General features: G+C 44.6%; 8 protein-coding genes and 3 long non-coding RNA genes across 24 annotated transcripts; 7 read left to right on the forward strand and 4 right to left on the reverse strand.

Annotated features, from left to right (window-relative positions):
• Positions 1 to 7,053: 7,053 nt before the first annotated feature.
• LOC147966636 (uncharacterized) lies at positions 7,054 to 14,354 on the reverse strand. Of its 5 annotated transcripts, none has more exons than XR_015609008.1 (5): positions 13,903 to 14,354; positions 12,310 to 13,762; positions 11,688 to 12,085; positions 11,482 to 11,543; positions 7,054 to 11,377 (listed from the first exon to the last, which is right to left on the reverse strand). It is a non-coding gene; the product is annotated as an uncharacterized LOC147966636 (long non-coding RNA). The 5 variants fall into 5 exon arrangements; XR_015609009.1 differs by having other exon boundaries at positions 7,054 to 11,231; positions 11,327 to 11,377; positions 11,688 to 13,762; XR_015609007.1 differs by having other exon boundaries at positions 7,054 to 11,250; positions 11,327 to 11,377; positions 11,688 to 13,762.
• Positions 14,355 to 36,317: 21,963 nt separating this feature from the next.
• On the reverse strand, positions 36,318 to 50,224 carry LOC125515362 (uncharacterized). 4 transcript variants are annotated; one of them, XR_015609012.1, is made up of 5 exons: positions 49,883 to 50,224; positions 49,034 to 49,127; positions 41,874 to 45,146; positions 41,349 to 41,640; positions 36,318 to 36,914 (listed from the first exon to the last, which is right to left on the reverse strand). It is a non-coding gene; the product is annotated as an uncharacterized LOC125515362 (long non-coding RNA). The 4 variants fall into 4 exon arrangements; XR_007286972.2 differs by lacking the exon at positions 41,874 to 45,146; XR_015609011.1 differs by having other exon boundaries at positions 41,349 to 45,146.
• LOC125515361 (putative LRR receptor-like serine/threonine-protein kinase At3g47570) lies at positions 37,743 to 41,007 on the forward strand. The gene is made up of 2 exons (XM_087528994.1): positions 37,743 to 40,342; positions 40,427 to 41,007. Exons 1-2 carry the CDS (start codon positions 38,398 to 38,400, stop codon positions 40,855 to 40,857), a joined length of 2,376 nt encoding a protein of 791 aa, XP_087385120.1. The 5' UTR covers positions 37,743 to 38,397; the 3' UTR covers positions 40,858 to 41,007.
• On the forward strand, positions 44,901 to 49,008 carry LOC125515359 (uncharacterized). The gene is made up of 3 exons (XM_048680821.2): positions 44,901 to 45,001; positions 45,329 to 48,079; positions 48,164 to 49,008. The coding sequence occupies exons 2-3, from the start codon at positions 45,337 to 45,339 to the stop codon at positions 48,607 to 48,609; spliced, it is 3,189 nt and encodes a 1,062-aa protein (XP_048536778.1). The 5' UTR covers positions 44,901 to 45,001; positions 45,329 to 45,336; the 3' UTR covers positions 48,610 to 49,008.
• Positions 50,225 to 54,071: 3,847 nt separating the features above from the next.
• Positions 54,072 to 61,388, reverse strand: LOC125515364 (uncharacterized). The gene is made up of 3 exons (XR_007286976.2): positions 61,170 to 61,388; positions 60,290 to 60,629; positions 54,072 to 54,685 (listed from the first exon to the last, which is right to left on the reverse strand). It is a non-coding gene; the product is annotated as an uncharacterized LOC125515364 (long non-coding RNA).
• LOC125515363 (uncharacterized) lies at positions 55,826 to 60,114 on the forward strand. Of its 2 annotated transcripts, XM_048680823.2 has the most exons (3): positions 55,826 to 56,091; positions 56,568 to 59,318; positions 59,403 to 60,114. In XM_048680823.2, exons 2-3 carry the CDS (start codon positions 56,576 to 56,578, stop codon positions 59,837 to 59,839), a joined length of 3,180 nt encoding a protein of 1,059 aa, XP_048536780.1. In that variant the 5' UTR covers positions 55,826 to 56,091; positions 56,568 to 56,575; the 3' UTR covers positions 59,840 to 60,114. The 2 variants fall into 2 exon arrangements, with proteins under 2 accessions (XP_048536780.1, XP_048536781.1); XM_048680824.2 differs by lacking the exon at positions 55,826 to 56,091 and having other exon boundaries at positions 56,352 to 59,318.
• Positions 61,389 to 63,369: 1,981 nt separating the features above from the next.
• LOC125512982 (uncharacterized) lies at positions 63,370 to 64,191 on the forward strand. The gene is made up of 2 exons (XM_048678033.2): positions 63,370 to 63,670; positions 63,768 to 64,191. Exons 1-2 carry the CDS (start codon positions 63,476 to 63,478, stop codon positions 63,936 to 63,938), a joined length of 366 nt encoding a protein of 121 aa, XP_048533990.1. The 5' UTR covers positions 63,370 to 63,475; the 3' UTR covers positions 63,939 to 64,191.
• A 1,580-nt stretch (positions 64,192 to 65,771) lies between these two features.
• LOC125512983 (uncharacterized) lies at positions 65,772 to 67,064 on the forward strand. The gene is made up of 3 exons (XM_048678034.2): positions 65,772 to 66,032; positions 66,151 to 66,355; positions 66,676 to 67,064. The coding sequence occupies exons 1-3, from the start codon at positions 65,977 to 65,979 to the stop codon at positions 66,847 to 66,849; spliced, it is 435 nt and encodes a 144-aa protein (XP_048533991.1). The 5' UTR covers positions 65,772 to 65,976; the 3' UTR covers positions 66,850 to 67,064.
• A 4,761-nt stretch (positions 67,065 to 71,825) lies between these two features.
• LOC125515368 (uncharacterized) lies at positions 71,826 to 72,793 on the forward strand. The gene is made up of 3 exons (XM_048680834.1): positions 71,826 to 72,047; positions 72,152 to 72,371; positions 72,478 to 72,793. Exons 1-3 carry the CDS (start codon positions 71,992 to 71,994, stop codon positions 72,625 to 72,627), a joined length of 426 nt encoding a protein of 141 aa, XP_048536791.1. The 5' UTR covers positions 71,826 to 71,991; the 3' UTR covers positions 72,628 to 72,793.
• Positions 72,794 to 72,967: 174 nt separating this feature from the next.
• On the reverse strand, positions 72,968 to 81,091 carry LOC125515366 (fanconi anemia group F protein (FANCF)). Of its 6 annotated transcripts, none has more exons than XM_048680827.2 (11): positions 80,858 to 81,091; positions 80,546 to 80,644; positions 80,029 to 80,465; positions 79,728 to 79,929; positions 79,466 to 79,633; positions 78,665 to 78,765; positions 78,506 to 78,574; positions 78,367 to 78,410; positions 78,144 to 78,265; positions 77,909 to 78,063; positions 75,709 to 75,916 (listed from the first exon to the last, which is right to left on the reverse strand). In XM_048680827.2, exons 1-9 carry the CDS (start codon positions 81,005 to 81,007, stop codon positions 78,207 to 78,209), a joined length of 1,329 nt encoding a protein of 442 aa, XP_048536784.1. In that variant the 5' UTR covers positions 81,008 to 81,091; the 3' UTR covers positions 75,709 to 75,916; positions 77,909 to 78,063; positions 78,144 to 78,206. The 6 variants fall into 6 exon arrangements, with proteins under 6 accessions (XP_087385122.1, XP_048536789.1, XP_048536784.1 ...); XM_048680828.2 differs by having other exon boundaries at positions 75,734 to 75,916; positions 77,995 to 78,063; XM_048680825.2 differs by having other exon boundaries at positions 77,909 to 78,265; positions 80,858 to 81,090.
• Positions 81,092 to 81,181: 90 nt separating this feature from the next.
• Positions 81,182 to 83,547, forward strand: LOC125515369 (large ribosomal subunit protein uL14). Its single transcript, XM_048680835.2, has 4 exons — positions 81,182 to 81,333; positions 82,202 to 82,486; positions 83,004 to 83,045; positions 83,259 to 83,547. Exons 1-4 carry the CDS (start codon positions 81,321 to 81,323, stop codon positions 83,339 to 83,341), a joined length of 423 nt encoding a protein of 140 aa, XP_048536792.1. The 5' UTR covers positions 81,182 to 81,320; the 3' UTR covers positions 83,342 to 83,547.
• Positions 83,548 to 142,919: the final 59,372 nt, after the last annotated feature.

The raw sequence follows: 142,919 nt of genomic DNA on the forward strand, positions 1-142,919 counted from the left end.
GTTCACTACAGAAAAACGTTTCAACTCCCACGTGACCTTTCGTATACCCGTCATGCGTGGCAAAAATTTAGACATCGGCTCGGCTCATTCCCGCAACCCGCGTCGCGTCGCGTCGCGTCGTGACGAGGCGTGGCGAGGTGGGCGGCGGAGGAGGAGCGAGCGTGGATGTCCCTCTTATTCTCATGCTCATACATGTGGGAAAAGAACCTCCCTTATAAAGAGGTCCAACTCCCTCTAAACTAGCAATGTGGGACTAAACTTTTGTTCCACCTCTTGCCTTGCACAAATGGGCTGCGTGGGCCTCTAGAATTTATTAGGAATTTCTGAAACTGCTATTGGGCTAGGCCCAAAATAGACAAAATTCCAGCAATCCCCCACCAGATCCTAGAGGCACACAAAAATTTGCCTTTGGTTCCAAAACACTGTTTTATATACCGGTACTGCAGTGGAGACTGTTAAGTTGAACTTCCACCTAGAACTCTATGCTACACTAGTAAGCAACTTGAACAGTGAACTGGGCCTTGAACTGTAAATTTTCTGCGAATCTAGCTTCACATAAAGCCTTGACCGATACGTGGCTACCGTGGGTCTTCCCCGCGGGTGGAGCTTATGCGTCATACTCCGTGACCTTTCATGAGTTTACTAGAAAGAACCCTACTCTTATAGATTGCGACGTTTGACAATCAGACTCATATAGGTGTGTGCTTCAAAAGATGTTCTGCAGGATAACATCTCTGCTTAAATAAGCCACTTAGAACACATTAAGATATACATCAACCTGCCATGCAGATAAGGAGAGTATTGCATCTTCATGGAGTGGTATTGTGAATAGTAAGGATACTCTCCTCTCAGTTGACCAACAGCTTGTCTTCCACATCTAATTCACGGGATCTCCGATCACAAAGAGTAGGTTACTACTATGAACAACTCATATTGTGGGTCTCATACCCATCTCCCTCGATGCATTATCTATCACATTACATGATAGACCCTTAGTAAAAGGATCTGCCAGATTTTTAGACGTTTGGATATAATCCAATGCAATAACTCCGGAGTTTTTCATTTTTCTGACAAACTTTAACCTTCTCTGAATGTGTCTTGATGACTTCATGTTATCCTTTGAGCTGCTCACTTTCGTGATCACAGTTTGATTGTCGCAGTTCATAAGGATACCCGGTACAGGTTTCTCAACAACCGGTAAGTCATTCAAGAGCCGACGAAGCCAATCTGCTTCGACCGTAGCTGTATCTAGTGCTGTGAGTTCTGCTTCCATTGTTGATCTCGTTAAGATGGTCTGCTTGCAAGACTTCCAAGAAATAGCGCCACCTCCATGAGTGAATACATAACCGCTCGTGGCCTTTATCTCATCAGCATCTGAGATCCAGTTTAAGTCACTATATCCTTCAAGCACCTTTGGATGCCCGGTGTAGTGAATTCCATAATTTGCAGTGCTTTTCAAATAACGCAAAACTCTCTCTAAAGCTTTCCAATGCACATTTCCTGGTTTTGAAACAAACCGACTCAGTTTGCTAACAGCAAAAGAGATGTCAGGTCTTGTAACACTGGCTAAGTACATAAGCGAGCCAATAATGTAAGAATACTTTAATTGGTCTCTAGCAATTCTTCGATTCTTTCGAAGCAACACACTAGCATCATATGGTGTTGGAGAGGTCTTGCAGTCACTATAGCCAAAGCGACTCAAGATCTTTTCCACATAGTGAGATTGAAGCAATGTAATCCCACCATCATCGTCTCTCAACAACTTGATGTTCAGAATGACATCAGCCACTCCTAAATCCTTCATCTCAAAACAACGAGATAGAAAATCCTTGACCTCCTTAATAACATTCAGATTGGTTCTGAAAATCAGTATGTCATCAACATACAAGCACAGGATAACTCCCTCGCCCCCACCATGGCGATAGTACACACATTTGTCAGCTTCGTTCACAACAAAGCCTGCAGCTGTTAAAGTTCTTTCAAACTTCTCATGCCACTGTTTGGGTGCTTGCTTAAGTCCGTACAAAGACTTCAGCAACTTGCACACTTTCCCTTCCTGACCATCTAGTACAAACCCATCTGGTTGTTCCATATAAATTTCCTCGTCCAATTCTCCATTTAGAAAAGCAGTCTTAACATTCATTTGATGAACGAGAAGACCATGCGAGGCAGCTAGTGAAAGTAGAACTCGAATAGTGGTCAGTCGAGCCACAGGTGAGTAAGTATCAAAGAAGTCTTCACCTTCCTTTTGGGTATAACCCTTAGCCACGAGCCGAGCCTTGTACTTTTCAATAGTACCATCAGGCCTAAGCTTCTTCTTGAATACCCATTTGCATCCTATAGGTTTGCACCCATAAGGACGATCAGTTATCTCCCAAGTTTCATTTGCCAAGATGGAATCCATCTCGCTACAAACCGCTTCCTTCCAGTAGTCAGCATCTTCAGATGCATAGGCCTCTGAAATAGAAAAACATCACCAAAGGACTTTGCAATCCTTTGTCTCTTGCTCCTAGTAGGAACTTCATTGTTCTCCTCCACAGGACTTTCAAAGTGTTCTATCGAAATGGCAGATTTGATAATTGTAACTGGTTCCTGATTCGATGAACTAGGCATCTCCTGATTAGATGAGGTAGTCATATCCTTCATGGGAAAGATATCTTCAAAGAAAGTCGCATCATTCGACTCCATGATCGTACCGACATGCATGTCGGGTACCTCAGATTTTACAACCAAGAATCTATAGTCAATGCTATAAAAAGCATGTCCCAGGAAAACACAATCCACAGTCTTTGGTCCAAACTTCCGCTTCTTTGAAATTGGAGCATTGACTTTCGCCAAACAACCCCATGTTCGCAGATAAGAGAGTTTTAATCTCTTCTTCTCCCATTCTTCGAATGGAGTTATCTCTTTGTTCTTTGTGGGGACTCGGTTCAGGACATGACATGCTGTCAATATCGCCTCCCCCCACCATGCCTTGGAGAGACCCAATGTATCTAACATGGCGTTAACTAAATCAGTTAGAGTACGGTTCTTTCTTTCGGCCACCCCATTTGACTGAGGTGAGTAGGGAGGAGTCCTCTCATGTATTATACCATGTTCCGCACAAAAAGCATCAAACTCATTGGAAAAATACTCTCCACCACGGTCGGACCTAAGCCTCTTGATTTTTCGATCAAGTTGGTTTTCCACTTCAGCTTTCTAGATCTTGAAAAAGTTCGAAGCCTCATCCTTAGATTTCAGAAGATACACACGGCACTATCTAGTGGAGTCATCAATTAACGTCATGAAATATTTCTTTCCACCTTTTGTCAACACACCATTCATTTCACATAGATCTGAATGTATGAGCTCTAGTGGTGCAAGATTTCTTATAACCGCAGTCGTGTGAGACTTACGAGGTTGCTTAGCTTGCACACACACTTGACACTTAGATCCCTTGATGGTGGTGAAACTAGGGATTAAGTTCAACTTCGCTAGTCGCGACATGCAACCAAAGTTAACATGACAAAGACGTGAATGCCACACATTGGATTCACTACTGTTGCAAATATGATTAACAACTTTATTGCAAACGTTTGATAAGGATAAACGAAACAAGCCTCCTGACTCATAGCCTTTACCAACAAAGGTTCCATACTTGGATATTACAAATTTATTCGACTCAAAGACAAGCTTGTAGCCATCTCTACACAGAAGAGATCCGCTAACAAGATTTTTATTGACGAAGGGGACATAATACACGTTCTTCAGCCGCACGATCTTTCCCGAAGTAAACTTCAGATCGACCGTGCCCACGTAACCATTCCAGACGAATACATGGCCGGATGGCCCACACGGAATCACCTGCCACCTTTCTGTACACCCCGATTAACCGTGAGCCTGTGGCCCGTCTCCATGGGCATTCGTTCATGCAGGCAGCATGCTCACCGGTGATATCTGTCAGCAGTAGTTTGGTGAATGGTGGTTGGGAACTTGGGAGCTAGGAAAACCCGCGTATAGATTTCCGTTGGCCGCATTGAGCTTGAAGTTACTGTGGGCGACGGATCAGTCGATCAACGTACATTGGCCGACCGGGGAGGTGAGGTTACGCACGTACTCCGGGACCCCATGTACTCCTACCAGTCTTCGGCGCCTGCAGCAGGCGGTAGCTCTGTGCCGTTGGTTGCTACCACGTGCCTAGCCACGACCAGTATATTTACTTCCTTTCCGATCTGGGCCAGCTAGTAGATACTGCGCGATGCATCGATCGGGCTTTCCCATTTCATATTTTTAGAGAAAAGACTAAGCCGCGCCCCAGAAAGGCCCGAACCTAGTCCGACTTTGAATTAACAAAGCCATCAACCAGTCAGGATTACAAGAGCAGTACCATACAACAGGAAAAAGAAAACGGCGCAAGATACAAGGAGCTGGAGCAGCTTACAACCAGACAACCAAGCAAGCAACACAAGAAAGTTGAAGAAGGAGTCGCCAACATCGGAGGGCAGCCTCGAATCCCACTTCACATGACCGGAACACGGTCGCCCTGCCATCCGTCTGCCTCCGAAGAGGGCCACTACCCTCTCGCCCTGGCTCGAAGGGCGCCGGACCGTCGGAAGGCAAAGCGCTCACCATGAGCTCGGATGAACAACGACGACAGGGTTGGCACGGGAAGGAGATCGGAGCGCCGCGGGCATAAGCACAGCCTTCCACAACCTCTCGGACCGCCCCAGCCAGGCTGCACAAGCGCAAGCAGAAACACGGCACCGTACGACGAAGACCGGCATAGAAGATCAAATCGTCGGCGAAGACGAAGAAGAGCATGAACGCCATCAGCCATCCCAATCCCTGCAGCCGAGTGCCAACCTCACACCTACGTCCCCCAGACAACGCCTCCAAGAAGGGTAGCGACGAGCATCGACGCCGCCGTCCACAAAGGGGACAGGGTTTTCACCCAAAGCAGAGTGTGATGGTAGGAGGTAGGAGGGGACCTCGACGAAGCCTCAAAGGAGGGAACCGGCGCCAAAGGCGTCGCCAACGTCGTGGCCTCCGCCGCAAGCCAAGGGTTTCCCCCGGTCGCCCTCCGCAACGCCCTACCCCTAGGCCGAAGAGGTCGACAGGACCGGATCTGACCAGGAGTGCACAGACGGGAAGGGACAGCGGTCGTCGACGCATCGGAGCACAAGGCCGCGGAGAGCCAAGCACACCACAGCGCATGGACACCGCATCCTCGCTGCCCGCGCGGCCAAGGACACAGTACAGCACCCACCGACGCCGCTCGCCGCAAAGCCGACGCCATCCACCAAGTCCGAGGCCGCCGCCCCGGCATCCACCCACCACACACATCCCATCCGAGCTAGTCACCACGCCCACGAGCACCACCAGGAGCACTACCGCAGCCACCTCCGAGCACCATGAAGAAAGAGGAGGCGCCTGCAACCGCCTCCCCACGCAGATCCGGCCGGAAAATTGGTCAACACCCGCCGGGGCGCCAGATCCGGCGACACAGGGGCGGATGCGATGGCCTGAGCAGGAGCAGGGCCACAACCCTGTCCCGGTGCGAGGTAGCCGGATCGAAAGGCCCACCGCCACCGGGGCCCCCACCAACTCCAGATCTGGCGGGTGGAGCAGCAGCAGGAGCCAAATCGCAGAGAAGACGGACCCAGGCCAACACCGGCGGCCACAGCAGGCACCGCGGCGGGCCAGCAGCAGGGGAGGGCGTCGTCGCCGGGAAGGTGTCGGGGGAGGACCGGAAGCAGCGACCATGAGGGCAGGGGCGACGGCGAGGACCAGCAGATGGCGCGCGGGGAAGCCCCGCCGCCGCCTACCACCGCGCAGGCCAAGAGGACAGGAGGAAGGGGACCGAGGCGGCGCGAGGGTTTCGGGGAAGTTTTGTTTCTTCAATTTCCCTTCAAGTCAGATTTGATTAGATCCCATTTCATATTTTCTTGTTAGATAGTATTATTTGGTCTTTGTCTTTGGCTCCAAGCCTGATGTTCAACGCACCTAGACGCCCATCGTATGTACCAGTGCCGGGTGCAGCTAAAGATGTTTGTATTCTTATACGATAATAAACGACCAGCAGTCATGGGTGTCCTGGCATTGGCAAGTGAAGTGTGGGCCGTCAACTTGTGGCATTCCTGGTCAGAAAAACATTTTATTAAGCCTAGGAGGAACAAGGATAAGTAAAGTACGGTTCAGCTAAAATATTCTTGAGGCAGTGGTGAAACGAAATTTGGCATCGCGCAGCCAACTACACGCCAGAGAGACTCCGACCATGCTGCCGGTGGACGATGAACGGAAAAGGTATGAAGTTCTCTGAAACTAGCAAGAAAACTAGCGGGGTCCGTGTTGTTGCCCGTGGTTGTTTAAGGTGCCGCTTAAATAGTGTTCTAGTTTTACTGCTTAATGCCTTTTAATTAGTTGCTGGTGGGATGTCGGTGGTGATCCTTGTCGCGATAGCAGTATTACCATCTAAGAGAGCTTGCAAACGAGATCATTGTCCAGAAGACCATATAGGAAATAAAACACTCTTTTGGTTTTCCATGTAGCTGTTCCGTTGGTGCACTTGTTAAGCAGTCCATGGTCTCCAACTTAACTGTGTAGTAACCGCTGAAAGTTACAGCATATTCATCCTGGGATATCAAGTGTGTCGAGTCCGGCATCGCTCACTGTTGTGTGCGGGCCATACAGGTGAATTCTGATAGGTCGTCCATTAAGTTCATATCATCTGGAAAATAATCAAACACGCCGTATGGGCTTAATATTTGCTCGGGTGACCAGAGATATCTAGGGAGGCCCCAGAAAGATACGGCAATTCTGTTGTTTGTTGTTACTCTCATCAGGTGCATGTTTGTGTCATTGGTTCCCAAGTGGCATGGTCTTCTGCTGGTGGGCAAAGCATATACGCTAGGTAGGCTTCCCCGTGATTTGGGAAGGAAATGACAACTCTGCCTTCACTTTCCGTGTGAATGATTGGTTGGACCTGAGGCTCAAATCTATGTTGTATGGCGTCAAGAATGGCTGACACGGCCTGGGTGCCTAATGGACTGAGAGGTTCCAAGGTGAAAGCATGAAAGGACAGTGAGAAAGCCGCATCTTCTTGTAGATAATTGAATATCTACCATAAACACATCTCTGAATGTCTGCCTAGCAGGGTTCATGGTAAATCTGTAGCAGAGGGCTGTATTGTAGTTTTTGAATCAGAGAAACACATGCAAGTTGTACGCTTGACTGATCAAATACTCCCTAGTTGACATGAAGGTGTATCTTTAAAAAAAAAAGTAGCGTAGATAGACGTTGTGGATCAACAACTAAGATTACAAAGATAGCTTCATTTGGCTAATCAATTGTACAACAGAACTGCCTGTATTGAATGCAACTGCAAGTAACCAAGGATACGGCATCAATAATCGAAGGACACGTAGGGGCTATGGTATCTTTTTAGGTAGGAACGAACCATAGGCCTTTTGATGGAACATAGAGCAACATGACAATTTAGCCCAAAAGGTAGCACGTTGGTTTTTAGTGGTAAAAAGGGGAAAATAAGAGATTTGACACGATGGTTAAAACAGGACCATTGATGCATCTTTTAGAGATGGATTTGGTTGCAAAATTGGCTCCCGCATCCATGCTTCCAGAACAAACAACAAATAAGGTATGCTAATAGTGGTACATAATGAATGCCTTGGCTATAATCTGACGAGTACTTGCCCAATATCCTTCGCAGATCATTGTGTCTAGATCACTTACCCATCATTAATCAGTAATCAGAAAAGAACCTGGAGACTGGAGAAGATGAATATGGCTAATTTGTTCTTAAATAAAAGTTTCAGAAGAATTAATATCAACTTTTTTTTAATCTTAAACAGTAGAACCCCTGAATCACCAATCCATTCTGAACTGCAAACGCAACGTGTCACTGACAGATGGGTCCAAAAAATCCTTGACTGGCCCACCCAGCAGTAAGTGACCATGCACGCCAACCTAACCTTTGAAACCCTCATTCACACAACACCACCAACATCACCGCCGCCACCAAACGAAGGGGAAAGCATGCCTATTCCCCAACAATATCACTAACATCTACCAATATAGATCTAAAAAGACATCTATGCACATGGGTCAAGAGTGGAATCGATGGGTACATACCATGATGGTTAGCGGGGAGGCGTACATTGCTGAGCCGAATATGACGTGGAGGATGTCGTAGAACACACTCAGATCATGCAGTTGAGAGCGTCGCTATGTACGGGTCCAACTTGAACTCCTCCACGTCGTTGTTCTTGTTAATCCGGCCGAACGTCCTCCTCCTCTGGGTGTGTTCTATATCATCCTCCGCGTCATATTCGGCTCGGCAATGTACGCCTCCCCGCTCAGCATCATGGCACGTACCTACCGATCCCGCTCTTGATCCACATGCATAAATGTCTTTCTAGATCTATATTTGTAGATGTTAGTGATATTGTCGGGGAATAGGCGTGTGTTCCCTTCACTTGATGGCATCGGTGATGTTGTTGGTGTTGTGTGGATGAGTGTTTCATAGGTTAAGTTGTCATGCAAAGTCATTTACTGTTGGGTCAGTCAAGGATTTTTTTTGGATTGGTGATTCAAGAGTTATACTGTTTAAGATTTAAAAAGCCGATATTAATTCTTTCTAGAACTTCTATTTAAGAACAAATCAGCCATATTCATCTTCTTCAATCTCCAGTTTCTTTTCTGATTACTGATTAATGATGGGTTGCCATCATGCATCTTTCGAATCTGTTGCATGATCTAGACACGGTGATCTGTGAAGGATCTTAGAGTTTACTCAGGGCAAGTGACTCGTCGGGTTATAGCTGAGGCATTCATTATGTACCACTATTAGTATACCTTAGTTGCTGTTTGTTCTGGAAGCATGGATGCCGGAGCCAGTTTGGAACCAAATCCATCTCTAAAAGATGCATCAATGGTCCTGTTTTAACCATCGTGTCAAATCTCTTCTTTCCCCCTTTTTACCAGTAAAAACCAACGTGCTACCTTTTGGGCTAAACTGTCATGGTATTCGTGTGGCACATCCCAAAAACATATTGCTCTATATTCCGTCAAAAGGCCTATTGTTCATTCCTACCTAAGAGGATACCGTAGCCACTACGTGTCCTATGATTATCGATGTGGTATCCTTGGTGTGGATCAACAACAAAGATTACAAAGATAGCTTCACTTGGCTTTGGCAGTCTGGTCCGACCATGTCGCTAGTGGCTGCTGGCTGCTGCTTTTGGCCTAGTTCAGGAGGCCTCGTCATCGGAAGAGGAAATAAAAATTATCTCCTTCATCCCGCTCTTGCTATGGTCTACGGTGGCCGGCCCTTTCTTCAGGCTGCAGGTTCTCTGAATGTAGGCTTCAATGTCACTGATGATATTTCCTTTGCTTTCTAGGCACTCATGGTTTTTTAAATGCTCTATCTCGTCCAACCATGAAAGTTTTTCTTCTTCAGGTTCACATTTACATTCAGATATAGGCAGCACGCCCAAAAGGAATGAAAATGCATCACAAAGGAGAATCTAAGAAATTTATTCTTCTTTAAATGCTAGGCACGGTACGCCTAGAAAAAGGTTAACAAACTTCAAAACTGGAGTAAGAGCATCTACAACCACGTACCTCTAATTCGGCCTCTCAAACGTCCGCGGACGCGCCAGGTCAATTACTGGGCGTGTCCATTTTGAACTCCTATTTATCCATCCGCACAACCACAATTCTTATTTTCTTCCTCATATGTCCGGTCACTTGCACATGATTGGTGAAGATGAAGAGAGAGACAGAAAAGATGAATAAAGAAAGAGAAAATATGGTCCGGGGGTCGGGCCACGTCCTACGTGGCAGATTGACCGGGCGCGCCCGGGCGTGTCCGGGAGCCCTCATATCCTCCCCATATTGAAGATGGATATGAGGGTTCGCGGACAGCCCGGACATATAGAGAAGATATGAAGAGTTCGGTTGGGTCAACTTTTTGCTACTCTTTACTTCTCTCTCCTGTCCGGTTAGTGATTCCCGTGCCTGCCCGATCAATTTGAGGAGTCCGGCTGTAGATGCTCTAACGGAAGAAAAATAATAATTTTGGTCCACACAACAACTGAGAATCTAAGAAATTTATTCTTCTATAAATGCTAGGCACGGTACTTTATGCCTGTTCTGTGCGAGGAACATCGAGGACGGTGGCCATCTCTTTACACGGTGCAAGGCGGTGAAGGAGGTGTGGCGAGTTTATGGGAAAAGAAGATGTCAGAATGGAGCTGGAGAATTATGACTCTGTGGGGGCTGTCATGGACCACTGTGGTCATTGTGGATGGAGGATAGGGTGCAGATTTTATATCTCTAGTGGGAGTGGTGGAATGAGAGAAACCGAGTGAGGAAAAACGAAGGAAGAACCCGGCCGGAGGAGATAGTGCACCGAACTATGCTCGCCACCACGGAATACTGGGATATTGTGGGTAAGCATAAACAGAACACCCCGAAAGAGAAGACGAAATGGCGGGCGCCAGAAGTGGACGTACTGAAGTTTAACATTGACGGTGCACATATGTCGGGAAGCTCTCAGTCCGCATGGGGAGTGATTGCCCGTGATCATACTGGGGATGCAGTTGCCTGCATGGCGGGCAAGTGCGAGCATATCTACGATGCTTTTGCAGCAGAGCTACAAGCGGCGGCTGGCGTGATGGAGCTGGCAAACCATCTAGGGACGATCCGAATTTGCCTTGAGACCGATTCACAGCTGCTGCAGGCGGCGCTCATGCAGAAGGAGCCAAGCTTCTTGGCGTATGCTTCTGTCCTGGATGACCTGAAGGTCCAAATGAGACTATGGTTTTCAAAATGCAATGTTGTGGCATGTAGGAGGGAGGCCAATGGTGCAGCACATGAGCTCGCTAAGCCAGGCTATGAATGTAATGTGAATGAACCCACTATATGGGATGTTAGTGTTCCGCCGTCTGTGGCTGGACTTTTTGTAGGCGATATGCCTAACTTGGTTGCGTAATAAAGCGTTTGCTTTGACACTCAAAAGAAAAAGAGAAGGAAGATCTAACATGTAAGATATATCTTATTGCATCCAGTAGACCGGACCATTACCTTATACATAGGGTCCTTCTTGATGCAAAATCCATGTACCATCAGCGTCCGTGTGTATGCTGTCGACCACACCCTCAAGGCTTTCCCAACTATAATTGCACCTTGATACCATCCTTCTTGGCCTGGATTATGCCCTTGCTCTATAGCACCTGGTACCATGGCTCCATCCTGACATTGTTCAAGCGTTTGCAGGGCATTGAAAGAAATTGTTCCATAAGTTGGTTTCATAAGATATGGTACATACATGTGTCTCCAGCATCTCCAAGTGCATGATGACACGGTCTGCCGTCATCCACTGATCAAGAAGAGAGTATTTAGACTGAAACATTAGCTCGAGATATAGAAGAAGGGATCAGGTGTATGATGTCTTCTCTAAATCATTGGATGAGTACATCATACCTGAACTTCTTGGTGTAGTTGGTGCCCTTGTGTCCCCAAAAATCCTGATGGGTGAAGGTCTCCTGCACAAAAAACACAGGAAAAACATTTCAGCAAACACCTTGCACGCAACATGATGCTGGTACAACCAAAACATGCAAGGAAGAAGCAAAACATGGGTGTGTGCTACATTAAGCAGAATCTTGGATGGATGCATTGTCTTGTACCTGGCGATGCTACTCTTGATGATAGCGCCACGTGCAGCGCCGTCCGGCCGCTCAGCCCACCTGATCTCCTTTTGCAGCTGCCTCGGTATATTTCAGAAAAGAAGGAAATCAGCAGGCAGACTACCTGGCTGTAGAAAATGCAGGGTGTGCTTCCTCCCTTCTCTACTTGCCATGTATTGAACTCTTTAGCAGCAAACACAAGCAGCCATTGATCAGTGGTTTAAGTTCGCATAAAAATTGCTGGCATAAGAACTTCGATGCATTGCAATGACAACATCACCAACAAACTTAGATAGCCAATAGCTTAACCGGACAACGTCACGGGTGCTCTTCTGTATCAGAGTTTCAACATAAAATGGCTTAAGCAACATCAAATTCTGAACCAGGAACTGGGACATCTGCTTCAAAATAACAAACTTCTTGCTAATTAAAATCAAAGCAGGTAATGAGTAGATTGAATGTCTTCCACATTGGGGTGCACAACATAATATGTCATTGTAAAGGAGAGAGAACATTCTATGAATGCATTAACTTCATATAAGTTTTCATCTTTTTACTACAATTGGGTTCTATAATTAATCCACGAGTCGATCCTTAAGTAAAAGGTGAATATATGTGTCACCTGTAAAGGATAAATTCCAGCACATCAATGTGCAAATACATCATGTTATACGGCAGCTTGATGGAGATGTTTCTAATCATCCTAGTTTAGGAATTGCAAAATATGAGATCAATTCAAATGTCTAAAGTACCAAAAATAGTTGGTTGTAGAGAAAGCAAGGAGGAAGTTGAACTCTACCTATGGCTCGACCTCGACGATGGTATGAATGCTCTTGATGGAGAAAGGATTGGTAATGGACCCGATTCTGAGTCATGAAAAATATTGAAAAAAGGTGCATAAACCTTTGTCTTTGGCCAAAATAAAAGTTGGCGCACATCCGTGTTCAGATCCAAAAAAATAGTGTGTATAAATTCTAAATTGTAAATTAGAAGCAGACATTGTTCTGCTTTTGTGCCGGCTTGCGTGCCGTGTGATCGTTTGGGACTATTCGCCTGGTTGTAGGCCATGCTTGTGTTTTATCCTTTTACCTTCTGGGTCGCTTTGTTACCGCGTACTCTGCCTAGTAACTTTATTTATAAAGTTGAGTGAATTCCTTTCCTCTAAAAATAAGAAATGGACAGTTAGCTTCACGGGAAGCTAATGAAAAGACTATCACTAGAAGTCAAAAGCATATTATCATAACGGGTACACTAATTCAAGAAAACATACATACTGATCAATGGTGCATGCAGATGCTAGTCAAACGGTTCCACCTTCAGTAGTTTATAAACTTTCCGTACTGATCGAACTTGTCCTGAGAGAAATGTCTAACAGCTCCCGGGTGCCCCTACACCCTCATGAACAGTAAATTCATAAAAAATTGAAAGAAAATAAAAAAACTGAAACTTTCAGGGATCAAAGACTATCAAAGGTTTGATGTTCCTGCAAAGTTTCAGCAACAAATAACCTACGTGGAGCCCTCTCCAAAAAAAAAATCACTGCTCAAAAATGTACATAAACTTTGAACAATGATTTTGTTTTTTTTATTTGAGTGCTCTTCAAATGTTTTTTTTAGCTAAAACTTTGCAAGATTATCAAAAGTTTCATGATGTTCGATGTTCCAAAGTTTCAGATTTTTTTTTGTTTTGTTTTGAATTTGTTTTGTATTTACTGTTCATAGAGGGTGTAGGGGCACCCGGGTGCTAAAAATCTGAGATCATCCTCTTGAGCTGAGGATAAGAAACAACAAACTGATCAAAGTTGTCCCGAATCAGCAAGCCTTGGAATTTTGTCTTTAAAGAAACTAAGAAAACAAAAAAAGGACAACAAACACACAGAATAATTAGTGTTTACTTAATAAAAACAGTTTTGCTAAAGCACATCTAGATGTGCCCTAATAAAAACAAAATAAAGGGAATGAAAAGAAAAGCCCTCACCACATGAGACAGCAGGTCGACAGAGACCACATGTATGTTCCTTGACGAATCTCTGGACACTTGAAAGAACAACCGCATCTGAAGCGAACGCATCTAATCTAACAAAAAAACAGAGGAAAGGAAAGGCAATTAGTCAAGACCCTAATCAGAAGGGAACAAAACATGCCAAAAAGCTGCTCTTCTCTGAATTTCACATAGACTGAAAAGATTTGAGTGACCGTTCTCCTCTTGGCAGCACCTCTTGTCGTCACGGCCTGAGGATGCCGCGTTGCTTGCTGCTGTTCCGTGCACATCCTAACGACGACCTGGAGCCGGCACCGGTGGTGGATGCAACGCATCAAGGCGCTCACGGCGCCGCCATAGAGGACGACCTGGAGACGGCGCCGGTGGTGAATGCATCTCCCGGCCTCCCGCGTTGCCTGATCATCACGACCTCTGTCGCGTGGCCTTAGCACCACCCTGGTACTCGATCTTGTAGCGGCATATACCCTCCCCTCTCCTGCTCCTTTGGCGTTGCCGCCATGGCCACACCTCGTCCTGAAGAGGGAAAGGTGGGGGCCGGCGGCGGCAGCATAGCTGGAAGAGACCAGCGGCAGACGGGAAAGAAGGCGAGGAGGACGCCGCCTCAATCGGGGAGAGGAGACGTGGGGGAAAAGGAGAGCTGCAACGTGGAAGCCGGCCAGAGTTTTCCAGATAACGCGACGCGAGATGCACACGGATCAGCTACAAATATCTCGCGTTAAACGGTGAAAACGTAATCATAGAAGCAGTTATGATTGTTCTAAAAAAAGCAGTTATGATTGATTTTTGCTATCCATATCAAATTTGAACGTGTTTGTTATTCACTATTGGTTATTCATGGAACTCTTTACCAAGCGGGAGAGACGCCCGCGGCAAGAGGGTAGAATTTGCGCCGACCGAAACTCGTAATGAACTGCACGCCAGTATCGGGTATCGGCGGACTCCGGTATATTGCTTAATTGAGATCTAGATAAAAGTCGTATGTATGGCTTGGAGGGAGATCTTTTCTATCTTTCAAGGTCCAGCCTATAATATAGGATCAAAAGGCCAAAAAAAAGTGATTTTGGCCCTTATAAAAAAAGATTCTTAACCTCTTTCATGCTCACGTCACATCGAGGTACTGCAGACAAAAGAACTGTAAAATTTGATTCAATTTTTCATAATCGATTAGCTAACACGCACGGAGGGGATGAGATGGCTGCGGCGTGGTCACTGTAGGTAAGACGAGCGATGCGCGCGAGATGCAAGCAAGTGTGCAAGTGGCGGCGGCCTCAGCGGCCATGGCGGCGCGAAAGAATGAAGAGGTCATCACGAATGGTGCCCGAGAGTTTCCCTTCCGACAGCCGAGATTTACGATCAAATTGGGAATTGTTTTTTTAGTGAGAGATACCGGATTAGATAAGTTCAAATGAAAAAGACTAAACTACCTTTTAAATAAAGGGCTAGGTATGAGTGGTGCTCCTGCCTCTGCTTAGGGAGTATCAGGGTTAACAACGCATTTGTTGTTTGGCTCCATGCCTCTGACGTACCTAGACGCCGACCGCGTCAGTGCCGGCTGCATGCAAGAGTCATGGGCATCTTGTCATTGTCGTTGCCGGAGGACTAAGGGCTTGTCCAAGGGCAATCCGTAAATTTCCTCCCGCATCCGTTCGCAGATAGAGAGATTATTCTACAGACATGGATGCGGGAAGACGTCATTTAACGCTAGCCGCATACATTTCAATCAGCATTTAAACTAAGCAGACGAAATTCATGCAAACCGGTTGATATTCATATAAGTTCGGATAGGACATAGCATAAATTATTCATACATAGCATGCAAATTAAGTCTAGCACAATAATGTCTTAAATTTGACTAGATTACGGATGTTGAACAAGTTTTTGATCAATGGATTATGTCGTTTCGCACAAACTTCCCCTTCAGCTTCATCCAACAGTGTGTGCATGTAAATGGTCGTTCCTCTGCCTTGTGGTACACCACAGCAGCGTGTGCGGGCTACATATAATGTGTAGACCAACATTGCGTGAATGAATCAATCAACAAGTTGAGCAAGAGAAAGAAAAACTTACGACCTCGTCTTTTGCCGCGTGCAATGGCCACCTTTGCCTCGAGCTGACGAACCACGTCATAAAACTTGGTGACGCTAGTCTAGATATCAACATATCACTTCCTTGTTACAGAAAATCTGGTGGGGAAGTAAAAAAGGAGAGCGAAAAACTGGTTGGGTATCTTGGGATACAATGGTGATGCCGAAGAACAAGGGGGGATTATGTTTCAGGGATATGGAGATTTTCGAATTCGCTTTGCTTGCACGCCACGTGTGAAGGATTTTACAAGACCCAACTTCTCTCCGCGAAGGACCTATCTTTTACTATTTATGTCAATTTTATTTTTATGTTGAGTCAACTTCTTATTCCAACCTCATTATTCTTCACTTCGCAAACATTGTATTTGGGGAAAAGTCCAGACACATATATCTAGTTGAATATATATGATGATGAGTTATTAATGTTGACATTTATCCATAAGATAAGTAAGTTGAGTGGAGAAACACTAAATCCCCATCTTCCCTTGTCTCTGATGAAAACAGTCGGTTCTTCAAATATGCTCTGGAGTGGCAGCAACCACTAGTAGACTATATGATAGTTATGCAAAGTTTGCTAAACAAAAACTCTTACATAAACTCTTCTGAAAAATATCATGAATTATAATTGTTTGATGACTGAGAACAAAATTTGTTGGATTTCAAAAGAGTTTATTGTCTACACTTAACATGTGAATAGATTGTTACTTGATTATGAGAAGTTTTATTAGAAAGAGTATAATGATGTTAGAAAAAGTGATTAGAATTATCATTGATCAAACGTATGCACTATTCTAGCATTCACACTTCATATCTTATTTTTTTATCATTTACATATTCGAGGACCAGTAGAAATTAAGCTTGATGATGTTGATACGTCTCCAACGTATCTATAATTTATAAAGTATTCATGCTATATTTACATCAATTATATATGATTTTGATGCATTTATATATATTTTTATGGACTAGTTTATTACTTTAGTGCCTAGTACCATTTTTTTTATTTTGTATGTTTTTGGTTCTACAGAAAATCCATATATAGAAGGGTCCAAATACGATAAAAATTTACGACAATTTTTATAAAAAGTAAGAAATCCTAGAAGTTTAGGGGGACAAGCCCGGGGGTACAACCTACCCCACTGGTGACGTCTTCCAGGGCGCCGTTTACGTAAAAAAAACGTACAGACCCTCACTGGAATGTCGCTTACATGCATGTCAGTGGTCAGTGTAGGATCCATCCAGGTGTGCACATACGTGTTGGTCACCTCTTCGAACCGTCTCGCGCATGGATGGATCATGCATGTATATACGGACACACTCTGTTGCACTGCTCTTTTATTTATTATATTATATTTGTTTCATCAGTTTTCTGATCAGTTTTGTTCTAAAAACCGGTGCTTGAATCTTCTTAGGATTTTAAAAATATAAGAACCTATTCAAAATAATATATATATTTACGAAAGATTTATCATTTAATAAAAGATGTTTTGTGTGTTTAGAAAAATTTCAGTGTGTATTTAATAGAATCTCACTAGGTATTATAAAAACGACCATTGTACATTAAGAAAATGTTCACCATACATTACAAAAGTTCGCCAGGCATTATGTAAATTTTTCATCATATATTAAAGAAATATGTTCAACATATATTACAATAGTGTTCAATTTATATTTGAAATATGTTCAATGTATATTACAAAAAGTTCATTATATTAAAAAAAAGTTCAATGTATGTAGAGAAAATTTCATCGTGCATTAAAAATAGTTCACTATACGTAGAACAAATGTTCAGCATACATTTAGAAAATGTCCGTATATATTTCAAAACATGTTCACCATATAACGAAGCATATATTAACTAATCTTCATTAAGTATGTTAAAATGCTGGAAGAAAAACCACGAGAAAATCAACCCAGTGAAAAAAAGAAGAAAAACAAAAAGAAATGAGGAAAAACTATAAATAAAGCAAAACCATAAACAAAAAAAATCATAACAGAAATAAAATGAAAAGAAACCTGGGCAACGAACGTACCCCAACACGCGCGAGTACAATGCAAAATGAAAAAAAAACTGGGCAACGAACGAATCAAGCACGTGCGAGTGAAAGATAGACCTGGCCGACCCTAGTAGCTGGCCCTGTGTGTGTCGCCTCCACCATTTGACGCTAGCGGGAAGTAAATAGGATACACCACAAAATCACTAAGAGTTTTCTCCTTCTCAGATTATGACACGTTGTGTGTTGTATGTGTGCCACTTGTTGCAACCTAAGAGTTTTTCCTTTTTTATACATCCTTTTAATCAAAACATTTTATCTCTTAAATCGTGCGTCCAAATATTAAATTGTTTTCACCTTTGAATTCCTTGTGTTGAGAACTTCAAACCATGTTGATACGTTTTTACGAACTTTTTTCACGAAAAAACCGGACGAAAAACTTTGACTCTCACGAAAGGAAAAAAATGCGTTTTTTTTCGCTTCGGAGAGGCACGGCTGTGCCTCTCGCGAAAGCAAATTCGTTCATCTCGCAAAAGCAAACTGTGCCGCTTGCAGAAGGAAAAAACTAAGGAAAATGCAATCTTTACGCAAAAAAATTCTTTTTGAATTATTTTTTGTCCAAAAGCTAAGAATGACCGGCGGAAAATAAAAAAAGCCAAAAAAGAAAAAGAAAGCCATCTAAAAAGCTAAAAACGGGTGTGGAAAAATAATAAAATAAAAATCCAGAGGGATCGCCCAAAGCACAACACGTGGCGACAGCCGAGAGAGCGCCAAGTGGCACGCTCTCAGTCGACCCCAAGTGACCCTTCGTAGGCTCCCGAACGAGCGCTCCTCAATTAGTTGCTCGTGATTCTGCCCGCTCACCGTCCCTCCATTTTACAAGAAAATCCCTTTATTTTCTGTAAATTAACCCGCAGTACATGTTTTAGTCGTAGCCGAACTGTTTTTTGTATTTTCTTAGAAAACCCCCTCATGTTTCAGGTAATCAACTCGCCATCGATATTTAAGTCAGCCGAATATTTTTTTCATGTTAACATAAAACCCCCTGACTTTTTGGTTAATCAACCCATAATTTGTCTAAAACAAAATTATCCATATCTTTAAAACCGTAACTCCGATTTAAACATGTTATATATGAAATTTGATAAGAAAAATGTGCAGAATCTAAATGTAATGTTATTTTTAGCTGTTAAATATTTATAAAATATTATTTTTGGTGCAAACTTAATCTATAGTGCATGGTGCGTTTTTCTTTCATACCAGCGGTGATCTGAATCACAAAAAAACACTCACTGAAACCAGATCAAGAGGAAAGAAAACATCGATAGCCACGCATGCACACCTGAAATCCTCACGGGAAAAACAACACATTTATCATCTTATTCCGAGCGAGCGTGTGTGTGTGTGTGTGTGTGTGTGTGGGAGAGAGAGAGAGATCCCATAGGACTGATCACATTCAAACGGGTATTCGTTGTGTGAGCACAGAGGCCAGCGTCAGTAACACAAATGTGATGCCATGTGAAATGAAGGAAGTGGACCTATTAGGATCTTGAGTCATGGTTATTGGGTTAAGAGCGTGTATTATTTTCTCCCTCGTTGCAACAGACATGCTCTTTTGCTAGTTTTTTTAGTCTAAACACACTTTATTTATTGCTCAATAATGTTTAAAGGGATACAAACAAGGCCTGGAGGGTTTAGCAGCCACACATGGCGCCCATAGTCCAAACCGAAAGCATGTTTAGCGAGGCTGTGTGCCTCAATATTTGTAGCCCTCCCCTCAAGGATGAAGGTACAGTGGGCAAAAAACTTCGCCGTCTCCGTAATCTCCTTTATGGTGCTAGCATAAGCTCCCCCCATGTGGAGGTTAATATTTTTGACCACTCCTTGGTAATCAGATGCAATGGTGTTGTATGTCAGGCCCAAGTCTGATGCAAGTGCCAATGCCTAGCCGCAGGCTAAAGCTTCCAGCGTCGCCGGGTCCGTTATTCCATGGATCTTAATGACAGAAGCACCCATGTAGTCTCCTGTTGAGTTCCTGCAAACAGCACTAAAAGGTCCATGCATACCATCTCGTGAAACAGCCCCATCCACTCCGATCTTCACTATTCCTGGCGGTGGCGGAATCCATCTTTGATGCGAGCGTACAATATTTGGAGGTACTTCCCATAGATTTTTCTTTGGTTTGCACTCCGCAATCTCTCGGATATACTTCATGATGAAATTATACATGGATAACGGACTCTGAAAAATATGCTCATGAAGGGCTAACCTCCGTGCGTGCCAAAGCGCCCATAGGGTAACAGTTACCAAGATGAATTGTTTTGGAGAGAGCATGTCCAAAAGTGTAAACAACCACCTTTTTGCATCAAGCTCCTTGGTATTGTTCAGTGCTTCCACCAGATCCTGATCATGCAATGCCCAAACACATCGAGCAATAGTGTAATGAAGCAAAGACTGTTGCCAAGAATCATCAGCACCACGTAACCCACATCATGTAGTGGTAAACATATTCCGATGATGTAACATGTCAGCTGTAGGGATTGACTGTTGGGCCAATCTCCATAAAAATAGTTTCACCTTTGAGGGAACATCGACCTTCCACATCATCTCCCAAGACTTTTGCTCTCTGCACGTATTTGAAGAATCTGATCAGCCCTCAAGCCAGGCCTCTCTTCTCATTTTTGTCTCCACAAGCATTCGATATGCAGAACGGACTAAGAAAACACCATCATTTTCATGTATCCAGGACCAAAAGTCCTCAATGTGTCTTGTGCATAAAGGAATCGACATGATCGCGGAGGCATCTGTCGGCAAGAAAATGTCAGCAACGATAGCACGGTTCCATTATGCACTTGGCAAGATCAGCTCGCCCACTAGCTGAGGGGGGTTCGCGACTTTGCTCAAAATTGGTCTCATGTTCGCTGGTCTCGGTAACCAGTTCTGCTGCCAAATGCGCGTCGTCTGTCCATCCCCGATCCGTCGAATAATACCTTGAGTTAGTACCTCATGACCATCAAGGATGGCCCGCCATATCTGAGAAGGGGCTAAACCCAGCTCAGCCTGCAAGAACTCAGCATTAGCATGGTACTTTGCCTTCAGAATGCGCGCACCAAGATATCCTGGGTCCATTAAGATCCTCCATGCTTGTCTAGCTAGTAAAGCTAGGTTAAACAGTTCTATGTCGCGGAAACCTAGACCTCCACAATATTTAGGTTGTGTCATCATGCTCCATGAGACCCAACTTGGCTTCCGTTTCCCTTCCTTGCTGCCCCACCAAAACTTCCTGATCAACGAGTTGATGTGTTCACAAAGGCCACGGGGGAGTTTGAAGCATAACATTGAGTAGACAGGAACATCTTATGCAACAGATTTAATTAGAACTTCCTTTCCTCCCACTGACAGCAGCTTCTCCATCCACCCCTTGACTTTGTTCCACACCCGGTCTTTTAAGAATTTGAAGGCCACATTCTTACAGTTTCCACATCAAATGGCATTCCCAAATATCTATCAGAAAGTGATTCATTGATGATATTTAAAGCAGTCTTCACCTCAGTTCTAAGAGAATTTGGACATCCCTTAGTAAAGTAGACCGAGGATTTTGATAGATTTATTTTTTGACCCGAAACATTGCAATAGTTCTTCATCAAGGAAGATAACTCCATTGCTCCCACAGAGCTGGCTTTGACAAACAGCAGGCTATCATCTGCAAATAGCAAGTGGCTTACCGGCGGTGCCGACGGAGCCACTCGAATTCCACTGAGGTGCGATGATTCATCTTGGGTTTTTAAGAGGCACGAAAGGGCCTCCGCTGCTAGCAAAAATAGGTATGGAGAAATAGGATCCCCTGGCGGATTCCTCTTGAAGGTGTGAATTCCTCAAGCTTTCCACCATTAAACATAACAGAAAATTTGACCGATCTTACCATCCTCATAACTGAAGCAACCCACGATGGTGCAAATCCCATCTTGGTCATGATAGCTTCAAGATAATTTCACTCCACGCGATCATACGCCTTCATCATATCCAGTTTGACAGGACAAAATCTGTTTCTTTGAGCTTTATTTCTCTTCATAAAATGTAGGCACTCGCAAACGGTAATAATGTTGTCCGTGATCAAACGTCCAGGGACAAACGCAGACTGCTCTTTAGAGATAATATCAGGCAAAATCAGTTTCAACCTGTTAGATAAAATTAAACAAGCCGGCAAAACCAACAATACGGTGGGCTGAGCCCAGAGTTGCTTGCAGGCCATTATCTGAGCCCAGCTGACTGACTGTTTGGAAGGCTGCTTTGAGCACGAATACTATATCTCGCTTATAAGGAGTATAGCATCTGTGTGTGCCTGAAGCGCGGGCATATGGGTTGGCCCATTAGTGCAGGTCGCTCGCTTGTTCTGCTCGGTCGACGTACTGGTTTAGTCCTGGCTTTTTATTTATATGTATTTTATTTATTTATTTGTGGGTTTATGTAATTTTTTTTCTCGGGTCTGTTTGTTTCTTACACGTTTTTACTCTCTTTTTTCTTTATTTTCTCTTTGTTTTTATTTGTTTGTTTCTCGTCTTTCACTAGTTTTTAAATTTTCTTTCTTTCTTCCTTCTTCGTTTTTATTTGTTTCTTTTCTCGTTTTTTTCTTTTTTTTTCTTTGCTTCCTTCTCTGGTTTCACTATTTTGCATTATTTTTCATCGTTTTTCATCTTCTTTTCGTTTTTTCTTTATCGATTTTCATCAGTTTCTGTATTGTTCAACATGTGTCTATTTTCTTCAGTACACATTATACATTTTAGAGTACAGGTAAAACATTATTTTGATACACACTGAACATTTTTCAAATATACAATGTGCGTTTTCTTTTAATACGTGTTTTGAGCACACTTCTGAATACAGGGTCCACATTTTATCAAATACATGTTGACCATTTTTCTGATGCACGTTGAGCATTTTTCAAATACACGAAATATATGTTCTTTTAATACATGTTTTGAACACACCTTTGAATACATGGTCGGTATTTTTTCAAATACATGTTGAACAGTTTTTTATGATAATAAACATTTTTATACATACTTGAACATTTCTTTACATTTTAGAAACATTTTTGTAAATGTCTCCATTATTTCTTTTAAATGTTAGAATAATTTTAAAAACGTTACATATATTTGGTTTAATGGTATAAAACATTTTTTAAATATTACACAGACATTTATTTTAAAATTGTGTGTACATTTTACAAAAAATTCCCATACAGGTTTTTCGAACACAGGAACTTGTTTCATTGTCACGAACACGTTCCTGTGCACATTTCTTAGTTGCGCAACAATTTTAATACTATGTTAATATTTTTAAAATTCATGGTTTTATTTTTAAAATATAAATTTAAGTTTTCATGATGTCAGCATGAACATATTTTCGGTGCACATTGAACGCTTTTCAAATACACAATGTGCATTTTTCTTTTAATACATGTTTTTGAACACTTTTTTGAATACTTGGTCAACATCTTTTCAAATAAACATTGAATATTCTCTATTTTAATATATTTTAAACACAATAATATTTCTTTAAAATGTTATATAATTGTTTTTAATGGTACAAAACTTTTCTTATATTATGCAAACATTTTTTTATGTTGTATGCATAAAAAAAACTACATGCAACCTTTTGAAATGCACGAACATTATTCATTGTCAAGGACATCGTTTTAAAGCTATAAACGTTTTTTAAAGTTGCCTAACTTTTTTTAATACGATGTTAACCATTTCAAATTCATGGTTTTACTCCCACAAAAAAAATTCATGGTTTTACTTTTTAGAAATGAATTTAAGTTTTAGTAAAATATATTCATTTAAAATATGAATAAAAATGAAAAAAAAACTATATTAGCGACGTTGGCTGACACCAACGTGGCGAACTCACATTCTGACTGGCCATCCCAGTATTGGCTCCCTGTAAGCGATGTTGCCTTTCACCTTGCTATAAGTGAGGCATAGGCGCGCACCGCTTTGAGAGCAAGAAACGGAACAGTAGTCGTGTTTTGTGCTGCTTAGTAATGGCTCCAGCTACACGTCGATCGAGCACAACAGTCAGCACTCAACCACTCACCGTCGTGGCGTCGTCCATGCATAATTCCAATCATCGTAAGCACTAGTCAGCGCATGCACCAGCTCAAAATAATCACCCTCTCAAAATCTGACGGCACGTACGTATGCGTATGCACATACTTCCTTCGTCTTTGAAAAAGTGTAATTTCAACTTTATTGAAAAGTCAAACCTTTTATGTTTGACCATATTTATACAATAATACATCAATATTTATGCCATAAAATTAGTAGCATTAGATTCATGATAAAATATATATTTTATAATATACCTATTTGGTATCACAAACATTGATATATTTTTGCACAAACTCGGTCAAACTTTAAGATAGTTCGAGCCTCCAACAAAGTTGGAAGTACACTCTTTGAAAGATGAAGGGAGTAGGTAGGCAGAGCCAGCCACTTGACCAACACATTTTCTTTTTGAATCGGGCATAAATTGCTTTCCAATATAACACATAATGAACATACAACTTGTTTGTAACCAACAAGAAGATTAAGGGAGCGGGAAAGGGGAAAAGTGAGCTCAAAGCACTATCAGAAAACTCATTATGTGTGCTCGCAATAGACACACACATCATGGGACAGAAACATGATATCACGACAAAAACTATGCTACCAGAGCCAGAACCAACATGTTCAAGTTACAACAAAACATAACTAGAACACACGTCTAGTGTAAGCGAAGCCTTCAGGAAACCACGTGCAAAAGTAGCAGCATGGGCAGCGTCCGACACCCAGCTATCCATTGGTTAGCACTTCCTTCCTAGATCGCCGCACAAATCTTCGTCGTATTTGTAGCATTGCTGGTGAGAAGAGTAGCTTCATACCTCAATAGTCCAAGTCACTAGCCTTCTGTAAACTTTCCCATGACATAGAGAAGCACACGAAGCAAATGCACGTACAAATGGAAACTGAGGCAACTTGAATTTGAAGGTTGCTCCGGTGCAGCAATTCCAAATGCTCCAGCAAAAAGCCGGTAAACTAACATTGTAAAAAAATCCCCATTAGGAAAGAAAGTATATCACAAGGCCAAAATTGTCAGATATTATTTGGTCATGGATCAGTCCCAAAGATCAAGCCCACAGTATGCCAGGCCACCCTAGCAACTGGGAAAGAAAGAATAGGTGTTGAGAGGTTTCTCTCTCACCACAGAATGCATACTTAGGGTTATCAGGCCAATTCTTCTCTTCACCTCATCCCTAATTAGAGCTGTAATATTTTCCCAAGAAAGATTTGTATTTTTAAAGGTAACCTAGCTTTCCAGCTCCGCCTATACTCACAACCAGCAAAAGGATTTTCTAGCAGTTCATACACGGATTTGGTGGTAAATCTTTTGTTAGGCCCAAATTTCCAGGAGATAACATTGTGTCTGTGGGAAGACAAGAAACCAACACACTTCAACTTTATAAAATTTGATTATTCTACAAAATTAGGGGTAAGTCTTCTCCTAAAGAAATCCAACTCAGGGGTAAGATTGACAACCATATTACTATTTTCTGTAACATACAACAACATTATAGTGAGTTCTCTACAACACTACAACAACATGGACGGGATAATTTTTAGGCAATTCATAGGAGTTATAAACTTAGAAAAGCTAGCGAGGTCAATAATAAGCTGGGCCTGAGCGCATAGTTGCTCGCAATCAGTTATCTCTCCAGCCCATACCCCCCCCCCCCCCCCCCCCCGCCCTTTAGTTGCTACCGAGCAACTCGGCCCACCTCTCGGAGTCCACTTTGAAAGTGAGGAAATGGAATAGAACCCTAGTTGATGCTCGTGGGCGTCAACCGTGAAAGCTATTATTCGTCCATTCCAATTCCTCTTAGGTCTCGCCTACATCGCGACAGTTTTGGGCCGGCTGAAAAGATTGGTATTGTCGACTAGAGGGGGGGGGGACTAAGCAACTAGCAATTATGTTGCTAAATCTTAATGAGGAGTTAAAAATTGTGGAGTTAACACTTCCCCAAAAGTTAACTCCCTAAAACTAAAACTTTGCAGTAAAATCAAAATTAGGTTGCCACATACTACTTAATAATACATAACAGTCCATATGTATAGTGGAAGTGTTAGCTGGGTTAGAGCTCCATAAAAGAGAATCTTTTGAAGAGTTAAAATGCTTTTAGGCAAGGGTTAGAGATGCGCTTAGGGTTAGGTAAAGTGTTTTCACGATGACTTTAATGCACGTGGTGCGAACATTTGGAATAAGTGTTCTCCAGTTCCAGCTCCATATAGACTACGCCCCGATGGAGTAGTCTAGGGGTCCGTGAGAGTCCTCTTATATTGATTGTTTGGCATGGCGGATCCAACATTTATAGGTGGTGTGGAAGTTCTCTTCTTGAGCGGTCGTCATGTCTGGGGTAGACATGCATCCAGGGACACAAAGGGCGGTTCGAGGGTGGTGGATTCGATGATTTGCCTTGATAATGTCAACGGTGTTTGGCTCCGAAGCCATGGATACCGCTACAAGCCTTGCAATCATTCCTTAGGAAATTTAAAATGTAGAGAACAATAGGCTCGAACTTGGTAAAACTTGGCAGAAACTTAATAATGTAATTTTTTCACTATCCTTCTTTATTATCAAGTTTTAATATTTCAAACTTGGTGAAATTTTACAACATGTCAAAATGTATTCAAGAGTGTTCTTTCTAAAAGTTTCCATAGCAAGGAACATAAATATGCAAATAAAAAATAAATTAGACTTTCAGTTCAATTGAAAGTCAAATTAAAAAGCATGAGAGAGTGTAACTATCATGGTGAAGTGGATGGACCGTGCAATCTCTCAAAAAATTATGCATGCTACAAACGCCACAAATGCGTGACTTAGTGTGTATACTGGCCGCTGCGTGCTACAAACCCTCTCTCAAAGTTGTGCACTGCTGCATGCATCTCCTGCTTGGTGGATATTAGCAAGCATTCACGTCGAGGGCGCGTCTTTGCAGATAGTGCTTTAACATGAAGTGAAGCAACTATGTGTTTGTATGCGGTGTGAAAGTGTGTCAGAGATTGCAAACTGATGCTTATACTGTGACTAGCAGGGTTGCAAATAATCATCTGCCACTCTAGGAACTTGCGAGGATGGCTAGTCCTATGTCTTCTGAGGCCCTGTGGAAGGAAATAAAGTGTGTCCAAAACTCAGAAAAACATGACTAAATTGGTTATTAAATTAAAGTTACATTAGCATACACAAGTACTGAGAAAATAGTATGAAGTTATGTGTGTGTAGAGGGGGGGGGGGGGGGGGGGGGGGGCTAGAGCCCCCGCCCCTATCATTGCCATTTAGTTTTACTAGTGTTGGTGTTACATGCCACAATTTTTTTATTAGTCAATGCAAGGGGCAATTTTCTCCTATTCCAATGTGCATCAAAAAGGAGGTTTTGGCAAGGCCTACAATGCTATACTTGAAAATGGAGATGAAATAATTACCAAAATGTTTAGTGATGATTCTGGAACAAGGTATTCGAGGAGCTTAGCAATGAAGTAAATTTAATTGCCAAATTGCAGCACGGGAGTCTAGTTAGAATTCTCGTCCATTGCAGTCATGAAGAGGAGAAGCTTATCGTATATTAATACATGCCGACGATAGCATGCTCTGTTGAAATGATTGAAATAGCGGTTACATGTCACCTGAATATGTGGTGGGAGGTGAAAAAAAATTGTTGTAAAATTGGACATCTATAGCTTCAATACCTTTCTGTGAGATCATAAAATTTCATCAATCCAATAAAATATCGTCACTTGAGTTGGTGATTCTATTGGCTCGTACTTGGGAACTTTGGAAAGATGGAAAACCAACCAAATTTGTGGACCGTTTGTTACATTATATTATATCTAATATGGGATCAAGTTATCTTTGAGATCTCTGTGAATCATCTTTAATATTTAATATGGATCTTGGTGGGGTCGATGAGAATAAGACATAAGCCCCCTCCCCTCAAAAGCGTACACCAACTTATTCGTTCAAGAATGCCAATCCCAGTGTAACCCATATGTCTTTTGCTCTCTAGCATTAAAATAAGGTAAAAGATTCTTGTCTATCAGTTGGTTGCAGTGCTTTGTTCAGTCACACGCCTTGCCATAGTGCATTTGCTGCATTAATGTAATTACGTACATGAGATATGGATAGAGAAATTCTGCCAACTCTTAGAGAGGCACACATCTATCACTAGCAATGGATTCTGGAGGGCTTGCACACCGCGGTGTTGATGTCGTTCTTGTCTCATAGTAGCAAGTTTCAGAAATGCTCTGGTCTAGAGTTAGCACGTGCCTAATCGAAACATCACAACTATACATCTCTAGACAAAGACTACTAAATCCATTCAACCTTCATAGTCTTTGGAAACAAAACTATTTCACCAAAATTAAGCCTTGATAGGTCAAGTTGGTTGGCATGAAGAAATTCAACAAATCATGACGACATCCTAAAAGTTCTGATAGAACTCTGCGGGGAAGATATTGGGGCCCGAAGCTTTGTTGTGTTCCATTTGGAACACTGCAGCTCTCACTTCCTCTTCCTTGAAAGGTGTTGTGACGATATAATTTTGTTCTCCCGTGAGTTATGGGATATTATGCATTTGGGCCTCGTCGAGGGTTAAACTACCTGTAACCTGTCTTAATAGGAATGATAGACTCCTCATACCAACAATGAATTCCTTCTTTACCACGAGCCCATTCGCAAAGAACCTCAAAGTGTTGATCTATGGGGAAAGTCTAGATCCCGCTAGGCATAACGGTTGGGAACCGGTGGCTGCGGGCGGGGCGGTACACTACCCTCATCCGGAGCCCCGAACATAGACTTGTAGTATCTGTTTATATAATATTTCAGCACTTACTGTCCCTCATCTCGTTGGAGACTAAAAATACACGTTTATCTATGTCACTCATTGGCGACCATGTGGAAATATTGTGGGTTGTTTAATTTCTCCCTCCAAGATAAACCTGGATTTGGATCTTTGGTACCACTTGATTTTCTCTTCTGGCAAGAGGTGTGCTATCCGTTCATTGAATTGAATTTTCATACCAATCTCATGTTCAGGCAGTGAGGTCATCAATAATAGTGGTCAGGCTTTTTTTTTGTATATGTCGGTGATGTGTTTCGTCCATCCAGTAAAGAATCGCCTTGTGGCATGGATAATAAAATTCCATCTCTGTATCGGCATTCGACCATCGGTGGGCCTTTCCAAACATTCTTGATGATGTCTGCAAAGCCTTCCCGCTGTAACCATCCCAATTTGAATTTGAATGGGTGGCGTACGGTGGAGGATACTGGAGAGTTAGAATCAAGAATGATCGATGCATGGTCCACCAGTATCTCGATGTGCTCAAGGGCACACAAGGCTACCATAGGAAATTTTAGCTCACATTTGGCGTCCATGAGTACTCAATTGAGTTTTTTATATGTTAGCATCCGACAATTATTAACCCATGTGAAATGCCGCCCCGACATACTAGCTTCTATAAGTTCATACTGTCGATCACATCGTTGAATAATAAAAGCCAATGTGTGTCAAAATGATCATCATTCTTCTCTTCCTAGCACCTCACGATATTAAAGCTCCCACCCCCTAAGTGTTGAATAATAAAGGCCAATGTGTTTTTTTCTCTACCTAGTATCTTATTATATTAACACCCCCATCCCCCCCCCCCCCCCCCCCACACACACACAGTGTTGAATAATAAAGGCTGATGTGTGTTAAAACAATCATCATTCTTCTCTTCCTAGTACCCCTCAGGATATTAAAGGCCCTCCCCCTCTTCATAGTACCTCAGGATATTAAAGCCCCCCCCCCCCCCCCCCCCCCCGACACAAATATGCATGGGACGTGAGTTACCCGTTGCCGGATTGACCAATTCATGTAGGAAAGCATATTTATTCTCATCTTGGGTACCCTTGTAAACTGCAACTAGGTTCCATATGAAATTGCCCGCTCTATTTCGTAACTGAAACTTTTATATGAAATTTATCAACCGAAAAAGCTCACAAGTCCACGGTCATCATGGTGGAGTTGCAGAAATTAGCTTAGTTAGTATAATCTCTCGTTGGATTGGAGGATGACATTGTTAATTAATTTAATAGTTTAAAAGGACTGAAGTTAGCTTGGTTATAGTATCATGTCTCTCTTGGCGCGTGCGCGCATACACACACGCACACACACAAAAGCATATCATTTCTCTCAATATTTGGACGGGAGGATGATAATGCCATTACTTTAAAAGATTGATATTGTTTTAGATGGCACATCCAACTAGACAAAAGTGGAGCGGGATTGATAAAGTAATAAACATGACCTCAATGCTTGTGGTAACAACTAACATGAATGAATGGTGTGTTTTTGGACCATGAGAGGCTCAGCACTGCCCTCTGCTACAGACACATCAGGATGGCGTGCTTTCTCACACTGCCAACCAAACAGGTTATCAGCACACGGCAGTGCTGAGCCTCTCATAGTCTAAAAAGTTTAAGGCTACAAAGTACTGGAGTATTTAAGATCGCCGTGATTCTTCATTGTCTGAACTGAGGCAGCATTGAAGCCACAGTAGCAACATAGCCCAATCAGTTCGCACCCATGAGTTTCATTTTGTTTTCAGATATAGTCCACATTCCACTCACATAAGTTGTCAACAAGTCAAAAAGGTGCCATTAGTTGATTTTTTTCCGCATCCATTAGCTTAATTTTGTTTCTAGATATAATCCACTATCAAGATTTCACTGAAGTCGCGAACAAGTCAAAAAGGTGCCACTACTGATGCATGCTGTTATCCATGATACCGAGGACCACGCATGCTATTAGCCATGATGTCGAGGGCCAAAGCTCGCTACGTACTACAATTACCACTAAGTAATGAATAAGTAGGCATCGACCGTGATAATAACATTGACCTAGCCGATTAAGAAGAGCAATGAGATCTTTTAGGTCTTTGTGATGATTACGACCTGCCACTTAATTAGGAGCTCGATGCCTACTTATTCATTACTTAATGGTAATTGTAGTACGTAGCGAGCTTTGGCCCTCGACATCATGGCTAATAGCATGCGTGGTCCTCGGTATCATGGATAACAACATGCATCAGTAGTGGCACCTTTTTGACTTGTTCGCGACTTCAATGAAATCTTGATAGTGAATTATATCTAGAAACAAAATTAAGCTAATGGATGCGGAAAAAAATCAACTAATGGCACCTTTTTGACTTGTTGACAACTTATGTGAGTGGAATGTGGACTATATCTGAAAACAAAATGAAACTCATGGGTGCGAACTGATTGGGCTATGTTGCTACTGTGGCTTCAATGCTGCCTCAGTTCAGACAATGAAGAATCACGACGATCTTAAATACTCCAGTACTTTGTAGCCTTAAACTTTTTGGACTATGAGAGGCTCAGCACTGCCGTGTGCTGATAACCTGTTTGGTTATGATACCAAGGACCACGCATGCTATTAGCCATGATGTCGAGGGCCAAAGCTCGCTACGTACTACAATTACCACTAAGTAATGAATAAGTAGGCATCGAGCTCCTAATTAAGTGGCAGGTCGTAATCATCACAAAGACCTAAAAGATCTCATTGCTCTTCTTAATCGGCTAGGTCAATGTTATTATCACGGTCGTGGGTGGCAGCAGGTGGTGAAGCAATTCCTTCCACCTACACCTCCCGTATGGAGGTGGCCATGGCTATTGGAGCTCGCCGTCTATGGATGGCTGCCTGGCGAGGGGACACCGGACACGGCGTCTTGACGAGTACCACGCGGCGAGGCCTTCTGGTTGGGGGTTGACGCTGACACGATGTCTTGGTATTCGAATCAAGACTCATATGATGGTGCCGGAGTTACTTGGCCAAGTGGTTTCGGCGGTCGAGTGCACAGCAAAAAAGTTGGTATGGCAGGTTTGCACTCGAGAAAACAGAGTATGTGCACCGCTGTCACTGAACTGTCCAGCGCTACCAAGTGAACTTGTGGCCGGACATTTTTTATCGAAAGAGATGTTGATCTTGAGCGGTACAACCATGATGTTTGTTGTATTTGCTCTCAATATGTCCGACGACGGCCCTAGCGAACTTTGTTGTGAGTTTTATGATGAAGACGGTGGCTTCCAATTCGGGTGGACACTAATGTAGGTTGAGCAGAGTGGAGTTCTGATTTTTATATAGCGAACCACATATGTTTGAAGAGTATAAACTTTTGTTTTCTACCTAAAGTGAATCGTCGTAGCTTTAGCATAGTGAACCTCCGTTTTTGTATAGGCACTTAGCCGATCCCTTATTCGCTGTAGGGAGTATAATTTTTACTGCGGCCCCAACTTTTTTCCTAAATTTACTCCATTGCGCGACGGCTGAGTAAAAGCCGCGCCTCTCCCTCGCGTTGCCCCCCGCCCCTGCAAAATCGCCGGTGTGACTCCTGGCGACCTCCCACCGGCCCTGCCATTACCTCGTTTCCTCCCCTGCCCCCCCCCCCCCCCCGCCCCGCCGCCCTTCTGCCCGACGTCGAGCCCGTTGGGCCCCCGTCGCCGCCGTCGAAATCAAGGTGAAATGTCGCCACCGCCGCCATTATTGATTCGTCGGATTGCTTCATTGCTTCTTTTTTTTGCCAGCTGCCGCATCTCACCTTGATTGCACACCGCTGCTGGCCATTCCCTCTCGTCACTGTCGGCCTGTTTGGTCAAACCGACACCGACCGACCGTTGCACCACCACCGCAATGTAAGTGTTCGAAATTGCCTAGGTGAGTTTTTTTTATCGTTTCTTTGTCAACCGAGCCGTTTGGATTGAACCTAGCCGTTTGAATTATAAATAAAGAGGTTAAGGGAGATGGCCTTAGAGGCCTCGTCGTCATCCGAAGAGGAAGAAGATGATGATGACTTTGACAACATTTTAGGCATGATTTTCAATGATAATGTTGTTGGGGAATGTAGTAATTTCAAAAAAAATCCTACGCACACGCAAGATCATGGTGATGCATAGCAACGAGGGGGGAGAGTGTCGTCCGCGTACCCTCGTAGACCGTTAAGCGGAAGCGTTATAACAACGCGGTTGATGTAGTCGTACGTCTTCATGGTCGACCGATCCTCAGCACCGAACGTACGGCACCTCCGCGTTCAGCACACGTTCAGCTCGGTGACGTCCCGCGAACTCATGATCCAGTAGAGCTCGAGGGAGAGTTTCGTTAGCACGGCGGCGTGGTGATGATGTTTGATGAAGCTACCGACGTAGGGCTTCGCCTAAGCACTGCTACGATATGACCGAGGTGGATTATGGTGGAGAGGGGCACCGCACACGGCTAAGAGATCAACAGATCAATTGTTGTGTCTTTGGAGTGCCCCCTGCCCCCGTATATAAAGGGGGGAGGAGGAGAGGGCCGGCCAAGGAAGAGGCGCGCCCAAGGGGCGGCAATCCTACTCCAAGTAGGTTTGTCCCCCCCCCCCTTCCTATTCCAAGAAGGAGAAGGGGGAAGGAGGAGGTGGAGAGAAGGAAGGATAGGGGGGGCCGCCGCCCCTTCCCCTTGTCCAATTCGGATTGGGGCAAGGGGGGCCGCGCGCCACCTCCTGGCTGCCCTCTCTCTTCTCCAGTAAGGCCCATAAGGCCCAATAGCTTCCCGGGGGGGGGGGGGGGGAGGGGAGTTCCGGTAACCCCCGGTACTCCGGTATATGTTCGAAACCTTTCGGAACCCTTCTGGTGTCCGAACATAGTCATCCAATATATCGATCTTTAGGCCTCGACCATTTCGAGACTCCTCGTCATGTCTGTGATCATATCCGGGACTCCGAACTACCTTCGGTACATCAAAACACAAAAACTCATAATACCGATCGTCACAGAACTTTAAGCGTGCGGACCCTACGGGTTCGAGAACTATGCAGACATGACCGAGACACGTCTCCGGTCAATAACCAATAGCGGAACCTGGATGCTCATATTGGTTCCTACATATTCTACGAAGATCTTTATCGGTCAAACCGCATAACAATATACGTTGTTCCCTTTGTCATCGGTATGTTACTTGCCCGAGATTCGATCGCCGGTATCTCAATACCTAGTTCAATCTCGTAACCGGCAAGTCTCTTTACTCATTCTGTAATGTATCATCCCGCAACTAACTCATTAGTTGCATTGCTTGCAAGGCTTATAGTGATGTGCATTACCGAGAGGGCCCAGAGATACCTCTCCGACAATCGGAGTGACAAATCCTAATCTCGATCTATGCCAACTCAACAAGTACCATTGGAGACACCTGTAGAGCACCTTTATAATCACCCAGTTACGTTGTGACCTTTGGTAGCACACAAAGTGTTCCTCCGGTAATCGGGAGTTGCATAATCTCATAGTCATAGAAACATGTATAAGTCATGAAGAAAGCAATAGCAGTAAACTAAAACGATCAAGTGCTAAGCTAACAGAATGGGTCAAGTCAATCACATCATTCTTCTAATGATGTGATCCCGTTTATCAAATGAAAACTCATGTCTATGGTTAGGAAACATAACCATATTTGACCAACGAGCTAGTCAAGTAGAGGCATACTAGTGACATTCTGTTTGTCTATGTATTCACACATGTACTAAGTTTTCGGTTAATACAATTCTAGCATGAATAATAAACATTTATCATGATATAAGGAAATAAATAATAACTTTATTATTGCTTCTAGGGCATATTTCCTTCAGATGTTCGGTGGCCGAGGAGAGGATCACAGTTTGGCCGCATACACATCAACCATGATAGAGCGGAGGGTCATGCCAAGATCATGATAGACTACTTTGACCCAAAGCCTACCTATCCAGAGAAGTATTTTTGCCGGCGCTTTCGGATGCACGCAAGTCTTTTTCTGACCATTGCAAAAGTTGTTGAGAGATATGATGATTGGTTCAATCTCCGGAGAAATGCATGTGGAGAGATAAGTGCAAGCCCTCTGATGAAGTGCATTGCGGCTGTTTGAGTCTTAGCATATGGGTGTTTGTGTGATGCAATCGATGACTATGTCCGCACATTGGTGAAGACTCAGTCTTGGAGGTTGTTTGAATGTTCACTAAAGCAGTGATCGCTTTCTTTGGCCCGGAGTACTTGAGAACACCAACCAAGGAAGACACCCAGAAGCTGATGACTAGGGTGAAGCAAGAGGATGGCCAGGGATGCTTGCATCACTTGACTTTATGCATTGGACATGGAAGAATTGTCCTGCAGGGTGGAAGGGTCAGTACAAAGGCCACTACAACGATCCAACAATCATTCTTGAGGCAGTTGCATCGAAGGATCTTTGGATATGGCATTCATTCTTTGGTTTGCCTCGCTCTCACAATGACTTGAATGTGCTGTCGAGACCACCGTTGTTTTCTAGGCTTATTAAAGGTGAAGCTCCTGCTTGTAACTACTCGGTCAACGGGCACAACTACTTGATGGGTTACTACCTTGCGCATGGCATCTATCCACCATTGACCACCTTGGTCAAAACAATTCCGTGTCCAAAAGGTAACAAAAACATTCACTTTTCCCAATGTCAAGATGCTGCTAGGAAAGATGTTGAGAGAGCCTTTGTTGTGCTTCAGAAGCGTTTTGCAATTGTTCATGGCCTTGCCGAGTACTGGAGCTCCAAGGTTCTATCATGACTTGTTGCATTATATTGCATAACAGGATCATTGAAGACGAGAGAGGTATGCCTAAGAACTTTCGGTACATCACCAACGGGACTCCGGTAGAGCCTGGCTATGGTACGAACATTATATTGGCATTCTTTGAGGAGCATTGCAAGATCGAAAGCCGTCAAGTTCATGCTCAGCTCCAACAAGATCTTGTTGAGCATCACCGACAACGTCTTAGTGAGTCCTAATTGTTCTATCACATGCTATTTGCTACATTTGAACCATTCAACGTGTTTAAACTTGAATATTTGGTTTGTCGGTTTGTAAACTATATTTATGATTTGCTTGAACATTCAAATTTATGTTTAGTTTCTATATGTGTGATAATATGTAGTTGCAATATATACTAAAATCGCAAAGTTCAGAAGAAACAAAAATTTACTCCGTTATATATAGGGGATCGGCTAGGTCCGGCCAAAACTTAGTGGCATAAATATACTCCGGATACTCCACTATTTTTAGGGGATCGGTTAGAAATGCCGTAATGTAGTGCATCCCCTTGCTGCACTATACTGACGTAGCTTAGTGTGCTTCCCTAGCTGAGTATTGTTTCTCGTTTTTGTTACAGTGAACTGTTGTAGGTTTAGCAGAGTGGACTTTTGATATTTGTTTTATACAGAGAACTACAAAAGTTTGAAGATTGAACATCTATTTTCTATGAGTATTTTTTATGCAATGACTGATGTAGTGTAATGCCAGGCTACCAGCATGAGTTTAGTGTATTTCTCGGAATAAACAGTGCGTCCTTTATGTCTATATATATAATAAACACCTCTTTTCTCTCTATTTCACCACCTTTTACGAATAAAGCAAATCAGACACATATGCATAGAACTCGGTTTACTCAAACGAAATATAAATACGAATTTACAGCTTGGCGAAGATTCTCAACAAACTGATAGTCTTCGTTTGAGAAAACAAGACGCTGTAACTAGTTGTCCAACTGAAGAGAAGTTGGTTCTTCTCCACTACACATTTCTTTTTCTTTTTTTCTGCTAGGGTCCGCCACACATTTCGTCCTTATAATCTCACAGCCTGTTTCTGCTTTGCTGTGTATCCATCCAAATCTAGCGCAGAAACAGCTGCTTCATCCCAAGAGCAATAATAAAAAGCAGCTACAGCAGCGGCTGCTCTCCCCCTGCTGCTTGCCGCGCTCGACGCCAAAGAACTCCCGAGGAGTCGGCAACTGGTAGTGCCTTCTTTACCCGGCAAGCGCCGTGCCACACTCGATACAAAGAAACCACACCACCAGGATATAAAAGAAGGTAGGTGATTCATATCTCGTCAACTTGCGCTTTTGCATTTGTGTAGGAAAGAGGTCTTTTACAACCTTGTATTTGTACATACCTGTATTTTGGATACTGTAGCGTATGCCCGTTGCCAAAGACACATGTGCTGCCATCGACCATCAATCCGGAGCCGACAGATCTAGTAAACAGGAAAATAAATTACCAAGGATACACAAGTGTAATATATAGTTCAAACAAGAGAAAGAAGTTAGAACTCATGTTAGGTATTTTTAAAAGAAATAGAACCCGTTGAAGTACAAGGCTGAACTATCAAAAACAAACAAATATTTTAGATCCCATGGAACTGACACAGAAAAATGAATTGTAATTCAAGAGGTTTTCGGAGAGAGGAAACCTGCACAAATACACAACATTTATGCTTGAGGTAACACAAAAGCACAACTCCAAGGGATTTTAGTTGATACCAACAACTCTAAGGACAAGTTGTAACAAAAAACACATCATTTCTCTGATTAGTCACTTAATGCGAAATATGGCGTGCAGGTTGCAAGTCTCAGTGACTAGAGGGGGCGCTCGGCTTGAGTCAAGGCTCTGCTCAGCTGCTTTTCAGTTTTTCTCAACAAAATCTGATAGAATTCTTTCTTTTTGTTACTACTTAATCCTAAACTTGACGGTATGTGTAATTTCCTCATTTAAAAAAAAATAACCAGAAAGGTAGAGAAAAACAATGGATTTGAAAATGTATTAAACAGTAGCAGAAGAGGGAGATTAGCCATAAAATTTATCAGAATATGTTCACTAGTTTTGAGTGTAGCATATGGAATTATTCAAAGCTTGCAATATTTCTCTAATTCCCAGTGCCTTCAATGTTCCGTGTTCTTCCGTTGCTTCTCTTGCCATATGTTCTCCAGTTGGCATCAGTGAGAGCATTCGACAATAGGACTGATGGGGATTCCTTGCTGGCATTGAAGGCGAGCCTAAGCAACCAGCATGGTCTCCTAGCTGCATGGAACACAAGAGTGGCTACTGTTCGTGGCCAGGCATCGGTTGCAGCCATAAGCACAAGCACAGGGTCACAGTGCTTAACCTCTCTTCGGAAGGTCTTGGTGGCACCATCGCACCTTCCATTGGAAACCTCTCCTTCTTGAGGACTCTAGACCTTAGCAAGAACAATTTGCAAGGTGAAATACCTTCCGCAATTGGTCGTCTGTCTCGCCTACGACATCTTATTTTATCCAACAACTCCCTTCATGGTGATGTAAACACTGGATTGAAGAATTGCACCAGCCTTGAAACAATAGAAATTGATTCAAACCGTTTGACTGGAGAAATCCCTGCTTGGCTCGGAGACTTGTCAAGCCTCAAGGTCATAGACCTGAACAAAAATAACTTTTGGAATCATCCCGTCATCACTTACCAATCTCTCAGAAGTGCAAGAAATATATTTTTTCAAAAACCAACTCGAGGGTGCCATCCCTGAGGGCCTTGGCAGGCTTGGTAGCCTTGCCTACATAGACCTGGGAGAAAATCGCCTCTCAGGCACCATCCCAACAGCTCTCTTGAACCTTTCCTCTTTGATATCCTTGGGCGTGGGAGCAAATGATTTGGGCGGTAAACTACCCTCAGACTTTGGGGATCACCACCCAAATCTCAAGGAACTAATGATCAACTTCAACCACTTTACTAGGAACCTTCCAGCTTCTCTTGTCAATTTAACTAAGATATTTCGTCTAGAAGCTTTCTACAACAAATTCACCGGAAAATTGCCTCCAGAGATTGGAATGATCTGCCCAGACTCCCTCAATCTTGGGAAAAACCAGTTCATGGCGACTACTGTACAGGACTGGGAGTTTATGACGTTGTTGACAAACTGCACCCGCCTCCGTATATTAAACCTACAATATAACATGCTAGGTGGCGTGCTGCCTAGCACAATTGCCAACCTATCAACACAACTCCAAGTGCTATATGTTGGACTCAATGAGATTTCTGGAAAGATACCATTTGGCATAGGCAATCTTGTTGGGCTAAATCAATTGCAGCTATCTGGTAACCAATTTACTGGTGCCTTGCCTGACACCATGGGAAGGCTAAATTCACTACAATATCTGGTGTTCAACCATAACCTACTGACAGGGTTCATGCCATCCTCCCTTGGGAACTTGACACAGCTACTAATTATGTGCACAGATGGCAACATGTTTGAGGGGCCACTTCCACCAAGCCTCGGGAGACTATCAGAGATAACTTTAGCAACATTTTCAAACAACAAGTTCACAGGTCCATTGCCTAAACAAATCTTCAACCTATCGTCTCTGTCAGACATCCTGGATTTGTCAAGCAATTATTTTGTTGGTCCTCTTCCACCTGAAGTAAGCGGCTTGACAAATCTTGCACGCCTACACTTATCACAAAACAACTTGTCAGGGCCCCCACCTGATGCACTCAGCAATTGCCAAAGTTTGACAGAACTCGGATTGGACGACAACTCCTTCGTTAGTAGCATTCCCTCATCTATCAGCCAAATGCGAGGCCTGTTGCTACTAAATCTTACAAAGAACACACTTTCAGGTGTGATTCCTCAAGATTTAGGTCTAATGGGTGGCCTTGAAGTATTATACCTAGCACACAACAACTTGTCTGGTCATATACCAGAAAGTTTGGAAAACATGGCATCATTGTACCAGTTAGACCTGTCCTTCAACCATCTTAATGGCAAAGTTCCATCACGTGGAGTGTTCAGTAATGCATCTGAGTTTTCGTTTGATGGGAATTTGCGGCTTTGTGGTGGTATATCAGAGTTACATTTGCCCCCATGCCAACCAGAATCCGTGGGACATGGCTTGAGCAAACGTCATTTGACTATCACTCTAGTTACCTCAATTGCTGGCATGATTCTGGCTTTGAGTGTGATACTTGTTTACTTCACAATGAGAAAAAAACCAAAAGCACGATCTACAACCACAGGAGGATTCCAGTTGATGGATGACAATTATCCCAGAGTTACTTATGCTGAATTGGTCCAAGGAACAAGTGGCTTTGCAGTAGACAATTTGCTTGGCAGAGGAAGGTATGGATCTGTGTATAAGTGTTGTCTGCTGCTAAAAAATATGATGACCACAGTAGCTGTAAAGGTTTTTGATCTTCAACAGTGTGGCTCTTCCAAAAGCTTTCTAGCTGAGTGTGAGGCACTCAGTAAGATCCGCCATCGCAACTTGATTAGTGTCATAACTTGTTGTTCAAGCTCTGACTTGAATCAAAACGACTTCAAAGGCATTGTGTTCGAGTTCATGCCTAATGGGAGCCTAGATAGGTGGTTACACATGGATGTACATGTATCACATCAACTCCAAGGCTTGACATTGATCCAGAGATTAAATATTGCAGTTGATATTGCTGATGCACTAGATTATTTGCACAACAACTGTGAACCACCAATAATTCACTGTGACTTGAAGCCAAGCAACATTCTTCTCAACGAGGATATAATTGCTCATATTGGGGACTTTGGCCTTGCAAAGATTCTTCCTGAACCAGCAGTTGAGCAGCTGATCAATTCAAAGAGCTCAGTTGGAATAAGGGGAACAATTGGATATGTCGCTCCAGGTAGCTAAACTTTTCTCTAAAATAACATACTGCACAACATTAATTTTGTATGCAAAATCACTAATTCTTATCTATGCAATGTAGAATATGGCGAAGGTGGTCAAGTTTCTTCATGTGGAGATGTGTACAGCTTCGGAACTGTCCTCCTCGAGTTGTTTACAGGCATGGCGCCTACTCATGACATGTTTAAAGACGGGTTGACCCTGCAGAAACATGCCCAGAATGCTTTTCCAGGGATGCTAATGCAGATTGCTGATCCAGTCCTATTGTCCACTGAAGAAGCCAATGCTAATAGTTTGCAGGATGGCAGCAACACAATGGAACACGCCATATTCTCTGTCATGAAGGTTGCGCTATCATGCAGCAAGCAAGCACCGACAGAGAGAATGTGCATCAAAGATGCTGCTGCAGCAATTCACAAGATAAGGGATGGCTATGTTAAAGGAAGACAAAATGAGGAAGTTGTTAGAGCTAATGCAAGGCATTTTGCTGCAGAATCAACGCCAGCACCCTAAAGTGAAGCCACACACTCACGCTCAATAATTGGCTTTGTAGTGCTTATATTTGCACTTCCCGTGTGATTTTGATATGTTAGTTTCTAGCCGGCCATGTTCTCTTAGCTTGTCGATCTGTCCTTTGCAGCCTGTCTGGCCATGCAACAGTTATTATGGTTTGTATGTGGGGATGTCTACATTGTGAACTAGTAATCTCATTTGTATCGGCTACTGTTTGTCTTGTCTTTGCTAAATACTGATATTAGTGAATTATCTTTCATCTAAAATAAAGTTATAACTGCATGACATATACACCAATAGTATGCTCAATAACAACAAGACCGGACAAATATATACTTTGTTCCCAGGAGTTTAGTGGTCATTATATGATGGAAGGTTTGTATAAACGATGGGCAGATACAAGCTGAATATGTATATAATCTCTTATTTACGTTCTACTAGAAGAAAAAGAAGGAACTCTTTTAGATGGAGAAAGGATATCCGGTACTCACCATACTCAGGGGTTCAACATAGCGGCATGTCGCAGCCAATGTTTTCAGTTCCTTCTAACTGTCTTTATAAATCCATACATGTTTTCTCCTGCTTTTGGGAAGGGAACATAGAGTCAGTGTTCAGAAGACATCGAGGAAATAACAACGCGGTTCAGAAAAAAGGAAGTGAACATCACTGAATAATGATACTGCTACTGAGACATCAAGTAATATGATATGTACGCATCTTATAAATGTAGTTCGCCTTTTGCCGCTCCAAACTTTTGACCAGGTTCTTCTTCCTCCTCCATCTCTAAAACATATGACAATCCAAGTCAAACATCAATACCATAAACCAACAAAGTCATGATGCTTATTTTGGCTCTGCTATACTACTGCCAAGACTTCAACTCCTACTGGTCCATTTCGCCATTATTCATGGCAAGAGCCAACTTCATTCATCTCCAGATTCTTTCCAAGAATATCCCACAGCAAAAATACTATTATTTCTGTGTTTTCCAACAGGAGGATTTGATAGGCGCTCACATTCAGATAGACACTGCTCGATTCAGTCAGTCCCGCTAAGCATTCCCTGGATGAATCCCTGAAACCATGGATTATTTTGCACGGATATTTGCACAGATCGAAGTATTCTAGCCTCTACAGAGTTACTGCCTCTAGATTGGGAGGATTCGACTGGAGGATTTTAGCAGATAAAAGAGGGATGGGCAAGATAAGCACCAGCACCGAATACATACAAACTAGACGATCCAATCCCAACGTAACCGAATGTCCAATCAAGGGTGGAGAGATTAATCTGTTTGTCAATTCAGATCGCCGTAACTCTTCAGTGTGAAGAGAGGCTACATATCAGGACAACTAGTGAAAATGATAAACTCATTTCAAAGCCAGCATGACACCACAGCCTAATCAGCTGGCACTCTTAACCTTTTTTTCTTCTTCTAGAAATTTCTGAATTTGATTTAGACTTTTACCCAGTCAAGGCGGGTGTCTATACTTGCTGTCATTGTCTGGTACACTAATGAGGCGACGAATAGCTAGAGAAGACAATAGGGCATCATTTTCTAAAACACTAGTCAATCCGTAATAATTGTAAAATTCCAAAAACAAGTAACAGAAAACAAGATAGCACTTCCAGACTTCTAGACTGCACAGGTATTATCCCGTATTCCCGCAAAAAAACTGGGTATTATCCCGTAGATATTATCGAGCATAAAAATGCTTGGCCTTCCTGACTCCTCTCATTTTATGTACCGAAGGCTGGTACATCAGTGGCGACATATGAAACCAATGGAGGGAGGAGCCTTGACGATATTTTTTTCGCAACGCAGGCATGCATACAAGCTAGACGGCACAATCCGATGAAACTAAAATCCCGATCAAGACAAAATAGATTAATCTGTTCGCTAATTCAGATTGCGGCAATTCTTTGGTGCGGAGAGAGGCTGTATTTCAGGAGAACCAGTGAATAATGATGACCTCATTTCAAAGTTAGCATGACAACACAGTCCAATCAGATGGCACGCTTCAGTTTAACTTCTTTTTTTTCTAGAAATATTCTGAATTAATTTCATTTGATCTTTTACCCAGTCTATACTTGCTGTCATTCTCGATACATTAAGGAGAAAACAACTAGATAGAGAAGAAAACGGTGGCATCGTTTTCTAAAAGACTATTTGGTCCGAATTGTAAAATGCCAAAAGCAAGGAAAGAGAAAACAAGATACTAGCACTTCCTGACTTATATACAGAAAGGGTATTATCCCGTAGATATTATGGAGCGTACAAAATGCTTGGCCTTCCTGACTCCTCTCGTTCATAGTGCATACAAGATAATTACTGAAGGTAGGAGCTACATACCAGGCAACAGCGCAGGCAGGAATACGGGCTTCTCCTCAGAAATCAGAAGCAGCAAATCAAAAGGTGCGTCATACATACCTTGCTTCACATTTCTCTAGACAGGACTCTGCATTCAATTATCTCTTTGCGATGGGGCTGGATGGAGGGGATGATGGAGCTGGAGCAGCTAACTAGCTGTTGTATCTTGTCATTTTGCCATTTTCATTCATTTTCTTGGCCTACTGCGTCAGATGTAGTTATTACCTTGAAGTCTGGGCACATTTGGTACTCTGTCAGAGTCTTGACAGGTTTTATCGATTCATAGGATGCTTGTCGAAAGCGTTTCAGTGGGTTTTTCCTGGCATAAGTGGAGGCTTCTGATATTGTTTTTTCTGTGTTCTGCATGTATGGTATTGTTTCCATTAACAGAAATAAATGGAAACGGGTGAGTCCCAGTTTGAAAGAAAAAAAATAGCATTTCTCTTGTTCAGGTATTTGAAAATGAAGTTCTTGTAAGACCAAATTTGTCCAAGATATGAATATGTAGAGCACCACGGTTTGTGTTCTCTTGAACCGGATGTATAATGAACTAGAAAATCATCTGAGGTTTAAACGTGCAAAACCGAAAATATTCCCTGATGAAACTGCAAAACTAAAAATATTCCCTGTCAAAATGTGAGGTAGTACCAGGTTCTTTTTTCCTTTAGCATTGGGCTAGCACTATTTTCCCATTTGGCAATGAGTTCTCGAAAAGGGTAAAAAAATCTTTTTAGAAGGAAACGAATAAATTATAACAAGCAATTTTCACAGTAGGCTAATAATTCTTGCAGAACCCGCTTGTGTAATTTTTGCAGTGCAGTTGCTTTTTCCCTGAACCGGATTTGTCCCCTCTCCATTTATCACAGGAAATATTCAGTTCATACAGACCGGACAGACGGAAACAGAGAGCGAGTTCATCATGCACTAATAGGAACCCACTGCTGGGTGGCCCCACTCAAAACACCAGCTACGGGGTAAAAACCCATTAATGTTGACGACTGCAAATTCAGATAGATGCAAGCAACAACCAGATTACAGGACCACCATCAGCTACTAGCCATCAACTAGGACGCCGCAGCAGCATCAGCTACTAGCCAGACGGAGATCAACAGTGCCAGTTGCCGGTCCAGCCCCCATTTGGGTGTGTGCCAACTCCCAGGCATTCCGCAGGCGCAGCAGCAGCGAGTAAACACGAACTAGACGACCCAATCCAAGAAACCACATGTCCAATCCAGGAAAGATTAATCTGTTCGTCAATTCAGATTGCCGTAATTCTGAAGTGTGAAGAAAGGCTGCTTTTCAGGAGAACCAGTGGAATCTCATTTCGAAGCCAGCGTGACAACACAGCCCAATTGGCTGGCACTCTTAAGTTTTTCTTCTAGAAATATTCCGAATTTGATTTAGTATCTTATATCCAGTCAAGGCTGGCGTCTATACTTGCTGCCATTCTTGATACATTATTGAGGCAACAACTAGCTAGAGAAGACAACAGGGCATCGCTTTCTAAAACATTAATTTGTCTAATCAGTCCATAATAATTGTAAAATGCCAAAAGCAAGGAAAGATAAACAAGATAGCACTTGCAGGCTTCTAGACAGCTAGGGTATTATAACCCGTAGATATTATCGAGCATACAAATAATTGGTTTTCCTGACTCGGCTCCTTTCATTTATAGTGCATACAAGATAAGTACTGAAGGTAGGAGCTGCATACCAGGCAGCGGCGGAGGCAGGAAAACGGTCTTCTCCTCAGAACCTAGAAGCAGCAAATCAAAAGGTGCGTGATTCATACCTTGCTTCTCATATTCTCTAGGCGAAATTCAATGTGTCCACTTTTTGGAAGGGTTGTTGAACCTTGTATTTGCGGACACCATTTTTTTGGATCTTAGAGGGCTCACAATCACCAAAATTGAATTGAGGTTCTGAAAAGATGAAGTCAGAAAAAATAACAGAAGATGGTAAAGAGAACAGAACAATGGAGTTGAACATATATTAAATGATACCAGTAGAGGATAGCCATAATAAATAAAATGATCAGGATATCATTGGTTTTGAGTGTAGCATATGGAATACTTTAAGCTTACATTTTTCCTCTGATTCCCAGCGCCTTCAATGTTTCCTGTTCTTCTGTTGCTTCTGTTGTCATGTGTACTCCAAGCAGCATCAGGGAGAGCATTCAGCAATAGGACTGATGTGGATTCCTTGCTGGCATTCAAGGCAAGCCTAAGAAATCAGAATGGTGTCCTAGCTGCATGGAACACAACGACTGGCTACTGCCAGTGGCCAGGCGTCGGTTGCAGCCATAAGCACAAGCACAGGGTCACAGTGCTTAACCTCTCTTCAGAGGGCCTTGGTGGCACGATTGCACCCTCCATTGGAAACCTCTCCTTCTTGAAAATTCTAGACCTCAGCCAGAACAATTTGCAAGGTGAAATTCCTTCAGAAATCGGTCGTCTGTCTTCCCTACAACAACTTTATTTGTACAACAACTCACTTCATGGTGATGTAAATGCTGGATTGAAGAATTGCACCATCCTTGAAGTAATCAGCATTTTCTCAAACCGTTTGACTGGAGAAATCCCTGCTTGGCTCGGAGACTTGCCAAGTCTCGAGTTCATAGACCTGAGCAATAACAACTTCACTGGAGTCATCCCGCCATCACTTACCAATCTCTCAGCAGTGCAAGCAATCCTTTTACCCACAAACCAACTCGAGGGTGCCATCCCTGAGGGCCTTGGCAGGCTCGGTAACCTTGCCTACATAGACCTGGGAGAAAATCGCCTCTCAGGCACCATCCCTACAGCTCTCTTGAACCTTTCCTATCTAATAGACTTGGGCTTAGTGGAAAATGATTTGGGCGGTAAACTACCCTCAGACTTCGGCAATCACCTACCAAATCTTGCATACCTACAACTCAGAGGTAACCATTTTACAGGGAACCTTCCAGCTTCTCTTGTCAACTCAACAAAGATATATGCAATAGAAGCCTCGTTCAACAAATTCACCGGAAGATTGCCTCCAGAGATTGGAATGCTCTGCCCAGTCCACCTCAGTCTTGGGAAAAATCAGTTCATGGCGACTACTGTGCAGGACTGGGAGTTTATGACATTGTTGACAAACTGCACACGCCTCAGTTTCTTGAACCTCCAATTCAACATGCTAGGTGGCGAGCTGCCAAGCTCAGTTGCCAACCTATCAGCACAACTCCAATCACTATATGTTGGAGTCAATGAGATTTCGGGAAAGATACCACTTGGCATAGGCAATCTTGTTGGGCTAAATAATTTGCAACTATCGGGTAACCTGTTTACTGGTGCCTTGCCTGAAACCATAGGGAGGTTAAATTCACTACAATTCCTGGAGTTGGAAGATAACCTACTGACAGGGTTCCTGCCATCCTCCCTTGGGAACTTGACACAACTACTAAAGTTGTACATAGATAAAAACACGTTTGAGGGGCCTCTTCCAGCAAGCCTTGGGAGCCTACAAGAGGTAACTGTGGCAACTTTTTCAAACAATAAGTTCACAGGTCCATTGCCAAAAGTGATTTTTAACCTATCGTCCCTGTCAGACGTCCTGGATTTGTCGAGCAATTACTTTATTGGTCCTCTTCCACCTGAAGTTGGCGGCTTGACAAACCTTGCACGCCTATTCTTATCACAGAACAACTTGTCAGGGCCCCTACCTAATGCACTCAGCAATTGCCAGAGCTTGACAGAACTCAAGCTGAATGATAACTCATTTGATAGTAGCATTCCCTCATCCATCAGTAAAATGCGAGGTCTGATGTTGCTAAATCTTACAAAGAACACACTTTCAGGTGTGATTCCTCGAGATTTAGGGTTAATGGATGGCCTTCAGGAGTTATACCTTGCACACAACAACTTGTCTGGTCATATCCCAGAAAGCTTGGAAAATGTGGCACCATTGTACCAGTTAGACCTGTCCTTCAACCATCTGGGTGGTGAAGTTCCATCACGGGGAGTGTTCAGTAATGCATCTGGGTTTTCGTTTATGGGGAATTTGGGGCTTTGTGGTGGTATATCAGAGTTACATTTGCCCCCATGCCAGCCGGAATCCGTGGGACATGGCTTGAGCAAACGCCATTTGACTATCACCTTAGTTACCGCAACTGCTGGCATCATCCTGGGTTTGAGTTTGATGCTTGTTTTCTTCACAATGAGAAAAAAATCAAAAGCTCAGTCTACAACCACAGGAGGATTCCAATTGATGGATGACAGTTATCCCAGAGTTACTTATGCTGAATTGGTCCAAGGAACAAGTGGTTTTGCAATAGATAATTTGATTGGCAGAGGAAGGTACGGATCGGTGTATAAATGTTGCTTGCTGCTCAAAAATATGATGACCATAGTAGCTGTAAAGGTTTTTGATCTTCAACAGTCTGGCTCTTCCAAAAGCTTTCTAGCTGAGTGTGAGGCACTTAGTAAGATCCGCCATCGGAATTTGATTAGTCTCGTGACTTGTTGTTCAAGCTCTGACTCGAACCAAAATGACTTCAAAGCCATTGTGATTGAGTTCATGCCTAATGGGAGCCTAGATAGGTGGTTACATATGGATGTACATGCCTCAGACCAACTCCAAGGCTTGACATTGATGCAGAGACTAACTATTGCAGTTGATATTGCTGATGCACTAGATTATTTGCACAACAACTGTGAACCACCGATAATTCACTGTGACTTGAAGCCAAGCAACATTCTTCTCAACGAGGATTTAGTTGCTAACATTGGGGACTTCGGCATCGCAAAGATTCTTCCTGAACCAGCAGTTGAGGAGCTGATCAATTCAAAGAGCTCAGTTGGAATAAGGGGAACAATTGGATACGTCGCTCCAGGTAGCTAAACATTTCTCTAAAATTACATACTGCACAACATTAATTTTGTATGCAAAATCATTAATTCTTATCTATGCAATGTAGAATATGGCGAAGGTGGTCAAGTTTCTTCATGTGGAGATGTGTACAGCTTCGGAACTGTCCTCCTCGAGTTGTTTACAGGCATGGCGCCTACTCATGACATGTTTAAAGATGGGTTGACCCTGCAGAAACATGCCGAGAATGCATTTCCAGGGATGCTAATGCAGATTGCTGATCCAGTCATGTTGTCCACTGAAGAAGCCAGTGCTAATAGTTTGCAGGATGGAAGCAACACAATGGAACATGGCAGCAATGCCATATTCTCTGTCATGAAGGTTGCACTATCATGCAGCAAGCATGCACCGACAGAGAGAATGTGCATCAGAGATGCTGCTGCTGCGATTCACAGGATAAGGAATGGCTATGTTAAAGTAAGACAAAATGAGGGGGTTGTTACAGCTACATATACCGCAAGGCATTTTACTGAAACATCCAGGGCAGCCCCTTGAACTGGCATCACACACTCACTCTTAATTAATGGCTTTGTAGTAGTTATATATTGCACTCCTATGGTTTTGATATGTTAGTTTCTGGCTGGCGATGTTCTCTTAGCTTGTTGATCTGCCGTTTGCAGCCTGTCTGTCACTCTGCCTTCAACAGTTAATATGGTTTGTATATTGGGATGCCTAAATACAGATATTAGTGAATTCCCTTCCGTGTAAAAGACAGGTATAACTGCATGATATATGCACTAATAACACGACTGGACAAATCTGTATTTTGTTCCCAGGAGTTTAAGTGGTCTTTATATGATGGTAGATTTGTATAAATAAAGGGCAGATACACGATAAATATGGTATCATGATTCTGTTCTATAGAAGAGAAAATAAAAAGGAAACTCTTTTAGATGGAGAAAGGATATCCGGTACTCACCATACTCCAGGCGGTCATTACAGTGCCATATCACAGGCAATACTTGTCTTCGGTGTCTTCTATCCGCTGTCATTTAAAAATGCAACTATTGCCCCTGCTTTTTCGGAAGGGAAGACAGAAGTGGTGTTAAGTAGGCAGTGAGGAAATAACAACGCGATTGAAAAAAGGAAGTGAACATTACTGAATACAATAATAATAATAATAATAATAATAATAACTGCTACTGAGACAACAAGTATATGCTATGTACGCATCCTATAAAATGTAGTTCCCCTTTTGCCCTCTAAATTTTTGACCCTATTTTTCTTCCTCCTCCGGCTCTAAAAAAAATATGATGATCAAAATCAAACACCATGTCCAGAAACCAACAAAACACCCTTATTGAAACATACACCAACAAAGCCATGATGTTTATCTTGGCTCTGCTATACTGGGAAGACTTCAACTCCTACTACCTACTAGTCTCCCATTCAAGATACTGACAGAGTGAAAATCAATATGTAAGGTGTCTCCTATTTTACCATTCTTCATGGCAAGATCCAATTTCATTCATTCTTAGTATCATTCCCTTTTCCCACAACAAAATACTAGTATTTGTGCGTGTTCAAACAGGAAGATTTGGTAGGCGCTCACATTCAAGATTCAACTAGAGGCTGCTCGATTCAGGCAGCCAAATTTCACGTATACCCTGGATTAATCTCAGAAACCATGAATTATTTCATAGGGATTTGCACAAATCAAAGTATTCTAGCCTCTACAGAGTTACTGTATATGGATTTCGAGGAATCAACTGGCGGATTTTAGCAGATAAAAGAGGGATGGACAAGAATCCCGCGCATACTTACGAACCAGATTAAGTGCGCAGACGAACTGGCGACCGCAGGCTAAATACCCCCGGCCGGCGGGTGCGGCCGTTGCTGGAGGGGAAGGGGGAGGCGAGGGGTGTGCGCTTGTGGTTGGACTGGGGATAAAAGGTCGCAGAAAGCGAGCAGACGCCATGGTGGGCGGTAGATTGGTAGGGTCCACGAAGGCCAGCCGCAGAGAAGCAGGGGCGTGAAGGGTGGTTCCCGTCGAGTTCACCGGCGGCGGCTTAGGTGCGGCGGGGGACTACCATTGATTTTTTTATTTTTTTTGAGACGAAGGGACTACCATTGATATGTTCAGACGGAGTGGAAACAAAATACTCGCGCAGCTATTGGGCTTGTTGGGCTCGCACAAATCAGTCCTTAGGCTCAGGGACGTGGCCTTTCGGGCCGGGCTTGGGTTCTGTTCTGCGGCCCAAAAGAATATCCGGGGCGGATTGGGCCGGGCTTCTATTTTTGCAACTTTTCGGGCGGGCTTACATGTACGCGCACCGGAAAAAACAACATGCAGGCCACGCTTTCAGGCTTTGCGATTGTAGTTTGTGTTGGGCTTCGTGGTTGGGCTTGGGCTTGAGAAAATAAACCTTTTGGACGTTGGGCCAGGCTCAGGCTTGTAGTTTGTGTTGGGCTTCTTCAGGCCAGGCCCGACATATGAGGTTTATGGGAAAGGCGGCTTCGAAAGTACAGTTAAGGTCAGTTCAAGTCTTTCTCAAGGTGTTGTTTTGGTGATGGTGGCGTGGACCATTCAGTTGAGTATTCTCCAATCCCGACTCCATCTGGGTAGCGTATCCCCTCTTCAGATGGCGAGTCAAGTGACTGTAGGAGCCCATTTATGTTGCACATTGATGCACCAGGTGGTGTGTTCTAGGTGTTGTGGCGGTTGTCGTCTTGAACGACACTACTGGTTTGTAGGGAAAGAAGGCAAGACGAAGATCCAGGGACACAAAAAGCGATTCGAGGACGGCGGATCCTGCAATCCTACCTTGCGATGTCCACAGCATGTGGCATGTTCAGGATTTGAGAAGCATCAGTCGTTCCACATCGAATTTGGCTTCGCCGATGCTGGGCCTCTTCTTTGGCTCAGAAAGCCCCCATGAATGATGGTGCTTCATCTTATCCGACCATGGTGATCAGCCATGATGACTTTCTTCTCAGAGATTTTTATGCAAACTACTCTACTTCTGTGTGACAAGTTTTTTTTGTTTTATTTTAGTGCATCAGCATGCATGACCATGATTGAACCGATTACACAACTATTACTAGCTATTGTAGATGCCACAGGAAAGCACAAACGTTCATGACACGGAACGTCTTTGCCAATGCTAAAAACATTTTCTAAATTAAGTTGAAGTTGTGTACGGTGGAAACATCAACCACTCATTCGCTTATAGATTCGTGCACCAATGCTTCCTCCCCTGAAGACATTGTCATGGGTCTCGTCTCTTTGCTAGGACTCCGTAGAAAACCTTTGTTTGTTTACTCAGAATCGGCAGCAGCGACACTTTGCATCGTCACCCTCCTTGGACGTTGTTATGGGATCCGGCTTGCCTGCTCCCTCTCCATGCTTTCATCTGTACTCCCACCTCATCCTACGGCTGTCTTTTTTCTTTTTCTTTTCTAATCTAATCATCTCCCCCCTAATTTTAAGGGGGTGGGGCCGGGCCTTATTTTGTTTCAATCAAATCAAGCCACGTATGCGGAAGCACGGAGGGACGCACACACTATAACAAAAAGACACATCCGTGACATTTTGGACCGAACGAAATTTTTTTGTCATACATATGACACTTCTATGACGATAATTGTGACAAAACCCGGTATCATCATAGATATGGTGGGCTCCTACTTCTATGACAAAAATCATGACAGAAAATGGGCTTTTCGTCCTGGACGGACCGGAGACGCAGCTGCATGACATTCTTTGGTCCGTCCATGACGGAAAAACCCGTGGTAAAAGCGAGGGGAGGAAAATTTCAGGGAGTTCCCGGTTACGGTGGGAGGTCGGGGCCGAGCGATGCGCGTTTCTCTCGTACACGTACGCGCGTGTGTGCGAGGCGTTGGCTCTAACTAAACCCGAGCGAGGCGTTGGGCTCTAACTGAACCCGAGCGATTGCACTGCAGGCTATGCGTTACTGAATCCGAGCGATCGATCGATGGCTGTTAACTGAACCTGATCGAGCGATTCCTTGACTACTGCTGCTAACTGAAGCCGATCGATGGGATGAACAGTGAGCGTTGCGGGGGGGTGGATGAACAGTTAGCGGTAGCGTTGCCTCTGGATGAACAGGACCCCGTGGTGTGGTGGAGGGCTGGATGAACAGTAGACGGTGGAGGGGTGCCCGTGGAGGGGTGGATGAACAGGACCCCGTGGTGTGGAGGGCAGGATGAACAGTAGACAGTGAAGGGGTGCCCGTGGAGGGGTGGTTGAACAGGACCCCATGGTGTGGAGGGCTGAATGAACAGTAGACGGTGGAGGGGTGGTTGACTAGTAGCCGGTGGAGTAGCGCGTGGTGGAGGCTGGATGAACAGGAGTCCGTGAAGGCTGGAGGAGGTCGACGGTGGATGAACAGTAGCTCGTGGAGGCTGGAGGGGGTCGACGGTGGAGATGAACAGTATCCCGTGGAGTCCCGTTTTGCGGTACGCCACACCCCTCGTGATGAACAGGACCCCCGTTTCGACCGTAGCGCTCCAACACAAGTCTGTTTCCTCCGTTTTGCGGTACGCCACACCCCTCCCAATCAACAGGACCCCCGTTTCGATCGTAGGAGGTTCGTTTCTTCCGTTTTGCGGTACGCCACACCCCTCCCGATCAACAGGACCCCCGTTTCGACCGTAGGAGGTCCGTTTCCTCCGTTTTGCGGTACGCCACACCCTTTTCGATCAACAGGACCCCGTTTCGACCGTAGGAGGTCCGTTTCCTCCGTTGTGCGGTACGCCACACCCTCCCGATCAACAGGACCCCGTTTCGACCGTAGGAGGTCCGTTTCCTCCGTTGTGCGATACGCCAGGCCTCGTTTCCATCGTCTTTTCCGTCCAAGTCCTCCCATGAACACGACCACAATTCCGTTCCGACTCATGAACACGACGACGACGCTGTTTCTCCGTTCCGACCCAGCCATGTACACAAGCCCTCGCCGTACGTATGCGCGAGTAGGCGTTCGAGACCCCGCCCGTATGTACACATACGTGGCAGTATTTTCTTTCTTGCACCCTGGTCGTTGTACGTACGTGTACATGCTATGTGCGCGCCTCTACTACGACACGTGCGCGCCTCTAGTACGGCACGTGCGCGCCTCTACATCCACCAGTATATATGTACGTACACGTTCGCGACCAGAATGACAACGCTACGTACGCTTCGACCAGGTGGGTCCCGACTGTCAGGCACTTCCTTGCCTGCGAAGATGTAGCTGGTGGGTCCCAGCAGTCAGGGGGGCGAAATACGGTGGCCCGTCCGGTGGGTCCCCGTTGTCAGGTGGAGGAATAATTATTTTGCACGTAATAAGGATGCACTTCCTTGCTGCGGCCGTGGACCCAGCTGTCAGCCTCTCCACGCACAGTCCACGTCCGATAGAAGTCGTTCCTTGACCACGTTGACCACGCCGCGCCGAGAGCACCAGGGCGGTGGACGGCGGCGAGGCCTAGGAAGGGGACGACGGGGAGCCGGGAAACCCGCGGCAGTGGAAGCCCCCGCGCGCGGAGAGGAGTACGAGGGTTCACTGGTTCGGCTGCGGTGTGAGGCTGCCGTCGCCGCAGGGCCTGACCAGCGGTGGGAATAGTAGGGGGCGGTGAGGCCTCCGCGGCAGCACAGCGGGCCACGGAAGGCAGGAGCATGCGACACGACCGGCGCTGCTTTGGGCGGCTGGAGCAAGAAGACCAGAGGTTGAAGAAGCACTACGGCTGTTGAATGGACATCGTACGGTCACTAGAGTTACAATCGTTTATATTGAGTAAGTTGACAAAGTCCTTCGTCCCCGTCACTGGAGCTAGAATGGTTCTCTATTCCTTTAGGACTGGGCTAGCTCTCTTTTCACATTCGGCGATGAGTTCTCAAAACGGATTTTTTTTTTCTTTTTAGAAGGAAATGAATAAATTATAACAAGCAATTTTCGCACTGGGCCACCACTTCTTTGCAGAATCTGCTTGTGTAATTCTCACAGTGCAGTCGCTTTTTTCCCTGAACCGGGCTTGTCCCCTTTCCATTTACCACAGGAAATATTCAGTTCGTACAGAACGTAGGTGTTATGATCCTACTAGTAGCAACAACAGCAACAGGGATCTTCGATTTTCTCTCACTCAAGTGTTTGATTCAATCCAGCAATCCGATTACAGAGACAAGAGAGATGGAAGGAGAACAGATGCCTAAATCTGGGCCCTTCGTCCGCACGAAAAGTGACCCGTCGGATTCCAAAATCATCCCCACTGCTAACATAGGACACAGTCGTCTTTGGAGTACTTCGTGCACGGGGCTGGTGGTCGAACTGACTTGAGGGTCCCACCAGCCAGATCATCAATAGTATCTTCAGTCTGAACGTTGCTCCGCACTTCCACTGGTTCAGCTTCGACAGTATTAGCTTCAGTCTGAATATTGTCCTGCGGTTGCGCTGGTTCAGCTTGGACCGTTTGCTTCAGCTTACATTGTCACATTTGGCCATGGCACAAGCTCGACACCTCGACGCTTCTCCCAACGACGCTGCATTCGGGGCGTGATAGTAATGAGACAAGAAAGAGAGAGCGAGTTTGATGCACTAATAGAAAACCCGCTGCTAGGTGCCCCCACCTGAAACACCTGCCACGGGGCAAAGACCCATTAGCACTGACGAGTGCACGTTCAGCTAGATACAAGCAACGAACAGATCACGGGAACACCATCAGCTACTAGCCATCAGCGAGAATGCCACAACAGCATCAGGTACTAGCTAGACAGAGATCAACAGCTCCGGTCGTCCGTAATACATACAGACTAGACAAGTCAATCCAACGAAACCAAATGTCCAATCAAGGGTGGAGAGATTAATCTGTTCAGATCGGCGTAATTCTTCGATATGAAGAGAGGCTGCATTTCAGGAGAACAAGTGAAAATGATAAACTCATTTCGAAGTCAGCATGACGACACAGCCCAGTCAGCTGGCACTCTTAAGCTTATATATTTTTTTCTTCTAGAAATATTCCGAATTTGATTTAGTCTTTTACCCAGTCAAGGCGGGTGTCTATACTTGATGTCATTCTCGATACATTAATGAGGCAACGACTAGCTAGAGAAGATAGCAGGCATCGTTTTCTAAAAGACTAACCAGTCCATAATAATTGTAAAATGCCAAAAACAAGGAAAGAGAAAACAAGATACAATCACTTCCTGACATCTAGACAGAAAGGATATTATCCCGTACGTATTATTGAGCATACAAATGGTACACAAACTCCTCTCGTTTGTGTACCGAAGGCTGGTACATAAGCCTGACAGTGGCGACGTATGAGATCAATTGAGGGAGGAGCCTCGACGATATTTGGTTAAGGAAGAAACAAAATGTAAGGTAGTACCCGGTTCCCTCGTCTTTTAGCACTGGGATAAGCACTCTATTCTCGTTTGGCAATGAGTTCTCGAAACGGAAAAAACTATAGCAAACACTTTTCGCACTGGGCTAGCACCTTTTCGCAGATCCCCCTTGTGCAATTTCCGCAAAGTAGACGATCCAATCCAACAAAACCAAATTCCCAATCAAGGCGAAGAGATTAATATGTTCGCTAATTCAGGTTGCGGCAATTCTTCAGTGCGGACAGAGGCTGCATATCAGGAAAACCAGTGAAAAAGAATGACCTCATTTCGAAGCTAGCGTGACAACACAATACAATCAGATGGCACCCTTCAGCTTAACTTCTTTTTTTTAAGAAATATTTCGAATTAATTTCATTTGATCATTTACCCAGTCTATACTTGCTGTCATTCTCGATACATTAAGGGGGCAACAACTAGCAAGAGAAGACAATGGGGTATCATTTTCTAAAAGACTAGTTGGTCTGTAATAATTGTAAAATGCCGTGGATATTATGGAGCATACAAATGCTTGGCCTTCGTGACCCCTCTCGTTTATAGTGCATACAAGATAGTGCCAAAGGTAGGAGGTGCATTCTAGGCAACGGCGCAGGCAGGAAAAGCGGTCTTCTCCTCAGAAACTAGAAGCAGCAAATCAAAAGGTGTGTGATTCATACCTTGGTTCACATTTCTCTAGGTCAAATTCAACGTGGCCACTTTTTGGAATGGTTGTCGAACCTTGTATTTGCAAATACCAATTTTTTGGATCTTATAGAGCACACAAGCACCAAAACTGAATTGAGGTTATAAAAAGGATGAATTCAGAAAGAAAAAAATGGAAGAAGGTAAAGAAAAACATAATAATAATAATAATAATAATAATAATAATAATAGGGTTGAAGATGTATTAAATGATACTCCCTCCGACTGAAAAAGCTTGTCCCTCAAATAAATGTATCTAGCACCAAGTTAGTGCTAGATACATCCATTTGAAGAACAAGCTTCGGACAAGTTTTTTCGGATGGAGGGAGTACCAGAGAAGGATAGCAATAAAATAAAATTGATAAGAATATGTTCGTTGGTTTTGAGTGTAGCATATGGAATTACTCAAAGCTTACATTTCTTCTCTGATTCCCAGCGTCTTCGATGTTATCTTTTCTCCTGTTGCTTCTCTTGCCATACGTACTCCAACCAGCATCAGTGAGAGCATTCAGCAATAGGAGTGATGTGAATTCCTTGCTGGCATTCAAGTCAAGCCTAAGAAACCAGCATGGTGTCCTAGCTACATGGAACACAACTACTGACTTCTGTCAGTGGCCTGGCGTCGGTTGCAGCATTAAGCACAAGCAAAGGGTCACAGTGCTTAACCTCTCTTTTGAGGGCCTTGGTGGCACGATCGCACCTTCCATTGGGAACCTCTCCTTCTTGAGAATTCTAGACCTCAGCCAGAACAATCTGCAAGGTGAAATACCTTCATCAATTGGTCATCTGTCTCGCTTACGATATCTTGATTTGTCCAACAACTCATTGCATGGTGAAGTAAACGCTGGATTGAAGAATTGCACCAGCCTTGAAAGAATTAACATTGGCACAAACGGTTTGACTGGAAAAATTCCTGCTTGGCTCGGAGACTTGTCAAGTCTCACCGGCATAGACCTGGCCGAAAACAACTTCACTGGAATCATCCCGTCATCACTTACTAATCTCTCAGCAATGCAAATAATCAATTTCTTCAGAAACCAACTCGAGGGTGCCATCCCTGAGGGCCTTGGCAGGCTTGGTAGCCTTGCCGCCATAATCCTGGATGGAAATCATCTCACGGGCACTATTCCTACAGCTCTCTTCAACCTTTCCTCTCTAATACAGTTCAGTGTGGTAGAAAATGAATTGGGCGGTAAACTGCCACCAGACTTTGGGGATCACCTCCCAAATCTCAAGAGCCTACTCTTCGGAGGTAACCACTTTACAGGAAACCTTCCAGCTTCTCTTGTCAACTCAACTGAGATATTTCAGCTAGATGTCGCCTTCAACAACTTCACCGGAAGATTGCCTCCAGAGATCGGAATGCTCTGCCCAGACTACCTCAGCCTTGGAGTAAATCAGTTCATGGCGACTACCATGCAAGACTGGGAGTTTATGACGTTGTTGACAAACTGCACACGCCTCCGTGTACTTAACCTCCAGTTCAACATGCTAGGTGGTGTGCTGCCTAGCTCAGTTGCCAATCTATCAACACAACTCCAAGTGCTATATGTTGGAGTCAATGAGATTTCCGGAAAGATACCATTTGGTATAGGCAATCTTGTTGGGCTAAACCGATTGCAGCTAGCTCGTAACCGATTTTCTGGTGCCTTGCCTGACACCATAGGAAGGCTAAATTCACTACAATCCCTGCAGCTGTATAGTAACCTACTGACAGGCTTCATGCCATCCTCACTTGGGAACTTGACGCAGCTCCTAACCCTGTACACAGATCACAACATGTTTGAGGGGCCTCTTCCAGCAAGCCTTGGGAACCTAAGAGAGATAACTAGAGCAAACTTTGCGAACAACAAGTTCACAGGTCCATTGCCTAAAGAGATCTTTAACCTATCGTCCCTGTCAGACGTCCTGGATTTGTCAAGCAATTACTTTGTTGGTCCTCTTCCACCTGAAGTAGGCGGCTTGACAAACCTTGCACGCCTATACTTATCGCAGAACAACTTGTCAGGGGCCCTACCTAATGCACTCAGCAATTGCCAGAGCTTGACAGAACTCGGGTTGGACGGTAACTCCTTTGATAGTAGCATTCCCTCATCTATCAGTAAAATGCGAGGTCTGATGTTGCTAAATCTGACAAAGAACACACTTTCAGGTGTGCTTCCACAAGATTTAGGGCTAATGGGTGGCCTTCAAGAGTTATACCTTGCATGCAACAACTTATCTGGTCATATCCCAGAAAGCTTGGAAAATGTGGAATCATTGTACCAGTTAGACCTATCCTTCAACCATCTGGATGGCAAAGTTCCATCACGGGGAGTGTTCATTAATGCATCTGGGTTTTCATTTGGTGGGAACTTGGGGCTTTGTGGTGGTTTACCAGAGTTACATTTGCCCCCATGCCAGCCAGAATCCGTGGGACATGGCTTTAGCAAACGCCATTTGACTATCATCCTAGTTACCACAATTGCTGGCATAATTCTTGCTTTGAGTTTGATGCTTGCTTTCTTCACAATGAGAAAGAAATCAAAAGCTCGGTCTACAACGACAGGAGGATTCCAGTTGATGGACGTCAGTTATCCCAGAGTTACTTATGCTGAATTGGTCCAAGGAACAAGTGGCTTTGCAGTAGACAATTTGATTGGCAGAGGAAGGTATGGATCAGTGTATAAGTGCTGTTTGCTGCTCAAAAATATGATGACCACAGTAGCTATAAAGGTTTTTGATCTTCAACAGTCTGGCTCTTCCAGAAGCTTTCTAGCTGAGTGTGAGGCACTTGGTAAGATCCGACATCGTAATTTGATCAGTCTCATAACTTGTTGCTCAAGCTCTGACTCGAACCAAAACGACTTCAAAGCCATTGTGTTCGAGTTCATGCCTAATGGGAGCCTAGATAGGTGGTTACACATGGATGTACATGTATCGCATCAACTGCAAGGCTTGACATTGATGCAGAGACTAAATATTGCAGTTGATATTGCTGATGCGATAGATTATTTACACAACAACTGTGAACCGCCAATAATTCATTGTGACTTGAAGCCAAGCAACATTCTTCTCAATGAGGATTTAGTTGCTCAAGTTGGGGACTTTGGCCTTGCAAAGATTCTTTCCGAACCAGCAGCTGACCAACTGATCAATTCAAAGAGCACAGTTCGAATAAGGGGAACAATTGGATACGTAGCTCCAGGTAGCTCAACTTTTCTCTAACAGTACATACCGCACAACATTAACTTATCATGCAAAATTACTAATTCTTGTCTATGCAATGTAGAATATGGCGAAGGTGGTCAAGTTTCTTCTTGTGGAGATGTGTACAGCTTCGGAACTGTCATGCTCGAGTTGTTTACAGGCATGAGACCTACTCATGACATGTTTAGAGACGGGTTGACCCTGCAGAAACATGCCGAGAATGCATTTCCAGGGATGCTAATGCAGATTGCTGATCCAGTCCTACTGTCCGCTGAAGAAGCCAATGATAATAGTTTGCAGGATGGAAGCAACACAGTGGAACATGCCATATTCTCTGTCATGAAGGTTGCGCTATCATGCAGCAAGCATGCACCGACAGAGAGAATGTGCATCAGAGATGCTGCTGCTGCGATTCACAGGATAAGGGATGGCTATGTTAAAGCAAGACAAAATGAGGGGGTTGCTACAGCTGCATTTACCGCAAGGCATTTTGCTGAAACATCCAGGGCAGCCCCTTGAACTGGCATCACACACGCACTCTTAATTAATGGCTTTGTAGTAGTTATATATTGCACTCGTATGGTTTTCATATGTTAGTTTCTGGCTGGTGATGTTCTCTTAGCTTGTTGATATGCCGTTTGCAGCCTATCTGTCACTCTACCTTCAATAGTTAATATGGTTTGTATATTGGGATGCCCATCATGAACTGGTAATATCATTTGTATCGGCTACTATTTGTGCTAAATACAAATATTAGTGAATCCCTTCCATCTAAAGGACTGCATGATATATTCGCTAATAACACGATTGGACAAATCTGTACTTTGTTCCCAGGCGTTTAAGTGGTCAGTATATGATGGTAGATTTGTATAAATGAAGGGCAGATACAAGTTGAATATGCATATCTTACTTCTTTCTACTAGAAAAAAGAAAACTCTTTTAGATGGAGAAAGGATATCCGGTACTCACCATACTCCAGGCGGTCATTACAGTGCCATGTCACAGGCAATACTTGTCTTTAGTATCTTCTATCTGCTGTCCTTTAAAAATGCAACTATTTCCCCTGCTTTTTGGGAAGGGAACAGAGAGGCAGTGTTAAGTAAGCAGCGAGGAAATAACAACCCGATTGAGAAAAAGGAAGTGAACATTACTGAGTCTAATAATAATAATAATAATAATAATAATAATAATAATAATAATAATAACTGCTACTGAGACATCAAATATATGCTGTGTACGCATCCTATAAGATGTAGTTCGGCTTTTGCCGCTTCAAAGTTTTGACCTTCTTCTTCTTCCTCCTCCGGCTCTGTAAAATATGACGATCAAAATGAAATGCCAAGACCAGAAACCAATAAGGCGTCCTTCATGTAAAAATACAATAACAAGCCATGATGCTTATTTTGGCTCTGCTATACTACTGGGAAGACTTCAACTCCTACTAGTCTCCCATTCAAGATACTGACAGAGTGAAAATCCTAGGTGCCCCAAACAATATATATATAAGGTCTCTCCTATTTTACCATTCTTCATGGCAAGATCCAATTTCATTCATTCTTGGTACCGTTCCCTTCTCCCACAACCAAATAGTACTACTGTTATTTGTGTGTGTTCCAACAGGAAGATTTCGTAGGCGCTCACATTCAACTAAAGGCTGCTCGATTCAGGCAGCCAAATTTTACGTATACCCTGGATTAATCTCAGAAACCATGCATTATTTCATATGGATTTGCACAATCAAAGTATTCTAGCCTCTACAGAGTTACTGTATATGGATTTCGAGGAATCAACTGGCGGATTTCAGCAGATAAAAGAGGGATGGACAAGAATCCCGCGCATACTTACGAACCAGATTAAGCCCGCAGACGAGCTGGCGACCGCAGGCGGGTGCGGCCATTGCTGGAGGACTGGGGATAAGGTCGCCGTGGTGGGCGGTAGACTGGTAGGATCCACGAAGGCCAGCCGCAGAGAAACAGGGGCGTGAAGGGTGGTGCGCATGGCAGGGTGGTTCCGGTCGAGTTCACCGGCCGGCGGCTAGGAACGGCGGCGGACTAAGATGGAGTGGAAATAAAATACTCGTGCAGCCACTGGACTTGTTTTTGTTCTTTTAGAAAAGTCATTGGACTTGTTGGGCTCGTACAAAAGACTCACGACGTGCGCACTTCAGTTAAAAAAAAAAGCAGCGTCTATATCTCGCATTAGGCGAGACAAGAGGCAACTCTCGCTGAAGGTTTTTCTTTTTTTTTTCTTGAGGGTTTTCCCTCCTCCTGCATCGTATTGGGCAGGCCCACTCCCGCGCGGGTAATGACTAAAAATAGAAGAGGAAATGGAAGAAGCAGGGGGTCGGTCCCTGGTGTCCAGCCAGATCAGGGGAGATGTTAGCCACTCCGCCCAGGTCTCTCTCGTGGTAAGCCGAAGAGACGCCAAAACTGCCTTTCTGCTAGCTCGTTTAAGCTCGGGACGTGTCCTACTTGAGGCTATTCTAGCCGGGTTTTTTGTTGTTTTTTTTTTCTATTTTTTTCATTCTTTCTGGCATTTTGTTTCTTTTTTTTTCATTTTTATTGTTTATTTTGTTTGTTTTACTTACGTTTTTTGGTTTTCTTTGTTCTTTTGGATACTATGTTTCATATTTTGTAAATATGCCAACAACATTTTTTTAATACACGTCTAACATTTTTTTAATAAAACTAAATATTTAGGTAATACATGGTCAACATATATATATATACACATTTTAAACATTTTTTAAATACAAGATTGATATTTTTTGAATACATGATCATACATTTTTAATATTTTTTAATGCTTAATTAATATTTTTAAATAAAAAGATTGGTTCAAACTATTAATCATGTGTAAAGTTTGGTGATGAAATAAGTAAACATCTGAGCTATACAAAAATGAAAAAAATGGTAATTTCCAAATAGTGAATAATGCATCCACTATTCATCTTTCCGAAATCAAGATTTTATCGTTTTTGTGTAACTCACATGGTTACTTATTTCAGCATCAAAATTTGCACATGTGTAATAGACATCATATAAACATGTTGATTTATTTTCAGATTTTTTTAAATTTAAAATAACATTTTGGCACTATTGAAAATATAGTGTTCCAATGCACCCACCCTCCAAAGTGACTTTTTGTACTAGCAATTGTAGATGCCACATGAAAGCATAAAAGTTCTTGACACGGAACGTCTTGCCACCGCTAAAAGCATTTTCTAAATTAAGCTGAAGGTGCGTACAATGGAAACATCCACCCCTCATTTGCTTGTCGTCGTGCACCAATGCTTCCTCCCCTGAAGACGTGATCATGGGTCTCGTCTATGTGCTAGGACTCCGGTTGAAAACCTTTGTGACTCGTAATTGACGGCGCTTTGCGCCATCACTCTCCTGGGACGTTGTCGTAGAGCTCAGGCGTCACCGGTCGGGCCTCAACGAGATGTTAAGCTTGTTTTAGGCCCATTCTTCAATTTTGGATGGGTCCTCGGCCCAATCCATAAATGCCAGGCCGACGTGATGTGTACAAGGACACTGGCCCTGTTTGGATCATGAGGTTAGAGCTAATTTGGGTTAGTTGGAGGCTCAAATAACCCAAAAGTATCCAAACAGGAAGGGTTAGAGTGGATTAGTTTCATCTAACCCAACTATCTCGGTGAAGAGGTACTTATTTGGTTTAGGGTGGGTTAGAAAATAACTTTAACTCTAACTGTGTTAGAGTATCCAAACAGGCCCACTGTCACTCGTGCTCGTGTTGTATACTCCATAGAATAAAATAAAATATATCATTAGCTGTAGTTCACCGGCGCTTTGCTGGCTCGCCGACGGCCATGCAAACACTTCCACATTAGGCTGGACTGGAGTCTGGAGAGGTTGCGACGTCACCATCGTCCGCCATATGTATGTAGCTGATATCTGCGGCCAGCGACAGAAAACAAACCTTTCATCACTCAGATGGCAACGTATATCCACACGTGTAGGCCACACAATCATACTATCGATATAGTTAAATTACTCATAAATTTGAGTAGGTAACAGATATCCTTCACCTAAACTCTACACTATAAAACCGGCTTGGGTCGTACAGGCCGTGCAAGTGTGCTTGCTAGCAACAGAATTGCTAATCAGGAGAAGAAAAGGAGAGCATCCAGCCATGGCAGAGGAGAGGAGCCCCCTGCACCTGCCTCACCACAAGGAGGAGGACAAGGAGGGGGAGGAGAAGCAGCACGGTCACGACCACAACCATGGCCACGGCCACGACCACAGGGAGCACGCCGGCGGGAGGGGGCTGGACATGGACCTACCGGCGTACGTCAACATGGGCTCCATCACCACCGCGGGCGTTCTCGTACGCACCGTGTTGCACAAACAATTAAGCTTACTGATTCTGACGGTTTGTTTGCCACACTCACTGACTAGCTAGCTTCATGTATACGTGTGTGCAGGACTGGAGGTACCAGAAGGCGACAGGGGAGAAGAGGCCGGACAAGGTGATCGGATTGATCAGCGCGGAGCAGGCCAAGGAGGCCGAGCGCAGGGAGGCCGAGGAGCGCAAGGCGGAGGAGGAGGAGGGCGGGGCCGCCTGGGCCAAGAACAAGAATGTCTACCAGTTCTGATCGCCGCCGGGCGCCACGCCCAGCCGTGAATCTCGCGGCAGATAGTGATCTGAACGGAAAAAGTTCGCGATTGATGATGGTTATTTTTTTCTACCGCGCATACTGTATGGCATGCCTGTATTCACTGCTCATTTTTCTTGTTTTGTCAAAAGCTTGTCTCGTTTCAGAGTGCTGCATGATGTTTCATCGGTGTTATTTTTAATCGTATCGTGATGTTTTGTTGTGGATCAGTAAAATAAGTGAGTACTCGTCAGATTTGTATGTAGTTTCAGAGGGGATGTGCTCTTGGAAGGGATGGCATCTCGTCAAGTTTCTATGTGTTTTTAACGTGCACTATTTTAATTTGTTAATTTTAGCAAATAAGCAAATTATCTTTGAAGTTGCAAGTGTTAATAGTTAAGTGGGATGCAAAATATATGCGCTCTCGAAAAATGAAGTGTAATAAACTATTTTCCACTCTAAGATGGTACAGTAAAGATTGTTATTACGCTTTCGAAGCCGAGATGTGAATAACTAGTTTTAACTTCAAAGTGGTGACACTCTTCGTGGATATAATGTTCCTTACTTAACAAAAGTTTGTCTAGAATTAGGCACAGCGATAAATTTTTCAGCCATGTAGGATTTTTGCTGATAAGAATTTGGAAGAATAACACTACTCTTCTAAGTATTAGACTACAACCTGCTCACGGCACCCCATTCTACGCCTCCTAGTGTACATAGACTGGGCATGCCGCTTTGTATCCTATGAACTCTCTATTTTCCTATCAATGAAATGATACGTAATCTTGCGTATTCACGAAAAAAAAGTATTAGACTACAAAAATTGGCTCAAGATAATGTGTACCATCTTTGGCACATAGGACTATGCTGATAAAGGAAATACAGAGTGAAGCCGAAAATACCTAATGGAACCTGGTCTAGGCATATACCTCATATTGGCCATGCAAAAAAAAATACCTCACATTGATTTTTTTAACTATCAGAAAAAAGTCAAGCAATTCCGATATTTCTTTGTATAATGAACATGGCCTGGCCTTATACGCACGTGTAAAGTTTCGCGGAGGGAGAACTCCCGTGAGGTCATGGTCTTTTGTGTGGGTTTTTTTTTTTGATCTATATGTAAGTTACTATTGAAGGATTCTGAAGTTGCAGTTTTTTTGACTAGAAAAACACGGAAGTCATTTCTTAAGAAACTCCATATGTGAGTAGAACACTCGACCATGTTCGCTACATAAAGTTTTAGAATTGTTTAATGTTTTTCTACTTTTTTAAAAATTGAAATGATTTAGCGTGTGCGCCTGGACCTAGGTCCCAAATATCCACACCCGAGTAAAGCACTGTTTCTGATATCGAAATTTAGGAAAGAGCAAAGCATATTTTTCGTCACTAAACTCATCAGCTGATGCAGATGTGGTCCATCGATTTCACAACCACAGAGGATGTACCATGAACTCCCAAAAACCAGACGCATTTAGTCCCCCATTTGCATACAACGCATTCTGCACCAGAAATCCTTGAACACCTAGGTCAAAACATGGTAAATCTCACTCGAACAGCTAGTTTTCACAGTGGATCAAAGCACATGCAAAAAAGATGTTTTGACTTTTTGGTAGGGACGCAAGGATGCATCCTGATCGGGTGACTCGATCATAATCTTTGGAGGACACTACGTGTAGCAACTATAGCCAGTGGCACGCATGTATGCATCCTCCGAGACGGACAACTACTCCCCAACCGACGACCGAGATGGATTTTATACTCCTCCGATACTGAGCACATCCATGCATGCATCGCCACTCTTCTGAGTTCTGAGATGTTAATAATGCATGCACGCGACTTGCACGCTGATTAGTATATGAACCCTGCAGATCTAGATGGACCGATCGAGCTTGCGGATAACAGTTTATAAAGCAGCACGAGCTCAGTATATATACAGCTCGAGCTCGAGCAGACCACAGGACACCTACTCATACACACAAATCACAACCACCAACGGAACCAAAAGTATAGTAGCGGTACTCCGGCACCAACCACGGCAATGGCTGCACCGACGGCGGCCTGCCCGGCGGCCTACTCGTGGGCGCCGCAGGACGGGTGAGCACACAAGAAACACGACGCTTGGTTTCTACTAGCACCTGTAGATCACAGGGTTTTCCTTTTCCTCCGGAGAATTAATTTGTGGGTTTTAACTTTTGACACATGGATGGAGCAGGGCACAGCGCGGGCAGAAGGTGTTCATGCAGGTCTGCGCGGGGTGCCACGTCGTCATGCTCCCCTACGCCGGCCTCCGCGCGGCGGCGCAGGGCGAGGTGGGAGCTCAGACGGCCGAGATCATGGTCGCAGAGGAAGCTGTGACGGCTGCGAGACCCCCATCCGGTGGCTCATACACGCCGGACCTCACCGCCCTCACCACAAAAGTAAGACACTTTTTTTTTATGAAACACATGTAGACGCTTGATTCATTACTGAAAGAATAAAACCTTAACTCTTGAAATATATAAATAAAGTGCGAGCACACATGTTAAATTTAGGACTTGAATCCAGTGGTCAGGTTTCACTAGTACAAATATCTGATCAACTATGCTAGTTGGGTTTGCAAGCATGCTCAAATTTCAGTGTTTTCTTAGATCGAACAGTTCTTAGCGTTGACTTAGAAATAGTAGCATTTCTCGGTCGCATGAGAAGTAAGAAAACCACTAGTATGTTATACAGGATTCGTTGTTCTTTTTCCTTCCAGATCCATGAAGGGGCGGCTCTGTACACCACAGGGGGCAAGATCACGACGACGATGCCTAGGATGCTCACCGGCGGTGTCTCCATGTGCCAAGAGCTGATGAAGAAGATGGCGCCACCGAGCGCCATGTGGATGCAGCTTGCCCAGCCCTACATTGAAACTATCCAGATGGCTTGATCGGTCGACCCGTATCCAGAGTTGTGCTGACTTGAGTAGTATTGAGAATAAATCCCTCGTGTACACGATGTTCAGAATGGGGGAAGGTTTTTCGATATCGTCCCATGTTTTTGATGGAGTGTATCTTTGATCTCAGTGTGCATTGTATGGCGAGTGAGTCTACATGATAATATCTCATCCTAAAGCACGGTAAAAAAGAATGTCAACATCATCAACTCCCAAAGAATGTTTATTGAATGTGTTTTCGCTCCCAATGTACACCGTAATGATGAGCGCATGTGCACATGAATACAAGCTCGAGGACTAGGACCGCGGATACATGCAGGCGTTAGAAAGCCGTCAAAGGCCAATGGCCATGTGCATGAACAAATCGATGCAGAGGCCGCGAATAACTCCACGAAAAAAAGATATGAGAGGTTGTTTCACGTATTTTTGCCGAAGCTCTGAAAACCAGCCTTATCAGAAAAAAATGGTTTCTACACAAGTAGAAAGGCGCCTTCTCCATGATGTAGCATGTAGTAGTTGGAGTCGTGGGCCATGTCACCCGGCCCCAATGCAAAGAGTCACATCAACAACGCCTAATCACAAACAATGCAATAATTCTAAGACAAACCACTCATAGGCATTTTTAATTCCTTCCAGATCCATGAAGGGGCAGCTCTGTACACCACAGGGGGCAAGATCATGACAACGATGCCTACGATGCTCACCGGCGGTGTCTCCATGTGCCAAGAGCTGACGAAAATGATGGCGCCACCAAGCGCCATGTGGATGCAGTTTGCCCAGCCCTACATTGGGACTATCCAGATGGCTTGATCGGCCCACCCGTACGTATCTAGAGTTCAGAGTCATGCTATGCCGAAGCTTGCCTTATTTTCTTTGAAGCTTTTACATGTATCTTTGTGTTGACTTGAGTAGTATTGAGAATAAATCCCTCGTGTACACGGTGTTCAGAATGGGGGGAAGTTTTTTGATATCAAGTGTCCCATGGTTTTGATGGAGTGTATCTTTGGTCTCAGTGTGCATTGTATGGCGAGCGAGTCTACATGATAATATCTCATCCTAAAGCACAGTAAGAAAAATGTCAACATCATCAACTCCCAAAGAATGTTTATTGAATGTGTTCTCGCTCTCAATGTACACTATAATGGGTGAGCGCATGTGCACATGATACAAGCTTGAGGACTAGGACCGCGGATACGCGTTAGAAAGCCGTCAAAGGCCAATGGCCATGTGCATGAACAAATCGATGCAGAGGCCGCGAATAACTCTACGAAAAAAAGATATGAGAGGTTGTTTCACGTATTTTTGCCGAAGCTCCGAAAACCAGCCTTACCAGGAAAAAACGGTTTCTACACGAGTAGAAAGGCGCCTTCTCCATGATGTAGCATGTAGTAGTTGGAGTCATGGGCCATGTCACCCGGCCCCAATGCAGAGAGTCACATCAACAACGCCTAATCACAAACAATGCAATAATTCTAAGACAAACCACTCATAGGCATTTTTTATATTATAGATTTCCCTATTTTGGAAGTAAAAAGAATTACATATTTTTAGTTTTATTGCACACAAAATAGACAATCATGTATTCTAGAAACCTTGGCCAACTATATGCCATGATATTTAAGGGAACTATAATAGAGGCAAATGTCAACATATATTTGCAATTATCTAAGTGGCATAAATTAATATGTGAAGGTGTAGGCTTTTGTTCTTTTCCATGTTTCTCTAATTTATACAGATTTATTTCAATAAAGCATAACTTGTAACATGATCATATGTCAAAATAAGTTGTAATTATAAAGAAATATAAAAGCTTAGTATAAATAAATGATACTAGCAGGCAGAAGGCGTGGCAGCAGACCACACTCATGGTTGAGCTGTTGCGTGTGTGTGTTATTTTTTATTTTTGAAATAAGAGAATGAGCGGCATTAGCTTTGAGGTCAAGCTGGTTATGTATAGATTCTTTTACGTTGTTGTTTACTGCATTTAGGTCCTTAGTCAGTTTAACAGCATATCTCTTCTTTCTTCCGTGTGTATACCGTTAGTTTAAAATATATTTACTTCGATAAAAATATATTTATCTGGCATTAATAATCTATTTTTTGATATTTAAAGTTTAATTAGAGTAATTAGTCTAAGACAGGCTTGATGGAAACAATGTTGCATTCGAAACATATCATTTAATAGAAGGCAAGAAATGATGGATGATTGTTTGTTCATATATAAATTGTTCTTCAGTTAAGACAAACCACAAAATTTTCGAGGCAATGTGAGTAAATGAAGTAGTTTGCTACAAAATGTATGATTGTTTGTTTATATATAAATTGTTCTTCAATAAGACAAATTCACTACAAAATCTCCATATATAAATGTGGAGCATTTTTTTACAAAGAAATAAAGTAATTAATATTTTATGGCACAACAATGTGTGTAAAGATACTAAATATAGAAATCAATGGGGTGGCTTTCATCCGCGGGTGGCTTCCATCATCGTCGTCCCATCACCTTGCGTACATGGCGCCTCATCGTCCTCCTACAGCGGCTCCTCAGTGGATGTGGGGCTTGATGCTGCTGCGGCCAGTGTGGGATGGCAACTCGTGTGCTCCAGGTGTGGCTCGCGCCCCCCGCCTCCTCCTGCTCCGGCCCCCGCTCGGCATCCCCTTCCTGCCTGGATGCATGGAAGATACTGTCGCTACCTCACCCCATGTCACCATGCTGCAGTTTGCCGGGATCCCTTCAGGTGCTCTTGTTGCCTCTAGCCCGACCATTGTGCTCGAGGATACACCAATGCGTGGGTCCGGTCAGCGACTTGAAGACCATTCGGCAGCACCCTCGTGCCTCCCCTCGCTCCCCGGCCACCGGCTCATGGTTGGTCTGCTCCCCCGCAGGCCCGTATGCCGCCCTAGTCGACATGGCTGCAGCTCAGCGACGTTGCTCTACAGGTGGGAGATTCCACCGTTCTCAATGTGCTGCAACAAGCACCGTTTTGCTCAGGTCACACGGCGACTGTTTGGCTCGCGGGGGGCATAGTCCGATGCTGCTTACAAGGCTGTGGTGGCGGTCCTCGCGTCCGCTATCGGCACAAGCATCGCGGATATCAAGGTCGTCTGTTAGTTTGTTGACAATGTTGTTGCCGACCATATAGTGAAGATATCTTGTGTTGCTTCCCCGCCCAAGCAAGCTCCCCGTCAACTGTGTTGGTGGTTGATTGTACTATGAGTGAAGCTCTTCGCATTTGCTCTCCGGCTAGGCCTGTGCTCCTCTCACCGGCTTCATCTGCATCACGCTCTCCCGGATTTGAGGCCTCTCCTGTGTTGAGCTCCGCTACACAGACTCCACCCTTCACCACCGACGCTTGCCGCACACCATGCAGCGCTGACTATTGCCCTACCGCTGAGATGGTCACGGTGTCTGCCACACCGCCCCAGGCTCCTACTCCTACAGCTTCCAGCATGGACGTGCTGCTGCCGATTCTAGAGCCTCTATTCCAGAGACAGCATGCAACCTCTATGCCTTTTCCGGAGGAGGCGACTGTGAAAACTACTAGAGTATTCTCTAGCAGGTGTCACTGGCCAGATAGCATGGACCGGCCAGGGGAGAATATCTGGTGCTACGGGAGCACCTCACATTAGGTGCTCCCGCGTGACCTCGTCCGTCGATCTGAGATCGAATGGACAGCATCACGTGATGTGAACCAAAGTGTCATTTCGGGAATGTTTGGAGGGTTTTCCATAAAACATTCACACAAGACTTGTCTTTTTTGTTTCTCAATGTGTATTTTGAATTTTGATTTGAAACTTTTAGGGATTGTACATTCATGTGATGCTAACATCCATAATTTTTTTGAATTTTTTTGAAACATTTAAATGTGCATTTTCAAAATTGGGAATGTGAGGTGCTCCGGTAGCACCAGATATTCACCCCCGGCCTATGGGCGTGTAAATCAATGACGACGGCGTTAATTTCTTCCACCAGAGACAGAGAAGCCATGATAGAGCGTTTGGAAACCCGCCTTGGCAAGTGGGAAACGGGCTCCATTCCCCCGGCAGAAAGGCACCTTCTTCTGTTTCAGTTTCCTACTGCTTCATTCGCTGTTCCTGGAACCTCTCCCAAGCGGCGATCCGGAGGCGATTTCTTTCCCGCTTCTGTTGACACCGGCAACGCCGTGGGTCCTCGTCCTCTCTGTCTGCTGCTCCGGCGGCGGGAGCGGGCGGGGACCCCGGCAGTTTCTCTTCGGTGGGGAGATTGAATAGGCATAGTTTGCTTTCAGAGGTGTTGCATCAATGGTGGGGACAACGCCGCGTCAAAATAATTTGCTTCTGCTCTTCCCCCATCTCAGTGGCACTCTAATGGGTGGCGCCGAGGAGCAGGTGGCTCGGTCTTCTCGTCGGTCTTCAGACCCGGTGAGATTGTGTTTGATGGTCGGCACACGACACTCTTCCAGGTGGTGTTGGTGTCGACCGTCTCGATTGTGTTTGGTGTCTTGCAATGGGGTGCATGGATGGTGGCAAGCAGCGGTGTTCCTCTTCTTCGATCGCATCGGATGAAGTTGACGACGCTGGGATCTTGCGGACACGGGGAAGAATCCCAGTCGACGTGCCACAAAGCCTCGGTCCTGTCGCTTGTGGCGGTCCGGTTCATCGGCTCGAAAAGCATCATTGTATGCAAAGGTGCTCCTCCAGATTTGTGTATGACGGCAGTTCCCTTCTTTCTTCAGCGTTGCCTTGGTGGCGGCGGAGGACGTTGGTGGGCGGTGTTTCGGTGTGGCACAAGATTCTGTCATAGTGAAATTTTAGTTTTGCTTCTTGCAAAATCTTTGATGCAATATTGCAAAACATCTATGTATGTCTCTTGTAAGAACCACATGTGTACTATTTGTAACACGTTTGTTTAATCAAATATATGTGGTTATTTCAAAAAAAAGAATCCAGAGCCCAACGTGCTCCGCCACACTCCCACCGTCGGTGACCCACGACCCACTCACCACACCACACTTATCTGCAGAGAGTGGGCCGCTGCAGCAGCGCCCGCTCACAGACACATATCCACCTCCAACCACGTACGCCGGTGGCCACACACACACACACACACACACACACACACACACATTTGCGCCGGAGCTCAGGTGAGGTGTTCCAATGGCGGCCGCGCCGACGGGGGTCGCATGCCCCGTCTACCCGTGGCCGAGCGACGCGTAAGCACATCACACCAGCCACCAACACTCGTCGTCTTCAGGCAACTTTTTCTTCGTGAAAATATGTTGGGGGTTGATGATTGCTGGCTGTGATGGACTCGCAGGGCGCAGCGCGGGGCCAAGGTGTTCATGCAGAGCGACTGCGCGGCGTGCCACTCCGCGCTCCCCTACGCCGGCCTCCGGGGCGCCGCGGTGCCGGGCCAGGACGCGGGAGCCATGACGGCCGAGATCCTCGTCGCCGCCGCGGCCACGGAGGAGGCGCGGCCGGCGACGGGGATGGCGCCGCCCCAGTACACGCCGGACCTCGCAACCGTCGCCACAAGAGTAAGCACAAGATACATACGTACTACATGGTGATGCACCAGCTAGTTCGTCAAAAGATACGCACCGCTATGTTTTGACACTGTTTGTTTTTCTTCTTCCGGAAAAGATCCAGGGCGGGCTGCGCTGCAACCTGTACTCCGCCGGGACGGCGACGACGCCCGTTAGGGCGATGCTCGCGGGCGGCGCCGCCGCGTGCCAGCAGCTGAAGAAGAGCCCCGTCTGGCTGCAGTTTGCGCAGGCCTTACAGGCAGTTTGATGGGATGGACCCATCTTCAGTGACACGACCTGCTATGCCCAAGCTTTGCCTTATCTCCGTGTCCAATATGTGTGTCTGTAACATGTGTAAATCACATCACATTGCACCTTGTGCTGGATCAAGCAGTATCAAATAAAGCACTCCTGTGCAGCCGTTCCATGTCAAATGTACACATGCATTCCAGACAGGCCGTGAGCTCATCTTGTCTTGTGTTGCTCATAGGCCATAGCAGCCTATATATTGTGACAGTAATGGCAATATTATCCATCGCGGATTTTACAAGGAGATGCAGAGAGGTAAATACAAAGCCCCCTAACCAGTGAGCACCATCAAATCAAAGAAAAAAACAGGCGAACCTGGCATCGATCAAACACACATAAACTACAGCAGTTATGATCATAGTTTTGTTATCAAGAAAGAAACATTCTGAGTTCCAAATCAAAAATCTACGTAGCAAAGTCAACCCACAATAATTACAGTGCCTGAAAAAGATCACCTGAGACAGAAGTTAGATTAGGCTATGATCCTCACTTTCTGAGCTACTCTTGTCTCGATCTAGTCAGCTCCTTTTGTTTGCGATTCCGAGTAAATGATCAGCGTTCATTCCTTTTCCGGATGGCTCCCTTCGGCCGAATCAGTGTCTGCTGTTTGTTCTCTGTATGCTTCCTTGTGATCCACAGCCTGCGCGTCCGAATGCTGGAACCTCGGTAGCGCGCCGAGCTGTTTTAGGCTCTCGCCCTGCCTCGCGATCACCATCTCCAGGTACTTGCTGTGTTCTTCTACTTGCAGCTGCATCTTTCTTTGGAGCTGTCGAGAGGGGGGAAATAAAAGAGAACTCAAGTTACTTCAAATAGATGGGGAGTTCGCACGTCTTTTCTTGCCAGTTCCAAGGAGTGAAATATGCATACCTCAAGCTGTGCATGAAGTTGCTTCTGCAAGCCAATCTGAGTTCTTAGCGCTTCACTAGCCTCCATGTGTCTGCACCAAGTGTAAAGTGAATAATTAGAACTCTGGAACTCACACACACACACACACACACACACACACACTTCACTGTGGACAGGGCATTGCACCATTTCATGGATGGAGTACGTCTGAAACAAAAACAGGTTACTGTGGCATACATATCTTCCAGGTTGGGGCACAGGTGGTACATATATACTCCCTCTGTAAACTAATATAAGAGCGTTTAGATCACTACTTTAGTATTCTAAACGCTCTTATATTAGTTTACGGAGGGGGTACAACATAAATTTACGTCAAGACAATCTTTACAACAGTAATAAAAGCAATTTACGTCAAGGAAGTCTTTACAATAGTATAAAAGCAAGGATATAGTATCAGGTAAAGATTATCTCACTTCATGTTCTGGGAGCAAACTTCATCCATGTGGTTGCTTCTCTCTGCTGAAGTGCCTGCTAAAGTATACAGAAAATAAAAGTAAGCATAAAATCCTACATTCCAACAATTTTCTTTAATTTGACTAGAGGCTGCACACAAATAACACAATGTAAAAAAGCAAAAACAATGATAATGTTAAAGTAACAAGTCTACTGAAGTATCCTAGTTCACTACAATATAATAGTCCTTGTATGTTTTGCAATGGTGACATTAAACCAGCGGTGTAACATAGAGAAACACACAAACCATCAGACGATTCAGATTGATGGCGAACTGTACGATACTTCTGCAAAAGAGTAACCCGCGGCCATCAGGAAAATACAGAAGAAATTAAAAATATATATCACTGAAAACTCAGAAGGAACAAATGTAGACCTGTAGATGGCTTTTTACATGGTATATAGTTAGCCCTTCAACCTTCATAACTTTCTGGACTGCTTTTGGAGTTGCTTCTGCAGAAAGAGGGCTTAGATACATGGAAAATGTTTAGCCAAAAACAACTACAACAAATACCAACATGACTGTACAGTCAGAAAAATGTTAATATTTCCGGTTTAAAAGCATACATTGCCCCATGCAATTTCATCAGTGAGCAAAGTACAATTAGCAGAAAATAAAGCGCAAGAAAAACTCCATTTTAAAAAGCGTAAGAAAGCATCAGTGATCATACTTTCACTTCCACCAAGCTTGTCAACGGCGTCAACAAACTTCTCATGGAGCTCAGGTGTCCAGCGCATCCTTGACTTGGTTGGAGTAGTGTCTGAACAAGGTAAATTATCACTGCAAAGTTCATCCACATTGAAAGAACTCAATCTGTTTTTCTGCCCATGAAAATATGCATAATTTGGAGGTGTTGTATTTGCATCAGCTGCCTGCAAATGAGGTGGTAACTTCATCAAGCATGTGCCAAAATTCAACAATATTATCTCTGGAGCTGCAAGAAGGTGGAGTGTAGTTCTCCCAAACAGGGCCCTAAGTACAATGATGAAGGGTTGGTCATCATATTGTTTTGCAGTTAGTAAAGCCAAAAGAAAAGAGAAGAAATTGAGAACCCTAGAACAATTAAGCAAATCACAAGTGAAAATTCAGTCAAATGAGATGGATACCTTAAGCACAGATCCACCAGATCCTGAACTTCCCAGAAATTGCTCTGAACACCCAGATGAGTACCACTCTTTTTGCTTTGCAAGGTGGGTAATATGATCAATTGTAATAATGTCTTGGCTTTGTTGGCTAACAATCACGTTTCGTTGATCAGAAACATCAATGGTTGCTGGATATTCAAATACTCCTGGGAGTGGTTCTTGACCCCAGTTTATTTCTTCAGATACTTTGGGATAGACCATCCTTAAATAATCTGGATTACCCGTGTATGATGAATGTGCTGATGGCAGTGAAGTATCACAACCAGATATTGCAATAACATGAGATCCAAAAGACAGTTTCCCTTTAGGTGACCCATTGTTGATACAAAGATCTGAAGTGAAATTGGAAGCTGACATATATGGCTGACATAAGGTATTGAATGAGGTGATAGAACTACCGCACATGTCCCTTTCAATGTAAGATGTTTTATACTCTGGAAAACTAGGAACTGTGACTTCAGAGAGTACTGGTACTACATTAATATCTGATGAAAGAAACCGAGGAACTTCCCCGTTGCGAAACTGACTCATTATTGATGTATGGCCGTGCACATTACCCCTTGGAATCCACCTCAGTCCATTAAAATGGGTCTTTGATCATATCATTGGGAAGTGTAAGGGCCTATCCAATTCTAGCTTGGAAAGGAAATCTGAGAAGAAATATTTTTCCTGGTCTTGTTCAATCGTTGAGATAAATGGAGCGTCTTATTTTCCCAGGTTGCTGACCAGCGAGAATTTGTCTTCTACAAATATGCAAGCCAATAGACAATTATTACTACAAACCCCCAAATAGCAAATCAGCGAGGTTCTTAAAATTGTGAATATCAAGCAGATTATGCATCTTAGTAAAGAAAAATCATAGTTGAACACCGAAATAATGATGTGAATTGCACGTTGGTGATTGCCAGCTATACTTCTAGAGACTGCAAGTAAACTCAAGATTGTAATCAAGAAGTAACAGGAACAAACTGCAAAGGATTGAGACACATGTGCAACATGATTTGCAGATTCGACCCCTTCTTTAACATAAAAGATAAAAGCAAAGAAGTATTTCAAGAACTGAATAGAACAAGCTCCGACTATTGCAGCAGTTTCCAGAAGGAACGTAGTTAACGAAACAGAAGAACCAATAAGTAATCTTCTTTCTTCGAAGGGAAAACAAGTAACTAATCTGAGAGAGAAATCAGACAAAAGTGTTGCAAAAAATAAGAGTAACTTGATGTGGATTCTGCGTTGTTGTTACAGATAGTTGAATCTATATCGATACTTACTTGTTTCTTCGGAGAATGGAATCGGAGAACAGGGATTAAACTTTTAAGCAAAGATGTGATAGGATCACTGCAGGGGCTAAGAATGGAAAGAAGTTCAATTCGCTGTGTGCATATGGGAGGGTGGGTGGGGTTATGGTTCTAGAGGGGGACCCTGAATCTGCTAAATGTATCTAAATTTCTATAACCATCAAGCTGATAGTCTACCAATATTTTAAACTGACTCCATTTCATTTTAATAATGGGGACCACATGGAGTTACTTCCTGTGTAATGGATATTTTAAAACCTGCCAGCTATTGACTTATTGTACGCATCAACCACCCCGAGAAGCACCCTGAGGTAGATTGATTAGAAAAATATTAAAGCTTTACAAGGCTGAACATAGATATACATGCTGCCAAGCTGGATTGCTAGTATTGCACAGGGAACTATAGCAAACACATATGCTTAACAGCTGCTAATTTGGTCTGGTCAAAATACGGATGTTATGAATTAACCTATTACACCGATCAGTTTGGAAGCTGTATTAAAAACCTGACACAGTTACAGAAAAGGAGTTTCAGGACATGGTAGAGCTATCTTGCCCAGGCCTTGTGCTTGGTTCTAAACCATGTGTATGAAGCAATATTCCATAAAACAATAAGCTTGCAATCATGGAGTATCTTTTTGGCAACTAGGTGCTTTGGAGTTGACAAACCCAATTTGGCATGTAACAGAAGGTGTTATAAAAGCTGGCATGACAACGTCTCTTTCTAAATTACCTTATCCAAAACTATGCATCTTCTCATTTTGTATGAAAAGGAACAGCTGGAATGCAGCACTTCACAAATAATTTATTAATTATGCTTTAGAGCTCTGACCTGGTGCAGGTGGAGTCTAGAAGCACTAACAGGCAAACAAATGTGAGCTGTGTATTGGTTAGATGCAAATTGGAAAACGGTCGTCTTCGGTAACTCCATCAAAGGAAAAAAAAACAGTCCCACTGTTGATTTGGTCGAGCACGCTTTCCAAGATTTGCACTTTGACCAACAATTAGATCAACAATATGTGCATCATGTGATACGAAATCGATATGTCATTCGTACTTTAAAACATTTTCCTATCGTTGTGAATCTGTAACTATGAAGACTGTACTGTACAACAAGTTTATGGCCAAAGTTCAACTTTTAAAATCATGGACACCTTATGTAGATCAGCAGAGGGAGTACTTTTGTTGGTCTTTCTTTTTCCTAATGGGATTCGCCTGCCATGACGCTACCAGCCTATCAGGCTAGATTGAAGAGACTGGTTTGCATGAATCCAAATAAAAAGAAAAAAATATGGCAGACATCAGTCAAACCACAATTGTCCTTGTTAGCAAAAAAAAAAAACACAATTGTCCAACCAACACCCTAGAAGACCTATGTCTCATTGGCCAGAAAAACGTGAGCAGAAGATAAGAAAAAACACGATGAAAATAAATCACCTATAGTAAACATGGGTTGGACCAGAAGATAGGTGCACTTCATCATAGATTGTCAACATGGATGGCGGAAAAGGAGGAAAAGGAACCTATTCAATCTTCATATTTGACCCGTTTATATGCAGCCACTGTCGATCATGCAGAAAGTGATTGATTTCCTGATGTTTAATGTTCATCATATCACCATCATCGCACATGCAAAATAAATGTACTGCAGCCAGCCTGGAAAATCAATTACTTGGATTGAAGTGCACTTTGCAAATCTCCTGTGTTGTCTTGAACTACCTTCACTACTGAACCATTAGATGAGGTTTTGAACATGAAAAGCATAGAGACAATGAATCCTTTCGGCAACCTCACCTGAAGTGAAGAATAAGTATTTTTAGAAAATTGTGAGTACTGGATAGTTTTAGCATTTGAAATTTGAGAAACAGAGTAGTTACAACTACAAAACTACTTACAGCTATCATGTTGCTCTATTCCATCTCTTCTGCAATTACATTTTCTGAAATTGAAGCAGTAATATTTCATGATGAGAATTGGTAGGAAAACTTGGAAATTTAATATAGCTTATAGTAAATACTTGGATATTGGTAATACCGTTCTGTGGAAACAGCTTCATCAAATTGCTTATCTATTTCTGCAAGGTATATTTCAAACAAGGTCGACCTACAGGATCCAATGCATATATTAAACTTTTATAAAATGATAGCACAAATCAGCAGGGACACATTTTAGGGTAAAGAGCAAACAGCTCACCGTGGCGGGATTGCTGCAGCGGCAAGAACTGGAGGTAGAAGCCATAAAATGTGCGGTTTACTTTCTAAAGACTGCCTTGCATATTCAAGAATGTCATTTTCCTGTTGGAGTTGAAATATTTGGTTAAAGAGATCACATTATGTTATTTTTCAACCACACATCAAGATGTGGTGTTTTCATACTAGAAGGACCACACCAAGAAGGCGCAAAAACAGATAACATCATATCAAGATGGTATACTAACAGCTTTGAGAAACTGAGAGGTTTTAGTGCAAAAGGGAAGATGATAACAACAAAGTGGCAACTGAGAAAATATCAAATTTTGTTAATATTATGTCTTCATCACATATTTTACTTCCTGTGAAACCCCTGAAAGGCATGCTCCTTATAAATTATAACCAATAAAGGCAGGCAGCCTACTGCTCAATTTTGAGGACATTTTTGGAAATTTGGCAGCTCTCATCGATGAACGGTCGATGTCAGCTGCCAAAGCACGGTTCAGTAACTGTATTGTGGATTTTATTTCATCTAGTTATTAGTGTTCCTTTCAGATTTCAGTAAGACAGCAATGGGGACTCATAGAGGGACATTAGATAGTTGACACAATGGTGCTTAACAGTACTGGTCATTAAGGTGTAACTGTTTTGAAGTTCTTTCCAAATTTGCATAGCTACCCACTTGGCTTACAGGGGTAGGATTTCTTCTTTTAAAAATGCTTTCACCAAAACTGATGTTTGCAAGAAATTGAAACTTGGCAAAAGCAAGCTGCAAACTAGACATATGATAAAAAATACAAAGAACCTTCAAATTAAGAATCTTGTCTGGGCATTCACCCCGATAAGTTCCCTGAAGCAACTGGTGCAGATCAGCATACTGCTTGGATATAGGAAGGGAACTAAAAGTATGCGACACGAAGCTCTCTATCAATGGGTCCCATCGCCTTGAAACCAAACCCAGCAAGCATATCTCCTGTAAAGACAAAAATGCATATAGTGTTGATATTCTAGCAGAGAATGAGTACATAATAGTGCAGGTGATTAAAGGATAAGCCAAGAATAGGTACCATGACTTCAACGAGGCCACTCTGACAAGAATCTACAGAAACTGTTAATGGTTCAAACACCTTCATCCACTGCTCCTTGGGAGCCCTAAAGATAAAACTAGATCCAGACACAATCCGAACGGTGCGTTCATCAAGTAAGTATGACAAACACCGCCCTCTCCACTGTTTCCACCGAAGAAAATTCTCAATGGTTTGTGATTTTCTGCATCGTAAAGTTTCGTGTGAGTTCAAACTGTAGCATGCTACCATGGAAAACAAACAACAGAATACAGAAGCTGAGTGTGTTTAAGGGCTTATGTACCTAGGGATCACTGGGCTGCCTGGATCACTGAAGCTGTTCTTCTTCACGCTGTCCAGAACTGTGCGCAGTCCTCTCTCAGCCAGAGAAATACACGATGCTGAATCCAACCGCTCCAGAAGCTGGTTAACCAGAATCCGTGAATGACCCACAACCAAGGTTTCTGCATACAGTCTATCAGAACTAGTGGTGGGAACTCCGACTTCACCGCAACTCTTGGTCCGCATCAAACCAGACAGATCCATATTCAGGATCGACTTCACATACTGCTGGCACGCATCACGCCCACCACCAGCACCAATGCCATCGATATCCATCCCCACGACCGCTTCGAGAAGAGCACGGATGTTCTCCACGCTCGTTGTCTCGGCTTTCAGAAAATGCTTTATGACCAGCTCGGTGGCCGCCGAGAGCGTCTCCGATCGCATGTCGGCAAGGCCCTGCACGGCACGAAGCAGAACATCAGCACCCACATAATCATAACAAACATTTCATACATGAAACGGTCCATGGGAAGCACCTTGGGGAAACCCGGGCTTGAGGCGAGCTCGGCGAGCGCCGCGTCGAACTCTCTGGCGGGATCCTCGTACTGTCCGGACTCACGCAGGTTCCTGAAGACCTGAACGCAACAATGCAGGAACAAATTGGTCATGCCATGGCACCTCACATACAGCATTCTGCAACACACAAATCCTGCGGGTGGCAAGTACGGGCTGGGACTGCGTGTGCGGCACATCGAAGACGGTAACCAGCGCCATGGCGTGGAGGGGCAGGAAGAGGCGAAACCTAGCGCGGTCGAGCGGGGGAGGGGGATCGCGGGGCGTGGTATTACCTCCTCGAAGAAGAGCGCCCAGCGGAGGGCCTTCTGGACGTCGCCGGGGCGCCAGGTGGCGGCGGCGCCGGAGGAGGCGCGGCCGCCGGCTAGGACGAGGATGTCGACGAACCCCGGCACCAGGGCGAGCACCTCCTCCATGGCCGCCATTTCCTCCTCAGTCTCAGACCCCTTCCTCGCAATTCCGGCTTCCTCAGGGACGGATCGGCAAGAGAACACCCCCAAACCCAAAGCCCTAATTTCTTCCGCGCCCTCCTTTTCATAAACCACCCCATACTATCCTACATTTACGTGTCATAGCTTACAAAGCCCCTGGCCGGGGACGCGGGTGATGTTGGAGAAGTGCTCCAGGGGTGTGCGTGCATAACGGCCGCGAAGCCCTAGACGCGGCCGCTATATAAGCGGGAGGATCGCCTCCCATCCTCCCCCTCCGCCGCCGCCGGGTACCACCCCCTCTTCCAAGATGTCGAAGCGAGGTACGGCGAAAAATTCCCCCCTTCCTCCATTTCTTCCCAGCATGATCTTCCATGGCCTCCTCGTGGTAGTCTCGTAGCGTAGTCCTGGTTGGATCGCGCGGCGTTGTGTGCCTCGATTTGGAGGCCGAGCGCGTGTTTTCTTGCTGCTGGTAGTCGCGATTTGTTCCTGTTCTTGGTGCGAATTTTGTGGTGGTTTAGATCCGTCGGTGGTTGTGTATATGCTGTAGAGGATGTTTAGGAATGGATCTACTCAGCTGATTGTTGGTGCGAGGTTGCTACCTGCTGGGCCCGTGTAGTTGCTTGCTGTACTGATGTGGGTTGGATCGTTTCCTTTCCCGTGTTTAAATCCACTTTAGGGCCTTAGAGGGGGTTGGAAGTGAACATATCTGCGACGCTCTAATCCTTGTAAGTTGCCTGTGACTAGCTTTTCCTGGTCAAAAAATGGTGTGCACGCTTGTTGCTAGATAGATGTTTGTTAGCTCGCATGGGGTAAATTAGTTCTTTGTTTGAAATATGAGTCTGTTAAATGTTCTATTCAGTGTATAGGAGCTGTTATGCAAGGTGATTTCCTCCCATTTTTCCTCGGCTGGGGAGTTATTGTATTAGATGCTGGATGAACCCTTGGACAGTTGCATGTCTCTGCCCAAGTGGACAGATGGTTGTAAATTTTATCAGATGCTTGTGTTCATCTTGGCTCACTAAATATATATAATCCTTGTTTAACTTTGAAGAAACGTTCATGATATCGTGTAATCATAACATGTGTGTGGCTGTCATGCATCTCTAGATTATTGGTTTAGTGCACTGTAGATATATGTGATCCTTTTGTCTAACTATCTCCTTGTGTGTGCTTGTTCTTGAACTGCAGGGCGCGGAGGTTCCGCTGGTAACAAGTTCCGGATGTCGCTGGGTCTGCCGGTGGCAGCCACTGTCAACTGTGCTGACAACACTGGTGCCAAGAACCTGTACATCATCTCCGTCAAGGGAATCAAGGGGCGCCTCAATAGGCTTCCTTCTGCCTGCGTTGGTGACATGGTTATGGCCACTGTCAAGAAGGGAAAGCCTGACCTCAGGAAGAAGGTCATGCCGGCTGTCATTGTCAGGCAGCGCAAGCCATGGCGCCGAAAGGACGGTGTCTTCATGTACTTTGAAGGTACTGCTAAGTTCTTATGATGACTTTAGCCATTCTGCAATAGTGTACTGTTGTAGTTTAATCTGCCTAGTGAATTTGCTGTATGTTAATCTGTTAGTTGCCAGAGTTTAATTTTTTGGAACCACTTGATGAACAATGTTGTCTGTAATATCTGCAAAATTACACTTGCATGTCCTTACTAGAGAAGTTCTGGTTTGAAAGAAAATTTAATGCATCATGAACACATTCTATGGGATTGCTTCATTATTATCACATGAAGAGTGATCACCTTTTCACTGTGGTCATTTGCCACAATGAAGCACATATGCAAATTGACCAGAAGAACATCGTAGTGCAATCTTCTATATCTGCATTTTTTTCCTCTTTCATGTGAGAATTGTTTAGTCTTAACGTTGTCTTGAAACTTTCTGTGTCTGCATTTTATCTGTCAACCTTTTTCAGTGCAAGTGTTGTTGGATAGTAGTGGCTGATTTTGTCAAAATTCAAATCTAATGTTTGGTTTATGTCATATTTGCAGACAATGCTGGAGTCATTGTGAACCCAAAGGGAGAGATGAAAGGTATACATCATACCATGGCAGATTTATTTATTTTCTGCATGTTGCATCAAATCTTTAAAACAGGCAGTTGAATGGGACAACCATTGAACCTGTAGTATACAAGCTATCTGTGTTTCAACTGACTAAAGCAGATCAACACAAGCTATCAATACTTTGTCATTATCATAGCTGGAGGAACAGGTTGCTTGATTGACACATTCTTCTATCGTGCAGGTTCTGCCATCACTGGACCGATTGGGAAGGAGTGTGCCGACCTGTGGCCCAGGATTGCCAGCGCAGCGAACGCCATCGTCTGATCTGATCGCCGGAGCAGCTAGATGATCAAAGCTTTGATAGCATGTCCCTCTTTTCTTCTAGTTTATTACTTGTGGCCCTTGAGGATGAGTTTCCTGGATTATGTAATGCTGCTGGATTATGGTCTGTTAGCTTAAGATTTTGCACTGTGGTTTGGCTACTTAAGATTTGGTGAGTTTGAACCTGAAAGAGCTTTTGATCGGATTTATCTCTGTTGTGTCAAGTATTCACCTGAGATGTCTGGCTTGGATGTTAATTAGTCTGTTGCTAAGTGTGAGCTTGTGATGAACATTTGCATGTTTGCCATTTTTTTTCTAAGCATTGCTGAGAGACCAAACTGAGCTGCAAATATGCAGTTGCCATGAACAAAAAACCTACAGTTCTGGAGAATGCTTGGTCGAATAATTTGACAATATTTGTTATTTTGCCGTGGCATGAGGAAACAAGTTAGTTGGTGAATGTGACAAGGTGTGCCTTCTTGACAACTGTTCGAAATGCAGAAACTAAAAAAAAATTGGAAAACGGTGCTTTGCTTTTCTAGTTGGGAGCCCAAGAACATGGACCGATTCGTGCTCTGTATCCCAAAAAATCTATGAGATGCATGAAGGCACAAACAGCAACTATGAGAGCATTGTAAAAGAGAATAAGCAGCGAGCAGCCCTTTTTAACTTCAAGTTTATCTTCAAAGGATGAACGGCAAATAAAGAAGCAAAGAAGCAGATAGTTTAGCGAGTTGACACGTCTTGAACCAGTTACATCTGAACTCACTTTTTAAAAAATTATTTAAATGTAAAAAAAAAGAACAAAATTCCGCGCATACATGTTTGCAAAAATACGTCCGCTGCACAAAGTTCTATGAAAAATATGTCCGCTGCAAAAAGATAAATTTTATTTCTAAATAGTGTTCGGCGACACAATGTTTTGTCTTTCTTGCACAGGCCAAAAAAAGTTGTTTTTTGTGAAACTTTAAAATATGGATATGTCCGCATGCACCTTTTCCTAGAATTTTTGGGCATTTTGAAATTTGTTTTTCAAAATGAGTTCATATGTATTCGGATTCATCCATGCATTTCTAATAGTTTACCTAAGTTTTTGAATTCTCTAGATAAGGGGTGCCATGTTTGGTTTCAACTTGATCAATAAAACTTAGTGTCCCCCCCCCCTCCCCCCCTAAAAAAACAAAAGGGCAAAGAGCTACTCCAACAGTTTTTGTATCCTCTCGGCTAAGAGCAACTCCAACGGTTTCCGTATCACTAAAGAAAAACGGTCGACTAAGAGCAACTATCCTTAAAAGAACTTAGCTCATGTGTCTGGAGAAAAAAACTATCAACTCCAACTCAGAGCAGCTCGATCACCTCCTGTATCCCAAAAAAAGCTCTTGTATCCCAAAAAACATCCCCTATATTGAAAAATAAGCGCTCTCAGAGTAAGAGCAACTCCAACAACTTTCGTATCTCAAAACTGTCGGTTAGGGGAAGTTGAGGCCAAAAAAGCTTTCCAACAACTCCCTTGAACCCGGAATAATTTTATGGGATCCTCTAAACTATCCTCAAACTCGTCGTGTGTTTATGGGAAGATGATCTTTCGCTAAACTTTTGGCGTGCCAAAACTTCAGCTCCTCGCCTGCACCAAAGCCGTGCTGCCACACCACCATTACGAGGCCACCTCGCCGGTGTCGCGAATCACCTCCTCCCCGCTCTGGTGTCCTCCTTGCCGCGCGTCGCCTCCTCCCCGCTCTAGCGTCCTCCCTTGCCCTGCTCCTAACCCTAAGCGGCTAAGGCATTCGGAGATATTCTGGACCCACATTTTCTATGTTCCAAAAAATGTATGACAACATCTTTGCTCATATTTTTTCCGTATTCATTGTAGATGAATGTTGTTGTACAATCTTTTTTCAAGGACTCATCCTCTGATGAGGATGAAGAAATCGAACTTGTGATGGCTTTGTATGCAGACACGAAGGCAAACTAAGAAGCCGGAATGGGTACGTTCAGTGCCTTGTCAGCTTGTGCTTCTTCAGAACAAGCAAGCCGGTCATGACAAGCTACTAGATAACTACGTTGGTGAGAATCCGGTATATGATTTAAAGACTTTTAGAAGAATATTCCGAATGTTAATGGGTTTCTTCTTGCGCATTGCTTGTGTTATCGAAGAACACTATCTGTTCTTTCAACAAAGAAGAAATGCAGTTGGTCAACAAGGTCACAGTAGTTTGAAAAAAAATGGTTGTGTGAATGCTTGCATATGGTTGTCGAGCTGATATATTGATGATTGGGTTGGAATGGCATAGAGTACTTGCATTGATAGTTTGATTATTTTTTTGTAAAGTCCATCGTTGGGATATTCGAAGAAGAATAGCTCCAACGTTTTTTGACAGAAAGACTGTAAGGGAACCCCTACCTTGAACCTAGGTTGGTGGGAGGGCATCAACCTCTTTTCACCACTACGCTAAGCCGTAGTCTGCATCCGAGCACCAAATGAAGAGGACACTGCAAGACTTTTTTAGATGGGTGCATCAAAAGGCTTTCCAAGAATGCTTGAAAGTATTGATTGCATGCGTTAAAAGTGGAAGCTTTGTGTTGCATGGACAATTCAAATGAAAGGGTAAAAATCAACTATAATTCTAAAAGTTGTGGCATCAAATGACATGTGGCTTTGGCAATCATATTTTGGATTCCTGACAATTATCGAAATGTTCTGCAAAGATCTCATGTATTTACAAGGCTTTCAGTTGGCGAGCTACCTCCCGTGAATTTTGAAATCAATGAGCGTCAATACAACATGGGCTACTCCCTTGCTGATGGCATATATCCGGCAAGGTCAACTTTTGTGCAGACTTGGAAGAGAAGAGTGAATATTCATGATCGTGAAGGTATATATGTCCCGCGACTCCCGTATTTTGACAACGCAAATATCTTCCCAGTCTTTCATGGTACAATGTCACACGACGATGTCAATTGTTTGACCTGAGGTGACGTGGCGCTAATGATCTTTTAGATGCAGTCACCACAAAAACAACACGCACATCCAACAAAAAGAAGCACGTGGATGATCTTCAATAGATCTGTAGAAATTGAAACTACAAAATCAATCTAGAACCAAATTCACAAAGCCTCAATATAGCTAATCAACAAATATCCAGCGGTGGCTCCGAGAGACCCTCAATTGCCGATCTGTTCATCGATGGAAGAATAACCTAAATCAAAGCTACCCCTCCTACACTGTCAAGGTAGTACATAAAACACTAAAAGTAAATTTTACATATAGGTCCGTAGACCAGCTAGTAACGACTACAAGCAATGGAGCAAGTTGAAGGCGTGCCATCGTCATCGCCCCTCCCTCTTTAGAGTCAGGCAAACATTGTTATAGTAGACAGTTAGGAAGTCTTCATGTTAAGGCCCCATAAGACCAGCGCACTAGGACAACAACCACCGCCAATGAAGAGAGGTGTAGAACAGAAGGATCCAACCTGCAGACACACAAACGTAGACGAGCGGAGCAGATCCAGTCAAGTCCACCGAAGACAAACGCCGACCAGATCCCATGAGATTCGTCGAAGATAAACCTCCACACGCCTTCCAACGACGCTTGAAACATCACTAGAACGGGGGCTAGGCGGGGAGGACCTTATTCCATCTTGAAGAAGCCGCAGACTCCTCGTCTTCTTGAGCATGGCAAAAACCCTAACAAAACTCAGAAGAGCACCTAAAAACGGAGCCCTCCCATTGGCAAGGGTCGGGATCCACACTACAAGAAATATGTCAACTTGCGACCATCACTATTGGTCACTGAAAGGTCATTGTTTTTCATTTGCGACCTTTTTGTGACAAAAAACAGAAGGTCAAAAGCTGGCGGTCGTAAACTGAAATTAACGACCTTCTCTATGAGCAAGTCGTGGAATTCCACGACCAAAACAAAAGGTCGTTGATTTTATGACCTTTTGTTTTGGTCGCTAGCTGTCTGCCCAGACCACGCCGGATCCGACGTGACGAAATTGAGACCAAATGAAAAGGTCGTTACGTAGAATCAGCCCGGTCCAATTCGATGCTTTACATGGGCCAAGCCCAACAATTCAGCCTTTTTAATATTTATTTTTTCTGTTAATTTTCGCTAGCTACATGGGCCTAGCCCAACAATTTGGCCTTTTTATTTTCTGGGCCGTGGCCTTTTTGCGAACCATTTCATTAAGCCTATTTTTCTAGTTTTTCTAAAATACACAATGTTTCGATCCTCTATAGTTTGGGCCACAGCCTTTTTAGAGCCCAAATATTATTTTGTCAAGTAGAACATTTGGTCTTTTTCATTCACAGATTTCAATTTACACATTTGAACAGCAAAAAATCTCTCAATTAACTTATTAAATCCAGAAATCATCCAGTCAAATACTCACAAGAGCACATACACGTTTGCACGTCCAACAAGTGCACATGCAATAAAAAACAGATACACAAGCACCAAAACTTGGTGGCAACATCAACTAAAACTATGGCACGCATCTCCAAGCTTCTTCTGATCTTCTGTCACAGCAGCAGCAACCTCGACGACATTAGATCCTGATCCTCATAAGCTATTAGTGAAATACACTGGAAGTAAATAATATTCTTTCAAGAGGCTAAAATTTATACATACATGCCCAAATGCCCCAGTTCAGTAAACACTAAGCATGGCATAACAAAACTTCCAACAACTTGAATGCAACAGATTAACCTGATGTTGTTCTACAATAGTAATCTATACATACCTGCATGGTACATTGGTACAAAGTTTAGGTAATGAAATGAACATCATTATAACACTAACCTAAAGAAAATTCCTATTCTACTACCACGACCATCCATTCAACTAACAATACTAGTAAGTGCACAGAGGCTAACATCACAAGGCAGAAGACAATTATGACAATTTTGGCAAGTTGGAGAAATCGTTTAATCAGTTTTGGTATACTTAGGTTATGAGCCAAAACAGACCAAGCAAAAAAACCAGTAAGTGATGCATGAGCATGAATATGGTACATAATTGAGCATATTAACGTTAAGATTTGGGCCTTCCAACTTTACTGGTCATACATACATATACAAAATTGAGCATGAATCATTGGTCTTAGTTGTATATGAGACTAATTGGGTTGTGTATTCTAAGCTCCAAGCAGGTTACAGAAGAAATTGAAGATGAACTGTATATAACAGACTGAAAAATCAAATAGAAACCCAAAAATTAAATACGAGTATAACAGGAAGGATTACAACAGATTCAATTCAATCAATTTCTAAAGCATTGAATCAGTAGCATAAGCATGGAGCAACAACATAAGCATTTAATCAACAACAGCGTGAGTTGATACGTCTCCGTCGTATCTATAATTTTTTATTGTTCCATGCCAATATTATTCAACTTTCATATACTTTTTGGCAACTTTTTATATTATTTTTGGAAGTTCCATATAGATCCAGTGCCCAGTGTCAGTTCCTGTCTGTTGCATGTTTTTGGTTTCGCAGAATACCCATATCAAACGGAGTCCAAACGGGATAAAAACGGACGGAGCTTATTTTTGGAAAATATGGAAAATTCGGAAGGAAAATCAACGCGAACCAGTGCCCGAGGTGGTCACGAGGCAGCCCCCCCTAGGGCGCGCCCCTACCCTCGTGAGCCCACTGTAAGGCGGTTGACGCTCTTCTTTTGCCGCAAGAAAGCTAATATTCAGAAAAAAATCACGGCGAAGGTTTCAGGCCAATCAAAGTTACGGATCTCCATATATATATATATATATATATATATATATATATATATATATATATATATACGAAACGGTGAAACAGAGGCAGAAGAGAACGCAGAAACAGAGAGAGACAGAGAGACAGATCCAATCTCGGAGGGGCTCTCGCCCCTCCCGTGCCATGGAGGCCATGGACCAGAGGGGAAACCCTTCTCCCATCTAGGGAGGAGGTCAAGGAAGAAGAAGAAGGAGGGGGGCTCTCTCCCCCTCGCTTCCGGTGGCACTGGAGTGCCACCGGGGGCCATCATCATCACCGCGATCTACACCAACACCTCCGCCATCTTCACCAACATCTCCATCACATTGCCCCTCTATCTACAGCGGTCCACTCTCCCGCAACCCGATGTACCCTCTACTTGAACATGGTGCTTTATGCTTCATATTATTATCCAATGATGTGTTGCCATCCTATGATGTCTGAGTAGATTTTCGTTGTCCTATCGGTGGTTGATGAATTGCTATGATTGATTTAATTTGCTTGTGGTTATGTTGCTGTCCTTTGGTGCCCATCATATGATTGCGCGCGTGGATCACACCCTAGGGTTAGTTTGTATGTTGATAGGACTATGTATTGGAGGGCAAGAGTGACAGAAGCTTCAACCTAGCATAGAAATTGATGCATACGAGATTGAAGGGGGACCAATATATCTTAATGCTATGGTTGGGTTTTACCTTAATGAACATTAGTAGTTGCGGATGCTTGCTAATAGTTCCAATCATAAGTGCATAGAATTCCAAGTCAGGAATGACATGCTAGCAGTGGCCTCTCCCACATAATACTTGCTATCGGTCTAGTAAAGTAGTCAATTGCTTAAGGGACAATTTCGCAACTCCTATCACCACTTTTCCACACTCGCTATATTTACTTTATTGTTTCTTTATCTAAACATCCCCTACTTTTTATTTACGTACTCTTTACTATCTTGCAAACCTATCCAACAACACCTACAAAGTACTTCTAGTTTCATACTTGTTCTAGGTAAAGCGAACGTCAAGCATGCGTAGAGTTGTATCGGTGGTCGATAGAACTTGAGGGAATATTTGTTCTACCTTTAGCTCCTCGTTGGATTCGACACTCTTACTTATTGAAAACTGGTGTGATCCCCTATACTTGTGGGTTATCAAGACCTTTTTCTGGCGCCGTTGCCGGGGAGCAATAGCGTGGGGTGAATATTCTCGTGTGTGCTTGTTTGCTTTATCACTAAGTAATTTTTATTTGCTGTTCTTAGTTGTTCTCTATCTTTAGTTATGGATATGGAACACGAAATACCAAAAAAATTAGGTGTACTTTCTGCTCATGGAGATGGGGAACCTCCTAAAACCCTCGATGCTGGTTATGTGAAAGATATTATGTACTACTTTAATAATCCTGAGAAAACCCCATTCAATTATGTAATGGGAGTAACGTTGGATCAACGTGAATACTTTAGGGATTACCGCTTGACACAAAAAGGGAAACTATTATGGGATCAAATTTATATATTGAAGTGGTATGCTAGACAACTATGCTCAGAATATGATTATACTTGTCGCTCTAGGATGAATTCTCCACACCTCCCCTTTTCATGCAAATTTAATGATAATGAAACCTTGGCTTCTTATGCTAGAGGTATATATGATTACTATGATGTGGAACAAATAGAATAATTTGTTGCTTTCATGGGTGCTTATGAAATTGAGTCTATGTTTAAAGAGTTTGATGATATTGATGATGCTTGTTATAGATCTGAAAATTTAGCTATCCTCAAATATTTCTATGAGAATTATGAATACAATTATGAAATTAATGCACTTATTAAGAAAGTCTCCGCTGTCCAAGAAGAGACTAATATTTTGCAGGAATCTATGGAGGAAGAAGTGGATGACACTGTGAGCTCATTGGATGAAAAAGATGAGGAGGAGAGCGAAGAACAAAAGGAGGAAGAGCGGATTGATCACCCGTGCCCACCTTCTAATGAGAGTAACTCTTCAACTCATACATTGTTTAATTCCCCTTCGTGCTTACCGAAGGATGATTGCTATGATGACTGTTATGATCCCTATGATTCTTTTGAAATATCCCTTTTTGATGATGCTTGCTATGCTTATGGCCAAGATGCCAATATGAATTATGCTTATGGAGATGAACTTGCTATAGTTCCTTATGTTAAACATGAAATTTTTGCTATTGCACCCACGCATGATAGTCCTATTATCTTTTTGAATTCTCCCGATTATACTATATCGGAGAAGTTTGCACTTATTAAGGATTATATTGATGGGTTGCCTTTTACCGTTGCACATGATGATTTCGATAAATATAATATGCATGTGCTTGCTGCTCCTACTTGCAATTATTATGAGAGAGGAACTATATCTCCACCTCTCTATGTTCCCAGCATGATAAAATTACAAGAAACTGTTTATACTATGCATTGGCCTTTACTAGGTGTGCATGAATTGTTCTTTTATGACATGCCGATGCATAGGAAGAGAGTTAGACTTAGTCATTGCTTGATATATTTTGCTTTGTGCTCACTACTAAATTACAAATCATTGCTAATTAAAATTGGCTTTGATATACCTTGGGATCAGGGTGGATTCACTACTTGAGCAATATATGCCTAGCTTAATGGCTTTAAAGAAAGCGCTGCCAGGGAGACAAGCCGGAAGTTTTAGAGAGTCATTTATTTCTGTTGATTGCTTTTATATAGTTTAAAAACAACAAAAATAAAGAGGGGAACCCAAAACTTTTTCAAAAAGAAAAGCGAAAGTGAGAAAGACAAGCACTGTTGAAGTGGGAGAGCTCCTTGAACTATGTTCATGCTCACGGCAACTTTGTGAATCTTGATTACAGAAACTTTTCAATAAAAATAATTATCCCCTTGTAAAATTCCATTGTATTATAAAAATAATGTGCCAAGGTTTGCCTTTAGGATGTTTACATTTGCTTGATGGTTTGTACGGTGCAGGACAGAAACTTTGGCTGTAGTGCGCAATTTTACATTTTTAGCTGGAACGTCAAATGGTTCTGATTCTTTTTGCACTGTATTCCTGTACAAATTGTTTATTTTTCCTAATTTTTGCAGAATTTGTAAATAATCAGAAGTATGGTTAATGTTCAGATTGCTACAGACTGTTCTGTTTTAGACAGATTCTGTTTTTGATGCATATTTGCTTGTTTTGATGAAACTATCAATTTATATCAGTGGATTAAGGCATGAAAAAGTTATATTACAGTAGACCCAATGCAAAAACAAAATATGAATTGGTTTGCAACAGTAATTATAGTAGTGATTTGCTTTATTATACTAACGGATCTTACCGAGTTTTCTGTTGAAGTTTTGTGTGGATGAAGTGTTTGATGATCGAGAATGTCTCGATGTGAGAAGAAGGAAGAGAGGCAAGAGATCAAGCTTGGGGATGCCCGAGGAACCCCAAGTAAATATTCAAGGAGACTCAAGCGTCTAAGCTTGGGGATGCTGGGGAGGCATCTCCTCTTTCTTCAACAAGTATCGGTATGTTTTCGAATTCGTTTCGTTCATGCGATATGTGCAATCTTGGAGCGTCTTTTGCATTTAGTTTTCATTTTTCTTTTATGCACCATGCTGGTATGATATAGTCCTTGGTTGATTTATAGAATGCTCTTTGCACTTCACTTATATCTTTTGAGTATGGCTTTATAGAATGCTTCATGTGCTTCACTCATATCATTTGAAGTTTGGATTGCCTGTTTCTCTTTACATAGACAACCGCCATTTGTAGAATGCTCTTTTGCTTCACTTATACTTGTTAGAGATTGGGCACACCTTTTGTAGAAAGAATTAAACTCTCTTGCTTCACTTATATTTATTTAGAGAGATGAAAGGAACTAGTCATTCACATGGTTAGTCATAAAATCCTACATAAACTTGTAGATCACTGAATATGATATGTTTGATTCCTTGCAATGGTTTTGCGATATAAAAATGGTGATATTAGAGTCATGCTAGTGGGTAATTGTGGATTATAGAAATACTTGTGTTGAGGTTTGTGATTCCCGTAGCATGCACGTATGGTGAACCGTTATGTAACGAAGTCGGAGCATGATTTATTTATTGATTGTCTTCCTTATGAGTGGCGGTCGGGGACGAGCGATGGTATTTTCCTACCAATCTATCCCCCTAGGAGCATGCGCGTAGTACTTTGTTTCGATGACTAATAGATTTTTGCAATAAGTATGTGAGTTCTTTATGACTAATGTTGAGTCAATGGATTATACGCACTCTCACCCTTCCACCATTGCTAGCCTCTCTAGTACCGTGCAACTTTCGCCGGTACCTTAAACCCACCATATACCTTCCTCAAAACAGCCACCATACCTACCTATCATGGCATTTCCATAGCCATTCCGAGATATATTGCCATGCAACTTCCATCATCATCATATACATGACTTGAGCATTCATTGTCATATTGCTTTGCATGATCATAAGATAGCTAGCATGATGTTTTCATGGCTTGTCCGTTTTTTGATATCATTGCTAAGCTAGATCATTGCACATCCCGGTACACCGCCGGAGGCATTTATATAGAGTCATATCTTTGTTCTAGTATCGAGTTGTAATATTGAGTTGTAAGTAAATAAAAGTGTGATGATCATCATTTAGAGCATTGCCCCAGTGAGGAAAGGATGATGGAGACTATGATTCCCCCAAAAGTCGGGATGAGACTCCGGACTTTAAAAAAATTAAAATAAAAGAGGCCAAAGAAGCCCAAATAAAAAAAAGAGGCCAAAGAAGCCCACCAAAAAAATAAAAAATAAAAAAAGGAAAATAAAAAAATGAGAGAAAAAGAGAGAAGGGGCAGTGCTACTATCCTTTACCACACTTGTGCTTCAAAGTAGCACCATGTTCTTCATATAGAGAGTCTCTTGAGTTATCACTTTCATATACTAGTGGGAATTTTCATTATAGAACTTGGCATGTATATTCCGAGATGGGCTTCCTCAAATGCCCTAGGTCTTCATGAGCAAGCAAGTTGGATGCACACCCACTTAGTTTCAGTTTGAGCTTTCATATACTTATAGCTCTAGTGCATCCGTTGCATGGCAATCCCTACTCCTCACATTGATATCTATTAATGGGCATCTCCATAGCCCGTTGATATGCCTAGTTGATGTGAGACTTTCTCCTTTTTTGTCTTCTCCACATAACCCCCACCATCATATTCTATTCCACCTATAGTGCTATGTCCATGGCTCACGCTCATGTATTGCGTGAAAGTTGAAAAGGTTTGAGAACGTCAAAAGTATGAAACAATTGCTCGGCTTGTCATCGGGGTTGTGCATGATGTGAATGCTTTGTGTGGTGAAGATGGAGCATAGCCAGACTATATGATTTTGTAGGGATGAGCTTTCTTTGGCTATGTTATTTCAATAAGACATAATTGCTTGGTTGGTATGCTTGAAATATTATTGTCTTTATGTCAAAGGATAGATTATTGCTTTGAATCACTCATGTCTTAATATTCATGCCATGATTAGATTACATGATCAAGATTATGCTAGGTAGCATTCCACATCAAAAATTATCTTTTTTATCATTTACCTACTCGAGGACGAGCATGAATTAAGCTTGGGGATGCTGATACGTCTCCGTCGTATCTATAATTTTTGATTGTTCCATGCCAATATTGTTGGGGAACGTAGCAGAATTTTAAAATTTTCTACGCATCACTAAGATCAATCCATGGAGTCGTCTAGCAACGAGGGAGAGAGGAGTGCATCTACATACCCTTGTAGATTGCGAGCGGAAGCGTTCAAGAGAACGGGGTTGATGGAGTCGTACTCGTCGTGATCCAAATCACCGAAGATCCTAGCACCGAACGGATGACACCTCCGCGTTCAACACATGTACGGAGCGAGGGCGTCTCCCGCGCCTTGATCCAGCAAGGAGGAGGGAGAGGTTGAGGAAGAGGGCTCCAACAGCAGCACGACGGCGTGGTGGTGGTGAAGCTGCAGTACTCCGGCAGGGCTTCGCCAAGCTCTTATGGAGGAGGAGAGGTGTTGGGAAGGGGAGGGGCTGCGCCTTGGATGTTCTTAGAAGCCCTCCCCTTGCCCCTCTATTTATAGGGGAAGGAGGAAGGGGGCCGGCCCCCTCTAGATGAGATCTAGAGGGGGGGGCGGCGGCCAAGGGGAGGGGGCTTGCCCCCCAAGCAAGGGGGCGCCCCCTTTAGGGTTTCCCCCCCAACCCTAGGCGCATGGGCCCAAGGGGGGATGCGTCCAGCCCATGTAGGGCTGGTTCCCTTTCCTCTACAGCCCATTAGGCCCTCCGAGAGAGGTGGCCCCTCCCGGTGGACCCCCGGAACCCCTCCAGTGGCCCCGGTACAATACCGATATGCCCCCGAACCTTTTCGGTGACCGTATGACAACTTCCTACATATAAATCTTCACCTCCGGACCATTGCGGAACTCCTCGTGACGTCCGAGATCTCATCCGGGACTCCGAACAACATTCAGTAATCATATACAAGTCTTCCTAACAACCCTAGCATCACCGAACCTTAAGTGTGTAGACCCTACGGGTTCGGGAGACATGCAGACATGACCGAGACGACTCTCCGGTCAATAACCAACAGCGGGATCTGGATACCCATGTTGGCTCCCACATGCTCCTCGATGATCTCATTGGATGAACCACGATGTCGAGGATTCAATCAATCCGTATACAATTCCCTTTGTTAATCGGCACGTTACTTGCCCGAGACTCGATCGTCGGTATCCCAATACCTTGTTCAGTCTCATTACCGGCAAGTCACTTTACTCGTACCGTAATGCATGATCCCGTGATCAACCACTTGATCACATTGAGCTCATTATGATGATGCATTACCGAGTGGGCCCAGAGATACCTCTCCGTCATACGGAGTGACAAATCCCAGTCTCGATTCGTGCCAACCCAACAGACACTTTCGGAGATACCTGTAATGTACCTTTATAGTCACCCAGTTACGTTGTGATGTTTGGCACACCCAAGGCACTCCTACGGTATCCGGGAGTTGCACAATCTCATGGTCTAAGGAAATGATACTTGACATTCAGAAAAGCTACAGCAAATGAACTACACGATCTTTGAGCTAAGCTTAGGATTGGGTCTTGTCCATCACATCATTCTCCTAATGATGTGATCCCGTTATCAGTGACATCTAATGTCCATAGTCAGGAAACCATGACTATCCTTTGATCAATGAGCTAGTCAACTAGAGGCTCACTAGGGACGTGTTGTGGTCTATGTATTCACACATGTATTACGATTTCCGGATAACACAATTATAGCATGAACAATAGAAAATTATCATGAACAATGAAATATAATAATAACCATTTTATCATTGCCTCTAGGGCATATTTCCAACAGTCTCCCACTTGCACTAGAGTCAATAGTCTAGTTATATTGTGATAAATCGAACACCCATGCAGTTCTGGTGTTGATCATGTTTTGCTCTAGGGAGAGGTTTAGTCAATGGATCTGCCATATTCAGGTCCGTATGTACTTTACAAATCTCTATGTCTCCATTTTGAACACTTTCACGAATGGAGTTGAAGCGACGCTTGATATGCCTGGTCTTCCTGTGAAACCTGGGCTCCTTGGCAAGGGCAATAGCTCCAGTGTTGTCACAGAAGAGAGTCATCGGGCCCGACGCATTGGGTATGACTCCTAGGTCGGTAATGAAATCCTTCACCCAGACTGCTTCTTGTGCTACCTCCGAGGCTGCCATGTACTCCGCTTCACATGTAGATCCCGCCACAACGCTTTGCTTGCAACTGCACTAGCTTACTGCCCCACCATTCAAAATATACACGTATCCGGTTTGTGACTTAGAGTCATCCAGATCTGTGTCGAAGCTAGCATCGACGTAACCCTTTATGACGAGCTCTTCGTCACCTCCATATACGAGAAACATTTCCTTAGTCCTTTTCAGGTACTTCAGGATATTCTTGACCGCTGTCTAGTGTTCCATGCCGGGATTACTTTGGTACCTTCCTACCAAACTTACGGCAAGGTTTACATCAGGTCTGGTACACAGCATAGCATACATGATAGACCCTGTGGCCGAGGCATAGGGGACGACACTCATTTTTTCTCTATCTTCTGCCGTGGTCGGGCATTGAGCCGTGCTCAATCTCGTACCTTGCAATACAGGCAAGAACCCCTTCTTTGACTGATCCATTTCGAACTTCTTCAATATCTTGTCAAGGTACGTACTCTGTGAAAGACCAATGAGGGGTCTCGATCTATCTCTATAGATCTTGATGCCTAATATATAAGCAGCTTGTCCAAGGTCCTTCATTGAAAAACACTTGTTCAAGTAGGCCTTTATGCTTTCCAAGAATTCTATATCATTTCCCATCAACAGTATGTCATCCACATACAATATGAGAAATGCTACAGAGCTCCCACTCACTTTCTTGTAAATGCAGGCTTCTCCATAAGTCTGCATAAACCCAAACACTTTGATCATCTCATCAAAATGAATGTTCCAACTCCGAGATGCTTGCACCAGCCCATAAATCGAGCGTTGGAGCTTGCACACCTTGTCAGCATTCTTAGGATCGACAAAACCTTCCGACTGCATCATATACAATTCTTCCTTAAGGAAACCATTAAGGAATGCCGTTTTGACGTCCATTTGCCATATCTCATAATCATAGAATGCGGCAATTGCTAACATGATTCGGACGGACTTCAGCTTCGCTACGGGTGAGAAAGTCTCATCGTAGTCAACCCCTTGAACTTGTCGATAACCCTTAGCGACAAGCCGAGCTTTATAGATGGTCACATTACCATACGCGTCTGTCTTCTTCTTAAAGATCCATTTATTTTCTATGGCTCACCGATCAACGGGAAAGTCACCGTTGTCTAACAACATGATTTCCAAGACAGGGTTGCCGTACCACTCTGGTGCGGAACGTGTCCTTGTGGACCTACGAAGTTCAGTAGCAACTTGATCTGAAGTTTCATGATCATCATCATCAACTTCCTCTCTAGTCGGTGCAGGCACCTCAGGAACATTTTCTTGAGCTGCGCCACTTACCGGTTCAAGAGGTAATACTTCATCAAGTTCTACCTTCCTCCCACTCATTTCTTTCGAGAGAAACTCTTTCTCTAGAAAGGACCCATTCTTGGCAACAAAGATCTTGCCTTCGGATCTGAGGTAGAAGGTATACCCAACAGTTTCTTTAGGGTATCCTATGAAGATGCATTTTTCCGACTTGGGTTCGAGCTTTTCAGGTTGAAGTTTCTTGACATAAGCATCGCATCCCCAAACTTTTAGAAACGACAGCTTAGGTTTCTTCCCAAACCATAATTCATACGGTGTCGTCTCAACGGATTTTGACGGAGCCCTATTTAAAGTGAATGCGGCAGTCTCTAAAGCATAGCTCCAAAATGACAGCGGTAGATCGGTAAGAGACATCATAGATCGCACCATATCTAATAGAGTGCGATTACGACGTTCGGACACACCATTACGCTGAGGTGTTCCAGGCGGCGTGAGTTGTGAAACTATTCCACATTTTCTTAAGTGTGTGCCAAATTCATGACTCAAGTATTCTCCCCCACGATCTGATCGCAAGAACTTGATTTTCCTGTCACGTTGATTCTCAATGTCACTCTGAAATTCCTTGAACTTTTCAAAGGTATCAGACTTGTGTTTCATTAAGTAGACATACCCATATCTACTCAAGTCATCAGTGAGGGTGAGAACATAACGATAGCCACCGCGAGCCTCAACACTCATTGGACCACACACATCAGTATGTATGATTTCCAATAAGTTGGTTGCTCGCTCCATTGTTCCTGAGAACGGAGTCTTGGTCATTTTACCCATGAGGCATGGTTCGCACGTGTCAAATGATTCGTAATCAAGAGACTCTAAAAGTCCATCTGCATGGAGCTTCTTCATGCGTTTGACACCTATGTGACCAAGGCGGCAGTGCCACAAGTATGTGGGACTATCATTATCAACCTTACATCTTTTGGTATTCACACTATGAATATGTGTAGCATTACACTCAAGATTCATTAAGAATAAACCATTCACCATCGGAGCATGACCATAAAACATATCTCTCATATAAATAGAACAACCATTATTCTCGGATTTAAATGAGTAGCCATCTCGAATTAAACGAGATCCTGATACAATGTTCATGCTCAAAGCTGGCACTAAATAACAATTGTTGAGGTTTAAAACTAATCCCGTAGGTAAATGTAGAGGTAGCGTGCCGATGGCGATCACATCGACCTTGGAACCATTCCCGACGCGCATCGTCACCTCGTCCTTCGCCAGTCTCCGCTTATTCCGCAGCTCCTGCTTTGAGTTACAAATGTGAGCAACCGCACCGGTATCAAATACCCAGGAGCTACTATGAGTACTGGTAAGGTACACATCAATTACATGTATATCACATATACCTTTCGCGTTGTCGGCCTTCTTGTCCGCTAAGTATTTGGGGCAGTTCCGCTTCCAGTGACCACTTCCCTTGCAATAAAAACACTTAGTCTTGGGCTTGGGTCCATTCTTTCACTAGTGCAGAACCGGGCAATAGCACCGATTCGTAAGGCCCTTTAGTGCCGGTTCCATAACCGGCACTAAAGTGTGGTCACTAAAGCCCCCCCCCCCTTTAGTACCGGTTCAGCACGAACCGGTGCTAAAGGGCAACCACGTGGCACGAGCCAGCTCCGGGGGCCGGGAGCCCTTTAGTACCGGTTGGTAACACCAACCGGTACTAAAATGTTTGGGGGGTTTTTTGGTTTTATGATTTCTTTTTCATTTAATTTTGTGTTTTCCATTTTAATTCTTTTTCGTTTGCTGGTATTTTACGATACTACACATTGTACACGTTATGCATATATATATATATATAAATAGAATTTCTAGTAGAACCAATCATATATATATATCATCAATGTCTCACAAACCACCATATTAATTCACACATACACACATGTATAGCTATATACAATTTCTCCTACATATGCATGTTGCCTTCGGAGCCAGTGGCATTAGCCTAATTGGTGCCTTCGGAGCACGATGACAATTGGAAGTGGTTCATGACCTGGTCGATGGGGGCGGTAGCGGGTAATAGTATTCCCCCTTCGGATTTATGACCTGGTCGAGCAAAAATCCCTCCATTTCCTCTTGAAGTGCTTCTACGCGCTCCGTTTCTAGGAGCTTGTCCCGCACCTCTTTGAACTGTTAAGAAGGAGATCAATATGCATGTGTATTAGTTATGTGACTAGATATCGATAATGGTGTAAAAATTGTGAATAGTGTTCTGACAAGCGTACCCATTCCTGTCTTTGAGATCTGCTCCTTTCGGACGTCATCATGCGAATGTTCTCGCAAACGTAGAATGCACACAGATTAGTCCCCTGCGCCTGCTTCAGGGCCTTTATTACGAGAATGGAATTTAATTTGATCAAATAATAATTAATCAAGCATGATAATTAAAGAGATGGCAGCTAGCTAGATAGCTAGTACTACTTAATTACTTACCTTGGGTCGAAACCATTTTAGCTGTCGTTTCCATTCGCCTTCCGTGACGCTGATGAACCTTGCCCAAGCCCTGCCCGCCGACAAAGAAAATGAATAAATGGGTTATTAAATAGTTCATATCATGAAATGACGAACTAAATAGGCCGAGATATATAGTTAGTAATGATTGAAATTACCTGTTGACTATCCCAAACAAGATGTTATAGTCACTATTTGCTTTGAGTAGTGAGTCCAGTATTTGAACTGTTCCGGCGTCAACTTTAATGATACACAAGATCCAGTGAAATCTGCATGCACACACGTTTGCATGTCTTAATTAAGCGGGCATATGTAAGCAAAAACATGTAGCTAGCTAGTAGGCAAAAACAGAGAATTTGTAGTACAAGAAAGTGTGACTCACTTGAAGTTGTAAGGAAGTAGTATATCTTCATTGTATTTGAGGCGCTTCAAGAACTCTAGCATGCTGTCCTCTACCTGCTTTTCATGATGCTTGTTTATTGTCCATGTGTATTCATTAACGGTGTTTGGGTCAATGAACCCAATGCCATAGCGTCCACCTTTTCTCATTTCATACATCTTCATCCTGCATAATACCACAGAAAAGAATATAGTGAGGATAATTACAGGTAATGATTGATCAAAAGGATCACTACAGCTAGCTTGAGACTTAAATTACAGAAAGAAATCACTTACAGACAATAGCAACTGACGATAGATTTGTCGAGTGCGTCTTGATTGTATAACCGAAACAGTTCAGAATACTCAACGGTCACAGGTTTCTCATGGTAGTAATGATCCTTCTTGACTTGCACCATGAGGGACTCTCGATCGGATCTCTTGGTAATGTCCATGTACCATTGATGTAATTCATACATTCTCGTTGGGAGCTTCTTGACCTCTTCTGGCTTGACCAAAGGTTGGCCCCGGGCATATTTCTGTTTTATTTCCTCCTCTGTAAGCACAGGCATGTCCTTGATCTCGAGGAGTTGTCCAACAGTGATTTTGAGAGTTTCAGCCTGCATTATATGCTCCTGGGTTATTACCACATCACCCACCTCGGGAACGTAAACTGTTTGGCCACAATAATATTGGGCGCGCGTACTGTCACGTGTTGTTGGCGGCACAACAAGCGGGAGGATCGATTGCGCCGCCTGTTCTCCCAGCTGGGCAACGGTTTTCCCGCATTTTTGACAGCTGCTTGTTGTTTTCTCGAGCTCGAGCTCGCCTCCTTCTGTAGACGTTGTCGATGTAACTTCCTGATGTGGCGCTCATAGTCTGTGTCAACAGGCTTAGGAGCTGGTGGTTGAGCCATACGAATGAAGTGGTCAACTACTTCCACAGGCACTTTCTCCCTTGGCGGCGGTGGCGGTTTCGGTCCAAAATGGGCGTCGACTTCTGCCCGCACTATGGCATTGGTTTGCTCCTCGGTCCTGTCGTAAGCCCTCTCAGGAAGAGGAGTAGTGAGGTTTGGACCATATTTATATCGCTTGCCTCTGCCTGTACTTCCTGTACTATGACCTCGACTCATAGCGCTACGCACCATAGCTGCGGGGTGTCTCTTCTGCGATTGCTGAAGCGGCGGAGATGGCTGGCGGGGCTGAGTTGGATGAGGAGGAGTGGCCTGAAGCTGTGCCGGACTTGCAGTGGCCTGAGGTTGTGCCGGACTTGGAGGAGGAGTGGACGTCTGACGCTGTGTCGGACTTGGAGAAGGAGTGGCCTGACACTTTGCCGGACTTGGAGGAGGAGGAGTGGCCTCACGCGTTGGTGGACTTGGAGGAGCGGGAGTCTGCTGACTCGGTGGCGGACTTCGACGAGGAGTCGGGTGACGCGGTGTCGGTGGCCTTCGAAAGATGATGCAATCCTTTCTCCATAGGATGATACGATGTTTGGCATCTCCGAGTGTGTGCTCCTCGTGACCTCCAGGAATGTCAAGCTCTAGCCCTGAATATTGGTCCACCACCTCATCAACCACGACATGAGCATAGCCTGCTGGAATCGGGTTGCAATGGAAGGTTGCATCGGGGGAATTTGTATAAGCAACACCGTCTGCCACCTTCAAGGATATGTTCTTAATTTTGAAGTGTAGCTCGCAGTTAGTGTTCTCCGCGATATCATCCACGGGGTATCTATCCAGCATTGCGTCAAATGGGGTGGAACCCACGCTGCTTCTCGGCATGGATGGGGCGATGGTATCCAATGCTGGATCATCCGCTAGCTGTTGCAGCTGCTGAGACCCCCTTTGCTGGCTAAGTGAGTCAATCTGCTCCTGCTGCCGCTGGAATTTGATTGCCAAGTCCGCGTGCGCTGATTCTAGGCCTTGAAGGCGTTCATAGTCGAGCTTCCTCTGCTCCTCCTCCATCTTCCTCTTCTTCTCCTCCGCAATCTTCTTTCTCGCACGGGTTCTGTAGTCGGCGTTCCAGTCCGAAAACCCCTCATACCACGGAATAGCGCCCATGCCTCATGTTCTTCCCGGGTGTTCAGGATTTCCCAGGGCACGCGTAAGCTCGTCGTTCTCTCTGTTGGGCTCGAACAACCCGGATCGAGCCTCTTCTATTGCAACAAGTAGCTTATCTTCGGGGGGCGGCGACGGGGACGGCGACGGGCGCGGCGACGATGGGGATGACGACGACGGGGACAGGGACGGGGCAGCGTTGACGGGGACGGGGACGTACGGGCCGGGGCGGCGACGACGACGGGGACGTACAGGGCGGTGACGACGGGGACGGGGACGACGCGGGACGGGCCGGGACGGGGCGGCGGTGACGACGGGGACGGGGATGACGGGGCGGCGACGACGGGGACGGGGCGGCGACGGGGGCGGCGACGAGGGATGGAGACGTACGGGGGGTGTGGAGGGCGACGGTGCAGAGGAGAAGAAGCAGATGAGAAACTGAAATTTTCGTAAGTGTTGTTTATATAGGAGGGGCCTTTAGTACCGGTTGGAGCCACCAACCGGTACTAAAGGCCTGTTTTGGCCAGGCCAAGCGGCGGGAAGCGACCCCCTTTAGTACCGGGTGGTGGCTCCAACTGGTACTAAAGGCCCCCCTTTAGTACCGGTTGGTGCCACGACCCGGTACTAAAGGGGGTGCGCTGGCGCAGGTGCGGTGCGGCAAGTTTAGTCCCACCTCGCTAGCCGAGGGACGACCGCACTGGTTTATAAACCCCCGTGCGGTAGCTCTCTCGAGCTCCTCTCCAAAGCAGGCCTACTGGGCTTACATGTTCTGTGCTGCCCTGTAGGCCTACTGGGCCTTTGCGGGCCTGCATCCTGGCCCAACAACAGGTTGGGTTTCTAGTCGTATGCCGGCCGTTTGGCCTAGTAGGCGGGCTTTTTTTATTTTTTTGCTTTATTTATTTTTGAGTTGTTTTTTTGTGTATTTAGAGTTTCTTTGTGAATATTTTTGCTTTAGGTACAAAAAATTACAAACTTTCTGTTAGTGCCCGTAGTTTTCAAATTTGAATAGTTTAAATTTTGAATTATTTGAAATTAGTGTGAATCACTAGTTTGTGAATAACTTAACTTTAAAAATCAGTAAAGGCATGAAAGAATTTGTTTGCACATAAAATTTCTTCGCGTTTCAAATGCCAAAACACATAATTAATTACCCTAACTATTACAGAGATTCCCTTCTGGGTGTGAAACACAGAAGAAAGTGATGATAGTGAAGTCGATCACATCATAGATCTTTGGGTGTGAAACTTTTTCTTCACGTGTGTCCCTTTGCGCCGTAACTATGGAAAATCTTCATCATTTAACGGGATGCTCGGGTCAATATTCACTGTGAATGGAGCAATTTCATCAAACTTTTCATAATCTTCTGACTTGTCTGTCTTGTCATCCACTCCCACGATGTTTCTCTTCCCAGAAAGAACTATGTGCCGCTTTGGCTCATCGTACGATGCATTCGCTTCCTTATCTTTTCTTTTTCTTGGCTTGGTAGACATGTCCTTCACATAGAAAACTTGTGCCACATCATTGGCTAGGACGAATGGTTCGTCTACATACGCAAGATTGTTGAGATCCACTGTTCTCATTCCGTACTGCGGGTCTTCCGTTACCCCGCCTCGTGTCATATTGACCCATTTGCACCGAAACAAAGGGACCTTCAAACCACGTCGATAGTCAAGTTCCCATATGTGCTGTATATAACCATAATATGTTTCCTTTCCCGTCTTGGTTTCTGCATCAAAGAGGACACCACTGTTTTGGTTGGTGCTCATCTTATCTTGGGCAATCATGTAAAATGTATTACCATTTATCTCGTACCCTTTGAAAGTCATTATATTCGAAGATGGTAACTAGGACAGAAAGTACAGGTCATCTTCAATGGAGGTGTCATGCATGGTACGTGTCTGCAACCAGCTGGCGAAACTCCTGGTTTGTTCACGTGTAATCTAGTCATCAGACCGCTCCGGGTGTTTGGAGCGTAGCAAATTCTTGTGTTCATCCATATACGGAGCCACCAAGGCGGAATTCTGTAGAACTGTGTAGTGTGCTTCAGTGAGAGAATGTCTGTCCATACATATTATTTGTTCCCCTCCTAGTGTGCCTTTTCCATCCAGTCTGCCCTTATGCCGCGATTCAGGAACACCAATCGGCTTAAGGTCAGGAATAAAGTCAATACAAAACTCAATGACCTCCTCATTTTGACGGCCCTTGGAGATGCTTCCTTCTGGCCTAGCACGGTTATGAACATATTTCTTTAAGACTCCCATGAACCTCTCAAAGGGGAAGATATTGTGTAGAAATACAGGACCCAAAACGTTAATCTCTTCGCATAGGTGAACTAGGACGTGCGTCATGATGTTGAAGAAGGATGGTGGGAACACCAACTCGAAACTGACAAGACATTGCACCAAATCATTCTCTAACCTCGGTATGATTTCTGGATTGATTACCTTCTGAGAGATTGCATTGAGAAATGCACATAGCTTCACAATGGCTAATCGAACGTTTTCCGGTAGAAGCCCCCTCAATGCAACCGGAAGCAGTTGCGTCATAATCACGTGGCAGTCATGAGACTTTAGGTTCTGGAATTTTTTCTCTGCCATGTTTATTATTCCCTTTATATTCGACGAGAAGCCAGACGGTACCTTAATACTGAGCAGACATTCAAAGAAGATTTCCTTCTCTTCTTTGGTAAGAGCGTAGCTTGCATGGCCCTGATGTATGCTATCTTTTCCGTGCATACGTTGCTGGTCCTCTCATTCCTCAGGTGTATCTTTTGTCTTCCCATACACACCCAAGAAGCCAAGCAGGGTCACACAAAGATTCTTCGTCACGTGCATCACATCGATTGCGGAGCGGACCTCTAGGTCTTTCCAATAGGGCAGGTCCCAAAATATAGATTTCTTCTTCCACATGGGTGCGCGTCCGTCAGCGTCATTCGGAACAGGTTGTCCACCAGGACCCTTTCCAAAGACCACCTTCAAATCCTTGACCATGTCATGTACATCAGCACCAGTACGGTGGCGAAGCTTCGTCCGGTGATCCGCCTCACCTTTGAAATGCTTGCCTTTCTTTCTTACGGGATGCCTGCTTGGAAGAAATCGGCGACGTCCTAGGTACACATTCTTCTTACAATTAGCCAAATATATACTGTCGGTATCGTCCAAACAGTGCGTGCATGCGCGGTATCCCTTGTTTGTCTGTCCTGAAAGGTTACTGAGAGCAGGCCAATCATTGATGGTCACGAACAGCAACGCCTTTACGTCAAATTCTTCCCCCATGTGCTCATCCCACGCACGTACACCTGTTCCATTCCACAGTTGTAAGAGTTCTTCAACTAATGGCCTTAGGTACACATCAATGTCGTTGCTGGGTTGCTTAGGGCCTTGGATGAGCACTGGCATCATAATGAACTTCCGCTTCATGCACAACCAAGGAGGAAGGTTATACAAACATAGAGTCACAGGCCAGGTGCTATGGTTGCTGCTCTGCTCCCCAAAAGGATTAATGTCATCTGCGCTTAGACCAAACCATACGCTCCTTGAGTCATCTACAAACTCCTTCCCGTACTTTCTTTCTATTTTTCTCCACTGTGACCCGTCAGCGGGTACTCTCAACTTTCCATCTTTCTTACGGTCTTCTCTGTGCCATCGCATCGCCTTGGCATGCTCTTTGTTTTGGAACAAACGTTTCAACCATGGTATTATAGCAGCATACCACATCACCTTGGCAGGAATCTTCTTCCTGGGGCGCTCGCCCTCAACATCACCAGGGTCATCGCAGCTGATCTTATAGCGCAATGCACCAGATACCGGGCAAGCGTTCAAATCCTCGTACTCACCGCGGTAGAGGATGCAATCATTAGGGCATGCATGTATCTTCTGCACCTCTAACCCTAGAGGGCAGACAACGTTCTTTGCTTCGTACGTACTCTCGGGCAATTCGTTGTCCTTTGGAAGCATATCCTTTATCATTACCAGCAACTTTCCAAATCCCTTGTCAGATACACCATTCTCTGCCTTCCATTGCAGCAATTCCAGTGTGGTGCCCAGCTTTTTCTTGTCACCTACGCAATTCAGGTACAACAATTTTTTCTGATCCTCTAACATGCGCTGCAACTTCTTCTTCTCCAAATCACTTGCGCAGTTTCTCTTTGCATCGGCAATGGCCCGACCTAGATCATCAACGGGCTCATCTGATGCCTCTTCTTCAGCTTCTTCCCGCATTGCCGGCTCAGCTTCTTCCCGCATTACCGGCTCAACTTCTTCCCCCATTGTTGTATCATCGTATTCAGGGAACCCATGGCCAGGATAGCTGTCGTCATCCTCTTCTTCTTCATTGTCTTCCATCATAACCCCTCTTTCTCCGTGCTTGGTCCAAACATTATAGTGGGGCATGAAACCGGACTTAAACAGGTGGACGTGAATGGTTTTTGACGTAGAGTAATTGTGACCATTCTTACAGCGAGCACATGGACAAGGCATAAAACCATCCGCCCGCTTGTTTGCCTCAGCCACAAGCAGAAAAGTATGCACGCCCTCAACGAACTAGGGAGAGCATCGGTCATCGTACATCCATTGCCGGCTCATCTTCATTACACAACACCGAATAGACCAAATTAATACAAGTTCATACATAAAGTTCATACAACACTTAAATGCAACAAACAAATAACTCTCTAGCTAAGGCATTTAAATGCAACAACAAATACGATCAAGATCGCAACTAAGGTAACAATGGATCCAACAGCATAATGATACCAAGCCTCATTATCTATGGCATATTTTCTAATCTTTCTAATCTTCAAGCGCATTTTCTCCATCTTGATCTTGTGATCATCGACGACATCGGCAACATGCAACTCCAATTCCATCTTCTCCCCCTCAATTCTTTTCAATTTTTCTTTCAAGTACTCATTTTCTCTTTCAACTAAATTTAACCTCTCGACAATAGGGCCGGTTGGAATTTCCGGTTCACATACCTCCTAGAAAAAATTTCTATGTCAACTTGATGGGCATAATTTGTCATAAACACGAAATGCAACTAGTTTTAAAAGAGAATATATATACCACATCCAAATCATAACAAGGACGAGGGCCGACGGGGACGGATATCACAACCATGGCACTATATGTATAACAAACAACGTACGGGTAAGATAATTATACGAGTAACTATATATCCAAATCACACAAACATCAATTTTTATATAAAATTCCATGAACAAGAGGCTCACCACAAGGTGGTGCCGGCGACGGGACGGTGCGGGCGATCGACGGTGGTTACGACGGAGATTTAGAAGGCACTAAGTAAACCACACCTACATATGCAAACTAAGTGTTATTTTTGACCTCAAATTGCATATAAATCAAATACTAGCACATATATATATCCTCCCAAATTACTAAACTCACAAATTAATCACTATATAAAGCATTGCAAGAGCTAATCTAGAAATGAGAGATGAAAGGACAAAGTTGCTAACCTTTGTGATCATTTGAATGGAAGGGGGCCTTCAAATCTTGACAAATTTTGGGCAAAATGTGTGATGAGCTCGAGAGGAAGAGGGGAACAACAGAGAGGAGAGGGGAAAGGGGAAGAACAGAGCGAGCTCGGGTGTGAAGGGTTTATGTAGGACGACCTTTAGTACCGGTTCGTGCCACGAACCGGTACTAAAGGGGCTAGAGGGGCCCCAGTCTGACAACATCCTGCCACCACTCTCATTAGTACCGGTTCGTGGCACGAACCGGTGCTAAAGGTTCGCCACGAACCGGTACTAATGAAAGCGGCCCGGCTAGCCATTGGAACCGGCACTAATGTATACATTAGTGCCTGCTCAAATACAAACCGGCACTAATGTGCTTCACGTTTGACCCTTTTTCTACTAGTGTTTGGCTTCTTCCCGGCAGCTTGCTTACCGGGCGCGGCAACTCCCTTGCCGTCCTTCTTGAAGTTCTTCTTACCCTTGCCTTTCTTTAACTTAGTGGTTTTATTCACCATCAACACTTGATGTTCCTTTTTGACTTCTACCTCTGCTGATTTCAGCATTGAATATACCTCAGGAATGGTCTTTTCCATCCCCTGCATATTGAAGTTCATCACAAAGCTCTTGTAGCTCGGTGGAAGCGACTGAATGATTCTGTCAATGACCGCGTCATCCGGGAGATTAACTCCCAGCTGAGTCAAGCGGTTATGCAACCCAGATATTTTGAGTATGTGCTCACTGACAGAACTATTTTCCTCCATCTTACAGCTGAAGAACTTGTCGGAGACTTCATATCTCTCGACCCGGGCATGAGCTTGAAAAACCATTTTCAGCTCTTCGAACATCTCATATGCTCCGTGTCTCTCAAAACGCTTTTGGAGCCCCGGTTCTAAGCTGTAAAGCATGCCGCACTGAACGAGGGAGTAATCATGAGCACGTGACTGCCAAGCGTTCATAACGTCTTGGTTCTGTGGGACGGGTGCGTCACCTAGCGGTGCTTCTAGGACATAATCTTTCTTGGCAGCTATGAGGATGATCCTCAGGTTCCGGACCCAGTCCGTATAGTTGCTGCCATCGTCTTTCAGCTTGGTTTTCTCTAGGAACGCGTTGAAGTTGAGGACAACGTGGGCCATTTGATCTACAAGACATACTGTAAAGATTTTAGACTAAGTTCATGATAATTAAGTTCATCTAATCAAATTATTCAATGAACTCCCACTCAGATAGACATCCCTCCAGTCATCTAAGTGAAACATGATCCGAGTTAACTAGGCCATGTCCGATCATCACGTGAGACGGACTAGCCAACATCGGTGAACATCTTCATGTTGATCATATCTTCTATACGACTCATGCTCGACCTTTCGGTCTTCCGTGTTCCGAGACCATGTATGTACATGCTAGGCTCGTCAAGTCAACCTAAGTGTATTGCGTGTGTAAATCTGGCTTACACCCGTTGTATTCGAACGTTAGAATCTATCACACCCGATCATCACGTGGTGCTTCAAAACAACGAACCTTCTCAACGGTGCACAGTTAGGGGGAACACTTTCTTGAAATTATTACGAGGGATCATCTTATTTAAGCTACCGTCGTTCTAAGCAAATAAGATGTAAAACATGATAAACATCACATGCAATCAAATAGTGACATGATATGGCCAATATCATTTGCTCCTTTTGATCTCCATCTTCGGGGCTCCATGATCATCGTTGTCACCGACATGACACCATGATCTCCATCATCGTGTCTTCTTGAAGTTGTCTCGTCATCTATTACTTCTACTACTATGGCTAACGCTTTAGCAATAAAGTAAAGTAATTACATGACGTTTATGTTGACACGCAGGTCATAATTAAATAAAGACAACTCCTATGGCTCCTGCCGGTTGTCATACTCATCGACATTCAAGTCGTGATTCCTATTACAAGAACATGATCATCTCATACATCACATATATCATTCATCACATCCTTTGGCCATATCACATCACAAAACACTGGCAGCAGTCATTCATGCACTTAAGGAATGGAGGCATTTCTTACTTGGGAATCGATGTGAAATATACACGGACCATAAAAGTCTCAAATATATTTTCACACAGCCAGAACTAAACTTACGGCAACGACGCTGGTTGGAATTGGTAAAGGATTATGATGTTGGTATCCACTATCATCCAGGGAAAGCAAATGTAGTGGCCGATACTCTTAGTCGGAACCCCAGCTCCGACGAAAACAGTCTGCAAAGCTTGAGACCTGAATTTCAACAAGAATTTGCCAAACTCAACTTGTTAATGATCGCCGAAGGCACCATATCAAACTTGGAAATAAAGCCCGGCCTTGTGGAGAGAATTAAAGAAGCTCAGCCTGGTCACCCCAGCATTGAAGGAATTAAAAGAAAGGTGAGTATGGGCAAGGCCTCGGAGTTCGTCATAGGCAATGATGGAATATTATGGTACGGAGACAGACTCTGCGTGCCAAACATAGAGGACCTCAGACAGCAAATCCTAGCTGAAGCACACACCACTCCATATTCAATCCACCCTGGAGGAACCAAAATGTATAAGGATATTCAGGAAAAATTTTGGTGGCACGGTATGAAGAGGGACATAGCCACATTCGTTGCATGTTGCGATTCTTGTCAACGCATAAAAGTTGAGCATCAAAAACCAGCCGGACTACTGCAACCAAACAAAATACCTGAGTGGAAATGGGATGAAATAGGGATGGATTTTATTGTCGGACTACCTCGGTCACGACACGGGAATGATGCCATATGGGTCATCACCGATAGATTAACCAAGGTGGCACATTTCATTCCAGTAAAGACAACCTACAACACTCAGAAGCTTGCCAGGATTTATCTCTCCCGTATAGTTTGTCTGCATGGAGTCCCGAAGACTATAATATCCGACAGAGGCACTCAATTTGTCTCGAGATTCTGGGATCATTTACAACAGGCTATGGGAACTCAATTGGCCTTCAGTACAGCCTACCATCCCCAGACTGATGGACAGACTGAACGCGTAAACCAAATTTTAGAAGACATGCTGAGAGCATGTGTCCTCACCTATGGAACCAGTTGGGAAGAAAGCCTGCCATATGCCGAGTTCGCATACAACAACAGTTACCAGGCCAGCCTACAAATGGCACCTTTTGAAGCCCTATACGGACGGAGATGTCGTACCCCGCTAAATTGGTCAGAGACCGGAGACAGTCGTATTTTCGGCCCAGACATGCTCAAAGAAGCCGAGGAAAAAGTCAAGCTAATCAGGGACCGACTCAAGACCGCTCAAAGCCGGCAGAAGAGTTATTACGATCAGAAACATCGTGGGATCAATTTTGAACCCGGTGAATTTGTGTACCTACGAGTATCACCTATGAGGGGACTGCAACGGTTTAAGATTAAGGGGAAGTTAGCACCAAGATTCATTGGACCATTCTGCATAGTGGCACGAAGAGGCACCGTAGCCTACCAGCTAGACTTACCCGAAGAATTATCCGATGTCCACGACGTGTTCCACGTTTCGCAATTAAGGAAGTGCGTAAGCAAACCAGAGAAGCAAGTATCCCATGAGAACATTGACGTGCAGCCAGATCTCACTTATCGGGAACGCCCAGTAAAAATATTAGAGGAGTCTGAAAGGAGAACCCGACAGAAAACCATCAAGTTTTTCAGAGTTCAGTGGAGCAATCACACCGAAAGTGAAGCAACTTGGGAAAGAGAGGATTTTCTTCGGACAGAACATCCATACTTATTTAAGGATCAGCTGAAATCTCGGGGACGAGATTTTTCCTAAGGGGGTAGGTGTTGTGACACTCCAAAATTTTTATTTGGTTTTCAGCAAAAACTTTGTGGTTTTTGAAAAGAGGCCATTTAAAATTTTCCAGAAAACCTTCCTCTTAAAAACTTCATTGGCAAGGATTTTTATATATCTTCTTCAAAATTATGGTGTTTGATCATTTAAAACTCTTTCTCTGATGGTTTCCTTCTCAAAATGTATTTTTGGAAATTATTCCTTTTCTTATAAAAAGGAACTCTATGAATTTTTAGGTTTTTCTTATCTTGAAAACTCCCATGGTTTTACCATGTCTCCTATAGTAAATCTTCTCAAAATCCCTCCCTCCACCTTTGAACAATATAATTTCTCTATCTCAACAAGTCCAAACAAGTTTTGGATTTTATTTCAATTATTTTATCTCCCAAATCATTTCTGCCAATTATTTTGAGCCTAAGTGATTTTCAAAGCAAGTACCTCATTTCCTTTGAATTTTCACCTCAAACCAACTCCCCTGGATTGTCTTTAGTACCCACAACTTAGAACCATCTTGATCCACTCTTCTTCTTTTCAAAAATTTCAAATTTACTCTCTGCAAGTTTGGACCAGATTTGACAAATTTGATGAAATTCATATCCGCACTTCTCCAAAAATTCCACAAAAATTCAGGCAGCCTCCTGGTGCAATGAGAGGCCACCCCACCAAGTTTCAGCTCAAGGAAAAATCCCTAGATGCCTAGATCATTCTGTCGAACACCTTGCATACATTGTTCTGTTCATCTTCAGTTAAAATTCAGAATTCAGTGTCGTTTTTCCTTCGTTAGACTTCGGATCACGCGGCCACAGTGCGCCCTGGCGCGTTGCACGTAGCCTCTTCCCCTTGGCCAGCACCCCGCACGCACGCTTGGCCGATTCCTAGCGTCGGTGGCGACGAGCCTCGCCGGAGTTGGAAGCTTCTGCGGTGGCTGCGCCTCCCGTGGCGGCCAGCGAGGGCCCGAGCCCGCTCGCCACGCCACCCGGCGCCGCCCAACATTCCCTGGCTCTCCGCGTGTCCCCGCCAAGCCAGCGCATGCCCGTGGCACCGTCGCCGTGGCCCGGCAAGCACGGAACATGCTCCCTGCCGCCGATGGGCCCGCGCCACCCCGTTCCGTCGAGCTCGCCCAAAACACCCAAACCCTGGCTAGTTTAGCACCTAAACGGACCCAGTGAACCCCCACGACGTCGCTCGACCCCTAAACTTTCCCGACCAATGCCCTGCGCCGCCGTAAGCTTCGCCGGAGAACCCCGTTCTCGGCCACCGCCTCGGACCGCCTATAAAAAGGGCTCCCGAACTCGCTCTCGAGCACACACTCCCTCTGCATCTCACCAGCACCCCGCCAGGCCAACAGGGGGACCTCGAGGAGGTCTCCTCCCCCGACTCCGGCCGCCCCGACCCGCCTCGGCCACCAGCTCGATTCGCTCCGGTGAGGCCGTCCCCGGCGCCCAAATCTCGTCTATAGCCTCCTCTAGCTACCAGAGGTCTAACCCCCTCCTCAATTTGGCCTTCGCAGCTCCCTCCGACGAGGCCCTCGACCACCCGAACCGCCATCCGCCGGAGCAAGGCTCGCCGTCGACGTGGTACCCGCCGGCGACCACCACCACCACCAACCGACGCGGAATGGCGCCTTGAACACGGAGGTACCCTCCGATCCCCCTGCCTCGCCGTGGATCGCCGCCGGCGACCACCGCGGCTCTCGGGCACCGGCGAAATCTGCCGCCCCATTTGAATATTCAAACCTGACGGGCGGGACCCGCCGTCAGCCTCTCTGTCCTTTCTAAGCGAAGCATTTTCTGAAAACGCCTTCTGCCAAATGCGCTTTCCCTCTGGGCTGGCATAGTCGCTACCGAAGCGTTTTCTGTTTTTATAAGCTAGCCCCTGGGAACTTTCTGTTTCATTACAGATGGGTCCTTGGGTTAAAACCCTTATAACTTTTTAACAGAAAGGAATTTTTGAGTGATTCTTTTTCTGTCCTCTTCAAATTTTTGTCTAGTTTTTTTATCACATTTATTTGAAAAATATTTGGAATAATTTTTGTGCACCTCACGGTATTCACGATAGCGCGTATATTTTCTTTATACCGTAGATACCGAAGGAGGTGACGGGACCGCAAACTTCACCGAGCTAGGCTCCGACTACTCTGAACCAGGCAAGCATGTTTGAACTTTTGATATGATGATTTTTTTGGCATGTTTGCATTAAGTAGTTTCATGGCATGTTGATGAGTATACCGATAAAATGTCATGTTACATGCAGCGATGAGGCAAGTGAGTTTCGAAAATCCATAAGTGGATGGATGTGAGTATGCATGGCCATGTGTTGGCATGAGGATGGGTAAGATGGCAGTGTTGTAGCATGCCAGTCTTATGCCAGACTATATGACTTCAGTGTCAACCCGTATCATTCCAGTTCCTTCCATTCTTCCTTCCCTGTACTACCACATGTTTTCCGCAAGGAATATGGCTTAGTAAGTTGTAAACCGCTTACCTGGTACACACCAAAAAGGAGAGGCCGTGATGATGGTTCCATGGCCCTGGATTAAAGCCAATCATCCGGTCAGGGGGCATGGGTGTTTCCGGTTGGGACCGAGAGGGGGGCACCCCTTAGAGCGCGCGTATATAAATTTGATCCCATGCTATTCGAGATTGTGATCTCCCCGTCTCAAAAGTTTTTCTTGGACGATGTCTAGGGTGATTCCTAGCATCGAGAGGTAGGATGGGTGTGTACTGGTTAGCTGTGTTTTCTTCCGAAATACCGTAAACGGAACTAGTCCTTCGTGACTACGGAAATCCGTTGGCTGTGGAAATTTTTTGTACAAACTCTGCAGAGTCATATATTCCTTGAATCATCTATTCCATGTCCAAGTTCAGTATTATCTTATCCTGACAAGTGCCAGTTTTGATGACAGACTCCGGTGAATCACATGGGTGCTAAGCCCGGTTAAATGATTATTCCTGTGGATGGGCTAACCCGTTTATTTTCATGAATTGAATATTTATTTTGAGTAATATTTACTTATGAATAAAAGCCCTTTTTGCGATGTCGCTCAGACGTCCAACTGTGGCATTTCTTTTAAAGCCCTTTATGTGGCGTCGCTCAGACGCCCGACTGTGGCATCTCTTTTAAAGCCCTTTATGTGGCGTCGCTCAGACGCCCGACTGTGGCATTTCTTTTAAAGCCCTTTATGTGGCGTCGCTCAGACGCCCGACTGTGGCATTTCTTTTAAAGCCCTTTATGTGGCGTCGCTCAGACGCCCGACTGTGGCATTTCTTTTAAAGCCCTTTATGTGGCGTCGCTCAGACGCCCGACTGTGGCATTTCTTTCAAAGCCCTTTATGTGGTGTCGCCCAGACGCCCGACTGTGGCGTGATTTATTTATTTATCTTCCTATCGAGGTGTCGCTTCCGACCCCGATTGGGTTTACAGTTATTTTGTTGGGTTTTCGAGCGGACTACCGCCGACCCCTTTTTACCTGTCTTGTTTTTACGAATTAATGAGCCCCTGTTAAAAATTAATCATGACGCATCCATGCATGCATTTGTTATATCTTACGTCCGAACTGTCTTGCGAGTACTTTCAAAGTACTCACCTGGCTTGTTGATTTGGCCAGATGCTGACGAAGGCGATCTCATGGATGAAGAATTTGATAGCGAGTCCGACGCCTAGAGGAGTCCCAGTCAGTCTCGTGCGACCCTGGATTTGGTCACTGTATTATATCCGCTTCCCTACCAAATAAATTCATCGAGCCTCACCTCGACGCTCGATGAGATGACAGTTTTAGAGTCTTGTATCTCTCTCCCCGCTGTGTTTTTCCACCACCGCCCTATCCTCGAGTCAGTAGTATGCCTCCACACCACTGTGTCATGTCCGCCATTATGTATAATTATTGGCGTGCTTGTAATAATTTGGTTGAGCAACCGTAGTTCGACCCTGTAATATATTTTATGCTACTGGCTTATTGTATCAAGAATTTGTCTACCGGTAAGGAGGATTTTTTCTCATACTGGACTCAACAGATTGGTTTCTCAATAAATATTTTTATTGGAAAACCGGTCGTGATAGGGCTTAAGGCCTGTAGTCGGTTTAAGACTTGTAGCTGTAAACCGGTATTTGTATATAAACTTGTATTGTAAGTTAGGAATAAGGAGAGACCAACCCGGATACGAATATCGACCGGTGTTGGGACTTGGTGAACCGACGGGTGTCACCCGTGTATATAAGGGGACGACTCGGCGGCGGTTCAAGGACAACAGACAACAACTCGAGACATAGGCGAAGCTTGTTTCCTCCCTAGTCATCGAAACCCCATCAATTCCATCACAACTAGACGTAGGCTTTTACCTTCATCGAAGGGGCCGAACTAGTATAAACTCTCTTGCGTCCCTGTGTCCGCTTTAACCCCTTCAAGCTAACCCGTCGCGATGGCTCCACGACTAAGTCCTTTCTCTAGGACATCTGCCGTGACAAAACCACGACAGTTGGCGCCCACCGTGGGGCTATCGCACGATGGTTTCAGGTTCTTGGAGAGCCGCTTTAAAGGACTCGAGGGCTACGCTATAGGCCGGATGACTAAGAGTCGTCGCGGCAAGCTCTACATCGACAACGCAGGCTGGGGCCCCGAGGCCGGCTCAGTTGAGTACGGGTACCGGGTCCCCTTTGGTGGCATTCACGTTTTCATTGGCAAGATCGGTGAACCGGGCCCTGAGCCGGACATCTGCACCGACCTCGTCGAGACGGCTCAGCGTGCGCGATCCGCCCGGGTTAAACCGGCCATGAAGCGTGCCTTCGTGGGAGTCATCCATGGAGGAAGTTATGAGGATGGATCGGAATCTCGCGGCGATACCGTCGTTTGTTTTGATAACAAGTCATCGACCGGAGAAACCGAATCTCTTTATCAGCTACAAGACGGTCGGATTGGGGGCTGTTCCAATGGCGACAGTATTCCGGACCCCTCTGATCTGCCCAACCGGGTTGGAATATTCATGGCTGGCACACAAGCAGCGCTTCATTCTTCGACCGCTGCGGCAACAACCTTCGGTTCAGCAGCGGCGACGACTGCCGGGGCAGGAGGCCCTGTGCGCCCACCGACTCAAGTTCTATCAGAGCTATTTGATGCATTGGCTGTGCTTATGGCGGAAGCTAATCTGGCGGATCAGGGCGTTCACAACGCGGAGATTGCAAAGGTGAAGGAACAGATCACCCAGGCCAAGGTAGATCTGGCAGCTGAGGACACCAGGATGGCCACGGAGCGGGCCGCTTTAGACGCACAAGCCTACAGGCTCATGTTGGACCAGAGCGCGTCGCAGGAAGTCATGAGGAGGAAGTACCGATCCCGTTTGCCTCCGGTTTTCAAGGCCAGAGACCTTTTCAACACTCTAGGAGCAGGAACCGGCAATCCGCTGGAGGGAAACCGGGCGGAAGCTCCTGGGACCGGTGCACCGGTTCAGCCTCGTCAGATGGACCCGCCTCGTCAAAACACCGTGGTACCTCAGGCTGTTTTAACACCTCCGGGTCATTACTCCAACCCAATGGACAATCTCGTTGCTGTTGCTGCACGGCTGGAGGCCATTCCAATTGAAGGTGACTCGCCGCAGGCAGTAGAAACACGACGGGTCAAGGAGCTTCTGAGGACAGCTTTGGTCCAACAGGAAGCATACTCGTAGAGCCGCGAGCGGATCCACTCAACCCCCCGTCCAAGCCGGAGCTATAGCAGACATATGGATGAACCGGCAGTATCGAGTAATGAGCGACGTGGAGCACCCTATGGCAACAACCCGGCGGGTGGTGCTGATAACACTCAGGAAGTGGTGGACCGGGCCCGAGCGTGCAGGGAGGCCGAGTTAGCCGCACAACATCAAGCTCGGCAGCTCACGCCGGTTCGTCCAACTATCTCGATCGAACCTGGGATTACTTCTAGCTCTTTGGGGGTGCCTTGCCTTGTCCCCGCTTTACGCAATGTGCGCCTGCCCAAAGATTTCAAAGGCCCGCACAAAGTACCAAATTACACGGCGGATCAACCTCCAGAGACATGGGTGGAGAGCTATGAGATGGCCATGGAGATGCTTGATGTGGATGACGCGGCGTGTGCGAAATACTTCACCATGATGCTTGAAGGAACGGCCCGTACTTGGTTAAAAAGCTTGCCGGCTAATTCTATCAGTTCATGGGCCCAATTACGAGCCCGGTTTATCAGCAATTTCAAGGATACATGTAAACAGCCTATGTCGATAGTGGACTTAGCTGCCTGCGTCCAGGAGGAAGGAGAATCGATGACTCATTGGGTGCGCCGGGTTTCACAAGTGTTGCATTCATCAGACCGCATCAACGCTGACACCACTGTATTAACCCTAGAAGGCAACTGTCGGTTTGGGCCCCTAAAGCTGAAGTTGGGATGGATGAAGCGTCATTGCACTGACATGGGAACCCTCATGGCTGCTTTGGTAAAGTATGCTGATTCTGATAGTACCAAGGATCCCGAATCTGATGATGACAAGGCAGGGAAGGGAAAGAGGAACAACAACTCCAAAGGCCAGTAGCATCACTGGGCAGGCAATGGTGGTGGAGGCAAGCGTAAAGCGGATGGTAACATGGACTTTGTGGCTAATACCAACACACATGACAATGACCAGCGATGCAAGGGTAAACCGAAAAATCGCAATGGGGCGCCCAACCCTAACCCGGACCGCCTAAACTATCTGCTAAGCCAGCCCTGTCCAAGACATGGGACGAAGGAGGCGCCAGCAAACCACCTTTGGAAGGATTGCTTCATTATGCAGGAGTTCAAGAATTCTAATGCTTTCCGGTATGATCACGGCTCCGGCGGTGGCTCAGGATCCGGGCCGGGTTACGGTGGAGGAAATTCCGGTTCAGGATTTAATGGTAATCCGGGCGGACATAGTGGTTAAAATAGTCAGAACAACCAGGGTGGTTACAACCAACAGCAGCAACAGTCAGGTTACCAGAGCAACCCAAAGCAGTTGAGTAGTGGGCAGTACCATGTCTTCACCACTAGCTTGGACAAGCGAGACCGGAAGGTTCAGAGGCGGGCGGTCAACTCTGTTGAACCGGCCATACCCCGTTATCTACGTTGGTCTGAACAGCCAATCATATGGAGCAGAGAGGATCACCCTCCCCAGGTTGATAATCCGGGTCAGTTGGCTCTGGTGGTGGCACCTCAGGTGGGAGGTTACAAGTTCACCAAGGTGCTCATGGATGGATGGAGCAGCATTAATATCTTGTACTACGAGACCTTCCGCCGTATGGGACTAACAGATAAAAATCTCAAACCGTCTAATACGGTGTTCCACGGTGTAGTACCTGGCAGATCAGCATATCCTGTTGGTAAGATAGCTCTGGAAGTGGCCTTTGGGGATGATCATGATTCCAGGTCGGAGACATTGACGTTTGAAGTGGTGAAAATCCAAAGTCCATATCACGCCCTGTTTGGGCGACCGGCCTATGCCAAGTTTATGGCACAACCCTGTTATGTGTATTTGCAGCTCAAGATGCCGGGTCACAAGGGGACAATAACGGTTCACGGAAGCCGCAAAATCGCTTTGGATTGCGAGGAAGGAGATGCGGCCTATGCAGAGTCGGTTTGTGCCACCGAAGAGTTGAAGTATTATAAGGACAATGTTGATCCGGCGGACATGACTCCATTAAAGAAGCCAACTACGGAGCATGATCTGGCCCTGAAGTTCAAATCGGCAGCAGAAACTAAGCTTGTTGACTTCGTACCTGGCGATTCATCCAAGCAGTTCAGCATCAGTGCCAACTTGGATCTGAAATAGGAAAGCGCGCTCATCGAGTTCATCCATGAGAATCGGGACATTTTTGCATGGAACCCTCTGACATGTCAGGTGTACCGAGGCAACTCGCTGAGCACACCCTTAATGTGGATCCTAAATACAAACCGGTGAAACAGTTCCTCCGCCGGTTTAACGAAGAAAGACGCAAGGCGATTGGAGAAGAGGTAGCCAGGCTCTTAGCAGCTGGCTTTATTGTTGAAGTTTTTCACCCTGAGTGGCTTGCCAATCGGTGCTGGTCCTTAAGAAAAACGGCACCTGGCGCATGTGTGTGGATTACATAGATCTTAATAAAGCTTGTCCAGCAGATCCTTTTGCCCTCCCCCGTATTGATCAAATTATTGATGCTACGGCGGATTGTGAGCGTTTAAGTTTTTTGGATGCATATTCTAGCTATCATCAGATCAAAATGGCAGTTAAGGACCAGGAGAAGACGGCATTCATAACTCCCTTTGGAGCCTTCTGCTATGTGTCTATGCCCTTTGGGCTCAAGAGTGCCCAGGCAACTTATCAACATTGTGTGCAAAATTGTCTACACAAACAGATTGGCCGTAATGTACATGCTTACGTGGATGATATCGTGGTTAAATCCAGGGAGAAGGAGACTCTGATTGGTGATTTGAAGGAAACCTTTGATAACCTGAGGACATACAAGATGATGCTTAATCCGGACAAGTGCGTCTTTGGTGTACCGGCGGGCAAGTTATTGGGCTTTCTGGTGTCCAATAGGGGAATTGAGGCTAATCCGGAGAAGATCACAACCATCACCTCCCTGGCTAAACCGAAGTGTATCAATGATGTTCAACGCCTGGCAGGCCGGATTGCCGCATTAAGCCGGTTTATCAGTCGTCTTGGTGAGAAGGCTATCCCTTTGTATCAGATGTTAAAAAAATGGATCAGTTTGTCTGGAGTTCCGCCGCTGATGAAGCATTTGAGGACTTAAAGCGGCAATTGGCCAATCCGCCTGTGCTCGCCGCTCCCATTGACAAGGAGCCGTTATTGCTATATGTTGCTGCTAATGCTTGGGCGGTCAGCGTGGCCATTGTGGTGGAGCAAAAGGAGGCAGGTAAGGAGCATCCGGTTCAACGTCCGGTCTATTATATCAGCGAGGTACTCATCGAGTCCAAGCAAAGGTATCCGCATTGGCAGAAGCTGGTGTATGGAGTTTTTATGGCAAGCCGGAAGCTTAAACAATACTTCCAAGGGCATCCAATTACGGTGGTCAGTTCTGCTCCTTTGGGGGATATCATCCAGAACCGGGAAGCAACTGGCCGGATTGCCAAGTGGGCTATAGAGCTTGGGCCGCACGATTTGAAGTATGTGCCTCGGACGGCAGTTAAGTCTCAAGCACTTGTTGATTTTATCAATGGTTGGACGGAAATGCAAGCACCTGAAGAAAAGCCGGATGACACATATTGGACCATCCATTTTGACGAATCCAGGCAATTGGAAGGCTCGGGGGCTGGAGTCGTATTAACTTCCCCATGAGGTGATAAGTTTTGTTATGTTTTCCGCTTAATGTTCCCTTGTACTAACAATGCAGCTGAGTATGAAGCCTTGCTCCATGGTCTCCGGATGGCTAAGGAGATGAATCTAAGTCGACTTAAGTGCTTCGGTGACTCGGACCTCGTGGCTCAGCAAGTGTCTGGCACTTGGGACTCCAAGGACCCACTCATGGCAGCATATCGTCGTGAGGTGGATATTGTTGCAGGTCATTTCAAAGGCTATCAGGTGGACCACGTGGACCGGCGAAAAATGAAGCGGCGGACGCCTTAAGCCGTCTGGGCTCTCAGCGCAAACCGGTCCCGCCCAATGTTTTTCTGGATGTGTTGCACAACCCGTCGGTCAAGATCCCTGGTGAAGCGGATTTGGCTATTCCTGATCCGGAGGCTGAATTGGTGGCAGCCCTTCATGTTATTCCGGATTGGACGCTTCCTTACCTGGCGTACAAGAATCGGGGCGAGTTACCAGAGGATGAGACTCTGGCCCGACAGATAATTCAGCGATCCAAGTCCATGACTATTATCAACGGTGAGTTGCATCATTGCAGTGTGTCAGGAGCATTTCAACGCTGTGCGTCTCCTGAAGAAGGCCATGAAATTTTGTGTGAGATCCACGAAGGAGATTGTGGTCACCACGCTGGTTCAAAATCTCTGGTGGCTAAAGCGTTTCGCCATGGCTTCTATTGGTTAACTGCTCATGCTGATGCGGAGGATCTGGTCAGACGATGTGATGGTTGCCAAAAGTTTTCAAGACGTGCTCATGTACCGGCTCAAGAATTGAGAATGATTCCAATTACTTGGCCGTTTGCGACTTGGGGGCTGGATATGGTTGGGCCTTTCAAAAGGTCCAAAGATAAGAAGACCCACCTCCTGGTGGCGGTTGACAAGTTTACAAAGTGGGTGGAGGCAGAACCTGTTAGCAAGTGTGATGCGGCCACGGCGGTTCAGTTCATTAAAAAAGTGATTTTCCGGTTTGGCTTTCCACACAGTATCATCACAGATAATGGTACCAATTTGTCCAAAGGTGCCATGAAGGAGTTCTGCGAACGGGAGCACATCCAGCTCGACGTTTCATTAGTGGCACACCCACAGTCCAATGGTCAAGCAGAAAGAGCTAATCAAGAGATCTTGAGAGGTATCAAGCCCCGGCTCATGGTTCCTTTGCAGAGAACGTCGGGTTGTTGGGTAGAAGAATTACCATCTGTGTTATGGAGCATCAATACAACACCCAACAGATCAATAGGATACACACCGTTCTTCATGGTTTATGGAGCGGAGGCGGTTCTCCCCAGTGATATCCGTCATGATTCACCTCGTGTGACGGCTTATATTGAAGCGGACAATGAGACAGCACGGCAAGATGCTTTGGACCGGTTGGATGAAGAGCGTGACATAGCAGCCGCCTGATTGGCGATTTACCATCAGGATCTTCGTCGTTATCACAGTCGCCGAGTCAGAACCAGAACCTTTCAGGAAGGAGATTTAGTGCTTCGGCTCATCCAAGATCAGACTGATATGCATAAGCTATCCCCACCTTGGGAGGGGCCTTTCGTGGTCAGCAAGAATCTGCACAACGGGTCATACTATCTGATCGATACTCGAGAGCATAAGGACTCACGTACATCAGAGGAGGAGACCAACAGGCCATGGAACATAGCTCATCTTCGGCCTTACTATACCTGAGTCATTGGCTCTACTTATGTACATATTACGACGATGTATATATTATGATTAAATATAATAAACCGAAACCTCAGCTAAAGCAGGGTATCTGTTCTTTTACATCATGTGTGGTTACACGGAGTTGTTCTAAAGCGGCCTCCAGTTTACCCCTTGAGTTATCTTTTTAAAAGCATCGTGTTATATCACTTGGGGGTTTGGTCGTGTCCGAACCAATACCATACCTCTTGATAGGCGAGAGCCACCAGATCACTTGGGGACTTGGTCACGTCTGAACCAGTCATGCCTCTTGATCGGCCTAAGGCCATAGAATCACTTGGGGGCCTGGTCGAACCCGAACCATTGCCATGCCACTTGATCGGGATAGATGCCACGGTTTCATTTGGGGACCTGGCTGACTAGAACCATAGTTACACCTAACGGGAGCTTGGTCGTGTTCGGCCATGGTAACGCCATCTGATCAGCTCAAATAAACCTTTTTTGCAAACGGTTTTGTCATTGCATTTGCTTCACACTTTTCTTTGAAAGATACTTCTTTCTTTTTTATTGCATTTTTTAAACCGACAAAGTTTTCAACCGGTTCATACTGTCAACTGACGGAACACGGTTCATTTCAATCCGGAGACTATTTGCCCGGTTTGATCTTTTTTGTTAACATCCTCTTATGGAGTAACACGGTGTTTATTATAACCCGGTACGGTTTACATGGTAAGCCGGCGTCATATATATATGGGAGCTGCTATCTCCTCCAACAATGTGGGTTTATAAAACTCCGCTACAAGATTGGCCGAGCCAACTTCACGCTCAACGATGGCAGGTATTATGTATCTCAAAAATTTGGTCATATACTTAATTTTTTTTCCGGATGTTTTGATTTCATGTATGCAGAAATCATATTCCGCCTGACGGTACAACCGCGGTGGCACTTGAAGATTTTTTATTGCAGAAAGTATTTTGGAAAGTTCATCACCCAAAGGAAGAGCAAATTATGTAGGAAGGCATATCAACATCAAAAGTATCAGCTAGCCTATTACAAGGCAACACGGTGCCCACAATAAGATCATTGTTTTTTGCAAAGGAGAAGCAGTTTTAAACCGGCTTCCAGTTCAAGCTTGGTCACCAGCCTGGCCTGATGGTTGTGGGTCATCCTGTGCCGCTTCAGCTTTAGTTTCTCTACCCAGCGGCTGGAAATCAACAGTTGTCCAGTCGATTCCCATTAATGCTTGAAAAACAGCTTCATCATGGATCGGCAATGACGGGTCAATATCGGGAGCGTAAGTATGCTTATGGATTGGAGGGATAAGATTTTCCGATTCATGAATTGGTGCAGCTATTCGCTTGTTCTGATTGTCATATTGGGCTTGATAATGAGACAAGTCTGCTTCTTCAGCAAATTGACAAGCTAGCGGACGCACCTCCCGGTTTATGGCTCGCAGATCCGCTTCACCAAACTCTGACCCGTCTTCCTTCAAGCTGGGATAGCCCTGAGCCGCTTCAATAGGATCAAAATCCGGCACCCAGGCTTTTGCCCGGATTAAGGCATTGATCGCACCGGTTCGAGCAGCAGATTTCTTCAGCTCTTCAACCCAGGCAGGAAGCACCGACAGTTTCATCAGAGTGTCTTGAATCAAAGTGGGCGCCGGTTTGTTGTGGGATGCGGTACAGATGATCCGCTGTGCACCAGTGTACAATTGTTCGACCAACGTATAGGCGGCTTTCAATTTCTTCCGCACATCTGACCCCAAGTGACCAATGCGTGTCCCTGAAATATCATAAAGGGTTAACAAACCGGCAGCTCTGTAAGAAGGCCGAGTCAATTCAGAAGTCAAACTGGCTTACCAAAGATAGTAGTGGTCATGGCATGCACGTGCCGCTTTATGCTGGTCAGTTCATCCGCCACCGGTTTTAGTGCAGCCTTGGCATCCTCTGCTCGTTTGATTAAAGCGGACTTTTCAGTGGCCCAATCCGCCCACTTCTTCTTGAACCTCTCCTTAAGCTGTTCCATGGCGCTTAAAGCGCTGGCTAATTCCTCTTTTGCTTTGGAGGTTTCAGCTTGTTGGGTTTTCAGGTTTTCTTGGAGATCGGTGACTTGGCTTTCTTTCGTCTTCAGCTCAGCCTGCATGCAGACAGTCATATGCTTCAACAAAACGGTACAAGGATTGAAGTACCAACCACATCACAAGTTATGCACTTGGCACTTGGGGGCTAATGCATATTCGATCTTCATCTTTCAATTGCTTACAAAGTCCCAAGATCAATACAAGTATTCAACTTGGCACTTGGGGGCTAATGGCTATTTGCTCGTATATATTCTGATGCGGCAATCTCAACTACTTAAAGTACCGGTTTAACTACGCTAAGTTGAACCGGCCCTTGGGGGCTACATCAGCGAATTTCAAAGCATTAAGATTTATATTAGTAAGTCCCGGTTTGAAAGAAAATTACAAACCGGCCCTTGGGGGCTAGGAGAGTCAGCAAGAATTGAAGCATACAAGCAGGAAAGAGCATAGGGAAGTTAGCTCATATTTATCTTTCATCATATTAACCAGACCGGCTTCATAGTCACGACTGGTATACAGCCGGTTCAGGTAGCTGGAATGGATATCTTGGGCGTTCAGAGCAGCGTAAGTCGCCAGATCAGCATTCCACTTGCCTTTGCCAAAGGCAGCAAATTCTTCCTTGGCAGAATGTTTGGACAAAGCAACAGGATTGCTTGGCTCGGTATGGCCAGTGCCAGTAATGACAACCTCATCGTCCTTGGTATCGCCGGTTTGCACTGGGGCTGTTGGCTTGTCAGTAGGCTTTGCTGGACCGGTGGATTTCTCAATCCGGATGCAGCTTGTGGGCTGATTGACAGGACCTGAGGCATCAGTAGGTCTCTCTTCAGCAATAAGATCGTCGTCTTACTGCGGTGGATCATTGGGTATATCCTTAGGAATAGCCGCTTCAAGATCTGGTGTCTTGCCCGGTTCAAGGACGGCATCTTCTTCGACCGCTTTATCCAGGAGAGCCTTCTTGCTTGGCCTAGGTTTGGCCCTGAAAGGAATAACAAAATCAAATACAACATATGTTCTAAGGCGATGTGCTGCAAATATTATGATAAGTATAGCTTACCCAAGCACCGTTTTGAGCGATGGCAGCTGAGTAGCCGATGACTCGCCAGAAGATGAGTGGGAAGTAACCTGGTAATCGGAGTCAGATGGATTAAGAGGTTGACGAAAGCAGCCCGCTTTAGGACAAGCATTGACAAGCAAATTAGAGACCTCTGAACGGTGTTTCCGGACCGGACTGTTCGGTAAACCGGCGGAGGTAACTACCTGGCCGCTGTGCCGGGTTATGCGACGAGCTTCGTGTTGTTGGGTCTTCATAAGAAATTTGGGATCCAAATAAGCAAGAGGATGAGAAAATTTAACTTTCCGGTTTGCCTGACGGATTTTTAGTGAAGGCAAAGGTTCTGAATCGGAAGAGAGAATAATTACCTCTGCAGCATCAGCGTGGCTGGCTTCAGCATCATCCTGACAAATATCATCATCAATAAGACGCATGAAAAATAAGCCAAGTGAGTCAAGCTCTACCTCAAGGTCCGGATTATCCACATCATCATCAGGGGCCAGATTAGAGGATGCAGTGGTTCTTTTCCTATGAGCAGTCTTCTTCACAGCTTTAGTCTTTTGCCGGGTTGCTCTTTCCGGTTTGTCTGGTTTTTCTGGTTTCTCCTGCGGCAGTTTCTTGCTCCAAAATGGATCATTGCCCTGATTACACAGACACTGATATTAAACAATGACCGGATATATCAATAATAGATTCAGCAAAAAGAAAAATCAAAGTCTTACAGCTGGCGGTTTGTTGGTGGCACAGAAGGGAAGCAGACTGTTTTTAGCACAGATGTGTTCTGGTTCATTCAGCATCTTATTCACAGCCTCTGTGATTTCTTCATCGGTGAGCTGGATTTTGGAATGTCGCAGTGGGTCATCAACACTGCCAGTATACTCGCACATCAAACTGGGGTGCTGACTAAGGGGCAGTATGCTCCATGATATCCAACAGTGAGCGAGATCAACCCCTGTTAAACCGTTGGCCATAAAGGCTCTGAGCTTCGACAGTTGAGGAGCATATTTGCTTCTCTCCTGGGCAGTCAATCTTTGCGGAAAAGGGTGTGTACTGCTGAGCCGCTCCGGACGAAAGCCATGCAAGGGATTCTCACCAGCAGGGGAGGTGTCTTTGCAATAGAACCATGTCTGATTCCACTCTTTGGGGTGGCTGTGCAGTTTGGCGTGAGGGTATGTGACCTCTTTCCTTTTCTGGATCGCCACGCCACCCAATTCTGTATTGGAGCCGTCAATAAACTCAGTACGGCAGTTTAGATGGAAAAGGTCTCTGAACAATTCCACTGTGGGCTCCTCTTGAAAGAACGCCTCACAGAGCACTTGGAAGTGACACATATTTGTAACAGAGTTGGGGCCAGTGTCTTGTGGATGGAGTTGGAAATCGGCTAAAACATCCCGGTAAAATTTAGAACCGGGCGGCTTAAAGCCCCGGGCTAAGTGATCTACGAAAACAACGAACTCTCCTTCTTGAGGTGTGGGAGGGCATTCTTTGCCAGGAGCCCTCCAATGGATGGTATCTTTGCTGCCTAAAGCGCCGATCAGGACTAAATCATCCAGCTGAGCCTCTGTGACGCGAGAAGGAACCCAATTGCACTCATATACTTGCTTGGCCATGATGAAATCTACAAGGTAGAAAATCCCGGTTCAAAAATGCATTGATCAAGGTACATTGGTATGTGCAATGTTAAACCGGAGACAGATCTATCTGAACCGGAGTTTTATGAAGCAACAACATCTGGCGGTTCAACAAGGGGACTAATGGTATATACCGGTTTGGCAAATTTTTCTACAAGGTTAAACCGCCTGATCTAAGCAGCTGAGATTGCGGATGGATAAGTATGCAGAAACAGATTTCACAAGATTTCTCTACAGCGTTGGATCTGAAGCAAGTTCAGGAAAGAGATGAATATTCAGAGGTTCAATAGGAGCAGTACCGAATCAATGAGCAAAACGTACATATAGATCTATGGTTTTGAGATGCGTAAGTGAAGGCGAAGGTTAAACAACTACCATTGCACAGAATAAAGATTTGTGGATTCATCTAAAGATCGATCATATGAGCAAGAGGCAGACGATGAACACTGAAGAACTGTGAAACCCTAGAGCAGATCTACGGGGGAAAGGATAGAAGATTTACCGGAGCTGAGGAAGACGCGGAAGGTTGCCGTGATGCTCTGGTGCGCCCAGGTTGATGCAGCGGCCAAGGTTGAGGCAGAGGTCGACGGTGGCGGCGGAGCTCTGAAGCTGGGCGATGCGAGGAAGACGAAGCAGAAGGGGCCAAAGGGAAAGAGAAAGGAAATGACCCTTCGGTCCTATTTATAAGGCAAAAGGACATGTGTCAGGCGCGATAATCAAGGGGCCACGAAACGGAGCTGTCACCTCGATTTCCGCAGATCTATTAAACAAAGAAGTATAATGGATAGCTTCGTTATGACAGGTGACGTCACTCCGGTTTACAGCAATCAGAGAAGATGACATCATGGCGGTTTACCAATGTATGAGAAGATGTTGAAGATGAAGTTTTTGTTAAAGGATTGACATGAACCCGTTCAAATCAATCTGGGGCCTAATGTTGGGGATATTACTGCTGGGCGTAAACTGGCCTATCTGGGCCGGGTCAACTTCATCAGTAGTTCAAGAGTGTTAAAGCCCAGGAAGACAGATGAGGGCTTAAGGCCCGTAGTCGGTTTAAGACTTGTAGCTGTAAACCATTTGTATATAAACTTGTATTGTAAGTTAGGAATAAGGAGAGACCAGCCCGGATACGAATATCGACCGGTGTTGGGACTTGGTGAACCGACGGGTGTCACCCGTGTATATAAGGGGACGACCCGGCAGCGGTTCAAGGACAACAGACAACAACTCGAGACATAGGCGAAGCTTGTTTGCTCCCTAATCATCGAAACCCCATCAATTCCATCACGACTAGACGTAGGCTTTTACCTTCATCGAAGGGGCTGAACTAGTATAAACTCTCTTGCATCCCTGTGTCCGCTTTAACCCCTTCAAGCTAACCCATCGCGATGGCTCCACGACTAAGTCCTTTCTCTAGGACATCTGCCGTGACAAAACCACGACAATAGGCAAGATAATAAAGACTTGGGAAAAGATAGCAGAGTTATAAAAAATGGTATGTGCCCTTAAAGAGAGGGCAGTGTCAAGTGCAGCCACAGACATAGGCTGTAACACCCTCGATGTGGCTATATCTCCCACGTGTCGAGGCACTACTTAGAGGCATAACCGCATTGAAAGCAATGTCGCAAGTTAGGCAATCATCACAACATCCCATGTAATATAGATAATAAAAGGGGAGGTACATAGTTGGCTTACACTCGCCACGTCAAACAAAGTACATAAATAGCATTACAACATTCAAACACTCATGGCCCGACTACGACGCCAAAATAAAAGATAAACCCAACATGTGACACGGTCCCGATCACTCCAACTGGGCACCACTACTGATCATCAGGGAAAGACACGTAGTAACGGCGTGAGTCCTCGTCGAACTCCCACTTGAGCTCAAGCGCGTCATCTGGAACGGAATCATCAGGCCCTGCATCTGGTTTGGAAGTAATCTGTGAGCCACAGGGACTCAGAAATCTCGCACTCTCGCGATCAAGACTATTTAAGCTTATAGGTAAGGCAAGGTAAATATGTGGAGCTGCAACAAGCGACTAGCATATATGGTGGCTAACCTGTTCGCAAAAGAGAGCGAGAAGAGGAGGCAAAGCGCGAACGGATAACTAGAGAGCAACATGCGGCAAGCATTACTCCAACACCGTGTTCACTTCCCGGACTCCGCCAAGAAGAGACCATCACGGTAACTCACACAGTTGATTCATTTTAATTAAGTTAAGGTTCAAGTTATCTACAACCGGACATTAACAAATTCCCATCTGCCCATAACCGCGGGCACGGCTTTCAAAAGTTCAAATCCCTGCAGGGGAGTCCCAACTTAGCCCATGACAAGCTCTCACGGTCAACGAAGGAATAGACCTTCTCCCGAGACATTCCGATCAGACTCGGTATCCCGGTTCTACAAGACACTTCGACAAGTTAAAACAAATCCAGCAACACCGCCCGAATGTGCCGACAAATCCCAATAGGAGCTGCACATATCTCGTTCTCAGGGCACACTCAAATGAGACTAGCTACGAGTAAAACCAACCCTCAAGTTTCCCCGAGGTGGCCCCGCAGGCAGCTCAGTCGGACCAACACTCAGAGGAGCACTGGCCCGGGGGGGGGGGGGTTTAAATAAGATGACCCTCGGGCTCCGGAAACCCAAGGGAAAAAGAGGCTAGGTGGCAAATGGTAAAACCAAGGTTGCGCATTGCTGGAAAAGCTTTAATCAAGGCGAACTATCAAGGGGTTCCCATTATCACCCAACCGCGTAAGGAACGCAAAAATCCGGGAACATAACACTGATATGACGGAAACTAGGGCGGCAAGAGTGGAACAAAACACTAGGTGAGAGGCCGAGCCTTCCACCCTTTACCAAGTATATAGATGCATTAAGATAACAAGGCAATATAATGATATCCCAACAAGTAAATAATGTTCCAACAAGGAACGGTCTCCAATCGTCACCTGCAACTAGCAACGCTATAAGAGGGGCTGAGCAAAGCGGTAACATAGCCAATCAATGGTTTGCTAGGACATGGTGGGTTAGAGGTTTGACATGGCAATTTGGGAGGCATGATAAGCAAATGGTAGGCATCGTAGCATAGGCATAGCAAAAGAGCGAGCATCTAGCAAAGCAAAGATAGTAGTGATTTCGAGGGTATGATCATCTTGCCTGCAAAGTTGTCAGAGTTGACTGGATCCTCGAAAGAAAACTCAACGGGCTCCTCGTTAGTGAACTCGTCTCCTGGCTCTACCCAAACAAGACAAACAATCAACAAGGACACAATCAACCACGTGCAAACTCAAACAACATGATGCAAAGATAGGATGCTATGCGGGATGCAATATGGGATGCATATGCAAGATTGACAAGGAAAGCATGAACCTGGCCTCAACTTGGAAATCCAGGTGTGCCACTGGAAAGGTGAGATGAAACCGCTTGAAAACGATATAAAGAACGCCGGAATCGGAGTTACGGTTTGGGAATGGCAAGCAATTCAAATATGATCACGTTCTGTGATTTACAGCAAGTAGCCAACTAGATGCAACAAGATGAACATGCTACAGCACCCAAACCTGGCATCAAAATACATGGCAGGGATCCATTCATGATGCTTAACAAAATAGGAACACTGAGCTACGGCTAATTCATCCATTAACAGGTTCAAACAAGCATGGAAAAAATGCATTTGGTAAACATATTTCAGACTTAGTGAAATTAACACTTGTCTGGAATTTCAGATCAGGTAGCACACTTTGGAGCATGAAAACTATATGCTACAGGACCTTAACATGGAAAAGTAAAGCATGGCATGGAGCTACTCAAAGAGCTTAACAAAAGTCCCTTAGTGACCGTGAGCCAAAAGGGATCAGAAAATACATTTGCAAGCATGTGAACATGGCAAAAACATAATCAGGTCTCAGACTTAGTGAAAACTGGAACATGCAAAATCAGATATCAAGTAGGCATGTTTACGAGCTCGATGCACTCACTACAGAGCAAGTCATGACAATCTAAGCATACACCCATCAAGAATACACATTATACAAGCTAGACATGGCAATAACAATAACATAGCATGCACGGATCAACTACAACATCCTCGGCAAAATTGCTAACAAGTAGACAATCTGCCCAGATTCACGAAATGACAAAAGTAGAGCTCGATTGACTCAAGCTAGGGTGCTCCATAATTGCAAACAAGGACATGGATGGATAGAGAACTACAAGATTAACAAAACATCCTTACTGATCATCCTCAAAAGAGGCACGGATCACTAGGAAACAACATGAACATATGGCATATTGAGATAAACAATTCAAGGACTTAGTGGAAATGCTAAGTCCCTGAAATCAGCATTCACGAATGCTCCACTTTGCAAGCTTGTGCTAGTCACCACACACATCACAAAAATACATGGGTTGCACCTCTAGAAAAATGGCAAAACATATAACAAAACTCATGAAGAGCTCAGGGGCATATCATGCACACAATAATCATGAAAAAATGACAAATATCTAATCGGAGCAGCAGATCTGGCAATTATCTCAAATAGCATTCTTCTAACAGCAATTCGGGTATCAAGATGAACTAAAATGAAAATGATGCAATGAGATGAAATGATGTACTCTCTGAGATGAACACTTTGATATGCTATATGCCCAAAACGGAGCTACGGATGAGGAGTTACGATGCTGTGAAGTATGCAAAAAAATATAGAAGAGAGGGAGAAAGTCAACCGCGCAAGATCTAGGGTTCCACGCCGGCGCGCGAACCGAGGCCGACTCCGGTGATGTGGCGGCTGCTCCGGCGAGGGAAGGCGAGGGGGAGGCCGGGGCGCGTCCCGATCCGGCGAGGGACGGTGACTCCGGCCACCGGGGCGGCGAGGGGGGCGCGGGGCGGCGATGTGGTGGCGGGCGAGGTCCTGTGGCGGCGCGACGAGGTCCCGTGGCGGCGCGGCGAGGTCCTGTGGCGGCGGCGACCAGCGCGGAAGTGCGGCGGCGAGGCGGGGAAGAAGAGGCGGCGGGCGTGGGCGGATCTGGCCCGAGCGGCCGGCGGGGAGGGCCGGCCCCGGGCCTCGCGGGCCGGCGGCGGGAGGCGGTGGCTGGGCCACGTGGCGCGTGCCGATTGGCTGCGGGCGGCGGCGGACGTGTCCGGCGGCCGGCGGACGTGTCCGGCCGCGCGGAGAGGGTGGATCTAGGGTTTGGACGAAGGGGATCCGCGAATTTCGGGAGGGTGGTGTATATATAGGCATAGAGGGTGTTAGGAGTGTCCAAATTAGGTGCGGTTTTCGGCCACGTGATCGTGATCGAATGCTGTAGATGATGGAGAGGGTTTTGGGCCAAAATGGAGAGGTGTTGGGCTGCAACACACACGAGGCCTTTTCGGTCCCTCGGTTAACCGTTGGAGCATCAAACGAAGTCCAAATGGTACGAAACTTGACAGGCGGTCTACCGGTGGTAAACCAAGGCCGCTTGGCAAGTCTCGGTCCAATCCGGAAATGTTTAATCCCCACACACGAAAGAAAGGTAGAAATGACCACCGGAGGAGAACGAAGCGCCGGAATGCAAAACGAACAACGGGGAAAATGCTCAGATGCATGAGATGAACACGTATGCAAATGCAATGCACATGATGACATGATATGAGATGCATGACAATGATAACAACACACGGAGACAAAAAAACCCGAACCCGAGAAAATAAAATAACTTAAGGCCGGAAACGGCAAGAGTTGGAATACATATTGGGAAAAACATATCCGGGGTGTTACATAGGCATTAGCCGCACCCACGACCCCTGGACACTCTCACAACTAAAGAGGAGGTGCCTTGCATATGGTCTCCTTCGAGTCTGCGAGAGAAAGAACGAGGTGAAGGTCAGTATGCATCAAGGATGCTGCTGTTCTGGGTCAAGCTAAGTCAAGGGCATAAGAGAATTTAGTCAAAAACTAAAATAACATGTGAACATCTTGCACAAACTATTATCATTTATAAAAATACAAAACAAATATGCATAAAGCTGTACAATGGTTGAGTGCTCATACTTATATTATATCAGGCAATAGAATTTAGCAATAGTGATGATCAACTACACTATCCGCTTATCATGAACAATTAATTCTCAAGATGCAGAAAGCTTGTAAGTGCATCTAGTGCCACCCCTAGTTGGTTTTGGAGTATTGACGACAAACCTAGTTGAGGGACTAATGTGTTTGTGAGAATTGCAGGATAACACAGGTAGAAGTCCCTCATTGATTCGATTTTCCTACCAGAGATGACCCCTAAAAATGTATGAAGACATTGATGTCAAAGGTGGTATATGAAGATATTCACATTGAAGACTATGACAAGAGAAGACATTGCATGAAGCCTATGGAGCTCGAAGACTTAGATCTTTCGTAGTTCTTTTTCTTCTTTGTTGAGTCATAGGAACCACCATACTGTTAAGTGGGGTCCAAGAGAACCAGTCAGAATGACTGAAGTGATGCTTAACCAAAACCTATGTCTTCGAGTGAAGACTATGAGAGCGAATCTTGTCCAGAGACGGACAAGTCAGCTTTCCTTGTAGCCCAAGTAAAGTTGCCGTGTGAGTTTGAAATCTGACCGTTGGACACGTGTCAGTTCCTTAGTGACCCTGGGTCATTTTGGACAAATCAAGTCGGGTTGCCTAGTGGCTATAAATAGCCCACCCCCTACAACCATAAATGGTTGGATGCTCAGAGTTAGAGTACGGCTTTTGTCGTTTGAGAGCAACCCACCTCGAAGCCTTTGAGAGAGAATTCCTTGCGAGGATAAAGCCCTAACCACCCAAAGCCAAAGAGAATTAGGCATCACTTAAGTCTTCTTGTCTGTGTGATCTGAAGACTTATTTGAATCCTCCAGCCGGTTAGGCGTCGCGTTCTGAGCATCCAAGAGACATTGTGGATTGCCGGTGAACGAAGTCTGTGAAGGTTTGGGAGTCTACCTTGAAGACTTACCAGAGTGATTGGGAGAGGTCTGTGTGACCTTAGCTCAAGGGGAATACGGTGAGGACTGGGTGTCCTGAGCTGCGTGTTCAGGACTGGGTGTCCGGGACTATGTGTCCTCAGGTTTAAATACCTAGCCGCCCTAACCAGACGTACAGTTGTCACAACAACTGGAACTGGTCCAACAAATCATTGTCTTCAACGAGTCACTGGTTTCATCCTTCCCTTCTCTTTACGTACTGTTACTCCTTGTGAAGTCATTGTATGATTGCACTATCTTTTATCTTCACTGAGTGACTGTGTGTTCTATTTGGCTTCATAATATCTTCCTACATGATCCTTACTACATTGCTGCTATTAGTCATTGTGCTTTCACTCCATTGAATACTTGACTATGGCTTGCCTAGTGTAGTCTACCTTCCGCTGCAGGGTAATAGGTTTATTTCTATCGTTTGTCTTCATAACTTCCACGTTTTGAAGACTTTCATAAAAATCGCCTATTCACCCCCCTCTAGTCGATATAACGCACTTTCAATTGGTATCAGAGCAAGGTACTCCCTTGTTCCGTGTGATTCAGTTTAACCACCTGGAGTTTTAGCTATGTCGACTGCAGGGATAATTAAAGTCTCCGCTGCGTGCCCCGTCTTCGATGGAACTGAATATCCCTACTGGAAGAATAAGATGCGCATGCATCTTGAAGCCATTGATGTCGACCTATGGTATGTCGTCAAGAACGGCGTTCCCAAGGCTGGACAAGGTGTCACTGCTGCTGATGTCAAGAAGTTCGTTCAACTGGACTCTACTGCCAAGAATATCATCTGTGGTCATCTGACCAAAGGACAATATGGCTGCGTGAGTGCTTTGGAAACATCTAAGCTAGTCTGGGACTGGCTCTCCAAAGTCAACAAAGGCGTCTCAACCCAGAGAGGTCAGAGACTCAGTGTCCTTGGCAACCTCTTCAACCGCTTCAAGAGAAATGACGATGACAATGTCCAGCTCACATTTAATCGACTCACTGACATCACGAATGAGCTTCAAGCCCTTGGCGCTATTGAGATCACCAAGCATGAAGTCGTCAAGACACTACTGAGATCACTTGACAGTTCGTTTGACACCCTAGCCCTGATGATTCAAGAACGACCTGATTTCAAGACACTCGATCCGTCTGACATACTTGAGAGGCTCAACACACATGAGTTTCAGCTTTCTGAGAAAAGAGATATCTACAGTCCAAACTATGGGCGAACTCGTGCCTTGAAGCCAAAAGTTGTCTCTTCATCTGAAGAAGAATCTGACAGCAGTTCTGATGATCCTGAAGACATTGGAAGGGAACTTGCTATGCTTGTGAAGAAGTTCCAAAAATTCACCAAGAAGAAAGGTTTTAGAAAGTCTTCACGATCAAGCTCAAGGAATGATGAAGCTTCTGCTCATGACTACAAGAAGAAAACATGTCACAAGTGCAAGAAACCTGGCCACTTCATCTCTGAGTGTCCGCAGTGGGACAATGAGAACAAAAAGAAGAAGAAGAGCAAGGAATATGACTCTGACGACAAGAAGCAGAAGAAATACTCAAAGTCTTCTTCCAAGTCTTCCTCAAAGTCTTCATCACACAAGAAGAGCTCATCTGGCAAGGCACGTGCGTTTGTTGGCAAGGAAATGGATTCAGAGGAGGAGTCCGCTTCTGAGGAGGTGGAGGTGGAGTCTGAGGAAGAGTCCGATTCTGGCGTTGCAAGTCTGGCTACAGCATACGTTGCCAAGTCCATCTTCAACACTGAAGACAATGACTTCATCACCGACACCGATGCAAATGACAAGGACTACTCCGCTCCTACCTACTTCTTCATGGCACGCGGTGCCAAGGTAAACACATGCACTACTCACTATCAAACATCTAGTGAAGATGACTCTGATTGTGGTTCAAAACCCAGCTACAAAACACTTGCTAAAATTGCAGCTGAACAACAGAAAGCTATGGAACATATTCAAAAACTGTTAGACAAAAGCGATGATATGTTAGGCGCTGAAATGACTCGATCTGAGTCCTTAATTGAAGACATAAAAAATCTTCACGTTAAGTATGAGGAACTTGAAAGTCGTCATGAAACTCTCTCAACAACTCACGAAAATCTTTCCTATGATTATCTTCAAAGTAAGCAAGATCTTGAGAAATTGAGAGCGGCTCATGAAGATCTTCAAAAGGAAAACGAGTCACTTCGCGCCGAACAGATCAGTTCCGCTCAGGAAGGATTTGAACCACCATGTCTTAAATGCATTGAGCGTGATAATGCTACTACTGTTGCTGAATCTTCTACTGCTGCTACTATTGCAATATCTTCAACTGTTGATGTGGGAACTAACCCCTCTGCTGAGGATTCCACTGCTATTGCTGATGAGAATGCTAGGTTGAAGACATTCCTTGAAACAAGGATGTACAAAAGTCTTAAAGGGCATCAGACACTATGTGATGTCCTCAAAAAGCAGATCTTGAACCGAAATCCGAGGAAAGAGGGTGTTGGGTTCGTAAGGAAAATGAATGCTGATGGCTCTTACTGGAAACCTAAGCAGTACCCCAAAACCACATGGGTTGTTGCAAAGGAATCTTCAGCAGATCCATCCACTCTATCTGGCTTCACTTGTGCAAACCCCATTGTCATTGATGAATCCTTTGATGCAAACTATAAACTGTTTAAGAATTAGAATGGTGAAGTGTTTGCCAGGTACATTGGTACTAACTGCAGGAACGGACCACCTATGAAGAAGATCTAGGTTCCGAAAAAGTGTCTGGAGAATCTTCCTGTGAATGTCATCATGACACCACACGTGAAGAAGACAAACCTTAGACCACAGGCTTCATATGGTCCAAAGGCTTCATACAGACAGAGGACTCACCTGAGTCGCACTAACGCAAATGTTTTGCAGGGAAACCATACTCAGGCCTATGAATATGAGCGCGGTTCATCAAACCGCCATGTTCATAAGACCAAGAACTATTCTGCTTATTCTTATGAGTACTATTGTCCGCCTGCAAGAATTTTTGCTAGGGCTCCAAAGCCAAAGTTCTCATATGCTGCACTTAGACTTATTGCTTCTAAGCCACCCTTGAAGATGTGGGTGGCTAAGAAAGCTTAACTCTCTTTTGCAGGGAAATGTCTCCAGCAGAAAACCAAAATCGTCTGACGCTATTGCTGGGGACCTTAAACATCTTGTAGGGCACAAGATCAAATGCCCGAATGGTCTTACTATGTACTTCGTTCCTGAATCGCTTGCTACTCTCCCTATTAGTCCTAATCTGGATCTAAGCTTTCATAACCCACTGGTTCGTCAAATGTTTTTGCTTCACAATTCTCTTCGTGAAGCCTATCCCCCTAACTGCACTGTAGGGTATGACACCAGCGTCTTCAGAATGGATTATTGATAGTGGGTGTACCAATCACATGACTGGCAAAAGAAGCCTTCTTATGGACTCAACCTTACGTCCATCCGACAAGAGTCACATCACATTTGCTGACACTGGTAAAAGTAAGGTACTGGGTCTAGGTAGAGTTGCAATCTCAAAGGATCAACACATGGATAAAGTCATGCTTGTTGAATCCCTTGGCTTCAACTTAATGTCTGTCTCAATGCTTTGCGATTTGAACATGATCGTAATATTTGGAAAATATCGCTGCCTTGTACTAATGGAATCTGACAAGTCTCTAGTGTTTGAAGGGTATCGGAAAGATGATTTGTACGTAGTAGATTTCTCGGCAGGACCACAGCTTGCCGTATGTCTTCTAGCAAAAGCTTCAGAATGGTGGCTCTGGCATCGGAGGCTAGGGCATGCTGGCATGAGGAACCTCCACACCCTTACAAAGAAGAAGCATGTCATAGGCATCGAGGGCGTCAAGTTCAAGACAGATCACTTATGCGGTGCCTGTGAAGCAGGAAAGATGATGAGGGCCAAACATCCCTCGAAGACAATCATGGCAACCACTCGACCCTTCGAACTGCTCCACATGGATCTTTTCGGTCCCACTCATTACTCAACTCTTACTACTACTGCTTGTCTCTATGGCTTTGTCATTGTTGATGATTATTCTAGATATACTTGGGTGCACATAATCCTCTACAAGACTGAAGTGCAGGATGTCTTCAGACGCTTCGCCAATCGAGCAATGAACAACTATGGCACCAAGATAAAGCACATCAGAAGCGACAATGGCACTGAATTCAAGAACACCGGCGTTGATACATATCTTGATACCTTGGGCATCACACATGAATTCTCAGCCCCGTACACGCCACAGCAGAATGGCGTCGTCGAACGCAAGAACAGAACACTCATTGAGATGGCCCGAACGATGCTTGATGAATACAAGACTCCAAGAAAATTCTGGCCTGAAGCCATTGATACTGCATGCCATACAATCAATCATGTTTATCTTCACAAGCTTCTAAACAAGACATCCTATGAGCTCCTTACTGGCAAGAAGCCAAATGTCAGTTACTTCAGAGTATTTGGCGCCGGGTGCTGGATCAAGGATCCACATCACACTTCAAAATTTGCACCAAAAGCACATGAGGGTTTTATGCTTGGATATGGAAAGGATTCGCACTCCTACAGAGTCTTCAATCTCTTTCATTATAAAGTGGCTGAAACAGTGGATGTGCGGTTTGATGAGACTAACGGTTCACAAAGAGAGCACCTCCCAAATGTGCTAGATGAAGTTCCATCCAGCGAATCAATCAAGCTTATGGGAACCGGAGAAATCATACCCTCTCAAGCTCAACCTGAAGAGGAACTTATCATCTCCGCACCTGATCAACCTGAAGACAATGCTCAGCCTGAAGACAATCCCACTAACAATGACAATGATCGGCAAGAGCAAAACCTTCGCCATGTACATCCTCGTGTTGCCAATGAAGTGCAGATTGAGAGAATAATTGACAGCATTAATGCACCCGGTCCGCTCACTCGATCAAGGGCAACTCAGCTAGCAAATTTCTGTGGGCACTTCGCATTCGTCTCAATTACAGAACCCAAGAAAGTTGAAGAAGCCTTCATGGAACCTGAATGGATTCAAGCTATGCAAGAAGAGCTTCAACAGTTTGAGCTGAATAATGTATGGGAACTGGTTAAGCGTCCTGATCCTCGGAAGCACAATATAATAGGCACCAAATGGATATACCGCACCAAGCAAGATGAGCATGGTCAAGTTGTCAGAAACAAAGCTCGTCTCGTTGCTCAAGGATATACTCAAGTGGAAGGCATTGACTTCGATGAAACATTTGCTCCTGTGGCTAGACTTGAAGCCATACGCATACTGCTGGCCTATGCAAATCATCACAACATACTTCTATATCAAATGGATGTGAAGAGCGCCTTTCTCAGTGGCAAGATTGAATAAGAAGTGTATGTTGCACAACCGCCTGGCTTTGAAGATCCAAAACATCCTGACATGGTATACAAGCTCAACAAGGCACTGTATGGCCTCAAACAAGCCCCTCGGGCCTGGTACGACACACTGAAATACTTCCTGAAGAGCAAAGGCTTCATACCTAGTTCCCTAGACCCCACTCTCTTCACGAAGACATATGATGGTGAACTGTTTGTGTGCCAAATATATGTGGATGACATTATCTTCGGCTGCACCAATCAAAAGTACAGTGAAGAGTTTGGATATATGATGCAAGAGCAATATCAGATGTCCATGATGGGAGAGCTGAAGTTCTTCCTTGGTCTCCAAATACGACAGCAATGCAACGGCATCTTCATATCTCAAGAGAAGTATCTCAAAGATTGCCTGAAGAAGTTCGGTATGCAAGACTGCAAAGGCTTCATGACGCCAATGCCAGCCAAGCATCATCTGGGTGCTGACGACAATGGTAAAGAGTTCGACCAAAAGGTATACCGCTCCATGATTGGTTCTTTGCTTTATCTATGTGCATCTAGGCCAGATATTATGCTTAGTGTTTGCATGTGTGCTCGATTTCAAGCGACACCAAAGGAGTCGCATCACTTAGCTGTGAAGCGAATTCTTCGATATTTGGCTCACACCCCAACTCTAGGATTATGGTATCCAAAGGGCTCAAAGTTTGATCTGGTTGGATTCTCGGATGCTGATTATGCTGGTGACAAAGTGGATCGCAAATCTACATCAGGCACATGTCACTTTCTGGGACGATCACTTGTATGTTGGTCTTCAAAGAAGCAGAACTGTGTATCTCTCTCCACTGCTGAATCTGAATACATTGCTGCTGGATCTTGCTGCGCTCACCTTCTGTGGATGAAGCAAACACTCAAGGACTATGGCATTCATCTGAAGCAAGTGCCACTCTACTGCGACAACGAAAGCGCCATCAAGATTGCCAACAACCCAGTTCAGCACTCGAAGACAAAGCACATTGAAATTCGTCATCACTTTCTTAGAGATCATGTTGTGAAGGAAGATATTGATATCATACACGTCAACACTGAAGAGCAATTGGCAGATATCTTCACCAAGCCCTTGGATGAGAAGAGATTTTGCAAGTTACGGTGTGAGCTAAATATCCTGGAATCCTCAAATGTCTTGTGATCAGGCACACATCCTAACACTTATGCATATTGATGACTTAGATGTGCAACACACGAAGTAAAGTATATGTTCAATCAATGAAGACATACATTCTAAGTGTGAATACATTAATGTGGAATTTGACTTCGGAGCGCCACGATAATTGTGCGCCATGTCTGGGTCTAATACTTCCTATACGGTGGGTAACGCCACCACCAAATGTTCTGTTTGAAGTGTTTCACTCATGGCGTTACATTTGCTATGTCTTCACATTTGGTTTGGCTTCAATTTCAACATGTCTTCATGATTATCTTCACTATGTTGATTATATATATATATACACTAGTGTTCTGTCCTCTACAGCATTCACTTATAGCTATGTCTTCTTGTTGAATCTTTTGAACTAAGTGAATGTGATCGGACCCTAACCTCTCTATGCTTTCTATCTCAAACTCTATCTCTCCAAATCATATGCATTCTATTGAAACTGTCGAATGTCTTCTCTGTGTCCTTGTCAGCAGAAGATACAGAGACAACCATTAAGTCCGTTTTCAATGCTCATTCCTTCACCTGAAACCCGGAGAAGTGGGAACGACTACCCGACAATCCAGGCGTGCGTGGGACGTGGAACAACCCCCGATATGCTGCATGATGGCCACGTGTTCCTCAGATGTGAATCGCCAGGGGCACCTGTGTAATAACGCAGTGCCGCCCCTGTACCTATATATACACACCACACAGCAGTCATTATCTCTTCTTCCACTCTCGCATGAACCCTAGCGCCACCGCTAGCCCTCGACGACGCCGGCGACGAAGCGCTTCGCTGCCACAACCTCTCCGACGCCGTCTTCACGCCGACCGCGGACATCGTCTTCTCCGCCGTCGCCGTAGGTGTCCTCCGTCGCCAAGTTAGGGCACGGACGATCGAACTGCTCGGCCTCCTCTTCCACTTCGTCTAGTAGTTCTTCGTGTGGTAAATAAAACTTCCTTTTTACGGCCCCTTTGATCCTATAGCTTTATCACTTTCTACCACAAGCAATTTCTATTCACACAAGTTGGATCTCTTTCATACTGCATCTCATAACATGCCTAGTATATTCACTTATGCTTCACAAAGTAGTTAGATTCCTCACTTGTACTGATCTGTGGATTCGTACAAATCTGGAACCAACTCCTTATCTATGAGTGAATATCTTCGCACGATGAGGTCAATGTCTTCTAAACTGATTTATCTTCAAAATCTTCTGAGAATGCATATGACCTCTTCCCCTTCCCTCGCACCTTAATGCTGTCACAGGTACATGTCCGTGGGAGAATC

This window comes from Triticum urartu, chromosome 6A, assembly GCF_056163025.1.
Source record: "Triticum urartu cultivar PI428250 chromosome 6A, HENAU_Tu73, whole genome shotgun sequence".
NCBI lineage: Eukaryota > Viridiplantae > Streptophyta > Magnoliopsida > Poales > Poaceae > Triticum > Triticum urartu.

Bases quoted from the DNA above. Each gene is read 5' to 3' on its own strand.
- LOC125512982 (XM_048678033.2), top strand. From the start codon at position 63,476: ATGGCAGAGGAGAGGAGCCCCCTGCACCTGCCTCACCACAAGGAGGAG. The intron at 63,671-63,767 runs GTACGCACCGTG...ACGTGTGTGCAG, and splicing joins TCACCACCGCGGGCGTTCTC to GACTGGAGGTACCAGAAGGC.
- LOC125515366 (XM_048680827.2), bottom strand. From the start codon at position 81,007: ATGGCGGCCATGGAGGAGGTGCTCGCCCTGGTGCCGGGGTTCGTCGAC. The intron at 78,766-79,465 runs GTTCTTTGTATT...CAACTCCAACAG, and splicing joins ACAAGATTCTTAATTTGAAG to GAAAATGACATTCTTGAATA. The intron at 78,575-78,664 runs GTGAGCTGTTTG...TGGATCCTGTAG, and splicing joins GCTGCAGCAATCCCGCCACG to GTCGACCTTGTTTGAAATAT.
- LOC125515361 (XM_087528994.1), top strand. From the start codon at position 38,398: ATGATCAACTTCAACCACTTTACTAGGAACCTTCCAGCTTCTCTTGTC. The intron at 40,343-40,426 runs GTAGCTAAACTT...TATGCAATGTAG, and splicing joins AATTGGATATGTCGCTCCAG to AATATGGCGAAGGTGGTCAA.
- LOC125515363 (XM_048680823.2), top strand. From the start codon at position 56,576: ATGTTATCTTTTCTCCTGTTGCTTCTCTTGCCATACGTACTCCAACCA. The intron at 59,319-59,402 runs GTAGCTCAACTT...TATGCAATGTAG, and splicing joins AATTGGATACGTAGCTCCAG to AATATGGCGAAGGTGGTCAA.
- LOC125515368 (XM_048680834.1), top strand. From the start codon at position 71,992: ATGGCGGCCGCGCCGACGGGGGTCGCATGCCCCGTCTACCCGTGGCCG. The intron at 72,048-72,151 runs GTAAGCACATCA...ATGGACTCGCAG, and splicing joins TACCCGTGGCCGAGCGACGC to GGCGCAGCGCGGGGCCAAGG. The intron at 72,372-72,477 runs GTAAGCACAAGA...CTTCCGGAAAAG, and splicing joins TCGCAACCGTCGCCACAAGA to ATCCAGGGCGGGCTGCGCTG.
- LOC125515359 (XM_048680821.2), top strand. From the start codon at position 45,337: ATGTTTCCTGTTCTTCTGTTGCTTCTGTTGTCATGTGTACTCCAAGCA. The intron at 48,080-48,163 runs GTAGCTAAACAT...TATGCAATGTAG, and splicing joins AATTGGATACGTCGCTCCAG to AATATGGCGAAGGTGGTCAA.
- LOC125512983 (XM_048678034.2), top strand. From the start codon at position 65,977: ATGGCTGCACCGACGGCGGCCTGCCCGGCGGCCTACTCGTGGGCGCCG. The intron at 66,033-66,150 runs GTGAGCACACAA...TGGATGGAGCAG, and splicing joins TCGTGGGCGCCGCAGGACGG to GGCACAGCGCGGGCAGAAGG. The intron at 66,356-66,675 runs GTAAGACACTTT...TTTTCCTTCCAG, and splicing joins TCACCGCCCTCACCACAAAA to ATCCATGAAGGGGCGGCTCT.
- LOC125515369 (XM_048680835.2), top strand. The intron at 82,487-83,003 runs GTACTGCTAAGT...TCATATTTGCAG, and splicing joins TGTCTTCATGTACTTTGAAG to ACAATGCTGGAGTCATTGTG. The intron at 83,046-83,258 runs GTATACATCATA...TCTATCGTGCAG, and splicing joins CCCAAAGGGAGAGATGAAAG to GTTCTGCCATCACTGGACCG.